The sequence below is a fragment of the Mobula hypostoma genome, chromosome 23, assembly GCF_963921235.1.
Source record: "Mobula hypostoma chromosome 23, sMobHyp1.1, whole genome shotgun sequence".
NCBI lineage: Eukaryota > Metazoa > Chordata > Chondrichthyes > Myliobatiformes > Myliobatidae > Mobula > Mobula hypostoma.
This window is the reverse complement of record NC_086119.1, coordinates 4,500,100-4,620,582: the sequence shown is the minus strand read 5'-3', so window position 1 is coordinate 4,620,582 and position 120,483 is coordinate 4,500,100. Positions and strand designations below refer to the sequence as shown.

The window sequence follows — 120,483 nt, the reverse complement described above, 5'->3', positions numbered from 1 at the left end:
GGGGAGCAAGGACATGGCAGACCAATTGAATAATTACTTTGGTTCTGTCTTCACTAAGGAGGACATAAATAATCTTCCAGAAATAGTAAGGGACAGAGGGTCCAGTGAGATGGAGGAACTGAGTGAAATACATGTTAGTAGGGAAGTGGTGTTAGGTAAATTGAAGGGATTGAAGGCAGATAAATCCCCAGGGCCAGATGGTCTGCATCCCAGAGTGCTTAAGGAAGTAGCCCAAGAAATAGTGGATGCATTAGTGATAATTTTTCAAAACTCGTTAGATTCTGGACTAGTTCCTGAGGATTGGAGGGTGGCTAATGTAACCCCACTTTTTAAAAAAGGAGGGAGAGAGAAACCGGGGAATTATAGGCCGGTTAGCCTAACGTCGGTGGTGGGGAAACTGCTGGAGTCAGTTATCAAGGATGTGATAACAGCACATTTGGAAAGCGGTGAAATGATCGGACAAAGTCAGCATGGATTTGTGAAAGGAAAATCATGTCTGACGAATCTCATAGAATTTTTTGAGGATGTAACTAGTAGAGTGGATAGGGGAGAACCAGTGGATGTGGTATATTTGGATTTTCAAAAGGCTTTTGACAAGGTCCCACACAGGAGATTAGTGTGCAAACTTAAAGCACACGGTATTGGGGGTAAGGTATTGGTGTGGGTGGAGAATTGGTTAGCAGACAGGAAGCAAAGAGTGGGAATAAACGGGACCTTTTCAGAATGGCAGGCGGTGACTAGTGGGGTACCGCAAGGCTCAGTGCTGGGACCCCAGTTGTTTACAATATATATTAATGACTTGGATGAGGGAATTAAATGCAGCATCTCCAAGTTTGCGGATGACACGAAGCTGGGTGGCAGTGTTAGCAGTGAGGAGGATGCTAAGAGGATGCAGGGTGACTTGGATAGGTTGGGTGAGTGGGCAAACTCATGGCAGATGCAATTTAATGTGGATAAATGTGAAGTTATCCACTTTGGTGGCAAAAATAGGAAAACAGATTATTATCTGAATGGTGGCCGATTAGGAAAAGGGGAGGTGCAACGAGACCTGGGTGTCATTATACACCAGTCATTGAAAGTGGGCATGCAGGTACAGCAGGCGGTGAAAAAGGCGAACGGTATGCTGGCATTTATAGCAAGAGGATTCGAGTACAGGAGCAGGGAGGTACTACTGCAGTTGTACAAGGCCTTGGTGAGACCACACCTGGAGTATTGTGTGCAGTTTTGGTCCCCTAATCTGAGGAAAGACATCTTTGCCATAGAGGGAGTACAAAGAAGGTTCACCAGATTGATTCCTGGGATGGCAGGTCTTTCATATGAAGAAAGACGTGGATGAACTGGGCTTGTACTCGTTGGAATTTAGAAGATTGAGGGGGGATCTGATTGAAACGTATAATATCCTAAAGGGATTGGACAGGCTAGATGCGGGAAGATTGTTCCCGATGTTGGGGAGGTCCAGAACGAGGGGTCACAGTTTGAGGATAAAGGGGAAGCCTTTTAGGACCGAGATTAGGAAAAACTTCTTCACACAGAGAGTGGTGAATCTGTGGAATTCTCTGCCACAGCAAACTGTTGAGGCCAGTTCATTGGCTATGTTTAAGAGGGAGTTAGATATGGCCCTTGTGGCTACAGGGGTCACGGGGTATGGAGGGAAGGCTGGGTTCTGAGTTGGATGATCAGCCATGATCATAATAAATGGCGGTGCAGGCTCGAAGGGCTGAATGGCCTACTCCTGCACCTATTTTCTATGTTTCTATAATGTTTAAAAGAAGTTTGGATAGGTACATGGATGGTAGCGGTATGGTCCCAGAGCATGTTAATGGGAGTAAGCAATTTAAAAGGTTTCAGCATGGACTAGATGGGCTGAAGGGCCAGCTTCTCTGGTGTATTTTTCTTTGACTATGACCAACTTGCTTTCTTTTTCCCAGTTGTGCCGAAGTTTCTCCCGTCTCCACAGATGCTGCCTGACCTGCAGAGTATTTACATCTTTTTCTGATTTTTGGTGCAGATTTTCTGGATTCTGCAGCTCTTCAATTTCGAGAATTTCTCTCCATTCCCGGGGACAGTCAGTAGTTCAGGACAACCTGTGAATATGTGTCATTGCAGTGTGTGGGGGGGGGTAAAATAGGGGGAAAGTTTGAGGGGAGAGGGGTTGGGAAGGTGGGAGAAGGGGAATAAATGAAGAGAAGGGAGGGGTGGAAGTCCACAGGAAGAACTCACACAATCTATTCACTGAGTTTCTTTGTTTTAGATTTTATTCTGAAGTAAAATTTTTTATACCTGACAGCCTGTCAGGGAGCGAGGAGCTCGAGGTTACCAACAGCGGAGGCAGGCAGGGTGAGGGACAGCTCCAGGGATGAGTATTTAGAGGTGTGGGGGGTGGAGGCGGGTACACCTGCTTAATGTGACAGTTGGTCAAGGGGGGTCAGGTTAAATCACATTCATCCAGACCACTGATCACGAACATCTCGTACAGAGGGAGTGTCGCACCGTGGAGGTAGGGGGCAGCCAGGAGACGGCTCCACGGCACGGGAGGGGGCGCTGCACCATGGGAGGGGATTCTGTGCTGTGGGGGGGCGATGAGGAGGGAGTGCTGTGCAGTGGGAGGGGTGGTGAAGAGGGAGTACTGTGCCATGAGAGAGATTCGGTACGGATGAAGAGTCATGGGAGAGGTAATGGAAGGGAAGACTGCACTGCGGGAGGGGAGGGGAGGGGAGGAGGCAATACTGGGCCGTAGAAAGGGCTATCCTCCGAACTAAAATGAAACCAAGTCTGTGCCCATTCCAGAGGGAGGAGACAATATTGGGGCCACCGTTCTGATGAAGAGCGAGATGTTATTACTGTCCTGTTGTCAGTATTTCTCCAGCAATCACCTTCACTGAAGTATGGAGATGAGTCAGTAACATCTCGCAGACTGTGAGGTCTTGCTGTGCTTCCTGCCACAGGGGGCACCTCTGACTGGACTGTGGAGGTGACAGGCACTACACAAATGCAAACTGTGACTATTCCGATTCCACCGTTGCCTCTATCCGGCTGTCCCAATCTGTCCAATTCATCTCGTTCAGCCTGTTTGGTTGGAAGAACAAGTCATTAGATCAGCCAGCCCTCTCATACCTCACCCTACCCCCTGTCCTGACCCACACTGGGTCGCTCCCTCAGCATTCGGTGGGTGGTTTCCCAGGAAGGTCCTCAGACAACAACAATTGGGATAGTCTCCCACCCGCTATAAGTCTGGGGCCACCCCCATCTCTACAGTGCGCAAGTCCGAACCAGCACCACTGCTGGACACCCAGCAAAGACATCAAGTACTAACAAGTTGTCTTTTTAACCCTCCCTCCCTCCCCTACATCCCACCCCATCTCCATAACCCTCTCCCTACCCTACTTCCCACCCCATCTCCATAACCCTCTCCCTACCCTACAACCTTCACAGTCTCCATAACCCTCTCCCTCGCCTGCAACCCTCCGTCTCCATAACCCTCTCCCTCCCCTACAACCCTCCCTGCCTCCATAACCCTCTCCCTCCCCTACAACCCTCCCCATCTCCATAACCCTCTCCCTCCCCTACAACCCTCCCCGTCTCCATAATCCTCTCCCTCCCCTACAACCCTCCCTGTCTCCATAGCCCTCTCCCTCCCCTACAATCCTCCCCGTCTCCATAACCCTCTCCATCCCCTACAACCCTCCCCGTCTCCATAACCCTCTCCCTCCCCTACAACCCTCCCTGTCTCCATAACCCTCTCCTTCCCCTACAACCCTCCCCGTCTCCATAACCCTCTCCCTCCCCTACAATCCTCCCCGTCTCCATAACCCTCTCTATCCCCTACAACCCTCCCTGTCTCCATAACCCTCTCCTTCCCCTACAACCCTCCCCGTCTCCATAACCCTCTCCCTCCCCTACAACCCTCCCTGTCTCCATAACCCTCTCCTTCCCCTACAACCCTCCCCGTCTCCATAACCCTCTCCCTCCCCTACAACCCTCCCTGTCTCCATAACCCTCTCCTTCCCCTACAACCCTCCCTGCCTCCATAACCCTCTCCCTCCCCTACAACCCTCCCTGCCTCCATAACCCTCTCCCTCCCCTACAACCCTCCCCGTCTCCATAACCCTCCTCCTCCCCTACAACCCTCCCTGTCTCCATAACCCTCTCCCTCCCCTACAACCGTCCGTCTCCATAACCCTCTCCTTCCCCTACAACCCTCCCTGCCTCCATAACCCTCTCCCTCCCCTACAACCCTCCGTCTTCATAACCCTCTCCCTCCCCTACAACCCTCCCTGTCTCCATAACCCTCTCCCTCTCCTACAACCCTCCATGTCTCCATAACCCTCTACCTCCCCTACAACCCTTCCTGTCTCCATAACCCTCTCCTTCCCCTACATCCCACCCCATCTCCATAACCCTCTCCTTCCCCTACAACCCTCCCTGTCTCCATAACCCTCTCTCTCCCCTACAACCCTCCCCGTCTCCATAACCCTCTCCCTCCCCTACAACCCTCCCCGTCTCCATAACCCTCTCCCTCCCCTACAACCCTCCCTGCCTCCATAACCCTCTCCCTCCCCTACAACCCTCCGTCTCCATAACCCTCTCCCTCCCCTACAACCCTCCGTCTCCATAACCCTCTCCCTCCCCTACAACCCTCCGTCTCCATAACCCTCTCCCTCCCCGTCTCCATAACCCTCTCCCTCTCCTACAACCCTCCCCGTCTCCATAACCCTCTCCCTCTCCTACAACCCCCCCCGTCTCCATAACCCTCTCCCTCCCCTACAACCCTCCCTGCCTCCAAAACCCTCTCTCTCCCCTACACCCCACCCCGTCTCCATACCCTCTCCCTCCCCTACAACTCTCCCCATCTCCAAAACCCTCTCCCTCCCCTACAACCCTCCCTGTCTCCATAACCCTCTCCCTCCCCTACAACCCTCCGTCTCCATAACCCTCTCCCTCCCCTACAACCCTCCCCGTCTCCATAACCCTCTCCCTCCCCTACAACCCTCCCTGTCTCCATAACCCTCTCCCTCCCCTACAACTCTCCCCGTCTCCATAACCCTCTCCCTCCCCTACAACCCTCCTTGCCTCCATAACCCTCTCCCTCCCCTACACCCCACCCCATCTCCATAACCCTCTCCCTCCCCTACAACCCTCCTGTTACTGTAACATATTTCTTCCACTACACCCCTCCCCGTCTCTAATCATTTCCTTCCCCTACACCCTTTTACATCTTTGTAAACCTCTCCTTTCCCAACATCCCCCCATCCTTCGTAAAACCCTACTCCTATACCCCACACCCCTCAACGAACCCCACACCCCGCCACCCCTGAACGAACCCCACACCCCGCTACCCCTGAACAAACCTCACATCCCTCTACCCCTGAATGAACCCCACACCCCGCTACCCCTGAACGAACCCCACACCCCTCTACCCCTGAACATGAACCCCACACCCCACTACCCCTGAACGAACCTCACACCCTCTACCCCTGAACATGAACCCCAGACCCCGCTACCCCTGAACATGAACCCCAGACCCCGCTACCCCTGAACGAACCCCACACCTCTCTACCCCTGAACATGAATCCCACACCCCACTACCCCTGAACATGAACCCCAGACCCCGCTACCCCTGAACGAACCCCACACCCCTCTACCCCTGAACGAACCCCACACCCCTCTACCCCTGAACATGAACCCCACACCCCGCTACTCCTGAACGAACCCCACACCCCTCTACCCCTGAACGAACCCCACACCCTGCTACCCCGTACATAAACCCCACACCCCTCTACCCCTGAACATAAACACCACACCCCTCTACCTCTGAACATGAACCCCACACCCTCTACCCCTGAACGAACCCCACACCTGCTACCCCTGTACATAAACCCCACACCCTGCTACCCCTGAACATAAACCCCACACCCCACTATCGATGAACAGGTATCTCACACCCCTCTACCCCAAAACATGAACCTCACATCCCTCTACCCCTGAACATAAACACCACACCCCTCTACCTCTGAACATGAACCCCACACCCCACTACACCTGAATATGACCCCCACTCTCTACCCACTGCACGTTTAAGAACTTTTCCACAACTCTGCAAATGTTGTTACTGTTCCTGCCTGCACCACCTCCCCAGCAGCTCATTCCAGTTTTCAACTACTCTGTCTGAGAAAATGGATCCCCTCAGATCCCCTTTATACCTTAGACCAGTGAGTCTAGTCTTTAACATAAAGGTGACTCTAACAAAGCCTCCAATAATCTATATGCATGCCTCTCAGTTTCCCTCACTCCAGGGAAAGCCAACCAATCTCTCCTGAGAACCCATCCTTTAGTCTAGGGGACGGCCTTGTGAAATTTTCCTGCCCCTCTCTGGCTGAATCACCTCTGGTGTCACTGCTGACCCTGATACTCCTTAAGAAGGTTGGTCAGGACATCAGACCTGGAGCTGAGGTGAAGTAAGTGGCTCTCCCTTGCGTATCCCCCCCTCCCATGAGAAAGCCAAACGATGGCTGGGTCGTTACCTCAGGCACCAGCGTTGGTCCTCTTTCCCCTCGGGCGTGAGCCCCACTGTCACGTACGTGAAGCTATGGTTGTTTTTACATCTCGTCCGGGCCCAACTGGGCAGTGTCCGCTCAAAGTAGAGAGTAGTGACAGCCCTCTGTAAGCATCATGGCTGAGTTAGATAGCACCCACAGCTCGGAGAGAGTCCCCTCACCCCATCTGCTCTGCACCAGGAATGAAAGTGTTACTGTAAGAGCAGTGTTGGACGGTTCTGGGCCTGTACTTACTGGAGTTTAGAAGAATGAGGGGGTATCTCATGGAAACCTATCAAATGTTGCAAGGCCTAGACTGAGCAGATGCAGAGAGGATGTTTCTTACAGAGGGGAGTCTAGGACCAGAGAGTGGTGAATCTGTGGAATTCATTGCCATGGATGGCTGTAGAGGGCCAAGTCATTTATAGCGGAGATTGATTAGTCAGGGTGTCAAAGGTTACGGGGAGAAGGCAGGAGAATGGAGTTGAGAGGGATAATAAATCAGTCACGATTGAATGGCAGAACAGACTCGATGATCCAGTTGATCTAATTATGGTTTTACAGTCTGCAACCGTAGCTGTCAAAGGAAGTCAAAGACACCATCAAAGCAAAAAATAGGGCATAAAATACAGCAAAAATTAGTGGGAAAATAGTGGATTGGAAAGCTTTTAAAAACCAACAGACGACAACTAAAAAGCCATAAAGAGAGAAAAGATGAAATATGGAGGTAACTGGCCAAAACTATCAAAGAGGATACAAAAAGTTTTTTTCAGATATATAAAGAGTAAAAGAGAGGTGAGTGTGGATACTGGACCACTGGAAAATGACACTGGACAGGCAGTAACGCAGAGGAACTTATTAAGCATTTTGCATCAGTCTTCACTGTGGGAGACACTAGCAAAATGCCAGAAATGCCAGAGTCTTGAGCCTACTCAGGGAAAGGCCATCTTAGATGGGGTGTTGTGTAATAACACAGTTCTTATTAGGGAGCTTTGCATAAAGGAACCCCTAGGAGGCAGTGATCATAGTATGATTGAATTCATACTGTAACTTGAGAGGGAGAAGTATAAGTCACATATATCTGTATTACAATGGAATAAAGGGAATTCCAGAGGCATGAGAGAGGAGCTTGCCCAGGTGGATTAGAGGAGGATACTGGCGGGGATGACGGCAGAGCAGAGGTGACTGAATTTTCTGGGAATAGTTCACGAGGCGCAGGATAGATATGCCCCACAGAAGTTCTCAAGTGGCAGGTCTAGGCAACTGTGGCTGACAAGGGAAGTTAAGGACTGCATAAAAGCCAAGGAAAGGGCATATAAGGTAGCAAAAGTGAGTGGGAAGATGGATGATTGGGAAGCTTTTAAAACCCAACAATAAGGCAACAAGAAAAGCTGTAAGAAGGGAGAAGATAGCCAATAATATAAAGCAAGATACTAAGAGTTTTTGTCGGTTATACATATTAGTAAAAGGGAGGTGAGAGTTGATGTTGGACCACTGGAAATTGATACTGGTGAGGTAGTAATGGGGGACAAAGAAGTGCAGATGAACTTAATGAGTACTTTGCATCTGACTTCACTGTGGAAGACACTAGCAGTGTGCCAGAGGTCCGTGAGTGTCAGGGAGCTGGAGTGAGTGCCATTGCTATTACAAAGGAAAAAGTGCTAGGCAAACTGATAGGTCTTAAGGTGGATAAGTCACCTGGACCAGATGGACTACATCCCAGAGTCCTGAGAGAGGTTACTGAAGAGATAAAAAATGCATTAGTCATGATCTTTCAAGAATCACTTGATTCTGGCATGGTCCCGGAGAACTGGAAGATTGCAAATGTCACTCCACTCTTTAAGAAGGGAGGAAGGCAAAAGAAAGGAAATTATAGGCCAGTTAGCCTAACTTCAGTGGCTGGGAAAGTGTTAGAGTCCATTATTAAGGATGAGGTTCCAGGGTACTTGGAGACTAATGATAAAATAAGTCAAAGTCAGCATGGTTTCTGTAAAGGAAATCTTGCCCGACAAATCTGTTAGAGTTCTATGAGGGAGTAACCAGCAGAGTGAACAAAGGAGAGGCAGTGGATGTCATTCAATGGATTTTCAGAAGGCATTTGATAAGGTGCCCCATATGAAGCTGTTTAATAAGATAAAATCCGATGGTGTTAAAGGAAAGATACCAGTGTGTATAGAGGAATGGGTGACAGGCAGGAGGCAGCAAGTGGGAATAAAAGAGGCCTTTTCTGGTTAGCTGCTGTGACTAGCGGTGTTCCTCAGGGGTCAGTATTGGGACTGCTACTTTACACATTGTTTGTCAATGATTTGGATAATGGAATTGATAGCTTTGTGGCAAAGTATGTGAATGTTACGAAGGTAGGTGGAGGGTAAGGTAGTGCTGAGGAAACAATGTGATTACAGCAGGACTTAGACAAATTGGAACAATGGGCAAAAAAGTGGCAGATGGAATATAGTGTTGGGAAATGCATGATAGTGCACTTTGGTAAAAGGAACAATTATGCAGACTATTATCTAAATGGGTAGAAAATTCAAACATCAGAGGTGCAGAGGGATTTAGGGGTCCTCGTGAAGACTCCCAGAAGGTTAATTTACAGGTTGAGTCTGTGGTAAAAAAGGCAAATGCAATGTTGGCATTTATTTCAAGGGGAATAGAATATAAAAGCAAGGTGATAAGACCATAAGATATAGGAGCAGAAGTGGGTTATTCAGCCCATTGAGTCTGCTCCGCCATTCAATCATGGCTGATCCAATTCTTCCAGTCATCCCCACTCCCCTGCCTTCTCCCCTTTGATGCCCTGGCTAATCAAGAACCTATCTATCTCTGCCTTAAATGCACCCGATGACTTGGACTCCACAGCCACTTGTGGCAACAAATTCCACAGATTTACTACCCTCTGACTAAAGTAATTTCTCCTCATCTCTGTTTTAAATGGATGTTCTTCAATCATGAAGTCATGCCCTCTTGTTCTAGACTCCCCTACCATGGGAAATAACTTTGCCATATCTAATCTGTTCAGGCCTTTTAACGTTTGGAATGTTTCTAAGAGATCCCCCCTCATTCTCCTGAACTCCAGGGAATACAGCCCAAGAGCTGCCAGACGTCCCTCATATGGTAACCCTTTCATTCCTGGAATCATTCTTGTGAATCTTCTCTGAACCCTCTCCAATGTCAGTATATCCTTTTTAAAATAAGGAGCCCAAAACTGAATACAATACACCAAGTGTGGTCTCACAAGTGCCTTATAGAGCCTCAACATCACGTCCCTGCTCTTATATTCTATACCTCTAGAAATGAATGCCAACATTACATTCGCCTTCTTCACCACCGACCTGGAGGTTAACCTTTAGGGTATCCTGCACAAGGACTCCCAAACCCTTTGTAACTCTGCATTTTGAATTCTTTCCCCATCTAAATAATAGTCTGCCCGTTTATTTCTTCCACCAAAGTGCATGACCTTACACTTTCCAACATTGTATTTCATTTGCCACTTCTTTGCCCATTCCCCTAAACATATCTAAATCTCTCTGCAGGCTCTCTGTTTCCTCAACACTACCCGCTCCTCCACCTATCTTTGTATCATCGGCATATTTAGCCACAAATCCATTAATCCCGTAGTCCAAATCATTGACATACATCGTAAAAAGCAGCGGTCCCAACACCGACCCCTGTGGAACTCCACTGGTAACTGGGAGCTAGCCAGAATAGGATCCCTTTATTCCCACTCTTTGTTTTCTGCCGATCAGCCAATGCCCCACCCATGCTAGTAACTTCCCTGTAGTTTCATGGGCTCTTATCTTGCTAAGCAGCCTCATGTGCGACACCTTGTCAAAGGCCTTCTGAAAATCCAAGTACACCACATCTACTGCATCTCTTTTGTCTACCCTGCTTGTAATTTCTTCAAAAAATTGCAGCAGGTTAGTCAGGCAGGATTTTTCTTTCAGGAAACCATGCTGGCTTTGGCCTATCTTGTCATGTGCCTCCAGGTACTCCGTAATCTCATTCCTAACAATCAATTCAACGACCTCCCAACCACTGATGTCAGGCTGGCAGGTCTATAGTTTCCTTTCCGCTGCCTCCCACCCTTTTTAAATAGTGGAGTAACATTTGCAATTTTACAGTCATTCGATACAATGCCAGAATCTATCGATTCTTGAAAGATCATTGTTAATGCCTCTGCAATCTCTCCAGCTACTTCCTTCAGAACCCAAGGGTGCATTCCATCAGGTCCAGGAGATTTATCCACCCTCAGACCATAAAGCTTTCTGAGCACCTTCTGAGTTGTAATTTTCACTGCACAAACTTCACTTCCCTGAAACTATTGAATGTCCAGCATACTGCAGATGTCTGTTATGACTGATGCAAAATACGCATTCAGTTCCTCTGCCATCTTTGCGTCTCTCATTACAATATCTCCAGTGTCATTTTCTATCGGTCCTATAGCTACCCTCAACTCTCTTTTACCCTTTATATACTTAAAAAAGCTGAGGCTTTATAAACACTGATCAGGCCATACTTGGAGTATTGTCAACAGTTTTGGGCCCCATGTCTCAGAAATGATGTGTTGTCATTGGAGAGGGTCCAGAGGAGGTTCACGAGGATGATTCTGGGAATGGAGGGGTTAACATATGAGGAGCGTTTGGCAGCTTTGAGCCTGTACTCACTGGAATTTAAAAGAATGCGGGGGTGGGGGAGGGGGGATCTCATTGAAACCTACTGAATTTTGAAAGGGCTAGATAAGGTGGATGTGGAGAGGATGTTTCCTGTGGTGGGGGTATCCAGAACAAGAGGGCACAACTTCAAAATTGAGGGGCAATCTTTCAGAACAGAAGTAAGGAGGAATTTTTTTAGCCAGAGAGAATGCTCTGCCACAGACTGCGGTGGAGGCCAAGTCCTCGGGTATATTTAAGGCGGAAGTTGATCATCTCCTGATTGGTCAGGGCCTCAAAGGATATGGCGAGAAGGTAGGTGTATGGGGTTGAGTGAGGATCTGGGATCAGCCATAATGGAATAGCGAAGCAGACTAGATGGGCTGAACGGCCTAATTCTGCTCCTATGTCTTACGGAGAAGGTGCCTGGGAAGCTGAAAAGTCTGAACGTTACCTGAACCAGATGGACTACAGCCCAGGGTTCTGAAAGAGGTAGCTGAAGAGATTATGGAGGCATTAGTAATGATCATTCAAGAATCACTAGATTATAGAATGGTTCCTGAGGACCGGAAAATTGCAAATGTCACTCCACTCTTTAAGAAGGGAGGGAGGCAGAAGAAAGGAAATTATAGGCCAGTTTACCTGACTTCCGTGGTTGGAAAGATGTTGGAGTCTATTATTAAAGTTGAGGTTTTGGGGGACTTGGAGCCACATGGCATAATGTCAGCGGAAAATTTGCCAGAAAAATCTATTGAAATTCTTTGAGGAAATTTGAGAGGCAGGATAGACAAAGGCGAGTCAGTGGATGTTTATTTGGACTTTCAGAAGGCCTTTGACAAGGTGCCACACATGAGGCTGCTTAACAAGATGGCAGTCCATGGTATTACAGGAAAGATACTAGCATGGATAGAAGATTGGCTGACTGGCAGGAGACAAATGGTGGGAGTAAAGGGGGCCTTTTCTGGTTGACTTCTGGTAACTAGTGGCACGCCACAGGTGTTAGTCTTTTCATGCTGTATGTGAACGATTTGGATGAAGGAATTGATGGCTTTGTGGCCAAGTTTGGGGACAATATGAAGCCAGGTAGAGGTGCAGGTAGTATTAGGAAGCCGAGAGTCTGCAGAAGGACTTAGACAAATTGGGAGAATGAACAAAGAAGTGGCAAATGGAATACAATGTATGGAAGTGTATGGTCATGCACTTCGGCAGAAGGAATAAAGGCTTGGACTATTTTCTAAATGGGGTGAAAATTCAAAAATTAGAGGTGCAAAGGGACTTGGGAGTCCTCATGTGGGATTTCCTAAAAGTTAGCTTGCAGGTTGAGTTTGTGCAAATGCAACGTTAGCATTCATTTCGAGACGATGTGAATACAAAGGCAAGGATGTAATGCTGAGGTTTTCTAGGGATTGGTCAGACCATACTTGGAGTATTGTGAGCAGTTCTGAGTCCCTTATCTCATAAGAAATGTGCTGGCATTGGAGGGCATTCAGGACATTCAAGAGAATGATCCCAGGAAGGAAAGGATTAACCAATGAGTGTTTGATGGCTCTGGGGCTATACTCGCTGGAGTTTAGAAGAATGAGGAGGGATCGCATTGTAACCTATTGAATATTGAAAGGTTTGGATAGGGTGGGTGTGGAGAGAATGTTTCCTACAGTGGGGGAGTCTAGGACCAGAGGACACAGATAGAGTGGATGTGGAGAGGATGTTTCCTATAGTGGGGGAGTCTAGGACCAGAGGGCACAGATAGAGTGGATGTGGAGAGGATATTTCCTACAGTGGGGGAGTCTAGGACCAGAGGACAGAGATAGAGTGGGTGTGGAGAGGATGTTTCCTATAGTGGGGGAGCCTAGGACCAGAGGACACAGACAGAGTGGATGTGGAGAGGATGTTTCCTACACTGGGGGAGTCTAGGACCAGAGGACACAGATAGAGCAGATATGGAGAGGATGTTTCCTATAGTGGGGGAGTCTAGGACCAGAGGGCACAGATAGAGTGGATGTGGAGAGGATATTTCCTACAGTGGGGGAGTCTAGGACCAGAGGACAGAGATAGAGTGGGTGTGGAGAGGATGTTTCCTATAGTGGGGGAGCCTAGGACCAGAGGACACAGACAGAGTGGATGTGGAGAGGATGTTTCCTACACTGGGGGAGTCTAGGACCAGAGGACACAGATAGAGCAGATATGGAGAGGATGTTTCCTATAGTGGGGGAGTCTAGGACCAAAGGCCACAGATAGAGTGGGTGTGGAGAGGATGTTTCCTACAGTGGGGGAGTCTAGGACCAGAGGACACAGATAGAGTGGATGTGGAGAGGATGTTTCCTATAGTGGGGGAGTCTGGGAACAGAGGCCACAGATAGAGTGGGTGTGGAGAGGATGTTTCCTATAGTGGGGGAGTCTAGGACCAGAGGCCACAGCCTCAGAATTATGGGACGTCCATTTAGAACAGAGATGGGGAAAAATTTACTTAGCCAGAGGGTGATGAATCTGTGGAATTCATTGTAACAGAAGGCTGTGGAGGCAGTCATTTGGTGGATTTAAGGCGGAGGTTGTTGATTAGTCAGGGTGCCAAAGGTTACGGGAAGATGATATAAGAATGGGGTTGAGAGGGAAAATAAATCAGCCATGATGGAGTGACAGACCAGATCCAATGGGCTGAATGGCCTAACTCTGCTCCTCTGTCACAGAGTCAGTCCTCTCTCCCTGCATTCCCAACACTCCCCACCCCACACAGTTCATCCACTCATTCCTGCAACGGCAGCTTGCCACATTATCCCACCGCCTTCTCACTTTCCTGACGTGTCCCAGTGAGATCTATTGGCAAACTCTTCGCATTCTGATTTTCCACATCCATTTTGAAACCATGGGAATTGTGGACCGTACTACCCGAGACTGGGGAGGTTGGTGCCAGCAGGGGGAGGGGAAGAGGGAGAGGGAGATATATACATCAGTCTTCCACATGGGCCAATGGCCTTTACAGAGGAGTCAGTACTGGGTTTTGTGTGCTGGTAAACCTGGGAAGGTCTGATCCATTGCTGACGCCTCCATGGACAGTGTCTGGCGTTGCTGGAATTCCTGGATCTTGCACTAGGATTCAGCATAGGGCACTCCAATCGGTCTGGCAGGAAGATCTGAACTCCACGGATCCAAGCAGCCAGGAGTTGAGGGACAAAGTCGAGCTTACACGGTTGGGTTGAGTTGTTCTCTGCTCTTGGCAATTTACTTGCAAATGTTTTGTCAGCATATGAGGAGACAACATCAGCGCGCTATTAACCGTGGAGCATACATTTTTCTTTAAAAAACTTGAATAATTTTAATTATGCATGTCTTTTTTAGGGTTTAATTAGTATCTTAAAAAGAGTAATTATTACTTTTTGAAGATACTTCAATCTTCATAAGTTTTAAAACCTCTCAGTAAAATATTAACATCAGTGAGAGCATTTACAGCTGGCAAAGTATTAATATCTGTGAGAGTGTTTACAGACGGCCAAGCAGAAAGTCACGATTCAACCCTTTGCTCTGAGTGTCTCCAGAGGGGTAGGTACTAGGTAGCAAAGTAGTCACGGGAGGTGAAGGAGCCCTTGGCACTGATGAGGACAAGCTGCTCGAAGTTTTCTTAAGGAAATGGGGTAACAGTGGGTGCGGGGGGGGGGAATGGTGACTCTCAGAAAGATCTAGCACGGACTGGAAGGGCTGAATAGCAACTCTCATGCTGTGGGATTCCAGGACAATGTGAATTACACTGGGCACTCCTTAAGTTCCACTCAGCATGGGGGCAGGGGGAGGGGTCTGCCTCACACTCAACTGCCCCGGTACCCCACCAGGGCACAAAGACATTAGCGCGACACTGTTAGAGCTCCAGGTGTTGGAGTTTTAGACTTCAAGAAGTCTAAACTGGAAGAAGCTTGTAAATCCTCCCTGTGGAATGCTTGGGTTTCCTCTGGGTGCTCCAAAGTCCAAAGACGTACCAGTTAGTAATTGATTATTGTAAATTGTCCTGTAGTAGGCTAGGGTTAAATAGGTGGGGTGCTGGATGGGCCTGTTCTGCATTGTATCTCTCAATAAAAAACTAAATATTGCCACAAACTCCCGACAGGAAGCCCTTGGGATGCTGGGATTCTCCTGCAAACCCACCTGCAGTTTCCAGATCTTCTCGCTGTCACTGGAAATCTTGGTCACAGTCTCGCCCATCAGAGCGATCAGCATGTTGAGCAAGAGGATGAAGGTGAGGATGACATAGAGCACGAGCAGCGTGTGGAAGAAAACAGGGAACCTTGAGTGCTTCTGGATGCCCAGGTCCCCCAGGCCAATGGTGAGCTTGAAGAGCTCCAAGACAGCTGTGCTGAAGCCATTAAATGGGCATTCAATTCCAGGCGGGCAGTCCTCAATCAGCGAGGCAAGAGCTACAGGATAAAACAGAACTGTATGTGGGCAGTCATCGTGTGTGGAATGGTGGAGAGAGAGAGAGATAGGGGAGAGAGGGTGAGAGAGAGATGAGAGAGGGAGAGGGAGGGAGGGGGAGAGAGGGAGAGATGGGGAGAGGGGAGACAGAGAGAACGATAGGGGAGTGGGGAGAAATAGAAAAGAAGAAGGATGGGGAGGGGGAGAGATGGGAGAGTGGGGAGAGAGAGATGAGAGAGATGGGGGAGTGGGGAGAGAGAGATGGATGAGAGATGGCAGAGAGAGCCTGGAGAGGGGGAGAGAGATGGGAGAGAGAGACGGCGGGAAAGAGATGGGGAAGAGAGAGCTGGGTGAGTGGGGAGAGATAGACTCGGGGGAGGAAATGATGCATTTGTGTGTACTGTATGTTTTGATGCGTATGTGATAAATACATGAATGGGAATCTGATCTATATGTTGGGTGGTACACTATTACCCCAGACCAGAACTCAGCGGAAGAAATCCCAGCAGAAGATATACTCTGGGGACCATTCAGCTGCTGTGGTGACAGGAACGGTTCCTAACCACAGGGCCAGCAGTCAGGAAAGTGAACACTTGACAGTGTCAGGGCTTACCTGCTGCAAATCCCACGATAAAAACCACATAAACCAAGAGAAACCTCAGGATATCTTGCAAGATAATCTGTCAACACAAGGCAAGGTGTGGTGATTAATGGACCTGGAAGTTTTATGATTACCATGGGACAGACTATTAGGTGAAACAAATGCAGACGCTAGAAATCTGACATAAAAACAACACGTCAGTCAGTACTTCTGCAAAGGAAAACAGTCAACATCTCAGGAACGACACCCTTCATCAGAATGGGAACTCTATTCCCAGGACGACACGGTAGCATAGTGGCAGTGTAACCCTTTACAGCACTAGTAAGTGGGGTTCAATTCCCGCCATTGTCTGTATATTCTCCCCATGACCACATGGATTTCCTCCTGGTGCTCTGGTTACAAATGGGTTAGGAATATTTGTTTCAAGACTTCAATAATGAATTGAAAGAAAAAGGCAGAAGCCCAGGATAACTTGTCTCTTTAGTTTCTTTTGTTAAGTGAGGCACTCACATGTGATGTGGTGATGTAATGACGTATGCCATTCGCATACTTCTTACATATGAATTATGTAAACAAACAATGCTTAATCAAGCAATATATTTACATGCATGTGGCCAAGTGGTTAAGGCGTCGGTCTAGTGATCTGAAGGTTGCTAGTTCAAGCCTCAGCTGAGGAAGCGTGTTGTGTCCTTGAGCAAGGCACTTAATCACACATTGCTCTGCGACGACACTGGTGCCAAGCTGTATCGGCCCTAGTGCCCTTCCCTTGGACAACATCGGTGTTGTGGAGAGGGGAGACTCGCAGCATGGGCAACTGCATTCTTCCATACAACCTTGCCCAGGCCTGCACCCTGGAAACCTTCCAAGGCACAAATCCATGGTCTCACGAGACTAACGGATGCCTATTATATTTACAATCACTCATTCGTTACGTGCCGTGTCGTAGGACGTAGGCGATCACGGTCTTTCCATGAACATGAGTGCTCTTGGCAAATTATTCTACAAAAGTGGTTTGCCATTGCCTTCTTCTGGGGAGTGTCTTTACAAGATGGGTGACCCCAGCCATTTTATCAATACCCTTCCCAGAGATTGTCTGCCTGGTGTCAGTGGTCGCAAAACTGGGACTTGTAAATGCACCAGCTGCTTATATGACCATCACCACCTGCTCCCGTGGTTTTACGTGACCCTGACTGGGGGTGGGGGAGCTAAGCAGCTGCAACACTTTGCCCAAGGGTGACTTGCAGGATAACGGAGGGAACGAGTGCCTTACTCCTCATTTGGTAGAGACATATCTCCACCCTGCCATGCAAATATTTACAATATAACTCAAATATTACTGAAATATTAAGTACACTACATTAGTAAGTTGTGGGCATGTTATGCCAGCATAGGAAGCATTTGTGGGCTGAGTCCCCAGCATATCCTTGGACAGTGTTGGTTGTTGACACAAATAAAGCTCATTTTTAATTTCTCTTACCACAGATGCTGGCAGACCTGCTGAGTGTTTCCAGCTTTTGTTTCAAGTTCAGATTTTGTTCCAGCATCTGCATTCTTCTGAACTCAGACAAAAGGGGGTTCTTCAGCCCTTCAAATGCAGCTGCTGGTCACTGACATCCTTGTTCTTCAAAGTTCAAAAGTAACTCTTTCATTGAAGTACGTACGTAATCATAAACTACCTTGAGATTCATTTTCTTGCAGGCATTTGCAGAAGTAAAGACATACAAGAGAAGTTTACAAAAAAGACTATACCTAAACAAAGACTAACAAACAACCAATGTGCAAAAGAAGACACACTGTGCAAATAAAAGATAATAATACATGAGTTGTAAAGACTCCTTGAGAGAGTCTGTAGGTTGTGGAATCAGTTCAGAGCTGTGGTGAGACCATAAGACTTAGGAGCAGAATTAGGCCATTTGGCCCATTGAGACTATACTGCCATTCCACCATGGTTGATTTATTAGCCCTCTCAACCCCAATCTCCTGCCGTTTTCCTGTAACCTTTGATGCCCCGACTAATCAAGAATCTACAAACCTTCGCTTTAAATATACCCAATGACTTGGCCTCCACAGCCGTCTGTGGCAATGAGTTCCAGAGATTCACCACCTTCTGGCTAAAGAAATTCCTCCTCATCTCTGTTCTAAAGGGATGTCCCTCTGCTGCTGTGCCCCCAGGTCCTAGACTCTCCCACTACTGGAAAAATGGTCTGCAGGTCCATTCTATTTAACCTTTTCACTTTAAACCAGTGGGGTGGGTCCATTGTTGTTTGTCAGCTGTATCAATGACCTGGGTGACAATGTGGTAAACTGGACCAGCAAATCTGTGGATGACACCAAGATTGGGATTTAATGGACAGCAAGGAAGACTATCAGAGTTTCCAGTGGGATCTGCACCAGCTCGAAAAATATGCTGAAAATGGCAGATGGAATTTAATGCAGACCAGTGTGAGGTGTTGCACTTTGGGACGACCAGCCAGGGTAGGTCTTACACAGCGAGTGGTCAGGCACTGAGGAGTGTGGTAGGGCAGAGGGATCAGGGACGACAGATCCATAATTCCTTGAAAGTGGCGTCACAGGTTGGGAGGGTCGTAAAGAAAGCTTTTGCTACATTGGCCTTCATAAATCAATGTATTAAGTACAGGAGTTGAAATTGTATAAGACATTGGTGAGACCTAATTGGGCGTATTGTGTCCAGTTTTGGTCACCTGCCTACAGGAAAGATGTAAATAAGATTGAAAGTGTGCAGAGAAAATTTACAAGGATGTTAGCGGGACTTGAGGACCTGAGTTATAGGGAAAGGTTGAAAAGGTTCGGACTTCATTCCCTAGAGCGTAGGAGAATGAGGGGAGATCTGTAGAGTTGTACAAAATCATGAGGGATATTTGATAGGATAAATGCAAGCAGGCTTTTTCCACTGACGTTAGGTGAAGTTACAACTAAAGGTCATGAGTTAAGGGTGAAAAGTAAAATGTTTAAGGGCAACATGAGGGGGAACTTCCTCACTCAGAGGGTGGTGAGAGTGTGGAATGAGCAGTCAACGCAATTGGTGGATGCACGGTCGATTTCAACATTTAAGAGAAATTTAGATCAGTAGATGGATAGGATGGGTATGGAGGGTTATGGTCCGGGTGTAGGTAGATGGGACTAGCCAGGTTAACAGTTCGGCACAGAGTAGATGGGGCAAAAGGCCATTTTCTATGCTGTAGTGTTCTATAACTCTGATGAAACCAACATGGTATACGTTTTCCTGATCCCCACCATCCAGCCCAGGCTCTCGTCTCACTGCTGCCATCAGGAAGGAGGTACATGAGCCTTAGGTACCACACCACCAGGTTTAGGACCAGTTACTGCCCCTCAACTATCAGGGTCCCGAACTGGGGTGGATAACTTCACTCATAACTCCAAACTGATTCGACAACCTATGGACTCACTTTCAAGCACCCTACAACCCACATTCTCAAATTTATTTGTTATTTATTTATTATCTTTTTCTTGTATTTGAACAGTTTGTCCTCTTTCACACATGGCTGTTTTGTCAGTCTTTGTGTGTAGTTATTTTTAATAGATTCTATTGTATTCTGTTGTTCTACCATGAATGCCCACAAGAAAGCGAATCTCAGGGTAAGTATATGGTGACATAGACATACTTTGGAAATGGCAAGTTCATAAGAGTCTCACTGTACGTTGGGACACGTGACAATCACAAACCCATTACCAGTCTGGCTGACATACCTTTTTAATCATGACACAGTAAATTCCTGTGAGTTTGAAGCCTCGTGTGTAATACAACACGTTGAACCAGCCAAGGGCCAAGGCCAGCACCAACACGACCCGGGAACCTTCGACATCCACCCAGCACAGTGAGGTGAAGATTATCACCAGCCCTGACTGGACAAAGCTGTCAAACACAAAAGATTAAAGATTTAAAGATTAGCTTTATTTGTCACATCTACACTGAAACATCAGTGAAGTGCAGATACTGGAAATCTGAGATGGGCTGGCCGCACATTCCACAGCCCAAAATATTCAGCAGGACAACACAATCAACAAGAGAAGAAGAGAAGATTTTGATTAAAGCTTAGTTTTATTTGTCACGCGAACATCAAAACATACAGTGAAATGTATCACTTGGGTCAACAACCAACAACCCTAGGATGTGCTGGGGGCAGCCCACAAATGTCGCCATGCTTCCAGAGCCAACATTGCATGCCCACAACTTCCTAACCCTAACCTGTACATCTCTGGAATGTGGGAGTAAATGGGAGCATCTAGAGGAAACCTATGCAGTCATGGTAGGCTTATTCAGAAAGTCAGAAGGCATGGGATCCAGGGAAGTTTGGCCAGGTGGATTCAGAATTGGCTTGCCTGCAGAAGGCAGAGGGTGGTGGTGGAGGGAGTACATTCAGATTGGAGGATTGTGACTAGTGGTGTTCCACAAGGATCTGTTCTGGGACCTCTACTTTTCGTGATTTTTATTAACGACCTGGATGTGGGGGTAGAAGGGTGGGTTGGCAAGTTTGCAGATGACACAAAGGTTGGTGGTGTTGTAGATAGTGTAGAGGATTGTCAAAGATTGCTGCGAGACATTGATAGGATGCAGAAGTGGGCTGAGAAGTGGCAGATGGAGTTCAACCCGGAGAAGTGTAAGGTGGTACACTTTAGAAGGACAAACTCCAAGGCAGAGTACAAAGTAAATGGCAGGATACTTGGTAGTGTGGAGGAGCAGAGGGATCTCGGGGTACATGTCCACAGATCCCTGAAAGTTGCCTCACAGGTGGATAGGGCAGTTAAGAAAGCTTATGGGGTGTTAGCTTTCATAAATCGAGGGATAGAGTTTAAGAGTCGTGGGGTAATGATGCAGCTCTATAAAACTCTGGTTAGGCCACACTTGGAGTACTGTGTCCAGTTCTGGTTGCCTCACTATAGGAAGGATGTGGAAGCATTGTAAAGGGTACAGAGGAGATTTACCAGGATGCTGCCTGGTTTAGAGACTATGCATTATGATCAGAGATTAAGGGAGCTAGGGCTTTACTCTTTGGAGAGGAGGATGATGACAGGAGACATGATAGAGGTGTACAAGATAATAAGAGGAATAGATAGAGTGGATAGCCAGCGCCTCTTCCCCAGGGCACCACTGCTCAATACAACAGGACATGGCTTTAAGGTAAGGGGTGGGAAGTTCAAGGGGGATATTAGAGGAAGGTTTTTTTACTCAGAGAGTGGTTGGTGCGTGGAATGCACTGCCTGAGTCAGTGGTGGAGGCAGATACACTAGTGAAGTTTAAGAGACTACTAGACAGGTATATGGAGGAATTTAAGTTGGGGGCTTATACGGGAGGCAGGGTATGAGGGTCGGCACAACATTGTGGGCTGAAGGGCCTTACTGTGCTGTACTATTCTATGTTCTATGTTCTATGGGAAGGATGTACAGACTCCTTTTAGAAGCAGCAGGAATTGAACCCGGGTTGCTTGCACTGTAAAGCATTACACGAACTACTAGGCTACCGTGCCATCCTCAAGACTCGGACGTAACAAGGATATACAGTGTATCTGCAAGGAATAAGGGGTGTGAATGTCCCAGTGAGGCTGAGGGTGGAGTATCTGGGGAGAGACAGGGGATGGGGATGCCCTGGATCCCTCTCACTGGGCAGCAGCAAGCTCCAGAACCAGTGGCTGCTCCCTGTCTGTGAGCCTCACAGCACTGCTGAACCACAGCTCTGGCTCTCCCCCCCCCCCCCCGGGTACACTGGCATCCTTCCAGTTTCAATGGTGTGCGGTCACTGCGTTAACTGGCTGCCGTACATCACTCCGAGTGTGGAGGTGAGGGGTAGGGCTGGGGGAGTCGGTGGGGACGGCTGGGGGGGAGACACATATTGGTGGGATTGATCTGAGAGCTAGCACAGACTCAATGGACTGAATATCCTCGGCGGTGGAGATGGGGTGAGGGAGGAAAAAAGAGATGGAGAGAGAGAGGGAGAACAAAAGAAAGAGAGGAGGGGAGGGATGATCATTTCTGATCTGACACACTCACACACTCCCGACTCTCAAGACACACTTACTCATACATTGACACAATAAACTCTCACACCCACACCCTCCTCACCAATTTGCATGCTTGTTCTCACGGCCTCAGATTCATTTATTTATCACGTGTACATACAGACACACAGTGAAATGCATCATTTGCGTTAACAACCAACACAAGCTGAGGATCTGTTGAGGGCAGCCTGAAAATGTTGCCGCAATGCTCAGCAGGACAACACAAGCAACAGCAATAGCAACAGAGAAAGAAGCCCCTTTCTTTGCTCCCAGCTAGCCGCTCCATCCCCAGCACAGGGGCCTCTGGGCCTCTGGGCCTCAGGCAGACTCTGACTTCCCGTCTCGCCGTTCCTTGTCCTCTGTCTCACTGACTGACAAAACCTCCTCCCCTCCACTCTGGGACTTACTAGAGGATGTGGAAGGAGCCGTCCACCAGCACGGAATGGAGGTCGGAGCGCCTGAGGTAGATCATCTCTGCTCCCTGCAAGGGACGGGGAGAGAAATGTTTAGTGACAACAAATGAGCTGAAACTCAGCAGCTTTCTGCCCAGATCACATAGCGGTGTAGGGACAACTGCCTTCAGTATTAAAGAGATTTTAAAATACAGTTTTCACGTGTTTTGGGTGTGTGACTGCCAGACAGTGGTTGAGGAGTGATGTACCCTGATGTATTGACAGTGGGTGAGGAGACAGTGCAGCCTGACAGCTGTTGGAGCCGGTTGCCAGCACAGAGATAGTCTCCGGGTAGGACTCCCTGTGGGACCCTGTGTCTAGGGTCCATACTGGGACGTGATAGGGGTATGCAGACTGTGACCTTGGCTTGTCAGAAGATCTGTTCCCCTCACATCAGAGATCCTCTGCCTATCTGGATTAATACTGGGACTGGTGACCAAGTGTCAACCTCCTTCCTGTGAAGAGGCATCTCAGTGAATTTACAGGCGGTACAGCTGCCTCTGGCTAACCAGGTTTGATTCTGACCTCTGGTACTGGCGGTGTGGCGTTTGCATGTTCTCCCTGTAATCGTGCGGGTTTCCACCCATGTCCCAATGATCCCAATGAGACGCAGGTTGGTGGGCTAATTGGCCAGTGTAAATTGCAACTCCCCAGTGAGTGGGTGAAGGCAAAATATCGGAAGTGGAAGTGAAAGGCGGGAGTAGGTGGTGGTGAGACAGGGGAGATGGGAGTGATCAGAGTCAGAATCAGGTTTAATATCACTGGCACAGGTCATGAACTTTGTTATTTTGCAGTAACAGTACATTGCAATGCATATTAAAACACTGTAAATTACAATAAGATATTGTGTACACACACACACATACAGTGGATTCTGCTTAATTGGAACACATCATGACCAGTACATTTTGGTCCAATTAAGCGGCAGTTAGCCAAAATTTTATGGAAATATATAAAAAGGTATGAAAAAGACAAACGGAGTAACAATTTGTGTATTTAATTGGAATACAGAACAAATTATAACCCAAGAAATTATAGACCAGTGAGTCTTACTTCAGTAGTTGGTAAGTTGATGGCGAAGATCCTGAGAAGCAGGATTTATGAACATTTGGAGAGGCATAATATAATTAGAAATAGTCAGCATGGCTTTGTCAAAGGGCAAGTTGTGCCTTACGAGCCTGACTGAATTTTTTGAAAATGAGTCTAAACACATTGATGAAGGTAGAGCAATAGATGTAGTGTATATGGATTTCAGCAAGGCGTTTAATCAGTAAGACTTATTGAGAAAGTAAGGAGGCATGGGATCCAAGGGGACCTTGGTTTGTGGATCCAGAACTGTCTTGCCCACAGAAGGCAAAGAGTGGTTGTAGATGGGTCATATTCTGCATGGAGGTTGGTGACCAGTGGTGTGCCTCAGAGATCTGTTCTGGGACCCCTTCTCTTCGCGATTTTTATAAATGGCCTGGATGAGGAAGTGGAGGGATGGGTTAGTGAATTTGCTGATGACACAAAGGATATTGTGGAGGGCTGTCAGAGGTTATAGCAGGACATTAATAGGATGCAAAACTGGGCTGAGAAGTGGCAGATGGAGTTCAACCCAGATAAGTGTGAAGTGGTTCATTTGATAGGTCAAATATGATGGCAGAATACAGTATTAATGGTAAGACTCTTGGCAGTGGGGAGGATCAGGGGGTTTTGGAGTCTGAGTCCATAGGACACACAAAGTTGCTGGGCATGTTGACTCTATGGTTAAGAAAGCAAACAGTGCATTAGCCTTCATCAATCATGGGATTGAGTTTAGGAGCTGAGAGGTAATGTTGCAGCTATATCGGACCCTGGTCAGACCCCAGTTGGAATACTGTGCTCAATTCTGGTCCCCTCACTACAGGAAGGATGTGGAAACCATAGAAAGGGTGCAGAGTAGATTTACAAGGATGTTGCCTGGATTGGGGAGCATGTCTTATGAGAATAGGTTGAGTGAACTCGGCCTTTTCTACCTGGAGCGATGGAGGATGACAGGTGACCTGATAGATGTGTATAAGATGATGAGAGGCATTGATTGTGTGGATAGTCAGAGGCTTTATCCCAGGGTACAAATTGCTAGCACAGGAGGGCACAGTTTTAAGGTTCTTGGAAGTAAGTACAGAGGTGTCAGGGGTAAGTTTTTTATGCAGAGAGTGGTGAGTGAGTGGAATGGGCTGCCAGCGACGGTGGTGGAGGTGGATACTATAGGGTCTTTTAAGAGACTCCTGGATAGGTACATGGAGCTTAGAAAAATAGAGGGCTATGAGTAACCCCAGGTAACTTCTAAGGTAAGGACATGTACAGCACAGTTTTGTGGGCTGAAGGGCCTGTATTGTGCTGTAGGTTTTTTATGTTTTCTACTACCGATAGTACTACAGTACTATAAAATTGTGTATTAGTTCCTAATACTTATCGATGGAAGAATTCATCCATGTCACGTTCTTTTGACTGTAAATGAACAAAATTAGCAGACCCTAGTGTAGTTAATGGACTGCCTTCATAAATGCTTTCAACAACTGCATCCTCCAAATCTTCATTTTCATTGTAACATTCAAGATGATTGTCAATGCCTTCAAATTCATTTTAGTTTCTAACTTGTTGAGGTAGTGAAATAGTTTCGTTTTCACTCCCGGCCGTTTCTAGCATCTCCAAGCCCGAATGCTTGAAGCACAGTGAGAAATACTATACTGAATTGCTTATTTTTCACCAACTATCAATGACAAAAGTTGCTGCTTTTTGAACACAAACACACGCAACTGATGCTATGTGAAAACTGTCCACTCTAAGCATGGTGTCTAATGGCCACACACACCCACACAAAAAGGCAAAGCAAAATAGTGAGGTTGTGTAAGTGGGTTCATTGTCCATTCGGAAATCTGATGACACAGGGAAGAAGCTGCTCCTAAAACACTGAGTATGTGTCCTCATACCGGCATGGCATAGAGTCTGGCATGCAGCCGATGGTCTGAATGGCCTCACCTGGGTTGCATCTTGGGTCAGTGGTGGGACCAGCAGGGGTCAGGGGTGGATGGTAAACTTGCTGTTGAAAGGAACCGACAGTGAACTCACCTCCTTAATAACAAAGTACACAGCCGCCAGAATTATATAAATCTGAGTTTTAACCCAGAACAGGCAACTCAGTCCCTGTGGAGGATCGGGAGAGACAGGTGTTAATCAAAAATACAAAGTGGTGTAACAACTCTAATGCACTGATTTAAATCTCATTAAATCTCAGTGATTTAACACAGCTGGACGGCATGGTAACTTAGCATTCAGCAAAACATTTTAGAACATAAGGTACTATACTACAGACCCTCTGGCTAAAGACGTTGCACCAGCCTTTTAACCTGCTCCAAGATCAATCTAACCCTTCCTTTCCACGTAGCATAAATACTAACCATCTCACAATTTTGTTTTCTACCAGATTTATGCTTAATATACAAAAACACCATTGTGTCTGCTTCTTGTTGGATGGTTTCAAATAGGATTGTGGGATTCTATTTCAGGCCAACTAAAGCACGATGTGATGATTATGATCACATCTACTGTCGTCACCCTGAATGTTCTGAAGATTGAGTCAGACTGCAGGCCATACCTTATTCCCCAGGGGTCTGTGGGAAGACACGATGGTCAGGCACAAGATGTAGGACAGGTAAAAGAGGAAGCTGACGAGGAACATGTAGGCACCAAAATCCTCCCATTTCTTCTGCAGCAGCTCGTTCATCGGCTCCACGCACAGCATCTCGTGTCGGTTCTGGAGTCAGTGGAGACAGGGGGGAAAAAGAGGGTAAGTGTTTGTGGCAAGTTCTGAGCAACTAATGCCTTGCGTTTGAGAACCGAGCTCCCTTCTGTCCCTTTTGTCTCACTGCTCGGGGCGTTCATCTTACGACTGGCTACACAAGGCATCAGGAGGGCTGCTTTAACGAGCAGTCTGGCTAACTGAGATGTCAGTGGGCTGTCTCACTGCACAGGGCATCAAGGTTGCTATAATCTGGATTATTACGGTGTGCATGGGAACAGTAACATCTCTGGTGAAGGGTCTTGCATGTCCATTCTGGGACAGCTCACTCACCTTTGGTCCCCACCGGACACTCAGCTCCCACCTGTGGCCCCAAGTAGCTGTTTGCATGTGACAGCGGCCGCAGCCTAGTATACTGCTTCAACAGGCGGGCTAAACCAGTTGAGGGTAGCCAGTGGGCCTTATACCTCGGTCTTAGCATGCAAAGTCATCTCGTGGGCTGGGGGGGGGCGCGGGATGAGATCTACAGTGAGATCCAATAGCCAGGAAGGCCATTCTACAACACTCTGTGGAGAGCGAAGGGCACGACAAGGCACAGACAAAGTCCATGGTCATCCACTGCAACCAAGGAAGACCCCAGTTTGTGACTCTTGTGTGTACCACTGGACCCAGGCTTCTGAGGTCAAGAAAGTAGAACTGCCCTCAGTAATGGCTTTTCCATTTTAAAAACTCTCCCACACAGGTATCACTGTGCAGTTCACATAATCTGGAGCAGGGGTTCCTGAAATGTTTTGTGCCGTGGAGTCCTACCATTAACCGAGGGGGTCCACGGACCCTGTGCTCCAGAAGAACTGTTCAAATCTGCCATCGTCAGAAACGATGGACAACCGATAATCAATCATTACATTGATCTTTGATGTCACCATCACTGGCAATCGTAGATGGGTCTCTGCCAGGATAGTGAGGGGGAAACAAGAGGGAGAGACCCCCAGAGAGAGACTGGCTGAAAAAAAGATCAGGGTGACACAACAGTGAAGCAGATGGAGTAACACTATTACAGTCCCAGCGACCTGGGTTCAACTTCCACTGCTGTCTGTAACGAGTTTGTACATTCTCCCTGAGACCACGTGGGTTTCCCCCAGATGCTCCAGTTTCCTCCCACATTCTAAAGACGTAAGGGATAGTAGACTCTCATGGACGTGGGCTTGTTGGGCCTGTTACCATGCCGTATCTCTAAATAAATAGAATGAGTTAAACATAAGGCGGTTATTATAGGCAACAGGGAGTCCGGCGGTAGGATGGGACACACAACACTGGGTATCCAGTGTAGTTCAGACCCATGCTTCAACAGCTGTAAGGTCGGGGTTCATCTCCCACTGCTGGCTGTAAGGAGTTTGCACACTCTCCCTGTGACGGGTGATCCAGTTTCCTCCCACAGTCTAGAGACGTAGGGGTCAGGGTTAGTAAATTGTGGGCATGCTGTGTTGGCACTGGAAGCGTGGCAACACTTGCGGGCTGCCCCCAGCACAAGCTCAGAGTGCGTTGGTTATTGACGTAAAGGGCCCATTTCATTGTATGTTTCGATGCACACGTGAGAAATACAGTGAATCTAATGTCCTGTGATGTAAACACCCTGTGCGATACACACCCTGTTTCTGCTGCTGTAAACAACGGTCTGCAGCACCGACTGCTCCTCAATGGTATCCACACCTGACAGGTCGTAGAGGGAGCACGTCACTGGTCCATATTCCCACTCGGTGAACTTCCTGGAGAGGTGTTTGTACTTTTGCTGTTTTATTTCCCGGCCCAGAATATGTTTAAAAATCTGCAGAAATGGAAGATTGATTTAACTCCACAAACATTGGGCAGGAACCTGCCAATCTTATGCAGACCAATCCCACGGGTCCCACAAAACATGGGCCAGGTCAGATTAAACAGCCCAGTCCAGTTCAGTATGTTTCATCCTCATCCAGAATCCGGAGTCTGAACGTTGGGGCCCGAAGATCAGACCCGTGGCCAGCATCCTGAGATGAAGTGAGAATCCGGGGACAAGGCCTGGAGGCCTGGAGGCCTGGAGGCTGGAGTCCTGTCTCGGAGAGTGGTTTGGAGGGACGGGAAAAGGGCTTGTATTGCTGTTGGTGTCATTTTGTTTCTGCTGACGTAGTCGGCGAGCTATGTGAGCACTGGAAAGTTTAGTGACACATTCCCCAGTGGAATGTCCCCAGCACATCTGATATGTGCCTCTGTATCTTGCAATGTACATGCGGTAAGTAGATCTGAATCTGAATCAGCATCACTGGCGGCTCCTCAGCCATTCATCGAAACTTGGGGGACGCGGTAGCATTACGGTTAGTACAGCTCTAGTGAAGGAAGGAGTTTGTATATTCTCCCTGTACCTTACACCCATGTGACTAATTAACCTCCTAACCCATACGGGAGGAAACTGCTTGGGTTTCCTCTGGGCGCTCCGGTTTCCTCCCACATTACAAAGACGTACGGGTCAATTGGTCGCATGGGTGTAACTGGGCAGTGCGGGCTCGTTGGCCCGGAAGGACCTGTTACCTTGGGCATCTTGAAATAAAATAAATAAGTAAAATATATTTGGTACTTTCAGAAACTCTGAGATTTTATCTGGGTCATGCTTCAGTTCTGATTGGTTACAGACAACAATACTAAACAGGTATTTCATTCTGATTGGCTGAGGTTGTGGTTGGCTCAGGTTTGGATTCACCTGGATTCAAGTTGCACAGGTAAAGCTCAATAGGGATTGGCCTTGCTTAGACTGAACACAAAGTCAGGCTGGAAGAGGATCGGCTGGTACTGGCTGCACACACAGAATGCTGGAGGAACTCATGAGGTCGGGCAACGGCTATGGACGGAAGTGGTTGATGTTTCAGGCTGAGGCCCTTCATTAGGTCTGGAAAGGAAGGGGGATGAAGCCAGAGAATAAGAAGGAGGGAGGAAGGGGAAAAGTACAAGATGGCAGGTGATAGGCAAGACCAGGTGAGGAGGTAGCAGGGCAGGGGAAAGGAGGATGAAGTAAGATGCTGGGAGGTGACAGTTGGAAGAGATAAAGAGCTGAAGAAGAAGGAATCTGATTGGAGAGGACAGTAGACTATGGGAGAAAGGGAAGGAAGAGGGGCACCAGGGGGATATGATAGGCAGGTGAGGAGAAGAGGTGAGAGGTCTAATAACTGAGATGCTTAGTTAGAGGTGAGGAGATTTAAATTCTGTTAACAATCCGGAGTTTAAAAAAAAAGTTACAAAAGTTTAAGGCTGACGACAAGAAGTTGGTAGGTGATAGGTGGAAAAGGTAAAGGGCTAAAGAAGAAGGAATCTGACAGGATAGAAGAGTGCACCACGGGAGAAAGGGCAGGAGACGAAGGAGGAGTCTAATGGGAGAGGAGATTGGCCGTGGGTGAAAGGGAAGGAGACGGGCTACCGGAGGGAGGGGATGGACAAGTGAGAAGGAGGCGCCAGAGGGAAACCAGAATGAGGAATGGAAAAAGAGAGGAGGAGGGAGGAGGAGAAATTGCCTCACTGGGGGCTTTGGTCGAGGGTCAGGCACATGGACGTAAGGAAAATGGAAGGTTATGGATATTGTGCAGGCAGAAGAGATTAGTTAGCCATCACTAAGTTAATTGGTTCAGCACAATATTGTGGGCCGGAGGGCCAGCTCCTGAGCTGTACTGTTCTATGTCGTGTCTGTAGTATTGTAGGGCTGTAATTACCAATAAGCATAATTTTGTGAAATATAAGAGGGACTGAGGTTTGGTTCAGGGACTTGCTGAGATCTCTGTGCTCTGCTGGGATCCAGCAGGAACAGCCTGAACACCAGCTTCCCGACAGGATTCGGAGAGGTTGTGCGGGGGTGGGGTTGGTGAGGAGACGTGCTGAGATCCAACAGGAACAGCCTGAACACCAGATTTCCAATGGGAATCGGAGAGGTTGTGCGGTGGTGGGGGTTGGTGAGGGGACATGCTGGGATCCAACAGGAACAGCCTGAACACCAGATTTCCAATGGGAATCGGAGAGGTTGTGTGGGGATGGGGGTTGGTGAGGGGATGTGCTGGGATCCAACAGGAACAGCCTGAACACCAGATTTCCAATGGGAATCGGAGAGGTTGTGCAGTGGTGGGGGTTGGTGAGGGGACGTGCTGGGATCCAACAGGAACAGCCTGAACACCAGCTTCCCGACAGGATTCGGAGAGGTTGTGCGGTGGTGGGGGTTGGTGAGGGGACGTGCTGGGATCCAGCAGAAACAGCCTGAACACCAGATTTCCAATGGGAATCGGAGAGGTTGTGCGGTGGTGGGGGTTGGTGAGGGGACGTGCTGGGATCCAACAGGAACAGCCTGAACACCAGATTTCCAATGGGAATCGGAGAGGTTGTGATTGAGTGTGAAGCTCATCCAGCTTCCCAGCACTGGACTTAGATGGGCTGAATGGTCTCCTGCAGGGCCTGGTGTCTGGAGTCCATCCTGTGCACTAAAGCATCGTTCCAGGCTGCACAAAGGGGTGCGGATTGCTGACTGTGGCACAGTGGGATGTGCGGAGATGGGCGAGGCAGGGAGAGAGGGGCAGGGTACGGGACCTACCTCGATCTTGCCAGTGCGGGCGGCCAGGCGAAGTGGAGTCAGGCCCTTGCGGTTGGTGATCTTCTCCAGGTTGCTGTGGGGCTCCAGGTCAGCGGCCTTGATCAGGATCAGGTCGTACATCCCCGTCACGAAGCCGCGTGTCTCTGCCGTCTCGCAGGCAATGGACACCAAGGCGTGCAGAACGGTGTTGCCGGCCCGGTCCTGCGCCCGGGGATTGGCCCCGTGCTCGATCAGGTAGATCACGATGTCTGCCTGGTTGGTGCAGGCAGCCAGACCCAGCGGGAAACCACCTGTGCCAACCGGGGTTACAGATGGCTCTGTCAGTGAAGTTTCAACATTTCCCCCCCCCACCCTCCATTCCACACACCATAACTCCCCAACTCTAACCACTCCACCCACAAAGATCAAAGACCCAAATCAATGAGTGACCTGTGGCTACTTCCTTACCAGCCCTTTACCTCTCCCACCTATCCTCTTTCAGCTTCTTATTTCACCTCCCTCCCATCCCCACCCACCTACCTCCTCACCTGGTCTCACCTGTCACCTGCCAGCTTGTACTCCTTCCCCTGCCTCCACCTTATGCTGCCTTCTTCCCCCTTCCTTTCCAGTCCTGATGAAGTGTCTTGGCTCTAAACACTGACTGTTTATTCCCCTCCATAGATGCGCCCTGACCTGCTGAGTTCCTCCAGCAGTTTGTGTGTGTTGCTATTGGCTATTGGTCTGTGTCTGTGCATTTGGCCTGTATTTGTTGGTCCGAGCCTGTGCATTTGGCCTGTATTTGTTGGTCCGAGCCTGTGCATTTGGCCTGTATTTATTGGTTGTATCTGTGCATTTAGCCTGTATTTGTTGGTCTCAGCCTGTGCATTTGGCCTGTATTTGCTGCCTGTGCCTGTGTGTTGGCCCTGCATCCCTGGCTGGCGTGTGCAGCCTGCGTTTTGCACTTGCCCCCACGCACACCCACCAAAGTAGAAGGAGCACTGCCTGTTCCTCTTGTTGCGGAAGAAGCTCCCCTTGGCCATCACGTTGACAGCAGCCCCGTTCTGGACCAGGAGCTGGACCAGATCACAGCGCCTGCGTTCCACCGCAATGTGCAAAGCTGTCTGCCCTGGAAACAGAGGCACCGTGAGCCACAGCAGTACAGGGCACTCCCGCCCCCATCCCAAACAGTGTGAAAGTGCTCCCTACCCTGGTAAATCCTGTCCGTGTAGGTGGCGTTGACAAGGTCAACCAGGTCCCCACTTTTCTGCGAGAAGGAGAGGAGTTTCTTGACAATATCCACCGTCCTGTCGTCCTGGGACAGCTCCTCTGCCTTGTTGGTTATCCTGAGCAAGGCCTTCATCAGGCAGGTCTGCCCTGTGTGTGGTTCTGTGGGACGGTTGGGCAAAAGCATCAGAGAGGAAAGGTGCCCCCAACATCCCTGCCACCATGACCAGGCCACTGGTTAATCAGCTGACACCCAGGACAGCCATCCACAGAGAGTAATGGGTGTGTGGAACATGTGGCAAAGAGATTAATACATTAGAGACACTTAAGAGACTCGTTCAAGATAGTAAGAGGCATAGGTAGAGAGGAGGACAGCCAGAGACATTTTCCAAGGGTGGAAATGGCCAATGCGTGGGGACATAATTTTAAAGTGATTGGAGGGAAGTATAGGGGGGATGTCAGAGGCAAGTTTTGTTTACACAGAATGGTGAGTGTGTGGAACACGTTGCCAGGGGTGATTGCAGAGGCAGATACATTAGGAACATTTAAGAAATGTGGGTCAAAGAGTCCGTGCTGTGCTGTACTGTTCCATGTAAAGTCCTTTCAATGTCAGGTTTCCCACACACACACACACACACACATGACCCCCATGGCAATTACGGAGGACACACACATCACTAAAACAGGCCATTCAGCCCACTGAATCTGTGCTGACCATTACCACCCATTTATACGAATCCTACATCCACTCATTCTATTCTATACCCCTCACATTCCTCTCAATTCCCCCAAGATTCTACTCCTCACAGGGGAAATTTTACAGTGACCAATTAACCCACCAGCCCTCACTTCTTTGGGATGTGGGAGGAAACTGAGGCACCCAGGAGGAAATCATGTGGTGACAGGGCGAGCATGCAAACTCCACGCAGCCAGTGCTAGAGATCAGGATTGAACCCGGATCTCTGGAGCTGTGAAGCAGGAGGTCCACCACTCCACCATGTCTAGGACCTATCAGACAGGAGGTCCACCACTCCACCATGTCTAGGACCTTTCAGACAGGAGGTCCACCACTCCACCATGTCTAGGACCTGCGTCACATGCACTCCCAGGTCAACAGGTAGATCCTTGTCACTGATCACTGGAGGTAAAGCTCCAGGAGATAGAGTAAAGCGAGATAAAGCTCCAGGAGATAGGGTACAGTGAGGTAAAGCTCCAGGAGATTGGGTACAGTGAGGTAAAGCTCCAGGAGATAGGGTACAATGCTGGATGAAGTCTCAGCCTCTCTTGTGGTCCTTACCTCTCAGCTTTGGGTGGGAGAGACATCCCCCAGAATCCTCAATCTCCTGCAGGAGGCCATCAATTCTCTCCAGGTTGCCCTCAAATATTGCCCCAAAAAGCTGGAGCCTGAACGTGCCGAGATCACATTGATTCCTTGACAAAAGATGGAAGCAGATGTCCATTAGGATCCAACACCTTTACAGTGGTTTTCCCAGTGACTGCAGCCTGAGGAAAGTGGGATGAGGGTCCGTGCTAGTGACATGCTCAGATTTGGAGGCTGCTAGTTCAAACGTATTTGAAGTAAAATCACATTTCACCGATGTATTTGTTGGATTAAGCTGTAGATTTGTCATTTTTGTACTGTTTTTCTTGCAGATTAATTTTGTTATGCTGTTTTATAATTTTTATATAATTACCTATCATCGTCATCATTATACACCGTGTCGTATGAGGTACGCGATCATGGTCTCCGGGACCGTGATTGTTCTTGGCAAATTTTTCTACAGAAGTGGTTTGCCATTGCCTTTTTCTGGGCAATGTTTTTACAATTAGGGTGACCCCAGACATTATCACTACTCTTCAGAGATTGTCTGCCTGGCGTCAGTGGTCGCATATCCAGGACTTGTGACGTGCACCGGCTGCTCGTACGACCATCCACCACCTGCTCCCATGGGTCCACGTGACCCTGATCGGGGGGCTAAGCAGGTGCTACACCTCGCCCAAGGGTGACCTGCAGGCTAGCAGAGGGAAGGAGTGCCTTACACCTCCTTTGGTAGAGGCATATCTCCAGCCCGCCACCCATTCACCTACATACGTGTAAATATTCAGTAAATTTCCTAGCAATTGTAGTGCAGTCGATTCTGTATTTTCTAAAAGCTTCTCAGTTTCTCTGCTGCAGGTGTCATGCCATTTGTACCTGGCTACCTCACAAGTTAGTTCTTACCACTGGAAAGTTGTTACCTCTGGTCTGACTATGAGATGACCATGACCTCTTTTTATTTATCTCTTTACCTTGTTCTCGTAACACAAGCTCCTTACAGGTATTTGAACTCCGATCTTACAGCTGGCATTGTAAAGCATTACACTACCCTGCTGCGGAGTTGAGGTTACCATCAGATCCAACGTGATTACATAACAGGTTGGCTTTGATAGGCCGACTGGCCTGCTCCTGACCTCAGTCCGTATGTTAGTGTGATGAGTAGATCAGCATCAAGCATCTCCAGATGTGGGAGCCCCACCGAATTTGGATGTGTAACTCTAGTTAGTTGATATGATCACCCTGCTGGTAACAGGAGGAGGTCTACTCCCGGTACGGTTGGGACAGTGAGGGGTAGAACTTTACGTGGTTTTGAAGGGTCACCCAGTCACTTAGCCTGATTCCCTCTAAAGCTAAAGGTTGAGAGTGTAAAAGGAAATAATAAATTTTTAGCAGTGAATAGGGAACTCTCGATTCTGTAGCACAGATGGGGGATGAGCACGTAGCAGAGAGATAAAGGGGGGGGGCCCTACAGGGTTGGTACCAGGAACTGAAAGTCTGTAACAGGCTCAACCAGCTTGATCCACAAACTATTGGCTAAAGTAAACTCACCAGGGTGGTGGTAGAGGCAGATACATTAGGAACATTTGAGAGACTCTCAGACAGGCACATGATGATAGAAATGGAGGGCTATGTGGGTGGGATGGGTTAGATTGATCTTGCACTTGGTTAAAGGACTGGTATATCGTGGGTTCTATGCCTGGTCACTAGCCCCTCATAAAGCCCCAGGACAGAAGTTTGCCACTGTATGCATAAGGTAAAAGCAGAGCTGCACACAGCCCACATGGAACATCGGTGCGGAAGCTTAAGACTGACAGTGGGCCCTCACCTCTCAGTGTCAGGGCTCACATCTTCCTTCTGAGCAGCTGATGGATCTTCCTTGCTCTCAGACTTGGCCACAGGATTCAGGAAAATATAAGATTCAATGTTCTTCCAAAGGCTGAAACTTGATTGAAAATCAGAATTCAGAACCAGGATTTATTACCCCGACATACATGATGTGAAATTGTTGTTTTGTAGCAGCAGTACAGTGCAAAGAGATAAAATGACTACAAGTTATAAAAAACAAAAGGAATAATGAGATAGAGTTCGCGGGTTCATGGACTGTTCAGAAATCTGATAGCAGAGGGGAATAAGGTGCTTCTGAATCATTGAGTGCATGGCTTCGAGATCCTGTATCTCCTCCCTGATGGCAGCAGTAAGTAGAGGGGATGTCCCAGAGAGCAAGGGTCCTTAATGATGGATGCTGTCTTCAAAGGCATCAACTCAGCTACAGTCATATTGCAAACACGAGAATTTGTAGATGCTGGAAATCCAGGCAACACACATAAGATGCTGCAGGAACCCAGAAGGCCAGGCAGCATCTATGGAAAAGATTAAACATTTGACATTTCGGCCTGGTGAAGGGTCTCAGCACAAAATGTCGACTGTTTACTCTTTTCCATAGATGCTGCCTGGCCTGCTGGGCTCCTCCAGCATTTTGTGTGTGTTACGGTAATATTGACTGATTGTAAACTCAGCCAGCTCCATCACAGGCACAAGCCTTCCCACCAATGAGGACATCTTCCAAGAGGTGGTTTCACAAGAAGATAGCATCCATCATGAAGGGCTTCACCATCTATGACATGCCTTCTTCTCACTACTACCAACAGGGAGCAAGTACAGGAGCCTGAACATTTCAGGATAAACCTCCCCCCCGCCCCGCCTTCAATAATTCAGCCACTTTCTTGTGGCACTGCAACTTAAAGATGTTCTTGATGGTAGGGAGGATTACGCCTGTGCTGGAGTCTACAACTCCCCTGTAGCTTCTTCAGACCCTCTGCATTGGAGTTTCAGATCTCGGGCCAGGAAACTGACGGGGAGAGTCCCTACCCTGAGTAGCAGTGTACCCCGAGGCAAGCGGGCAGAGGAACGAGTAAAGAAGGAACAGGGAATGACCACAAGTGTAGTTTGCAGACAGAATGGAGCCCAGCGTGGGAAGTGTGCAGCAAGAGCTCAGTGGAGAGGTTGCAATGGGACACAAGAACTCGCAGTTGAAGAAATCCAATGGAACCCAGAACAGAGGCAGAAGCCGACAGAAACAAGTGGAACCGGGTGGAAAACATTTGTAAAGCTGCAGGGAATAGGAAGTGGATTTAATCTCAATTCTGTTTTTACCTGGCATTGACACAATGGAGCAAGTGTCCCCCCTCCTTTTTATTTATTTAGCGAAACAGCACGGTAACAATCCTGCGCCATCCAATTTCACCCACATTTCCAATTAACCTACAAGCCCCCACCCCTTTGGAATGTGGGAGGACACCCACGTGGTCACAGGGAGAACGTACAGACTCCTCATGAACTGTGGTGGGAATTAAACCCAGGTCACTGTCACTGTAAGAGTGTTATACTAACTGCTACACCAGACCATCCCTAAACATACCATCCCCACAACTCACTAATCCTAACCGTCTTTGACTGTGGGAGGAAACCAGAGCACCTGGAGGAAATGCATGTGGTCATAGAGAGAACACACAAATTCCTTACAGGCAGTGGCGGGATTCGAACTCCAATCAGTGAAAGCTGACGCTGTAAAGCGATGTCTATTTCTGTAATAACACCAAGCAAATCCAGCAGATCCAGTTAGAACCCATTATATGGAACACCCTGCAGAGAACCAAAGAGCACCTCAGAGAAATGCAGGACTGAACTGCAGGTGGACCCGCAGACGATGGAGGCCTGATGTCTGTGAAACTGAGGCCCCAAGGCCAAGGAGTGGAGGCCCGAGTGTGGTCTGTATTAGGATTGGAGGCCTATCTTGTGTGTGAGCGGCTGGGAAAGAAGTTTGTTTTTGTATTTGGTGGCATATATGTACTTTGATAATAAATTTACTTTACACTTTGAAATGCGTTTTGCTGTAGTTGTCCTTGCTGCTTGTGTTGTTCTGCAGAACACTGATCTTTGCTGCTGTAATGTGTGACAACACCTGCAGGCTTTCTCCAGCACTTCCTAAGCTGTGCTGGTTGTTAACACAAAAGGCACACTTCATTGTATGTTTCGATGTACCTGTGATAAATAAATCTGAATCTGAATAAATGGGAGAGAAATAAATAGAGCACAACGGGGGTGGCACAGTAGGGTTGAAGTTAGTCTAACAATATTACAGCACCAGAGACCTGGGTTCAATTCCCACTACTCTCGGTAAGGAGTTTGTACGTTCTCCCCGTGACCGCCTGGGTTTCCTCCCACATCCCAAAGGCAAATGGGTTGCTCGGATTATTGGTCACATGGGTCACATTGGTCACATGGACGGATTCCTGTCACAGTATGTGGACAGGCCGACCAGGGGGAATGCCATACTAGATCTAGTACTAGGTAATGAACCGGGTCAGGTCACAGATCTCTTAGTGGGTGAGCATCTGGGGGACAGTGACCACCGCTCCCTGGCCTTTAGCGTTATCATGGAAAAGGATAGATTCAGTGAGGACAGGAAAATTTTTAATTGGGGAAAGGCAAGTTATGAGGCTATAAGGCTAGAACTTGCAGGTGTGAATTGAGATGATGTTTTTGCAGGGAAATGTACTATGGACATGTGGTCGATGTTTAGAGATCTCTTGCAGGATGTAAGGGATAAATTTGTCCCGGTGAGTAAGATAAAGAATGGTAGGGTGAAGGAACCATGGGTGACAAGTGAGGTGGAAAATCTAGTCAGGAGGAAGAAGGCAGCATACATGAGGTTTAGGAAGCAAGGATCAGATGGGTCCATTGAGGAATATAGGGAAGGAAGAAAGGAGCTTAAGAAGGGGCTGAGAAGAGCAAGAAGGGGACATGAGAAGGCCTTGGCGAGTAGGGTAAAGGAAAACCCCAAGGCATTCTTCAATTATGTGAAGAAAAAAAGGATGACAGGAGTGAAGGGTAGGACCGATTAGAGATAAAGGTGGGAAGATGTGCCTGGAGGCTGTGGAAGTGAGCGAGGTCCTCAATGAATACTTCTCCAGTATTCACCAATGAGAGGGAACTTGACGATGGTGAGAACAATATGAGTGAGGTTGATGTTTTGGAGCATGTTGATATTAAGGGAGAGGAGGTGTTGGAGTTGTTAAAATACATTAAGACAGATAAGTCCCCGGGACCTGATGGAATATTCCCCAGGCTGCTCCACGAGGCGAGAGAAGAGATTGCTGAGCCTCTGGCTAGGATCTTCATGTCCTCGATGTCCACTGGAATGGTACCGGAGGATTGGAGGGAGGCGAATGTTGTCCCCTTGTTCAAAACAGTTAGTAGGGATAGTCCGGGTAATTATAGACCAGTGAGCCTTACGTCTGTGGTGGGAAAGCTGTTGGAAAAGATTCTTAGAGACAGGATCTAGAGATATTTAGAGAATCATGGTTTAATCAGGGACAGTCAGCATGGCTTTGTGAAGGGCAGATCGTGTCTAGCAAGCCTGATAGAGTTCTTTGAGGAGGTGACCAGGCATATAGATGAGGGTAGTGCAGTGGATGTGATCTACATGGATTTTAGTAAGGCATTTGACAAGGTTCCACACGGTAGGCTTATTCAGAAAGTTAGAAGGGATGGAATCCAGGGAAGTTTGGCCAGGTGGATTCAGAATTGGCTTGCCTGCAGAAGGCAGAGGGTGGTGGTGGAGGGAGTACATTCAGATTGGAGGATTGTGACTAGTGGTGTCCCACAAGGATCTGTTCTGGGACCTCTACTTTTCGTGATTTTTATTAACGACCTGGATGTGGGGGTAGAAGGGTGGGTTGGCAAGTTTGCAGACGACACAAAAGTTGGTGGTGTTGTAGATAGTGTAGAGGATTGTCAAAGATTGCAGAGAGACATTGATAGGATGCAGAAGTGGGCTGAGAAGTGGCAGATGGAGTTCAACCCGGAGAAGTGAGAGGTGGTATACTTTGGAAGGACAAACTCCAAGGCAGAGTACAAAGTAAATGGCAGGATACTTGGTAGTGTGGAGGAGCAGAGGGATCTGGGGTTACATGTCCACAGATCCCTGAAAGTTGCCTCACAGGTGGATAGGGTAGTTAAGAAAGCTTATGGGGTGTTAGCTTTCATAAGTCGAGGGATAGAGTTTAAGAGTCGCGGTGTAATGATGCAGCTCTATAAAACTCTGGTTAGGCCACACTTGGAGTACTGTGTCCAGTTCTGGTCACCTCACTATAGGAAGGATGTGGAAGCATTGGAAAGGGTACAGAGGACATTTACCAGGATGCTCCTTGTCTTTCTTCCCGGACCTCCTGTCCCATGATCCTCTCGTATCCCTTTTGCCTATCACCTGTCCAGCTCTTGGCTCCATCCCTCCCCCTCCTGTCTTCTCCTATCATTTTGGATCTCCCCCTCCAACTTTCAAATCCCTTACTAACTCTTCCTTCAGTTAGTCCTGACGAAGGGTCTCGGCCTGAAACGTCAACTGCACCTCTTCCTAGAGATGCTGCCTGGCCTGCTGCGTTCACCAGCAACTTTTATGTGTGTTGCTTGAATTTCCAGCATCTGCAGAATTCCTGTTGTTTACCAAGATGCTGCCTGGTTTAGAAAGTATGCATTATGATCAGAGATTAAGGGAGCTAGGGCTTTAATCTTTGGAGAGAAGGAGGATGAGAGGAGACATGATAGAGGTGTACAAGATAATAAGAGGAATAGATAGAGTGGACAGCCAGCGCCTCTTCCCCAGGGCACCACTGCTCAACACATGGCTTTAGGTAAGGGGTGGGAAGTTCAAGGGGGATATTAGAGGAAGGTTTTTTACTCAGAGAGTGGTTGGTGCGTGGAATGCACTGCCTGAGTCAGTGGTGGAGGCAGATACACTAGTGAAGTTTAAGAGATCACTGGACAGGTATATGGAGGAATCTAAGGTGGGGGCTTATATGGGAGGCAGGGTTTGAGGGTCGGCACAACATTGTGGGCCAAAGGGCCTGTACTGTGCTGTACTATTCTATGTTCTATGTAATTGGACCAATGCAGGCTTGTTGGGCCAGAAGGGCCTGTTACCATGCTGTATCTCCAAATATATCAAATCCTGCACAATCAAACCGGAATCCATCACTAACTCACCGTCCGCGACATGCCCTTTTCTCATTACTACTGCCAGGGAGGTGAAGACCCACATTCAGAAACAGCTTCATGTCCTCCACCATCAGATCTCTGACAGAACCAATAATTATCGAATCAGTGATCACAATGAAAATACGCAGGGTCAGTAACCTATGGAGTCCAGCTAGTGGATGAAGTTTTCATTGGGAGATCGGGTTGTACACTGGGATAAGTGCGGCGTGCTTTGAGTACCTGATGTCTTGCTTTCCATTAGGCTGACAGGTCGGAGGGCTACATAGATCCTTCGCTGCTTTCTCCTCTTTGATTGGCCTGTGAAAATACATGTGATTGGATAAGGTCAGTGTTGTTTTGTCCACTGATATGTACATGCTGCAACTGACATCTTATTGGTTGGATCTACTTGTACAGACACTGACGGATAATCAGTGACAAATGTTATGTCCTTTATTATGGACATTCATGTAACTTCTTTGATTGGACACTGGGAGTGAGAACTTCATCCATTCCAGCCCGACGTCTTCTAGTGAAGAATCATCTACTCCAGCCCAACATCCCCCAGTGACAAATCATCTACTCCAGCCTAATATCTCCCAGTGAAAAATTCATCCACACCAGCCCAACATCTCCCAGTGAAAACTTCATCCACTCCAGCTCAACATCTCCTGTCGTTAACAATCCTAACATCACACTACCCCTCTGCTTCCCATGCTCATTTCCCAACTGCCCTCGTCTCAATGGGTGGGTCCCACATTCTCACCCAGAGAAAACTTCTGAACTCCTACCTGGATTTATTGGATATTCCTGATCTCTAGCTCCCTGACCTGATCATGGATTGACCCTTGGAGGACTGGGGATAAAAATGCTCAATCATGTGGGTATAGGGATGATTATAGCTCAATGCTGTTTGAGATGTCTCTTTCACTAACTCAGTGTGGATGCAACTTCCAGTCACCCTGATAGTTGGAACAAGAAGAGGGTGTGTCTCAGATGGTAAGGGTCCTTAGTAACTCTACAGATGTACAAGAATATAAGAGGCAAAGGCAGAGTGGAGAACCATATTTCCCAGGATGGAAATGGCTAAGGAGATTGGAGGGAAGTATGGGGTGGGGGTGGGGGGGGGAGGTTGTCAGAGGTAGTTTTTTTTTAGTTTTTTAGTTTTTTTATTTTTTTTTACTCTCACAGAGAGTGGTGGGTGCATGGATCACACTGCCAGGGGTGGTGGTAGAAGAGGCAGATACATTAGGGCCATTTAAGAGACTCTTAGATAGGCACAGGGATGACAGAAAAATGGAGGGATATGTGAGAGGGAAAGGTTAGGTCGATCTTGGAGTGGATGATGGTGATGTTGTGAACTTGGATTTTCAAAAGGCCTTTGACAAGGTGCCACACACAAGGCTGTTTAACAAAGTTACGACCCCATGGTATGACAGGAAAGATTCTAGTATGGATAAAGCAGTGGCTGATTGGCAGAAGGCAAAGAATGGAATAAATGAAACCTTTTCTGAATGGCTGCAGGAGACTAGTGGTGTTCCACAGGGGTCTATATTGGGACTGATTCTTTTTACGTTATATGTCTATGATTTGGATGATGGGGTTGATGGCTTTGTTGCAAAGTTTGAAGGCGATATGAAGATAGGTGGAGGGGCAGGTAGTTTTGAGGAAGTAGAGAGGCTACAGAAGGACTTACACAGATTAGGAGAATGGGCAAAGAAATGGCTGATGGAATGTGGTGTTGGGAAGTTTATGGTCATGCACTTTGGCTGAACAAATGAAAGAGTTGACTATTTTCTAAATGGAGAGATAGTACAAAAAAAATCTGAAGTGCAAAGGGTCTTGGGAGTCCTTGTGTAGGATTCCCTAAAGGTTCATTTGCAGGTTGAGTCTGTGGTGAAGAAGGTAAATGCAATGTTAGCGTTCATTTCAAGAGGACTAGAATATAAAAGGATATCATGTTGAAATTCTATAATGCACCCTGGTGAGGCCTCACCTAGAGTATTGAGAGCAAGTTTGGGCCCCTTATCTTAAAAAGGATGTGCTGAAACTGGAGAGGGTTCAAAGGAGGTTCATGAAAATGATTCCAGGACTGAATGGCTTGTCATATGAAGAGTGTCTAATGGCTCAGGGTTTGTATTCAATAGAATTCAGAAGAACAAGGGGTGACCTAATTGAAACCTATGGACTGGTGAAAGGCCTTGGAAGAGTGTATGTGTCCTATGTCAAAGACCAGAGGACACAGCCTCAGAACAGAGGGGTGTCCTTTTAGAACAGAGATGGGGATGAATTTATTTAACCAGAGAGTGGTGAATTGGAGGAATTCTTCGCCACAGGTAGCTGTGGAGGCAAAGTCTTTATGGATATCTAAGGCAAAGGTTGATAGATTCTTCACTGATCAGGGCATGAAGGAAAACAGGGAGAAGGCAGTTGATCAAGGCTGAGAGGAAAATTGGATCAGCAATGATGAAATGGCAGAGCAGATTCATGGGCCAAATGGTCTAATTCTGCTCCTATATCTTATGGTCTGATGGTAAAAACTCAGCACATCATGAACTGAAGGGGCTGTACTGTGCTGTAATGTTCTATGTTCATACTGGAGGCAGCAAAAAGAAAACAGAATGCAGAATAAAGTATTGTAGTTACAGGGAAAGTGCAGCAACCTTGACGGGTAAGTAAGGAGATCAAGGGTTTACCGTTCTGGGTACGAGAGATCCATAAAAGAGCCCTTTAACTCCCATTCAGTCCCATCCAGAACAGAGAAACTTCGGGGTCCTCCAAACCATACTGGCCCAATGTTATCACCTCACTACCTACTTCATCTTAACCTTGCTGTCATGTCACTGGGAATCCTGAAATCCCTCTGGAACATACACTCAGTGGCCATTTTATTCGTACCCCCTTACCATAAGACATAGGAGCAAAATTAGGCCATTTGGCCCATCGAGTCTGCTCCGCCATTCAATCATGGCTGATCCTTTTCTCCCCTCCTCAGCCCCACTCCCTGACCTTCTCCCTGTAACCTTTGATGCAGTGGCTAATCAAGAACCTATCAAGCTCTCCTTTAAATACACCCAACAACCTGGCCTCCACAGCTGCCTGTGGTAATAAATTCCACAAATTCACCACCCTCTGGCTAAAGAAATTTCTCTGCATCTCTGTTTTAAATGGACACCCCTCTATCCTGAGGCTGTGCCCTCTTGTCCTAGACTCTCCCACCATGGGAAACATTCTATCCACATCTACTCTGTCTAGGCCTTTCAACATTCAAAAGGTTTCAATGAGATCTTCCCCCATCCTTCTAAATTCCAGTGAGTACAGACCCAAAGCCATCAAACATACCTCGTATGATAACCCCTTCATTCTCGGAATCATCCTTGTGAATAACCTCTGAACCCTCTCCAATGCCAGCACATCTTTTCATAGATGAGGAGCCCAAAGCTGTTCACAATCTCAATGTGAGGCCTCACCAGCACATTATAAAGCCTCAGAATCACATCCCTGCTCCTATATTCCAGACCTCTTGAAATTAATGCTAACGTTGTATTTGCCTTCCTCACCACTGATTCAACCTGCAAGTTAACCTTCAGAGTGTTCTGCACAAGGACTCCCAAATCTCTTTGCATCTCAGATTTTTGGATTTTCTTCCCATTTAGAAAATAGTCCGCACATTTATTTCGTCTACAAAGTGCATGAACATGCACCTTCCAGCATTGTCTTTCATTTGCCACTCTCTTGCCCATTCTCCTAATCTGTCTAAGTCCTTCTGCAGCCTTCCTGTTTCCTCAACATTAACCACCCCTCCACCAATCTTTGTATCACCTGCAAACTTGGCAACAAAGCCATCTATTCCATCATCTAAATCATTGATATACAGCATAAAAAGAAGTGGTCCCAACACCAACCCCTGCGGAACACCACCAGTCACTGGCAGCCAACCACAAAAGTATCCTTTTATACCCACTCGCTACCTCCTACCAATCACCAATGCTCTAACCATACCAATAACTTTCCTGTAATACTATGGGCTCTTAACTTGGTAAGCAGCCTCATGTGTGGCACCTTGTCAAAAACCTTTTGAGAATCGAAATTGACAACATCCACTGCATCCCCTTTATCTTCCTGCTTGTAATCTCCTCAAAGAATTCCAACAGGTTTATAGGGCAAGATTTTCCCTTAAGGAAACCACGCTGACTGTGTCCTATCTTGGACTGTGTCACCAAGTACTCCATAACCTCATCCTTAACAATTGACTCCACAGCTTCCCAGCTCTGAGAGGTTAGGATAATCAGTCTACAATTTCCTTCCTGCTGCCTCCCCTCCTTCTTAAAGGGTGGAATGACATCTGCAATTTTCCAGTCCTCTGGAACCATGCCAGAGTCCAATGATTCTTGAAAAATTATTACTAATGCCTCCACAATCTCTACCACTACCTCTTTCAGAACCCTTGGGTGCAGTTCATCTGGTCCAGGTAACTTCTGCACATTTAAGTTTTTCAACTTTTTGAACAACTTCTCCCTTGTAACAGCAACTGCACCCACTTCTCTTCCCTCACACCCTTCAACACCTGGCACACTGCTTGTGTCTTCCACATTGAAGACTGATGCAAAATATTCATTTAGTTCATCTGCCATCTCCTTGTCCCCATTATTATTTCTCCGGCCTCATTTTCTAGTGGTCCTGTATCCACTCTCATCTCTCTTTTATTTTTTATATACTTGAAAAGGCTTTATCTATCCACCTTGATATTGTTTGCTAGCTTGCTTTCATATTTATTCTTTTTCCTCCTAATGTTTATTTTAGTTGCTTTCTGTAGGTGTTTAAAAGCTTCCTAATCCTCTGCCTTCCTGCTAACATTTGCTTTGTTGTAAGCCACACTCTTTTGCTTACATTAGCTTTGACTTCCCTTGTCAGCCACGGTTGTTCTATTTTGCCATTTGAGTGTTTCTTTGTTTTTGGAATCCATCTATCCTGTGCCTTCCTCATTTTCCCCAGAAACTCACGCCATTGCTGCTCTGCTGTCATTCCTGCCAGCATCTCCTTCCAATTTACTTTGGCCAACTCTCTCATACCACTGTAATTTCCTTTACTCCACTGAAATACATGCTATGCCAGACTTCACTTTCTCCCTATCAAATTTCAAGTTGAACTCAATCATATTGTGATCACTGGCTCCTACGGGTTCCTTTACCTTACGTTTCCTAATCACTTCCAATTCATTACATAGCACCAAATCCAGATTAGCTGATCCTCTAGTTGTCCCAACAACAAACTGCTCTAAAAAGCCATCTCATAGGCATTCAACAAATTCACTCTCTTCAGATCCATTACTAATCTGATTTTTCCAATCTATCTGCATGTTAAAATCTCCCATAACTATCATAGCATTGGCCTTTTGACACGCCTTTTCTATTTCTCATTGTAATCTGTAGTTCACATCCCAGCTACTGCTTGGAGGCCTGTATATAACTGCCATCAAGGTCCTTTTACCCTTGCAGTTTCTTAACTCAACCCACAAGAATTCAACATCTTCTGATCCTATGTCACATCTTTCTAATAATTTGATGCCATTCTTTACCAGCAGAGACCCCCCCCCCCGCCTATCTTCCTATCCCTCCAGTACAACATGTAATCTTGGAAATTCAGATCCCAACAACACCAATCTTTCAGCCATAATTCAGTGATTCTGCATCCCTAATGCACTGATACTCATCCTGCTGGCTGCAATAATGCTCAATCATCTGCCTGCCCTTCCTGACAGTCTAACTGCTCACTATCTTTGCTTTTTTACCATCCATCCTACCCTGAGTCACTTCACTTCGGTTCCCATCCATCTGCCAAATTAGTTTAAACCCTCCCCAACAGCTCTAAGAAAGCTGCCCTCGAGAATATTGGCCACCTTCTGGTTCAGGTGCAACCCGTCACTTTTGAACAGGTCATACCTCCCCCAGAAGAGATCCCAATGATCCAAGAATCTGAAGCCCTGCTCACTGTACCAGCTTCTCAGCCACGCATTTATCTGCCAATTCATCTTGTTTCTACCTTCACTGGCACGTGGCACAGGTAGCAATCCAGAAATTACTACCCAGGAAGTCCAGCTTCTCAGCTTTCTACCTAGCTCTCTAAATTCTCTTTTCAGGACCTCTTTGCTTTTCCTTCCCATGTCATTGGTACCAATATGTACCAAGACATCTGGCTGCTCCCCCTCCCCATCCAAAATGCTGTGGATGCGATCCAAGACATTCCTGACCCTGGCACCTGAGAGGCAACATACCAAACGGGTGTCCCGTTCACGTCCACAGAACCTGCTGTCCCTAATAAACTGGCCACTGGGTGTATGTTAGGGGTCTTCCGCTACCCTAGCCCATCATTTCAACGGTTGACGTGTTGTGCATTCAGAGAAGCTCTTCTGTACATCACTGTTGTAACGTGTGGTTACTTGAGTTACTGTCAGCTTGAAGCAATCTGCTCATTCTCATCTCATTAACAAGGCATTTTCACCCACAGAACTGCCACTCACTGGATGTTTTTCCCTTTTTTGGGCCATTCTCTGTAAACTCTAGAGTCTGTCATGCGTGAAAATCCCAGAGGATCAGCAATTTCTGAGATACTGAAATCACCCTGTCTGGCACCAACAATCATTGCGCAGTCAAAGTTGGTAAGATCACATTTCTTCCCCATTCTGATATTTGGCCTGAACAACAACAGAACCTCTTGACCACGTCTGCATGCTTTCATGCATTGAGTTGCTGCCATTTGATTGGCTGACTAGATATTTGCATTGACAAGCAGTTGTAAAGGTCTGCCTAATAGAACACGTGCCGGAGATGTACCTACCTGAGATTGTCATTCCTGTCCATTTGAAAAGGGAAACACTCATAAAAACTCTCTGCAGTGGATTCCGTGCAATCGACAGCATCTTCAGCTCTGTCAATTCAAAAGCAAGACAATGAGAACACCCTGCCTCAGCATGGTAGCGATGCAGTTAGTGCAATGCTTTACAGTGCCAGTGATCTGGGTTCAGTTACTGCTGCTCTCTGTAAGGACCCTGTGTATTCTCCCCAAGACCATGCAGATTCCCTCTCACATTCCCAAAGACATAGGAGTTAGGGTTTGTGAACTGTGGGCGTGCTATGTTGGCGCCAGAGGCTCGGAGACATTTGCGGGCTGCCCCCCCAGCACGTTCCTGATGTAATCAACTTATTTCACTGTATGTTTTGACGTACATGTGACAAATAAAGCTAATCGTTAATACCTTCTCTCACTCTCTCATCTTTAGTGCTGACCACCACACAGATCAGAGGGCAACAGAACTTTGGCTCAAGAGATTGCACAAGGGAAATCACCATTCAGTCTGATAGCTCCAATCAGTCCCATTCACCTGTTCTGCCCTGCAAACCATTCCCTCCACCTGCTTAGTCACGGAGGTTCCTTTCACATCTACTTGCAGGCTGCCCCTGCCATCTTTGAACTTTTTTACTGTGCCATGGCCTGTTCTTCATCAAGTTATGGTATTGGTGCACTGTTGTAACTATATGTTATAATTATGTGTTTTTTGTTAGTTTTTCAGTCTTGGTCTGTCCTGTGTTTCTGTGATATCACACCGGAGGAATATTGTATCATTTCTTAATGCATGCATTACTAAATGACAATTAAAGTGGACTGCATGTCCTCATAATCTAATCTAATCTAATGTGTGTTAATGATAATTGCATATTTCACTGTATATTTTGATGTACATTTGACAAATAAATCTGAATATGAATCTTTAGGTTGTGTTGTACAGTCCTACCCCAGCCCAGGCCAGAACCCAGAGGAAATAAATGTCAGGAGAAGACATTCTGGGAATAACGGTATCTGGTAGTAACCACACCGTATACACTGTATGTTGTCGGCAGTGCTCACCACTGCCAGTGGTGGAGGGATGGGACGTTTAGTTGGCTGATCAAGTGGGTTGTTTTGTTTTGGCTCAGACAGTACAAGGTTCATGATAGTAGAGAGTATTCAGACACACTCCAGACTTGTGCCTTGTAGACAAGGACAAAGAAAAGGCTTGCCGTGTGGTGTAAACTACACTTAAAGGGACATTCACACGTGTACCATCTCCATTAAGGGTCTCAGCCCGATGGTTGACAGTTAATTCCTCTCCACAGACACTGCCTGACCTGCTGAGTTCCTCCAGCATTTTGTGTGTTATTCTGGAATTCCGGTATCTGCAAAACCTCTTGGGTTTACACCCTGACAATACAGGCTGCTCAGTGTTAGGGAAAGAAAGTGGTATCAAAGCTGTTACCTGGCTGTAGAGGAGACATCCTGCTGGAATGGGAAAGTTTCACTCAGGATAGTACTGGTTAGAAATTCATCCAGCTGCTCAATGGGGTCAGCTGACCTGTAAATGAAAATCGTGAGTTAGTAAACATTGGACAACTCCCACCCCCCACACCTCTGGTCTCCGACCACCTGTGGAGGAAGACCCCAGACACTGTAAGACCGAGAGATGTAGTATCTCAGATGATCTGTAGAGGGTCCAGAACATGGATGGAATCACAATGAAGGCACCCCAGAGCCTCTACTTTCAGAAATTGCACCAAAGAATTGTACAGACTTTTTATAGATGTACGGTAGAGAGCTTTCTGACAGGTTGCAATGCAGCCTGGTACTGAGACACCAATGCACAGGATCACAAGAGGCTGAGGGTTGGATATTCAATCTGTTCCATCATGGGCACAACCTTCCCACCACTGAGGAGATCTTCGGGAGAAGTGGTGTCTCAGGCAGATTCCATCATTCAGGATTCCCACCATCCAGGACATGCCCTCCTCTCATTGCCACGATACACAGGCCTGAAGACACACTCAACAATTCAGGAACAGCTTCTTGCCCATCATCAGATTTCTAAACAGTCCTTGAACACTGCCATGTAACACCCTTTTGTTTTACTCTATTTATTTTGTAATTTATACTATTTTTATATCTTTGCACCTTGCTACTGGTGAAAAGCAACGTGTAAGACAGTGAAAATAAACCTAAAAAATCCTAATTCTGATTCAAGTTTAATTGTCATTCAACCATACACGTGAACACAACCAAATCTCACAGCCAATCCTCTGGGACCAAGGTACAAAACACAATACCAACATCACACACAGCACATACTTGTTCATTATATGCCCTATCATATGATGTGGGCGATCATGGTCTTTCCATGACCATGATTGTTCTTGGCAAATTTTTCTATGAAATGGTTTCCCATTGCCTTCTTCTGGGCAGTTTCTTTACAAGGCAGGTGATCCTACTCTTCAGAGTTTTGAAAGACAGAGTATGCTGCCTGGTGTCAGTGGTCGCATAACCGGGACTTGTGATCTGCACTGGCTGCTCATACGACCATCCACCACCTGCTCCCCTGGGTCCACGTGACCCTGATCCAGGGATGGGTTGGGGGCGGGGTGCTAAGCAGATGTTACACCTTGCCCAAGGGTGCCCTGCAGGCTAGTGGAGGGAACGAGCGCCTTACATCTCCTTCTGGTAGAGACATATCTCCACTCCGTCACCCAAACATAATGCACACATAATTATAACAGCAGAAAAACTTAAGTTACAAAAAACGTATTAAAAATATAGTATAGCCAAAGTCCCTGAGTGTCACAGCCCGTACACTGATGGTGCATAACTGTTAACCTGGAGCCATTTCTGCAGGAATAAGCCAGCAGCAGCTCACCACATCGTGCAGTGCGGCCACAGATGAATGCAATCCCGCTTGTTCCCCACTGAGCCAACACTGGAGAGCAGCACCGACAGAAGAGGCCAGCACACAGCCAGTTCTGGCGTCTCCTTCCCGGTGGCTGCAACAAACAACCCTGAGGTATGAGGACTGATTCCCCCCACCACTGAGGCCACGCTGCTCTCCCTCTGTCAGTCTCGCCAATGAACCTGTCAATCAGACTCGCAGCATTCTGCAATATCAATGTCCATCAGGGTCCTGACATCACAATAAAAATGTCCACGCCAGTTATGTCCACTGTTTGTTGGACCGTGCACTGCCTCCACGCACCGTCTCTGATGCCATGTGGCTGAAGCAGGCTGCAATAGGATACCTAACAAGTCCAGCTCTGCCACTATCCAGCAACTCGCTAGTGGGATAGACCTGCGGCACCTGATGTTCTTGATAACTAGCAGTGTCTTGCGATCATGCAGACAACATAAAGGATGAACAATTACACTTTTGGTTGGGCCCAGAGCGGCTTCTGCGTCCGAGTGTGCCGCCATCTCACCGGAAGATTTAAACTTCTACATAGGTGCGTCATAGATATTATCCTGCCTGATTGCACCATGGCCTGAAATGGCAATTGCAACACACAGGAACACAAGAGACAAGTGGCTACAGCCCACTTCTTCAGTATCTGCAGTACTCTGTAAAATTTCAGTCACCCTCTCACTGCAATGGTGTGGTTAAACAGGAAAGAGAGCAGTAAAGATTTATGGAGAGGCTGGACAGGCTAGTCCTCATTCCTTTGGACACATGTAGACAATACTTCCTCTGGTGGAGAGTCCAGGACCAGCGGACACAGCCTCAGAATGGAGAGGGATCTACTTAGAACAGAGATGAGGAATTTCTTTAGCCAGAGGGTGGTGAATCTGTGGAATTCTTTACCACTGATAGCTGTGAAGACCAAGTCATTGGGTGTATTTAAAGCAGAGGTTCATAGGCTCTTGATTAATCAGGGTGTCAAAGGTTACAGGTAGAAGGCAGGAGAATGGGATTGATATATCAGCCATGATGGAATGGGAGAGCTGACTTGATGGACTGAATTGCCTAATTCTGCTCCTTTGCCTTCTGGTTTTATGGAGGTAGGAGAATGAGGACTGACTTTATAGAAACATTTACAATTATGAGCACCATCGATAAGGAGGGTGGTAGCAGCCTTTTCTCCAGAGTACAGAAGTCCAAAACTAGGGGCAGAGATTTAAAAGGAACCTGAGAGGTAAGTTTTTCACACAGCGGGTGTTATGTATGGAATGAGCTGCCAGAGGAAGTGGTTGAGGCTGGTACAACAGGATCACTTAAGAAGAACTTGGACAGGTACATGGGAGGGCAAGGCTTGGAGGGACATAGGCTACCACTAGCTGGGTGGGCACTGTGGTCAGCATGGATTAGTTTGGCTGAAGAGCCTGTATCAGTGCTGTGTTGCTCTTTGACTCTGTCAGCTGCTCTCCATCAACTATCAGGTTCTTGAATTGACTGCATAACCCGAGCTCTACTTCAGCAATGGAGCATCACAGGCCTCCTCTTGTACTACAGTGGACATGTCTCTGATTGAAATTTTCAACTATTGTTTTGCTGTTTTTTTATTCACAATGTTGTATAATTTACTGTATGTGTCATTATGCTCTGTGTTTCTGCCCAAACTTCAAAATTCAAAGCACACTTATTATCAAGGTACATACAACCGTGAGATAAGTTTTCTTGTGGATGATAACGGTAAACAATAGAATCAATGAAAGACCACACCCAACAGCACAAACAACCAATATGCAAAAGACAACAAACTGACAAATACAGAACATAAAAATTATAATAAATAAGCAATAAATATCGAGAACACAAGAATTAAAGGTGGTGGTTTCTACCTGCTGAACCGTGTCTACGCCCACCTGGACAAGCCAGCGAGCACTGTGAGGGTCATGTTTTTTGACTTCTCCAGTGCGTTCAACACCATCCGCCCTGCTCTGCTGGGGGAGAAGGTGACAGCGATGCAGATGGATGCTTTTCTGGTGTCATGGATTCTTGATTACCTGACTGGCAGACCACAGTACGTGTGCTTGCAACACTGTGTGCCCGACAGAGTGATCAGCAGCACTGGAGCTCCACAGGGGACTGTCTTGTCTCCCTATCTCTTCACCATTTACACCTCGGACTTCAACTACTGCACAGAGTCTTGTCATCTTCAGAAGTTTTCGGATGACTCTGCCATAGTTGGATGCATCAGTAAGGGAGATGAGGCTGAGTACAGGGCTACAGCAGGAAACTTTGTCACATGGTGTGAGCAGAATTATCTGCAGCTTAATGTGAAAAAGACTAAGGAGCTGGTGGTAGACCTGAGGAGAGCTAAGGCACCGGTGACCCCTGTTTCCATCCAGGGGGTCAGTGTGGACATGGTGGAGGATTACAAATACCTGGGGATACGAATTGACAATAAACTGGACTGGTCAAAGAACACTGAGACTGTCTACAAGAAGGGTCAGAACCGTCTCTATTTCCTGAGGAGACTGAGGTCCTTTAACATCGGCCAGACGATGCTGAGGATGTTCTACGAGTCTGTGGTGGCCAGTGCGATCATGTTTGCTGTTGTGTGCTGGGGCAGCAGGCTGAGGGTAGCAGACACCGACAGAATCAACAAACTCATTCGTAAGGCCAGTGATGTTGTGGGGATGGAACTGGACTCTCTGACGGTGGTGTCTGAAAAGAGGATGCTGTCTAAGTTGCACAACGTCTCCCATCCACTACATAATGTACTGGTTGGGCACAGGAGTACATTCAGCCAGAGACTCATTCCACCGAGATGCAACACAGAGCGTCATAGGAAGTCATTCCTGCCTGTGGCCATCAAACTTTACAACTCCTCCCTTGGAGGGTCAGACACCCTGAGCCTATAGGCTGGTCCTGGACTTATTTCCTGGCATAATTTACATATCACTATTTAACTATTTATGGTTTTATTACTATTTAATTATTTATGGTGCAACTGTAACGAAAACCAATTTCCCCTGGGATCAATAAAGTATGACTATGACTATTCAGCCAACGACAGCGGTGTCATCAGCAAACTTAAATACGGCATTAGAGCTGTGCTTAGTCTCAGTCATATGTATACAGTAGGCAGAGCAGGGGGCTAAGCACACAGCCTTGTGATGCACCCATGCTGATGGAAATTGTGGAAGAGATGTTGCTGCCTATCTGAACTGACTGGGGTCTGCAAGTGAGGAAACTGAGGATCTGATTGCACAAGGAGGTATTGGATCAGATTGACTAGTTTTCAGGAAACAATGGTATTGAATGCCAAGCTGTAGTCAATAAAGAGCATCCTGATGTATGAATCTCTGCTGTCCAGATGTTCCAGGGTTGAGTGAAGAGCCAACAACATAGCACCAGCTGTGGATCGGTTGTGCTGGTAGGCAAATTGGAGAGAATCCAAGTCACTTCTCAGGCAGGAGTTGATGTTTCATCACCAACCACTCGAAGTACTTCATCACAGTGGATGTAGGTGCTACTGGGCAATAGTTACTGAGACAGATTACCACATTCTTCTTAGGCACTGGTATGAGGGAAGCCTGCTTGAAGCCTCAGACCGCTGAAGCAATAGGTTAAAAACACCAGTGAGCACTCCAGCCAGCAGATCAGCACAAGTGTTTAGTACTTGGCAGGTACCCCATCTGGGGCAGATGCTTTTTGTGGGTTTACCCTCCTGAAGGCTGCTCACACATCAGCCTCAAAGACTGAAATCACAGGGTCACTGGGGGTGTGGGAGTTCATGAAGGTGCCTCCAAGTTTTGATGGTCAATGGAAGCACAGAAGACACTGAGCTCACTGTCTTGTTATCACCTAAAACATGCATCTTGGTTTCACTTTGTAAGAGGTGATAGCATTTCAAGACCTGCCACAACTGACGAGCACGCCTCAGTGATTCAAGTCTGGTCCAGAATTGTCACTTGCCATGTGAGATAGCTTTCCGGAGATCCAGGCATGATCTCTGGTATTTAACTTGGTCACCAAACCTGAATGCCTCTGATCCGGCCCTCAGCAGATTGTGTCCTCATGGTTCATCCAGGGCTTCTAGTTGGAGAAGAATGAATGATTTTGTGGGACCACACTCATCTACAACTATTTTTATAAATTTCATAACAGCCTCGGTGTATTCATTCAGATCCACAGACGAGTCTTTGAACACTCCAACTCGAAGCAATCCCACAGCCACTCTTCTGCCTCCCAAGACTACTACTTTTTTTGTCCCCACCTGTGCAGCCTTGATCTTTAACCTCTGCCTGTATGGAGATAGGACAGCCAAGTGATCAGATTTCCCGAAATGTGGTCCAGGAATGGAACAATAGGTACTTGCCATCATGGTACAGCAGTAGTGGAGTGTGTTGGGGTTAATATAATGTCCAGGCAAGGATAGTTTACAGACCACGCGAGAGAGGTCTTTGAAGAGCATAGCTCCACTTTGCACAAGAGCCAACTGACACACACAACAAGGATGCAAAGGATTCTCGGGTGACACTTACTACTGGGCAGTTACTTTATTGAAGGTCAATAATACTTCAGAATTAGTATGTAGATTCTACTGGCTATTAATACTTGCTTTATCTTAGTAACAGAACCAGAAGGTGGTGAATCTGTGTAATTCATTGTCACAGACGGCTGTGAAGTCCAAGTCACCGGGTATATTTAAAGTGGAGGTTGAAAGTATCCTGATAAGTAAGGGCATCAATGGTTACAGGGAGAAGGCAGGATAGTGGGGTTGAGAGGGATAATAAATCAGCCATGATGGAATGGCAGAGCAGATTCAATGGGCTGAATGGCCTAACCCTGCTCTTATGACACTGTGACTGGTGATCAACGCTCCCTCTAATTTACTTATTTTTTATAAACAGCTGCACGGACCAACCATTACTCTGAGCAGGATGTATGTTTTCGTCTACACGGCCTGAAAACTGCGTGGCACTTCATATAAAAGAAAACCCCAGCTGCGTGGCAACAAAGGCTACGTGTGCAGGAGCATTTCACTTACTGGGTGGCCCCGCACTTGTGCAGCTTAGAGGAAAGTGTTGGCGACTGATTATGCAAATAAGGAACTTGAACATCCATGACTTAACCGACTAGTCAATGTCTGTATCCAACTAGTCAGTTTCTATATAAAAATATTATGCGTTCAAAGTTTCAAACAGTTTGACAAGAAGGACTATGGTGCTCTCCTTGCGCACAAGTAAAGAATGATTAAGGCCGAGTACAAGTTTTCAGGGTAGGGTTAACTGATGCCAGCCCCCAAACCCCACCAACACAACCCAGTAATAAATGCCATGGTCTCAAGCTCAGTGAGACATCCCAGGTCACCAGATCTGGGACATCCTGCGGTCAAGGAGTGGGGAAGGGTGAGGATTGCGTTCTGGGATCTCTGACCTGATTACTGCCTCAGCCTTGTGCATGACTGCTCCCCAACCTCACCCCACCTCCTGCTGAATTGACTTTATTACTTACATCCTTCATATACATGAGGAGTAAAAATCTTTATGTTACATCGCCGTCAAAATGTGCAATTTACAGTAAATAAATACGTAGTATGTACAACAGGACAGTCAATATAACACAGAAATACTGTTATGTCAGCATGAATTAATCAGTCTGATGGCCTGGTGGAAGAAGCTGTCCTGGAGCCTGTTGGTCCTGGCTTTTATGCTGCTGTACTGTTTTCCAGATGGTAGCAGGGGAACAGTTTGTGGTTGGGATGACTTGGGTCCCCAATGATCCTTTGGACCCTTTTTACACACCTGTCTTTGTATTTGTCCTGTATTGTGGGAAGTTCACAACTATAGATGTGCTGGGCTGTCTGCACCACTCTCTGCAGAGTCCTGCGATTGATGGAAGTACAGTTCCCATACCAGGCAGTGATGCAGCCAGTCAGGATGCTCTCAATCGTGTCCCTGTAGAAAGTTCTTGGAATTTGGGGAGGGTGGGGCCACACCAAACCTCTTCAACTGTCTGAGGTGAAAGAGGCACTGTTGTGCCTTTTTCACCACACAGCTGGTATGTACAGACTATGTGAGATCCTCGGTGATGTTTATGCTGAGGAACTTAAAGCTGTTCACCCTCTCAGCCCCAGATCCATTCCTGTCGATAGGGTCTAGCCTGTCTCCATTCCTCCTGTAGTCCACAATCAGCTCCTTTGATTTTGCGACATTAAGGGAGAGGTTGTTTTCTTGACACCACTGTGTCAGGATGATGACTTCTTCCCTGTAGACTGCCTCATTATCATTTGACATTAGGCCAATTAGTGTAGTGTTGTCAGCAAATTTAATTAGCAGATTGGAGCGGTGGGTGTCAACACAGTCATGGCTATACAGAGTAAAGGAGGGGGCTTAGTACAGAGCCTTGAGGGGCACCTATGTTGAGGGTCAGAGGGGCAGAAGTGAGGGAGCCCACTCTTACCACCTGCTGGATCAGTTCTAAAAATTGACCCTTCGTCACCCACGTAAGGCTCCCTCAGCACAGTCCCTTTCATTGCATGACCTTCCCTCAGATATGAGGAGGGACTTGGATTTTGCCGTGGATTGGGGAGGGCAATGTCCTGGTGACAATCCCACCCCCACATCCCTGACCCACAGGTTGGGAGCCCCTCCTGTAAATAGGGATCCTCCGTTGGCGGGATCATCATAGCTGTCCAAGATGAATACGCGAGCCAGGGCAGCACGACACGGAGAACAAGATGTTGCCCACGCAGCAGGCTCCGCCTCTCCACACAATGATGAATCCAAAGTTATGGCACAGACCGATACAATTTGGCAGCAACTTGCAGGAGTTGCCAGTCAGCATTAAATTTAACGTAGGGCTGCCTTCGTGACTCCAGCTCTGGATTTTCCCTCAGGGTTTACTCCCGAAGCCCTCCCCTAAGTGAGTATAGCCATAAGGCAGCGTAGGTTCGAGATCAGTTTTCCTTCTCCTAGACGAGCTGTCAACCACGGCTGATGAGCCCCATGGTTGGCTTGTTTTAAGATGCCAGTAACCCACCTTTGCCACGTCTACCGTCAGTAGAAACAGTCCACCAGGCCACACGCAGGCAGAAGCTGGAAATGGTTGTCAGAGGCTACTTGAGACACAAGCCGTTTATTAGGTAGTGGGAGTTTGTGCCCATTACCCTCTCCACTGCTATGACAACCTTAAGGAACCCCCTCCTGTAAGAGGGTAGGTGGCAGGGTGGAGATGAATCTGTACCAAAGGGGGTAAAAGGAGCTCCTTCTGTCTGCTAACCTGTAGCACCTGTTTAGGTACCCCCTGCCTCTGCCCTCCCACCCCCAAGATCAGGGCCACGTGAAGCCATGGGAGCAGGTGGTGGATGGTCGTATGAGCAGCTGGTGGACATCACAGATCCTGGTTATGCGATCACTGATGCCAGGCAGACGATCACTGAAGAGTATCGATGATGGCTGGGGTCACGCGTCTTGTAAAAGTGCTGCCCAGGAGAAAGCAATAGCAAACCATTTCTGTAGAAAAGTCTACCAAGACCAATCATGGCCATGGAAAAGACCATGATCGCCTAACACCATACAACACGGCACATAATGAATAAACCTGTAAGAGGGGATCAGGAAGGCAGGAGCCCCTTCTGAGGTGACCACCACCCACTGACTCAGCCATGCCTGACAAGAGTCTCCCCATGCCCACTCATCCTCTCAAACTACCAGCACCCCCTACCCCTGCTTCCCACGCCATTGGCTGCTGTCCCATTGTTGTCTCAGAGCCCAGTTAGTGACACTGAACAGGAGAGAGTTTGAGGTTGTTGGGGGTCCCCCCGGGGACACTCACAGCCCACCATCCCGCCCTGCAGGAGGTCCCAGAAGCGAGGCATGGACCCTCTTCCGCCGCACGATGCTGGGCCGAGTTCCCTCACCCCCGCTGGGTCGCCGTGCTAACCTCTCCCGCCAGCCGGGCCGATGCCGCTGATCGGCCTCCTGCTGCCGTCCGCCGCCTGGCTCTGCCGGCAGCTGCTGCTGGCCACCGTCCGGCTGTGCTGGGCCCCTCTGCTGGGCGGCCTGTGTCTGCTGGCCTGGGCCGCCTCGGCGCTGGCCGAGAGCGTTGCCGGCCTGTGGGCGATGCAGCTGTTGTGGCGGCTCCACGCCTGGCTCTCCTACCACATCCTGGACACCCAGCTGTGGCTTCTCTACCGGGCCTCGGAGGGGGGCAACTGGGCGGCGTACCTGGCCTACGATCGCCTCCGCTGGCTGTCGAACGGCTCGGCCGGGCTCCTGGCCTTCTGCTCCTACCTGGCGCGGCGCTACGGCCTCTGGCTCGACTACCTGTGGAGCGACTACCTGCGGTGGCAGGCGTACGCCGCCAGGGAATGGTCTCTCCTCCTCGCCCGTGTCCTGCTGGAAGCGGCCGCGGCCGTCCCGCTCGGCCGAGCCTCGGGCTGGCTACGCGCCTCGCAACGCTTGCAGGAGGCCGGCCTCGGCCTGTGGTGCGCGGCCGAGGAGTGGGCGCTGTGGCTGGGCGACGCCCTGGCCGCCCGGCTCGGCTGGCAGGCGTACGCGTGGCACGACGCGGCGCTGCGCCTCGGCTACACCGTGTCGGAGGCGGCCGCCAACGGCTGGAGAGCGCTGGACGACTGGGGGACGTGGTCCGCCTGGGCGGCGGGCGACTGGGCCCTGTGGGGCGGCTACCTGATGCTGAAAGTGCCGCTGGAACTCGCCTATCTGCTGCTGGACGTCACCCTCGGCCGCTCAGCCCTTCTTTTCAGGGTTGCCCTGTTCCTCGTCCACGTCTTGCTGGACAGCACTCTCTACCAATCGCAGACGCTCATCGCCTGCACCACGTGGCTCTCGCTCGTTCTATTGGACTGGAGTCTGTGGATGTTCCGCCTCCTGCTGCAGCTGCTCCAATAACGTTACTCGAATTTGATACACTATTTTCGCAATAAAAAAGGTTAAAAGCCCGGTTGTCTCCCTTCTCCGACGTCGTCCCGACTAGCTTTCCCACCTTTCCGAGGTCGTGCGTGAAAGATGAGAGGGAAATCATAAACACAAGAGGTTCTGCAGATGCTGGAAACCCAGAGGAAGACACACACAATGCTGGAGGAACTCAGCAGGTCAGGCAGCATCTGTGGAGGAGAATTGAGATAAAGGGATCATCCTGAAACGTCCACTCTGTATTCCTCTCCTTGGCTGCTGCCTGGCCTGGTGAGTTTTTGCGTGCGTTCCTAGGATTTCAAAGTACATTTATGATCAAACTATGTATGCAGTATACAATCCCAAGATTCATCTTCTCCACAGAAACCACGAAACAGAGAAAACCACAGAACCCGCTTAAAGGAAAACATCAACCCTGTGCGCAAAAAAAGAAACAAATCACGCAAACAGCAACAAGAAAGCTCGAGCGAAAACACAGACTTGAAGGAGTCCACGTTCAACTCAGCTCAATGTTCATTAGTCCAATCCACAAACCAAAACCTCGACAGCACTGAGGGAAAAAGAGAGACCATTCAAACACAGGGGCCTTCCCCCAGGCGCAGCGAGTTGAACACTGTCCCGTTGGTACATGGCGCTGAACACTATCCCGTCTTCTGCTCTCGCCTCAATATTTCAATTTTCCTCAGCACTTTACTTGGTGAGAAATGGAGTCAATCGTGGGCTTGCATGGTCTCTAAGCTTCTCGGCCTCAAAGCTCCTCTCCTCCTGGAACCTTCTTGGAGGCAGCAAAGCCCCAGGTCGCTCAATCAGCCCAAAAACACACCATCAAACTGTAGATCGCAGGCTCTAACGGGGCCAGAACCACATTTAAAACAACATAAAGTGAAGGGAGCAGTTTCATGGACCATCTAAAGAATGTTGCCTGTAGTGGAGTTATCCGCTGGAACCATCTTCTTCTTAAAGATTTCCAGTATCTGCAGAATCTCTTGTCATTAGGACGATACCGTCGATGTTTCTGGCCCAGACCCTTCATCAGGGTGGGAAAGGTACGGAGAAGAAGACAGAATGAGGTGGGGGAGGAGGAGGAGGACAAGCTGGCAGGTGAGGGAGGGGCAGTTTAAGGGGGGGAATGTGTAGAGCAGTGTTAACTTTTTCTTTCTACAGATGCTCGCTGACTTACTGAGTGTTTGAAAAAACCAAAGCTCAAAGTACGTTTATTATCATGGTATATATACTATATACAACTTTGAGATTTGTCTACTTACAGGCAGCCGCAATACAGAGAAACCCAACAGAACACACTAAAAAAATACCGTCAAACACCCAGTGTGCAGAAAGGAATTGTGCAAACAATAAAAAGTAAGCAAATAACATTAAGTTCACGGAAGTGAGATCAGAGCCACGGAGCCAGTCACAGCCGACCCAGGAGCCCGTTAGATGCAGGCCACAGCCTCAGCTCAGCACAGAGATGGGTAAACCTGGTGGAGGAGTGGGCTGAACACCGGCCCCAACACCCTGACACTTTCAGTCTGGCCCGGTACATAAATTGGTCAAACGTCAGCTGGTTCCTCACCCTCAGGCCCCGGACCTGCCGCATCCATTTGGCCCGTACACGCCACACCGCAACCGTCCTGCACCTTCGAGATTTCAGTTCACACCGCAAAAACGCCAGGTTGTATAGGCGGTTGAAAAACTCTGATGCAAAAAGGAAGTTACAGGCTTTTGTTTGCAGTGATTTGTTTTCCAGAAAAAAAAGGTGATTTATAAAGTACTTAGTAGTTTTGTTTGCTGCCAGTAAGTCATTGCTGTGTTTCACCAGCACTGACTGAAAGGGGAATTGTTTCAGATTTGCAGCATCTGCAGATTATTTTCATTCACAATTCTACAAATGGGGAATAGGTTGCAAGGGGTGGTAGTGGAGACAGGTGCAGATACGATCGCTCAATCTCTGTCCTCAGAGCCTGTACTTCCCTTCCTCTCTGACGTAACCCTGGCCTCTGCATTCAGAATCACGTTCATTATCACTTACATATACTCAGTGGGAACTTTATTAGGTGCACCTGCTCATTATTGCAAATATCAAACCAGCCATTCATGTAGCAGCAAGTCAATGCAGACATGGTCAAGAGGTTCAGCTGTTGGTCGGACCAAACATCAGAATGGGGGAAGAAATGTGATCTAAGTGACTTTCACTGCGGAATGATTATTGGTGCCGAATGGGGTGGTTCGAGTATCTCAGACACTGCTGATCGAGGGATTTTCATGCACAACATTCTCTAGAATCCACAGAGAATAGTGCAAAAAACAAAATCAAAATCCTGTGTGTGGCAATTCCGTGGGGAAAATGCCTTGTTAATGAGAGAGGTCAGAGGAGAATGGCCAGACCAGAAAGCAACAGTAACCCAAATAACCACACGTTTCAACAGAAGAGATACCCGAACATTTTGAACCTTGGAGTGGATGGGTTACAGCAGCATAAAACCACAAACACACACTCAATGGCCACGATACTGAGTGTTGATTTGCGGCAGCAGTACCATGCAAAACTTTACAATTACTCTAAGTTTCAAAAATAAATATATAGCGCAAAAGACAAATAATGAGGTGGTGTTCCTGAGCTCACAGACCGGCCGGAAATTTGGTTTTAGAGGGAAAGAAACTATTCTTAAAATGTTAAATACATGTCTTCATCATGCCAGTAGCTTCCTCGGTTTTCACTACTGTCAGTCATGCAAGTCCCGGGTGGAGACTCAGGAATACTGTCACATACAGATGTAGAAGGATTCTTCATCGCTGTGTGATTTTGTTTTACCAGTCAGTGTTGTTAGGCCTGAACCCCAAACGTGAGGGACCAGAGGACCATTCTTAGTCTGGCCTCTACTGTTTGACCTGTTTGGTATGGGTGATCCTATCAAGAGCCAAAGCAGAAAGCCCTGACTCCAGCCAGCAGAGCTCTCCAGGTTATTGAGGCTCACAAGTCTCCAAACCCACAACAAGGTTGTGGTCGTCTTGGCTACTGACACAATGACGATAGAGGACCTTCATTGCAGCTTTAAACGCCAGCAGTGTAAAGGGTAGTTAGTGTGTGTGTGGGGGGGGGGGGATGTACCTTCAGTCTCCTGTACCTCCTCCCCAATGGTAGGAATGCATTTTTCCTTTTGTAGTCTCTCAGTATTTTTATTTTGGGATTGAACTGTCTGGATGGCATGTAAAACATGTTTTTCACTGTACTTTTGTACATCTGACAGTCATACACCAATTTAATAGATGCCCAAATATTCAGGGGATTAAGGGATATGAATCATGTGCAGAGAGGGAAGTGCATAGCAGGAACAAATGAGGTGCTTATGGTGTATAAGAAATACAAGAGAACACTTAAGGAAGAACTCAGGAGGGCTAAAAGAAGGCATTAAGTTGCCCTATCAGATAAGATGAAGTAGAATCTTACAGGATTCTATAGATATGTTAAGAGTTAAAGGATTGCAAGGGACAAAATTGGGGTCCTCTGTAAAATCAGAATGATCATCTATGCATTGAGCACAAAGAGGTGGGTGGGACTGCAGCTAGAGATCATGGGTTAAGAATGAAAGATGAAATGTTTAAGGGGAACATGAGGGGAAATTTCTTCACTCAGAGGGTCCTGAGTGTGTGGAATGAGTTACCAGCACAAATGATTTATGCAAACTTGATTTCAAGTTTGATACCTATGTGGGTGGAAGGGCTACAGTCCTGGTGCAGGTTGATGGGACTAGGAATTGTAATTGGTTCAGTATGGACTAGATGGGCTGAAAGGCCTGTTTCTGTATTGTACCTTTCTATGACTCAAGGAGTTTGGATTATCGGCATCCTGTTCGGCACAGAGATTGTGGGCCAAAGGGCCTTATCTGTGCTGTTCTATTCTCTTGCTTTCCTGTGTTGGGTTTCTCGAGGAGAGAACGACCACTCCCCCTCCACACACAATTTCCAACGGAGAATGAAAAGCTGATGGATTCCCACAGGGATTGGCAAGGTGGGTGCTTAGAGGAAATTCTCCCTGGCTCTAGAAAAAAGAGGCTTGGTTTCTGAATTAGGGCTGGGCCGTTTCAGTGGGAGATATGGGGGGGGGGATTATATTGGTGGAACTTTGGACCTCTGCAGAGAGCTGTGGAGCTCGGCCACTGCCTATGTTCCCTGGTGGAGATGATAGTAACTCAGTGACTGTGGAACTGAGATCAAGATCTCACTGACTGATAAATAAGACTGCCACTCTAGCATGGATGGTCCCAAAACCGGCTGCTAAAGGAGGAGCATTGGGATGGGGCCAGCAACCCCATCCCGTAAAAGCCCAGAGCTACAGTAATGCCAGCTGAAGCTCCAAAGACCTCACCCCCAGGAGAGGAAGGATCTTCTCCTGGAAGATGTATGAAGTGTGTGAAAGCAGGAGCCACAGGGCCGATCAACCTTGGCAGGACAAAGGACTGTAAGAAGTTGCTCTTTGTGGCCTATGATCCAGCAGAGGCATAGGCTTAAGACCAAGAACAAAGACTACCACCGGTTCCTTTCTGAACCCCAACCACTCGGTACGACTGAGGGAGCGTCGGCCGCCCCTCACTTTATTGGGGAGGGGAACGTGGTGGGGAAATTGAGGAATCCTAGTGAGTTGGCACCGACTCCACCGAGCCGGAGGCAGATCCAGTTCCCGGTGCCAGAGGGGAGAGGGAAGCCCGCGGGACGTGGGGATCCCTTAAGAAACGGGTCTGCTGGGGGATGACGGTGGGCGGTCATGATGACAGAGGTACCAGACCGAGTGGTCTCACGTTAAAAATGTACAGACGGGACGAGGCCATTTAGACCCTTGAACCTGCTCTCCCTTACACCACGCTTCCCGTAGTGCGGAGATCCCCTGTCCTGAGATTCCTCGCCAGGTCTCCAGCGGTTCGGAGATCCCTTCCCCGGCTCTCCGGCGGTGCGGAGATCCTTTGGTATCGCCCGTCCCACAATGTGACCTTCCCCTGGTATTTTGGAGTCAATCCTCTGGTCTGGGGCCTCTGTCCCCACGACCGTCCACGGTCAACCCCAGACGACCCGTATCTTGTGGGACCCCCACATCCCGTAGGCTTCCCTCTCCCCTCCGGCGTGGGGATACCGGATCTGCCTCCGGCGCTGTTCCGCGGGTGGATCAGGTGTCAGCTCGACTCCCCTACCATGTTCCCCTCTCCCCTCCGACTCTCATGGTCACTTCTTCTCTCCCGTCAGCTCGCCGGGACTTTGCCGGTAAACTCAGTAAATGAAAGGTGGGAGGAGGAGTCATTCCTCCCTCGGCCACCCCCTCCAGAACTGATCTCCCGTATCACACTCCCGGGACCTCCACAGAGAGCCTCGCAGGTAACGCGGCAGGGAAACTGCACAGCAACGTCCCGAAAAACAATGGGGAAAACTCCCGGGTAACATTTCAATAACTGTCTCGGGACACTGGAGGACAGCGACCGGCTCTCCTTCCCACTTCGGATCCGCTGGGACGGTACCTCTCGGCCGGGACCCTCTCCCCTCTCCCCCTCCACCCCCCCACCTCCCCTCCGCCGCGTTCCTGGGGCCGGATCCCCGACACTGTCCCCCACAGCAGGTGTAGCCGCCCCAGTCCATCAAGGGCCGGAGCCGCGCATCGTAAGGCATGGCAGGGGAACTGGGCGTGGGCGGGCAGGGGAACTGAGGGAGATGGAGGGTCGATAAAAGCAGTAGGGGGCGGGAGAGCAAGAAGCGGAGCTTGGGAGGGAGTTGGGTGCACTCAGGGCGGTGGGGGAGGGAGCTCGATCGGTGAGGCAACTCCAGCGGGTGGGAAGAGCTGCGGGATAAGGAGGTGGCTGGGGGTGCAAAAGGCAATGGAACACTCGGTGCACAAGGGGTGAGGTTAATGTGGGGGGGGGGGTGGTGAGCCGGGGACGGGGGATCCATCCCACTTTAGACCCTCCCCCTCCCCCACACCTCCACGCCCCGTCGAGCCCCCGCTCACCCATTGAGCTCCGGGCTGCCCGCCGCCCGCTGCAGGGCAAGGCTCAGGGTCGCCTGGCGGAGCAGCTCCTGCACGTCAACTGGACCGCGCTGTGGCGGGACGTCCTCCATCGCTCTGTTGGGTCCCGGCCAGCTGTGGGCCCGGGCAGATGTCCCGCAGTGAGCCGGGGGAGGGAGGGCTGCCAGCTGCTGCCCCGGTCTTCCCACAAATTACAGCTGAAGAAACCACCCCGGATTTCCATCAAAGTGCAAAACAGGGAAAGGGAAGTTGAAAACACAAGCCACGCACAAGAAGATTGCACAAGGTACAGTGGCCGCTTGCAGGAAGCATCCAGAACACGACCCAGTGGTGACCCTGAGTGGCATCCTGTCGGAGGCAGAGATTCGGCTGAGAGCGAAGAGAACAGCCACGGTCGCCCTCTGTGGGACGTCGCCACTCGTTAGAGAAATCTCCGCGCAGCGGCGGAAATTGCCCCAAACTCTCAACCCGTCAGGCAGCAATTGATACCATGGGTCTGTGAGAAAAATTCAGGTTAGCTTTCAATTGGAGGGATGTGTAAACTTAGTGATACCCCCTGCAGCTAATAAAGTAGCCGCTGATTGTATGTTCCTGGTCTTCTGCCGCTGCTGGTTGGCGTGCTGTGCATTCGGAGATGCTCTTCTGCACACCACTGTTGTAACGTGAGGTTATTTGAGTTACTGTCACCTTCCTGTCAGCTTGAACCAGTCTGGCCTTTCACCTCTGACCTCTCTCATTAACAAGGCGTCTTTTTGCCCACAGAATTACTACTCGCTAAATGTTTTTTTTTGTTTTTATGCATCATTCTCTGAACTTTAGAGACTGCTGTGCATGAAAATCCCAGGAGATCAGCAGTTTCTGAGATACTCAAACCACCCCGTCTGGCACCAACAATCATTCCACGGTGATGCTGCCTTTCCGCTGATGCTGCCTGACCCGCTGAGTTCCTCCAGCATTTTGCATATGTTGCACAGAATGCAGACTGCAGTAGCACTGTTACAGAGAAGGTACAGTTTAATATCTTCAAAAGTCCATTGAGCTTGTTCATAAAGAAGTGGACAGTGTCATGGTCCGGTCCATAAAATCCGCATTCCGGTTCACGGTCTGGTCCATCGAATCCTTATTCTGGGTTTTCCTGTTTTCCCTTGTTCCACTGGGTGCTTTAATTGAGGCACCTGATTCTCGTTTTGGGCTGGCACATAAATACCTCTTAAACCAAGGATTCCTGGCTGGACTGTTCCCTTCCCCTCCCCATCTGAATCCCTGGCAGTTACTTTGGCAGCTTATCTCAACAGTTACTTTGGCACCAACCTTTGTTTGTAATCTTTGTCTGTTACCTTGCCTGCAGCCTCGCCTGCGTCCTCGTCTGTATCGCCGTCTAGTTCAACCGCTGGAGTGAGACCGGAGCCTTGCTACGCCAAGGTAAGGAACTATCTATCGTTGAGTTTGGAACTGTCTCTTTGTGTCCCTGTGTTTAGTGTCCGTGTCAAAGAAAGGGTCCTGGCCCTGCATCCTAGAAAGGGTCCCGGCTTTGTACCCAACAGCCTAACCAAGCCGAGTCAAACCTAGTCTAAGAGCCTCGCCCAGCCTGGTGCTGTAGATTCCTCATCCAGTCCAGGAGTCTCTTGTCCAGTCCTAGCCACGTCCAAGGACCTCGTCCAGTCCTAGCCACGTCCTAGAACCTTGCCTTGTTTAGGCTTAGCCCAAGAACCTCATCCTGTCCAAGTCAAGGGTTTGTGTTCTCATCCTGTGCAGGAGTTCTGCATCCAGTCCTGTAGCCACGTCTTGTCCTTGCCTAGATCTGGGGTCCGAACCCGAGTCAAGACCCAGGTTCCAGGTCCCTGTCCAGTCTCTGTATTGGAGTCCTAGCCCAGGCTCCTAGTTCCAAGTTCCTTGTCCTGGTCCCGCTTTCCTAGTCTTAGTCCTATCCCAGGCCCAGTGCCCTTGTCTCGTCCAGGGCCTGTGTCCATGTCCAGCGTCATTTCTTCCTGACTCCCTTTGCTTTCTTGATAAACCTTGTCCTGTTCCTAGTACTTCAGTGTCTGTGTCTTGCATTTGGGTCCACTTCCAATGCCCCCTTATGACAGACAGAGTTTTAGAAATTTGGGGGGAGTGGGGTTATTTGTGCAGGAAAATGATATTGAGCTAAGAAATCAGATGAGGTTTCCTTGGATGCTTGGTCCTGGTCCTGGTCCTAGGTTTGAGATTGGAGAAAACAGCAGAAAGTTGTAAATTTGGCCAGCTCTACCCTGGGCATCAGTCTTCCTGACATTGAGGACATCTTCAAAAGGCGATGACTCAGAAAGGCAGCATCCATCATCACACAAAACAAAATAACTCCTTTCACAACATATGTCAGTGATAATAAACCTGATTCTGACTCTGAGGGAATAGTCGGACTCCTATTTCTGTTTCTTCTGTTTAGGAGGCAGCTGTGTGGTAGTGAAATGAATCTCCTCACCTGTCATTACTGTAGTGGACATCTGACCTTCATGTTAAATAGGGGATTCTTCTAATGTCCTGAATTTGAGGATTACCCCTTAACTCACTAATTCTCGCTGCATTTTCCACTTTGCACAATTATCATATTTTAGCCATAAGTATAACTGTAGGACAAGAAGCAAAATTAGGCCATTTGGCCCATCGAGTCTGCTTCACCATACCATCATGGCTGATCCAATTTTCCTCTCAGCCCTAATCTCCTGCCTCCTCCCCATATGACTTCATGCCCTGACCAGTCTAGAATCTATCAACCTCTGCCTTAAATATACATAAAGACCTGGCGTCCACATTTGCCTGTGGAAAAGAATTCCACAGATTCACCACTCTTTGGCTAAAGAAATGCGTTGTATCTGTTCTAAAAGGACATCCTTCTATTCTGAGGTTGTGTCTCCTTGTCTTAGACTCTCTCACTATAGGAAATATCCTCTCCATGTTCACTCTATCAAGGCCTTACACCATTCAACGGTTTTTAATGAGGTCACCCCTTATTCTTCTAAATTCCAGCGAATACAGGTCCAGAGCCATCAAATGCTCCTCATATGATAAACCATTCAATCCTGGAATCATTTATGTGAACCTCCTTTGAACCCTCTGCACTTTCAGCACATCTTTTTTAAGATAAGGAGCCCAAACTGCTCACCATACTCCAAGTGAGGCCTCATCAGTACTTTATAAAGTCTTAACATTACATCCTTGTTTTTATATTCCAGTCCTCTTGAAATGAATGCTAAATTCCTATTTGCCTCTCTCACCACAGACCCTCCCTCAGTACCACCCCTCCCACAGTGTGACCCTCCCTCAGTACCACCCCTCCTGCATGTGACCCTCCCTCAGTACCACCCCCCCACAGTGTGACTCTCCCTCAGTACCACCCCCACCGCATGTGACCCTCCATCGGTACCACCTCCCCCCTGACAGTGTGACCCTCCCTCGGTACCACCCCCCCCCACAGTGTGACCCTCCCTCGGTACCACCATCCCCCCAACAGTGTGACCTTCCCTCGGTACCACCCCCCCCCCACAGTGTGACCTTCCCTCGGTACCACCCCCCCCCACAGTGTGACCTTCCCTCGGTACCACTCCCCCCCCACAGTGTGACCTTCCCTCGGTACCACCCCCCCCCCACAGTGTGACCTTCCCTCGGTACCACCCCCCCCCCACAGTGTGACCTTCCCTCGGTACCACCCCCCCCCACAGTGTGACCCTCCCTCAGAAGAACCCCCCCCTCACAGTGTGACCCTCCCTCAGAAGAACCCCTCCCACAGTGTGACCCTCCCTCAGAAGAACCACTCCCATGCTGGCAGGTCATTGTGTATACATTTTATTTAGAGATGCAGAGCAGAACAGGTCCTTCCAGCCCTTCGATTTGCACCACCCAGAAACCCACTTATTTAATGCTAGGCTAATTATAGGACAATTTTCCATGACCAATTAGCCTACTAACCGGTACGTCTTTGGACTGTGTGAGGAAACCAGAGCACCTGGAGGAAACTCACATGGTTCATGGGGAGAATGTACAAACTCCTTACAGATGACGGTAGAATTGAACTCTGGAAAGGCCCAAGTTGTAATTGTGTCATGATAACCGCTACATTACCGTGGTGTCTACATTCTGTTTTCCTTTGGTACCAACCTCCTCTTTCCCACCATTGAGCTCACCTACATGGAGCACTGTCACAGGAAAGCAGCGTCCATCATCAGGGTCCCCCACCATCCAGGCCATGCTCTCTTCTTGTTGCTGCCGTCAGGAGCCTCAGGTCCCACACCAGTAGGTTTAGGATCAGTTATTACCCCTCAACCATGAAACAGAGGGAATAACTTCACTCAACTTCACTTGCCCCATTACTGAACTGCTTCCACAGCCAATGGACTCACTTTCAAGGATTCGTCATCTCACGTTCTTCATATTTATTGATTATTATTATTATTATTATGATGTTTGATTTTGTTTTCTTTCTGTTTGCAGTTTGTCCTTTGCACATCTGTTTTCTTTCCATCTTGTGTGCAGTTTTTCATTCTCTACTGTACTTATTGTGAATGCCCACAAGAAAATGACTCTCCAGACATTTCATGACGTACTTATTAATACTTATTAACATACTTATTACAATATACTCATTAATAGGAGGGGAATAAAGGGTCGACAATTTGGGGAGAGACCCTTCATCAGGAGCCTCTGCCTTCTCAGGCAATTGGAGAATTAAAAGTCTCCAATACCATTCTCTTCCTGTCTCTGTTATTTTATTTACAAGTTACAAACTAGCAAGCTAACTCAGTCACAGACTGAGATACCCTGGCAGTTTCGATATCGTCTTCCTCTGGTTTTCCACGGGCAGGGACCAGGATACTTCTGGAATGTTGGAGAAGCCGGTAACAGTTGTGTTGGTATTATTTTCTATTTGCACAGGTTGTCTTTTTTATATAGGTTGATTCTCAATCTTTATCTGTTTGTGTACAGTTTCCTATGAATTCTATTGTATTTCTTTATTTTTCTTGTAAATGCCTGCAAAAAATGAACTCAAGGTTATATATGGCAACATATAAATACTTCAATAATAAATTTTACTCTGTAGTTTGTGATCTTAGGGTACAAGTAAATGGTTCATGCAAAGTCCACAGGACTCTACTACTCATGTTCTCAATATTATTTGTGAATTACTATTTTGTTTTTCTTTTTGTAATTGCACAATGTGTTGTCCTTGCACGTTGGTTGTTGTCAGTCTGTGTGTGTAGACTTTTCATTGACTCTGTTGTATTTCTTTGTTCTACTGTGAATGCCAGCAGCAAAATGAAACTCAGGGTAGTATATGGTGACGTATGCATACTTTGACAATAAATTTACTCTGAGCTTTGAAAGTGACAACAAGTTAGAAAGGGAGGTAAAGAAGGTGTTTTCAGGTTGTTGGCAGTCCGACAGCTGACCCTGCAGGGAGGTGCACCCAATGCCCCTGCCCTCCGCCACCATCTCCTCACCTGATCCTGACCTCAGATGACCTTGGCAGTGGCAGTAAGCGGGCGTCTGCGGGGCCGTCTTGCCAGTTCAGTTCGTAACTCGCGTAGCTCCTCTTCCTCCTTGCCAGACTTAATTTCCTTCAGTAGGGGCAGCATGGTCCGCCAACTCCGTGCTGCCAGGGCATCACACAACAGTGGGTTAAACCCAGTCTGAATAGACAGGTTGGTGTGGGCCAAGGGCGAAGCGGGGCAGGTCAGATCAAGAGGGAGGAAGGAGAGGGGGAGGCCAGTGGGGGTGGAGAGAGGGGAGACTGGTAGTTGGAGGGGGAAGCGGAGACAGGGGGAGGAGAGATTGGAGTTGGGAGGGCAAGGGGTAATGAGAGTATGGAAAAGGGAATATAGCAAGGATTGTGAAGATATAGAGTGTGGGGGTGATGTAAGGGGGAGGTGGTGAGGGTGTAGAGAAGGGCAGAGGGCAGGAAGAAAGGACAAAGAAAGGGGTGTGAACTGTCAGAGTGACAGAGGAGCAGGTGTAGTAGAGGAGGTATTGCTCCTTACCTCCACGAGGATTCTTCCCCCTGATGGTCGAGTTTGACCTCATCACCTCAGAGATTCCTGGTTCTTCATTGATGAGCCCAAGGTCAGTGTTCCACCTGTTCCAGTTTACCTCGTCCACCCTGCACAAAGTGGCATGGACAGGCTTGTTACCCTTTGGTGTCTGAGCCCTGGGAGCAGTGCAAGAACATGCCCCCAACACCCACAATACCCAACAATCACAACAGCGGCCCTGCCAACACTCAGCCACCTAATACCCATCATCTCCAACACCCAGTGACCTTAACATCAAACACCATATGGCCCCGATATTCAAACATCCAATGACCCCAATACCCAACAAATCCTAATACCCAACAACCCCAATACCAACACTGTGACCCCAATACTGTATCCAACAATCTCAATACCCAACACTTCCAACACCCAATGACCCCAAAACCCAACACCCAATGACAATACCCAACACCCAATGACAATACCCAAAACTCAATGACCCCAAAACTCAACACTCAGTGACTCCCACTATGCAACTCACCCAACACCAGCCCTCGCAACACTCAATGCACTCAACAATCCCAATACCCAACACCCAATGACTCCAATACCCAACACTTTATGACTCCAATACCCAATATTTTATGACTCCAATACCCAACACTCAATGACCACAATGCCCAACACCCTATGGCCCCAATACCAAATGACCCCAATACCCAACACCCAATAACTCTAATACCCAACAACCCCAATACCAATACCCAACACCCAATGACCCTCAATACACAACTCACTGAACGCCAGCCCTCATAATGCTCACTGCACTCAACACCCTCAATACCCAACACACAATGACCCCAGTATGCAACACACCCAACACCAGCCCTCATAACACCCACTGCATTCAACACCCACAAAACCCAACACTGTGACCCCAATACGCAATACCCTGAACACAACACCCTGATGTATCTCTCTATGGACAGCTGACTTTGGAGACCAATGCTGTGCCCTGGTCTAATTCTTCTTTACCTGAAGCACCATCTCAGATCCTCCTGTCCGTCCAGGGTAACCCCGACAACCACAGGCTCCCCTGATCGGAACTGTGCCCGCAGGCATCGTGGCAGACTTTTCTCCAGATCTAGGATAGTGATGGCTCTCTGGCAAAGACACAGAGCCGACATTACAGAAAGACAGGCAAAGGGGAAGGCAGGATGGCCTGACTGCAAGGGTCAAGGTGCGTTTTTCAACAAAGTACTTGTCAATTTGTTTCTGAAATGAATTCTGCTAAAACTATCAAATCTAATTCAAGCAACAATTAAACTGGACTGACAGAAGTTTAATTTTACTCCAAAATAATCAAAGAAACACTGAAGAACATATCACCACGCCAGTGATCGGTAGATTGGGGTTCAATTCCCACCGCTGCCTGTAAGGAGTTTGTACGTTCTCTCCATGACCATGTGGGTTTCCTCCCACATTCCAAAGATGTACAGGTTAGGGTTAGCGTTATTAAATTGTGGGCATGCTATTATGGCACCAGAAATGTGGCAACACTTGCGGCCTGCCCCCAGCTCACTGATTAGATTTGATATAAACAACACATTTTACTGTATGTTTAGATGTACTTGTGACACATAAAGATAATCTTTTAGTCATGACTAGGCTGTGGAGGGACAGGAACGGTCAACATTTCAGGCCAAGATCCTCTATCAGAACTAAGAGTGGAGAGGGAAATTAGCCGTTAGGTAGGTGAGAGCGAGAGTGAGAGAGAGAGAGAGAGAGATGGATGGATGGAGAGATGAGACTGGTGCCGAGTAGCCTCTCCCCTGATGGGAGTGGGACAAACAGTCCACGAGCAGGGTGGGTGGGCTCCTTTATAATATTGCTGGCCTTTTATTGGCACCTTTCTGCATATTTGCCCTTGATGTTGGGTAGGCTGGGGCCTGTGATGTGTTGGGCAGTTTTAACTGCCCATTGTAGAGCCCTCCTGCCTGCCTTAGTGCAGTTTCTGTATCACAGAGTGATGCAGCATGTTAGGATGCTTTGAACTGCGCATGTACAGAAGGACATGAGTATTGATGGTTTGACAGTGAACTATCTAATTTCAGGAAACCCATCACCCTCTTCCCTATGTTCCCATTTCCACTCTCACTGGTCAGCTCTCCATCCCACCCCTCCCTCCCTTTCCCTATGGTCACCTTTTCTATCATTTCTTCACAAACCTCACCCCCACTGTCACCTACTCACTGCCCACCCCCATCCAGATCCAGAGTTACAATCACTTTGTCCTCCTTTACACTCGTACTGAAGAATGACAATAAACAATCTTGAATCTCGGGCTAAGGGCTACTCCAGCAGAATGTGAAATGTTGACCTTCTAGTTCCAAATACGTATGGGCCTGGCCTCCCTATCCAAGGACAGAATAACAGAGAGATGCAATTTGCATCCTAGGAGAATGGGGACAGATTTTCTAATAATGAGATACTCAACAGACTGGATCTGTGAGACCTGTCAGACTGATCAGACCTGTCAAAGTCAAAGTAGATTTATTATTGAAGTATGTATATGTCAGGGGTCCCCAACCTTTTTTGCACCGCGGACCAGTTTAATATGGACAATATTCTTGCAGACCGGCCGACGGAGGGGCAGGGTGTTAATCACGACTGGAATATAGGTGATAAATCAACTATAAGTCACTTACAAGAGGCTAATACACTCAATTTTGTTTCTAAAAGCGTTTATCTAACGAATTTAATATTAAACACATAGTGCATATTTTCCTCGCATGAATATAGTGGTAAGTCAATTATAAGTCAATAGCATCATAACATTTTAAGTAACATTTGGATATTAAACGTTTGTTTTTTACTCATTGAGTAGTTGTAGGTTAATGACCAACTGATCACCTCGCGTGCGTTCAAGTTCAACAGTGGGCGTTTGACAGGGAATGAGGAAAGGTGCAGCTGACTCGTATCGTTTCCTCTTGTTTCCTCGTGGCCCGGTAGCACATGCTTTGCGGCCCGGTGGTTGGGGACCACTGGTATATGTCACCGTATACTATCTGGAGATGCATTTTCATGCAGGCATTCACAGTAAATACGAAGAAACACAATAGAATCAATGAAAAAAACGCAAACAAAGATGGATAAGCAAGCATGGTAGTGTAGCAATTAGCACGATGCTATTACAGTTCGAGTGTCAGAGTAGGGAGTTCAATTCCAGCATCCTCTGTAAGCAAATTTGGAAATTCCTCCCTGTGTGTGTGGGTTTTCTGCGGTGCTCCAGTTTCCTCTCATATTCCAAAGATGTATGTGTTAGTAGGTTAATTGGTCACTGAAAACTGTCCTGTGATTAGGCCAGGGTTAAATCGGGGGATTGCTGGGCAACGCGGCTCGAAGAGCTGGAAGGGCCTGTTCCGTGCTGTATCTCTAAATAAACTTAAAATCAAAATTAAAAACAAACTAATTTGCAGAGGACAACAAATTGTGCAAATACAAAAAGAAAAACAAAATAACCATAATAAATAATAATGATAACACGATTTGTAGAGTCCTTCAAAGTTCAAAGTAAAATGGAATTGTAAAGTGAGCCTATCGGTTGTGGACTGAGTTCAGAGTTAAAGTGAGTGAAAGTTAGCCATTCTAGTTGAGAAACCTGATGGTTGAAGAGTAATAACTGTTCCTGAACTGGTGGTGAGGGTCCTGAGGCTCCTGTAGCTTCTTCCTGACGGCAGCAAAAAGAAGAGAGAATGGCCTGACTGGGCTAAACAAACTCAATTAGGCAACTTGGTTGACATGGACAAACTGGGCTGAAGGTCTGAAGTGTTGTCCTTACCCTGAGGGTATATGATGGGACAACATAGAGAAAGACAAGTCTGTCCTTAGCGTGAGAGTGCACGATGAGACAACGTAGAGGAAGGTGACTCTGTCCCTGCCCTGAGGGTGTATAATTGGACAACGTAGAGGAGGGTGACTCTGTACCCTTCACCCTGCTGGAGAGCCTGAAGAACATTTACCTGAAGTTTCCAGATACTTTTACTGTCCTTGGAAACCGTTTCCACGGTTTTGCTCATCCGGGCGATGAGCATGTTGAGCAGGAGGATGTAGGTGAGGATGACGTATGATAACAACAGGAAGGTGAACACCTCCTTGAACCTGTAGTCCTCCGTGAATTCCAGGTCCCCCATCCCGATGGTGAATCGGAACAGCTCTAAGGAAGTTGTCTCAAAGCTCTTGTAGGTGGTGTCCTTTCGGCAGCCGGGCTTGGTGTTGTTGTACACACCGTCCTCGATCAACACCACTAAAGCTGTAGCAGGAAGGAGGTGGGTTATGAAAGCATGCCTGAGGCAACCATACGAAAGCCCTTACAGTGGCGGGATTGAATGCAGGTTGTATGTTAACGTGCTGCCCCATGGTAAGACTGTAACCATCCACCTTACCTATGTCCCTCTGAGTTTTACAAACCTTCATAAAGTCACCCTTCAGCTTCCACTGCTCTAGGGAAAACAATCCTAGCCTACCAAGTTTCTCACTGTAACTCAAACCCTCTGAGGCTTGGCTGCCACAGTAAGCACGATGCAATTACAGCTCGGGGCATCAGAGTTCGGAGTTCAGTTCTGACGACCTCTGTGAGAATTTCTGTGAGTTCTTCCCGTATGCGTGTGGGTTTCCTCCAGGTGTCCTGTCTTCCTCCCACAGTCCAAAGGTGTGCTGGTTAGTAGGTTAATTGGTCATTGTAAATTGTCCTGTGATCAGGCCAGGGTTAAATAGGTGGGTTGCTGGGTGCAGCGGCTCATTGGGCCTGTTCTGCTCTGTATCTCTAAAATTAAATAAATCAATAAAAATACTGACACCCCTCAATAATTTAGAGATCCACAGGAGACTGCAGATGCTGGAACACAGAGCAAGAAACAATCTACTGAAAGAACGTGGTGGGTGGTGGGGAAAACTGTCAATAGTTTGAGTCAAATCCCTGCATCACGATTGAGAGGAGAAGGGAGATGGTTTGCATACCGATGGCCGTGGAGACCAGGTCATGGGGTGTGCGGTACTTATTGCAGAGGGTGATAGCTTTTTGCTTAGTACACTGTCAACGTCTATGGAGAGAAGGTAGGAGAATTGGGTTGAGAGGGATATAAACCAGCCATGATAGAATGGTGGAGCAGACCTGATGGGCTGAATGGCCTAATTCTGCTCCTATGGACTGACCCCATTTCCTCCACACCACCCCTCAGTACATAACCTTCCATCCCCTTACACTCTTAAATTAAAATAGCTATACACTCTAGAGATACAGCATGGTAACAGGCCCTTCCAGTCCAACGAGGCTACTCCACCCAATTCCACCCATGAGACCAATTAACAACTCTTCATTGCCTTCCATAGATGCTGCCTGGCCTGTTGAGTTTCTCCAGCATTTTGTGTGTGTTGCTCTGATTTCCAGCATCTGCGGAATCTCTTGTGTTTATGACCAACTCAGCCACTAACATCTTTGGAATGTGGGAGGAAACTGGAACACCCAGAGGAAACCCACATGGTCACAGGGAAAATGTTTGAAGCAGGTTCACGAAAATGATTCCAGGGTTAAACGACTTGTCATATGAACAGCATTTGATGGCTCTGGGCCTGCATTCAATGGTATTCTGAAGAATGAGAGGTGACCTCATGGAAACCTATTGAATGGCGAAAGGCCTTGATAGAACAGATGTGGAGGCGATGTTTCCTATGGTGGGAGTATCTAAAGTCAAAGGACACAGTGTCAAAATAGAGGGGCGTCCTTTAAGAACGGACATGTGGAGGAACTGCTTTAGTGGCAAATCTGTGGAATTCGTTGCCACAGGCAGCTGTGGAGGCCAAGTCATTATGAAAATTTAAGGCAGAAGTTGACAAATTTTTGATTGGTCAGGGCATGAAGGGATATAGGGGGAAGGCAGGAGACCACTATTTTTCAGTCATCTGTCAATGATTTAGATAGTGGAATTGATAGCTCTGTGGCAAAGTTTGTGGATGAAAGATAGGGGGAGGGGTAAGTAGTGCTGAGGTAGGTAATGTTGAAAGGACTAGATGAGGTGGATGTGGAGAGGGTGTTTCCTCTGGTGGGGGTATCCAGAACTAAACGGCCCAGCCTCAAAATCGAAAGGGGGGGGTGACCTTTTAGAATAGAGATAAGGAGGAAATTATTTAGCCAGAGTGGTAAATCTGTGGAATGCTCTGTCACAGACTAATCAGGAATCTATCAACTTTCACTTTGAATATACCCAAGTCCGATTAGTCATCAAGGGATATGGTGAGAGGGCAGGTGTATGGGGTTGAATGGGATCCGGATCAGCCATGATGAAATGGCAGAGAAAATTTGATGGGCTGAATGGCCTAATTCTGCTCCTATGTCTTATGGAGACTGGGGCTGAGAGAAAAAATGGATCAGTCATGATAAAATGGCAGGGGAGATGAGACGAGCCAAGTGACCTAATTTTGTTCCTATTACTTAAGGTTTTATTGTAGGATTTTCTGTTCAAAGGGATTGGTGTTTCCATCCCAGGCCATGATGCAGCCAGTCAATACACCCTCCACTACACATTTACAACTACCTGTTACAAATGTGGAGAGCATTCTGACGGGTTACATCACCATCTGGTATATGGGTGTCACTGCACAGGATCAAAATAAGCTGTACAAAGTTGTGGACTCAGTCAGCTCCATCATGGGCACCAGCCTCCCCAGTATCCAGGACATCTTCAAGGAGCGATGCCTCAAAAAGGCAGCATCCGTCATTAAGGGCACCTATCACCTAGTACATGCCCTCTTCTCATTGCTACCATCAGGAAGGAGGTACAGAAGCTTGAAGACACACACTCAATGATTCAGGACAGCTTCTTCCCCTCTGCCATCTGATTTTTGAATGGGTATTGAACCCACTTACTACTTTTTTTTCGCTTTGCACTATTTATTCAATTAAACTTTTTTAGTATAATGTGTATAACATATATATATAAATACTGTACTTAATTGTCATTTACAGTTTTTATTATTATGCACTACTGGCACATAACAACAAATTTCATGACATATGCCCATGATATTAAACCTGATTCTGATTTATTGGTTCCATCAGCGAGTACACAGCTCGAGGCCCGGAGGTCAAAGTCCTGTGAAGTTTAGACGTTGAAGCCCAAAGATCAAAGACCTGGGGTCGGCCTGTCCTGAGGTTGGAGGCCTGATGCCTGATGTTTGCAAATGTGAGAGTCTAGAGGCAAGGACTGGGGGCCGGAGGCCTGGAGGCAGCCTGTCCAGAGGTTGGAGGCCTCTCTGTGTGTGAGTGGGTGGGAAAGGGTCTGCTTTGCTCTTATAAACACAAGATCTCAGCCCAAAATGCTCACTGATTATACCTCCCCACAGATGCTGCTTAACCTGTTGAGTTCCTCTAGCATTTTGAGTGTGCAACTATTGATGCTTGCGTTGTTCTGCTCAACACTGAGAGCATGTTTTGTTGTCACCCCCACCCCGCCCAACATGATCTTATGCTGTACTGGTTGTTAAAGCAAACAACAGATTTTTCTGTATATTTAACATACACGTAGTCATAGAAAAAGGCAGCACAGAAACAGGCCCTTCAGCCCATCTATTCCATTCTGAACCATTTGAACCTGGACCATAGCCCTCCATATCTCTCCCATTCATGTACCTACCCAACCTTCTCTTAAATGCTTGAAACTGAAATTGCATGCACCACTTGTGCTGGCAGCTCATTCCACACCTTCACCACCCTTTGAGTGAGGAAATTTCCCCTCATGTTCCCCTTAAACTTTTCACCTTTCACCCTTAACCCATGGCCTCTGGCTGTAGTCCCACCCAACCTCAGTGGAAAAAGCCTGCTTGCATTTACTCTTTCTATACCCCTCATAATTTTGTATGCCTCTATCAAATCTCCTCTCAATCTTCTACATTCCAAGGAATAAAGTCCTGATCTTGTGATTAATGAAGGAATCTGAATTTGGCACTGATGTGGCCCAGATATTGATTTAAAGGTAAAAGTCACAATGCAGGTAAATGGGAGAAGTATAGACACAGAGACATACACAACTACAGAGCAAAGTCACATCCACTCATGCATCAGTGAGTCTCATGGTTTCTTCCATCCCTGAAAGGCATACAATTAAGCTCACCTGCTCCAAATCCAAAGAGAAACACGACATAGACAAGAAGGAAGCTCATCAGGTCCGTCAGGATGATCTGTGGGGAACACATAAATGGTGTGAGGTGTCCGCTGGAGGGGATTGTCAAGTGCCTTGATTTGTCTACCATTACAGGCCAGATTTCTTGGAGGCCACCCATTTCAATTCAGTTTTTCCCGTTCCCATTCCCATTCTGACATGTTGGTCCATGGTCTTCTCCACCACCATGATGAGGCCACACTTGGGTTGGAGAAATTCCTCCTATTGCATCTCAGTAGATGTCAACATGATGGCATGAACATCGATTTCTCTGACTTTCAGGAATTTCTCCCCTCCTCTCTCTTTTTCCATTCCCTATTCTGGTTCCCCTCTTACTCCCCTTCTTCACACGTGCCCATCACTCCCTCTGGTTCCCCTTTCTCCAATGGTCCACTGTCCTCTTCCATCAGATTCCTTCTTCTTCAGCCCTTTACCTTTTCCACCAGTCACCTCCCAGCTTCTCCCTATACCACCCTTTGCCCACCAACCCACCTACTACCTGCCAGCTTGTACTCTTTCCCCTCCCGATGACCTTCTTACTCTGGCTTCTTCCCTCTTCCTTTCCAGTCCTGATGAAGGGTTTCAGCCCAAAACAACAATGCCTTCCATAGATGCTTCCTTTCCCTCTTATTTCTCTATTTCTCTCCTTTCTTCCCATTGGTTTGTTTCTTCCCTCCATGTCTCTTATCTGCCTTCTTCTTTTTCTAATTAAAGCCAGCCTCTCGCTCTCACTCTTTTTTCTGATCTGTCACTCTCCTATCCTTTCCTGTTCTTCCTGTCTCTCTCTCTATCCCTCTGTAACTAAAACCAGCCTCTCTTCCACCCCCCCATACTTCTGATCTCTATTGCTCTTCTCTCTTTCCCTCACTTCTGTTCCTCTCTCTTCCTCCCACCTTTCTCTCACCCCACTGCGCCCCTTCATGTGCTGGATCTGGGTGGTGTTCAGTCAGTTCACTTTACCTTTTGCATCATCACACTGTAGATGCCCATTTGCTGGAAGCCTCGTGTGTAGTACAGTGTATTGATCCAGCCGATCGCCAGGGAAATCACCAGGAAGCCCACATACTCTGCCCGCCCACATGTGTACAGCACAGCTGCAGCCAGCAGAACCACAGACTGGATGAAGCTGCAAGGAACAGGCACGTGGGATTCAATGGGAAATATTAAAAGAGCAGAGTATTGACTTTGACAAACAGAAAATTAGGGCATATTCTTGAGTTAGGGTATATCGTAAATATTTTCACCAGCAACCAGTCTTCAGACATGAACATGGATTGTAGATTGAATTTAAAATGCAGCCCTGAACAATGGTTTTCCTGGAGCCGCAGGCTGGGGTTGATTGCAAACCAGACAATGCTGATTAACATTCATTTTGGGTGTCTGGAGTGTGGGTGCAAAGAAGGAGGTGTGTGAAAACTATATGTAATTCAAAGGAAGCATTGTAGGTACATTGTAAATATAGGATTGTCCTGCTGTTACCTTTGATCTTTAGCATATAAAAATGTCATGTTATGTTGGGTTGAACAGGCTTCTTCCTGCAAAGGTGTCTCAATATGAAGCCTGCTGCTCATTTTTGTTGAATGAGACACTTTTGTATCCACTAGCTTCAGCGTCTCTCTGGTGACTTTGTTCATGCTACAAGAGTAAAGACATTCGGCAGGTCGGGCAGCATTTGTAGAGAGGAAACATTTCAGCCTGAAGACCCTTGAGTCAGAACCCAAGGGGAGTCTGAATGAGCACCTGAATGGGCCAGGACTAGGGGGCTGCAGGCCAAGTGCTGGAAGGAGGTCAGTATGGATGGGGGAGGGGGGACTGCATGAATGGCCTGGATCCATGCTGTATGAGTCTGTGTGAACACCAGCTTCTCCCTCCAGAGGCTGGCTAGCCTGCTGCTTTTTCCAGGTAAGAATCTATATCAGTACAACACTACAGAGGCTCTCCAGCCCATGATATTGTGCCAATCTTTCAACTTACTCTAAGATCAATCTAACCCTCCCTCCCACATAGCCCTCCAGCTTCTGCGTGCCTATTTAAGGGTCTCTTAAATGTCCCTAATAAATCTGCCTCGGTCACCACCCCGGCAATGGATTTCAGGAACTTTCTACTCTGTTTTAAAAAAAAAACTACCTCTGACCTCTAAACTTCCCTCAACTCACTTTGAGTATCATCTGGAGTTAGTCATTTCCACCCTGGGAGAAAGTCTCTGGCTGTCCACTCGATCTATGTCTCTTGTTTCATTGTATACCTCGATCAAGTCACCTTTCATCCTCCTTTACTCCAAAGAGAAAAGGTTTAGCTGCCTCAACTTTTCCTCATAAGACACTCTCTAATCCAGGCAGCATCCTGGTAAACCTCTCAACTTTCTCTAAAGCTTCCACATCCTTCCTATAATGAAACGACCAGAACTGGGCACAACCACCCATTTTAGGTGGAATTCAGGAAACAAAGACCCAGTTAACACAGTGCTTTCAGACGTGGCACACTGTTGATCTGCAGTTACCTCGGTAAGGTTCACAGCTCGGCTGTGATGCAGAGTTGAGAGTTGAGGCTCCAGCCAGAAGGTGTGAATTTCCACAGCGGAAGGCAGAGGAAAGCTAACAGCAGGAATCTAAATGTCCAGGTCCCAGGAAGGCTGGTGGCAGACCAGCCTGGGTGAGTATTCCTCCAGTCCCTGCCTTGCCAGGTTGTTTTCCCTTTCACATGTCCACTCTGGCGGGGGGAGGGGGGAGATGTAGGGAAGGTGGCATAAATAAAGGCACCAGAGGGGGGTGATGAGGGAGAGAAGGGTACGAGAGGGCGTAGAGAGGAGGAGAAGGGTGGAGGGGGAAAAGGGTGAAATAAGAAGGGGGAAGGGAGAGGGGAGAGAGTGGGAGGAGGGAGAAAAGAAGAAAGGGGAGAGGCAGTTGGAGGGAGGAGGGGAGGGGGAAGGGGGAGAGGGGGAATGTGGGGGGAGGAGGGGGAGAGTGGAGAAAGGAGGGGAGGTGGAACGAGAGGCCAGTTTATTGGACAGAGCAGAGGCTGTCCGGATGGAATGGCTGCTGGCCGACCTGGAGTGCACAACGAGAGCCAACTGAGCAATGCGACATTTAGGGACTTACAAGAGAATATCACAGTAGCCATCGATAGATATCGACTTGGGAGTCCTTCTCCTCCGTAGAAACACCTCTTCAATCTGAGGAGGGAGCAAAGGACACGCAATCATTTCTGATAATCCAAAATTGGCCTCATTAAACTGACAGCCATCTCTCAAACCAAGCACAACCTGGATCATGTCTTAGTAAACTCCTGTTCCTGAGATTAGTAAAGATACTTATCCAAGGGTTTTGGAAGTGGGCAGTGGAGTGTTCTGCCTGGTGATGTTCCAGGGGTACGTCCATGTCAGGATACCCTGACGAGGGAAGGCACAGTGCCCATGGTTACCAAGGAGATATTCTGGGACCACCGGGTGCCACAGGGATAAATCACATTGTAAGTAAGGATGGAAGTGTTTTAATTTACTTCATATTAGTCACTGTTCTTGTCTCTGTTTGTTGTCGTATTGTAGATTTGTAATTTGCAAGAAATGCAGTTTTGTGAAAAAAAGACACAACTTGCATGAGCAAAAGTGATTTAAATGGTCTCTGTCCCAAGGGGATATCAGAGATTTCTGATGCTGCAATCTGGATCAACACACTGGTATCCAGAACATCTTCAAGGAGCAATGCCTCAAAAAGGTGATGTGGATCAATAAGGAGCCCCATCACCCAGGTCATGCCTTGTTCTCATTGCTACCATCAGGAAGGAATGTGAAGGCACACACTCAGCGATTCAGGAACAGCTTCTTCCCCTCTGCCGTCGGATTTCTGAATGGGCATTGAACCCATGAACACTACCTCACTACTTTTTAATTTCTATTTTTGCACTACGCATTTAATTTAACTATTACTTCTACACAGTTTACAATTCACCAGTTGCTTCTATTATCGCTGTACTGCTGCCGCTGTTAACAGATTTCATGTGATATTAAACCTACTCGTCCAGTGGTTCAGCCACTCCAACACAGACAGTGGTGGCCCTACATTGGTTAGGGTCGACCATGGATGTTTTCTTTCTTTGTACATAGATACAGCATCCAAAAGGCCCTTCCAGCCTGTCGAGCTGCACCACCCAGCAAGCCCCAAGTCTAACCCTAGCCTAATCACAGGACAATTTACCTACTACCTGGTGCACCCTTGGACCATGGGAGGAAATCCACACGGGGAGAACGTACAAACTGCTTCTAGGCAGCAGCAGGAAATGAACCGGGTCACCAGTGCTGTAAAGCATTGTGGTAACCACCACACTACCGTGCCAGCCCAGCTGTCCACATCAAAGGCGATATGCAGGCCAGGGTGGTACAGTACAGGGAGCAAGCTGTTGCCCATGCAGAAGGCTCCTCCCTCTCCAGCCAGCTGATGAATCGAAAGAAAGAGCAGTTTGGCACCAGCGGTGTCGCAGGAGTTGCTGATCTGTGTCAATCTCAACAGAGGACTGTCTTAGAGACTCCAGCTCCAGAGTTCTCCTTAGGGTTTACTCCTGAAGCCTCCCCATGAGTAGCTGTAGCGCCAAGGCACTGGAGATTTCCTTCTCCTAAATCAGTTGTCAACCACAGTTGACGAGTCCCATTGCTGGGAGTGACTAGCTTCAAGTTGTCAGTAACCTGCATTTTCTGCTCGTGGAAACAGTTCACATCAGCCTCAGATATTGGAAGTAAAGGGCAGAATGTCCTCTTCCTGTCCTGGGCTGACAGAAAAGAGGGGCCAAGTAGCCTGGGACCAACCCTGCTCCACCCCGGGACTGAGTAGTGCAAGTTCTCACCCCCTGGAAGAAGAGGTAGAGGGCTCCAAGCACCATCACACACTGTCCGCTCAGACGCAGGTATCCTTTGACGTTGCGCTCAATCTCAAAGGGAGGCTGCAGCAGGAACAAAGTGGGACAAAGTTTATCTGCAGAGGGTCTGTGTGAAGTGGCAACCCCAAACACAGATGATGCAATACTCCCTTTCTCCCCTCCCAAAGTGTGACTCTTCATCAGTCCTACTCCTCCCACAGCGTGACCCTCCCTCAGTACCACCCCTCCCACAGTGTGACCCTCCCTCAGTACCACCCCTCACAGTGTGACCCTCCCTCACTACCACCCCTCCCACAGTGTGACCCTCCCTCAGTACCACCCCTCCCACAGTGTGACCCTCCCTCAGTACCACCCCTCCCTCGGTACCACCCCTCCCACAGTGTGACCCTCTCTCGGTACCACCCCTCCCAGTGTGTGACCCTCTCTCGGTACCACCCCTCCCACAGTGTGACCCTCCCTCGGTACCACCCCCCCCCACAGTGTGACTCTCCCTCAGTACCAATGTGTAACCCTCCCTCAGTACCACCCTTCCTACAGCGTGACTCTCCCTCGGTACCACCCCTCCCACAGTGTGACCCTCCCACAGTGTGACCCTCCCGCGGTACTGCCCCTCCTGCAGCGTGACCCTCCCTCAGTACCACCCCTCCCATTGTGACCCCCCTCAGTATCATCTCTCCCACTGAGGGATCCTCACTTGGCATTATCCCCTACCATATGATGCTCTCTCAGTCTCCCCTCATGCAGTAATGCACGATCAGCATGCAGTGTGTGGACTCCACAATGACCCCTGCAGCTGGGACTGAGGGGTAAGGAACCACACCTAACACCCAGCCTGGCCTACCATCACAGAGAGATTTGCCGCACCTTCCTGCCCTCGATCCGGTTGTAGGCTGTCACAGTGAAGATGACCATATAAGCCAAATACACGATGAACTTGAAGTAAAAGATGAACCTGGCAAAGTTGTTCCACTTCTCCTGAAGCAGGTGTTTCAGAGGCTCGAGGAACAGCATCTCATGTCGGTTCTGGCAGAGGGAGAGAGCATTAGCAGAGCTGGGGTGAGTACAGACACACCGGCATACTGAAATTCCAACTGGTCACAGCAGGGGGAGCTGCAGTCCACTGTTACTGAATCCAAGAACAGACACAGACAGATAGACACAGACACAGACACAGACACACACAGAAATAGGACGGTGTGTATGAGGCTTCACTCTGTGCCTGACCCCAGGTGTATGTTATGGGTGGTGTAGAGGGAGTTTCGCTCTGTATCCGGTTCTGGGAGTGTGTGATGGGACGGTACAGGGGGAGTTTCCCCTCCTAGCCCCTTTCCCATACCCACTGACAATCCCAAAGTGCAGAGGAAAGCGGGACCATCCAACGACGCCCCCCACCAACTCTCCCGACTCCTGGTCTGAGCACGGGGCTGGGGAGGGACTCGTCATTTACCGGCGTTTCGCTGCCATACACGATGATCTCCAGCACTGAGTTCTTCTCGTATGTGTCGAGGGACGAAAGGTCATACAGCGAGGAGTGTACTGGTCCGTACGCCCACTCCTGGAACTTCCTGGACAGGTGTCGGCATTCCTCCTCCCGCATCTCTCTCCCAATGATGTGCTTGAGGATCTGAGGAGACACACCATCCACAGGGATTTACAGTGAGAGAGCATAACGGGAGGACCAGGAGAGTGGAGCGAGTTTGTCAGTCAAACCCCCGACAGAGACTGGCACTGGCTCTATCTGACGTGGGGCTGATGGAGCATCGCACTGTGTTGGGGGGGTGGTACTGAGCGAGGGTCACACTGTGGGAGGGGTAGCACCGAGGGAGGGTCACACTGTGGGAGCGGTGATACCGAGGGAGGGTCACACTGTGGGAGGGGTGGTTTTGAGGGAGGATCACACTGTGGCGGGGGTGATACTGAGGGAGGGTCGCACTGTGGGAGGGGTGGTGCCGAGGGAGGGTCGCATGCGGGAGGGGTGGTGCCGAGGGAGGGTCGCACTGTGGGAGGGGTGTTGCCGAGGGAGGGTCGCACTGTGGGAGGGGTGTTGCCGAGGGAGGGTCGCACTGTGGGAGGGGTGATACCGAGGGAGGGTCGCACTGTGGTAGGTGGTACTGAGGGAGGGGTGGAACTGAGGGAGGGTCACCCTGTGGGAGGGGTGGTACTGCGGGAGAGTCACAATGCGGGAGGGGTGGTCCTGAGGGAGGGTCGCATGTGGGAGGGGTGGTACTGAGGGAGGGTCACACTGTGGGGGGGTGGTACCGAGGGAGGGTCACACTGTGGGGGGGGGTTGTACCGAGGGAGGGTCACACTGGGAGGGGTGGTACCGAGGGAGGGTCACACTGTGGGAGGGGTGGTCCCGAGGGAGGGTCACACTGTGGGAGGGGTGGTCCCGAGGGAGGGTCACCCTGTGGGAGGGGTGGTACTGAGGGAGGGTTGCACTGTTGTAGGTGGTACTGAGGGAGGAGTGGTACTGAGGGAGAGTCACACTGTGGGAGTGGTGGTACCGAGGGAGGGTCACAGTGTGGGGGGGTGGTACCGAGGGAGGGTCACACTGTGGGGGGGGGGTGGTACCGAGGGAGGGTCACACTGGGAGGGGTGGTACCGAGGGAGGGTCACACTGTGGGAGGGGTGGTCCCGAGGGAGGGTCACCCTGTGGGAGGGGTGGTACTGAGGGAGGGTCGCACTGTGGGAGTGGTGGTACCGAGGGAGGGTCACACTGTGGGGGGGTGGTACCGAGGGAGGGTCACACTGGGAGGGGTGGTACCGAGGGAGGGTCACCCTGTGGGAGGGGTGGTACTGAGGGAGGGTTGCACTGCGGGAGGAGTGGTACTGAGGGAGGGTCGCACTGTGGGAGGGGTGGTACTGAGGGAGGGTCACACAATGGGAGGGGTGGTACTGATGCAGTTCTCTGTCACACTCTGGTTAACCATCCTGTCTACCTATCTGTCCTCCTCACCATCTCTCTGACCTGTCACACTCTCCTTCACTCTCTATTCTGTCACACAGCCCCTGCATTTTCAATCTCTCTCTCGATCCTCCTTTGCTCCTCTTCCTCCCGCCTGTCATAACCCCCTCTCTCTCTCTCTCTCTCTCCGTCATGTCACACCCTCCCCCTATCCTCGATCAAACTCACCCTGTATCCCTGACCCCCTGTTGCACTTCCCCCTCTGTCTTCCCCCAAACTTTCCTTCCACACATCGCCCTTTCACTCCAAGCTCCCTGTGAAAACAGCACCAGGATGATGGGATGTTCGACCATGAGGAATTGGGGTGTGTGTGGAACCCACTGGGACCTGCCCCCTCCCCCCAAGCCCCAGCACCCACCTCAATCTTCCCGGTCTTGGCGGCCAGCTTGAGGGGTGTCAGCCCCTTCCTATTCGCCATGCTTTCCAGGCTGAGCTGAGGTCTGAGCTTCACGCCCATCCTGAGGAGGTGGTCGTACATCTCGGTGACGAACTTGGTGTTCTCCCGGCTGTTGTCGGAGATGGACACCAGGGCGTGCAGTACGTTGTTGCCCCTGGAGTCTACGGCGCCAATGTCGGCCTTGCGGTAAGGGTTCTCCAGGAGGTGGTCCACCACCTCCAGCTGGTTGGTGCAGGCAGCCAGCGAGAGGGGCAGCTCCCCTGTTCGAGAGACCCCTGGTCAGATCCACCCAAAACAGCGACTGTTTATTCCCCTCCATACCTGCCGACTTCCCCCAGCATTTTGTGTGTGACTCTGTGTTATGATTTGTTTTCTCTTTCACTTAGATTCCTCCCTATGACAGTACCGCAAGAAACAGGCCCTTCGGCCCACACCCTCCGCCCCGCCCACGATACCCCAACCATACTGGATCGATTGCAAGAGTGTAGCAAGTGCGCATGCGCCCAATCGATCGCGCGGTGACGCGATTAAGCCTCCTATCTTTTTAACGCGGGCTGTCGCGTGCGCATGCGCGTTGTTTTGGCGGGATCGGGACCGGGTGGTCGCTCCCGCTCTGTAAGTTGCCCCACGTGCTCCCTCTCTAACTTTACCAACCTACTACTTGCTCGCATATCATACAGTGGACAAGTCTGAGACATACGCAGTGTGTGTAATTTTATGTATTGCATTGTACTGTTGATGCAAAAAAAAAAGGCAGATTTCATGACATATGTGAGTGATGACAAACCTGATTCTGATATGGGTCTCTATTGTGGACTGAGGGTGGGAAGTGGGCAGGGAGAGGGGAAAGGGAGAGGGAAGAGAGCAGAAAGTGCCAGAGAGGTATTATGTAATGATCAGTATGTCAGTTGTTTGGAATCAAATGACCTTGCCTGGTGTATCAGGACTGGGTGTGTCTGCACCCACACCACCACCCACCCCTGACACTCCTTCTCTGCCACCTGTCCTATGCCCCTCCTACAGCGCTCAACCCTCACCATTCCCGACATCCTTTGCTTCTTCCAGATTTACAGATGTGCTCTCCGCTCCACATTGACAAATACAGTACTGTGTAAAGTCTTAGGTACTTTAACTACTGTGTATATATATATATGTGTGTGTGTGTGTACACGCCTAAGACTTGTGCACAGTACTGTGTATGTAACAATATCAACAAATCACAATTGAATGTACATGGTAATGATTGAATGAGTTATCTTATGATGAGTGTTTGATGTCTCTGGGCCTGTACTCACTGGAGTTTAGAAGAATGGCGGGTGGGGGAAGATCTCACTGAATACTGAAAGTCCTTGATAGAGTGGATGTGGAGAGGACATTTCCTATAGTGGGGAGAGTCTAGACCAGAGGGCACAGCCTCAGAATAGAGGGACGTCTCTTTAGAACAGAGATGAGGAGGAATTTCTTCAGCCAGAGGGTAGTGAATCTGTGGAATTAATTGCAACAGATGGCTGCGGAATCCATTGTCCCAGCTGTGGAGGCCAAGTCTTTGGGTATATTTAAATGTTATCGAGAGAAGGCAGGAGAATGGGATTGAGAGGGATAACAAATCAGATATGATCAAATGGTAGAGCAGACTCAATGGGCTGAATGGCCAAAATTTGCTGCTATGTCTTATGGTATACAATGCATCCCTCTGTTCCCTGCCTGTTCATGTGTCTGTCTAAATTCCTCTTCTTTGACTACAGCTGGCCACTCAATACCATCATCCCCTCAAAACCAATCAATAGGTTTCAAGACCTGGGCCTCAATACCTCCCTGTGCAATTGGATCCTCAATTTCCTCACTTGCAGACCCCAGTCAGTTCGGATTGGCAACAACATTTCCTCCGTCGTCCCCATTAGTACAGGTGCTCCACAAGGCTGATGGCTTAGCCCCCTGCTCTACTTGCAGGAGCAAGCAGACTTATAACTGTGAGGTTAAGCACAGCTCCAATGCCGTGTTTAAATTTGCTGACGCACCACTGTCATAGGCCAAATCAAAGGTGGTGACGAATCAGCACAGCGGAGGGACAATGAGAATCTGGCTGAGTGGTAACTCAACATCAACCTCTCACTCAATGTCAGCAAGACCAAGGAGCTGATTACTGGCTTCAAGTGGAGGAAACTGGAGGTCCATGAGCCAGTCCTCATCGGGGGGGGGTCAGAGGTGAGAGGGTCAGCAACTATAAAATCCTCAGTGTTATCATTTCAGAGGATCAGTCCTCGGCCAGTACATAAGTGAATTTATGAAGAAAGCACAGATACACCTCTACTTTCTGAGGAGTTTGTGAAGATTTGGCACGTCATCTAGAACTTTGACAAACTTCTATAGATGTGTGGTGGACAGTATATTGACTGGTGGTATCACAGCCTGGTATCGAAACGCCAATGCCCTTGAACAAAAAATCCTACAAAAGGTAGTGGATACGGCCCAGTCCATCATGGGTAAAGCCCTCTCTATCACTGAGCACATCTCCACCGAGTGTTGTCGCAGGAAAACAGCATCCGTCATCAAAGACACCCACCAACCAGGCCATGCTCTCTTCTTGCTGATGCCATCAGGAAGAAGATACTATACAGGAACCGCCAGGTTCAGAAACTCTTATTACTCAAACATCAGGCTCTTGAACCAAAGGGGATAACTTCACTCACCCCATTGCTGAACTGTTCCCATAACCTATAGACTCCCTTTTAAGGACTTCTCATCTCACGTTCTTAATATTTATTGCTTTTTTTTTCTCTTTTGTATTTGCACAGGTTGCTGTCTTTTGCACACTGGTTGTCTGTCCACCCGGTTGAGTGCAGTCTGTTATTGTGTTTCTTGAATTTACTATATATGCCCACAAAAAATGGATCTGAGGGTTGTAAATGGTGACATATATGTATTTTGATAATCAATTTACTTCGAACTTTGAACCACTCCCCATGCATCAAGTTCCAAGTAATTACCACCTTTGTGTAAATAGAACTTATCTTGCATTTCTTCCTTAAATCTTCTGTCTTTCATTAAAGCCATGCCCTCTGGTATTTGACATTTCTATCTATATTTCATAACTTCATAACCTTCTGTCAGGATGAGATCAATCTCACCCTTCTCTTTTACTTTGCCGTCTATTTTTCTATCATCTATGTATCTATCCAAGAGTTTCTTAAATGTTGCTAATGTATCTGCCTTTACCACCACCCCTGGCAGCACACTACATGCACCTACCACTCTCTGTATAAAAAAAATACCTAGCTTTGACATTCCCTTATACTTTCTTCCAATCACCTTAAAATTATGCCCTCTAGTATTAATAATTTCTGCTCTGGAAAAAACTCATCTGGCCTGTCCACTCTATCTATGCCTCTTATCATCTCGTACACCTCTATCAAGTCACCATTCATCCTCCTTTGCTCCAAAGAGGAAAGTCCTACCTTGCTCCACCTTTCCTCATAAAACACTCTCTCTAATCCAGGCAGCATCCTGGTCAATCTCCTCTGCATCCTCTCTAAAGCTTCCACATCCTTCCTATAATGAGGTGACTAGAACTGAACACAATATTCCAAGAGTGGTCTGATTGGGGTTTTATAAAGCTGCAACATTACCTTGCTGCCCTTGAACTCAATCCCCCAACTAATGAAGGCCAACACAGCAAACGCCTCCTCAACCACCTTGTCAGATTGTGCGGAAACTTTGAGGGATCTATGGATGTGAAGCCCTCTGTACCTCCACGCTGCTAAGAATCCTGCCATGAACCCTGTACTCTCTCTTCATTTGACCTTTCATAGTGAATCACTTCATACTTTTGTGTCTAGGGTTGGCTGAGAGACCCCAGAAGCAGCAGGGAATGGAAGACCCAACATACACCACCTTAATCACTACCTCAGTGTCGCAACATTTGAATCACTTTGCACTATAATGGACGTTCTTGTTCTTATTGTGTTCTTTCTTGTATAATTTTGCACAATTTATGTTTTTCTTCTGAGTGTTGTGCCTCCAGGGCTATGCGCCCGTGACACTGCTGTGAGTAAGGATTTTCATTGCTTCTGTACACACATGGATGTATGCACCTAACAGTAAACTCAACCTTTGAAAATCTTGAAGAACATCATCACAGGTTAGCAGCTACAGTCCCATCCAGATGGAAGGTCAGTACCCAACCTCCACCTGGGAGAAACTTCCAATTTCCCCTCAGAGGCCCCTCTGAGTACAAGATCTACACTAAACATCACCCCAGCAGAGAGTGATACACCAGCCTGAGGCAGCATAGTGTGGCAACCTCGGTGGGAAACTGTGTAGGTTCCCACAGAGCGTGTAACCCAAATAACTTAGTGAAAACAGACTGCATTCAGGCCAAAGGCTCACCACACATCACAAGACTCTGAGTAATGATGTGTGCTAAGCTCACGCTATATACTCTGGCTAATGATGTTGTGTGCTAAGCTCACGCTATATACTCTGGCTAATGATGTTGTGTGCTAAGCTCACGCTATATACTCTGGCTAATGATGTTGTGTGCTAAGCTCACGCTATATACTCTGGCTAATGATATTGTGTGCTAAGCTCACGCTATATGTGCTGGCATCTGTTAAACTGCCACAAAAAAAAGATGCTGTTCAGTGGCCACAGACCCTCATAAAGACAAAAAAGATAAAGACAAGTACATCAAAATCTGTTCTTGGTGCTAATGGCCAGCAGTCTGAGGCTTGGCTGGGGGCAGCCTGCAGGTGTTACCATGCTTCAGGTGCCAAGAACTCACTAACCCGAGCCTATATGTCTTTGGAAGGTGAAAGCAGAGCACCCAGAGGAAACGCATGCGGTCGTGGGGAGATTGACGGACAGTGTATGGTATTGAAGCCAGGAGTATGACACTGTAATAATGGTACGCTCGCTGCTACGTTACTGTGTCACACAATTACAGCCCTGGTTCTGTGAACCTTGAATCACAGCCCAACACAGACCCATCTATTTGTAGAATGATTTTTGGATTAAAGACCGTTTATCAGCACAGGATTAAGTGAGCTAGCACTCTTTCTTTGGAGCGATGGAGGGTGAGAGGCGACTTGATAGAGGTGTACGAGATGATAAGAAGTACAGATGGAGAAGATGGCCACTTTTCCCCAGAGTGGCAATAACTAATTCTGGAGGGCATCTGGTTAAAGTGAGTGGAGGGAAATTTAGGGGAGATACCCATGATAGGAATTACAGATAGAGTGGAAGGTGTCTGGATACGCTGACAGAGGTGGTGGTAAAGGCTGATACAACAGGGACAATTAATTGCCACAGATGGCTGTGGAGGCCAAGTCACTGTGTATATTTAAAATAGAGGTTGATAGGTTCTTGATTAGTCAGGGTGCCAAAGGTTATGGGGAGAAGGCAGAAGAATGAGGTCGAGAGGGAGAACTCTTAGGCACACACACGTAAGTAAAATGGAGGGTTATGAGTTGTGTAGGAGGCAAGGATCAGATTGATAGTGATGTAGGTTAAAATGTGGGCCCAACATTGTGGGTCAAAGGGTCTGTGTTGTGCTGTACCATTCTCTGTTCTATTTGACCATCTATTTAGGGCTGATTCTCACTCAAATTGGTGGATGAAGGGTCTCCACCTTAAACATTGACTGTCCATTTCCCTCCACAGATGCTGTCTGACCCACTGAGCTCCTCCAGCTGATTTTTTTTTAAGCTGCTGTTGCTTGTGTCTCAGTTTTCACACCCTTTGTTTTGGAATCCTACCCCTCCTCACCCCATAGAGGAACGACTGACCTCAAAACACTCCTCTGCTCGTATACTCTTCATCGAAGCACGAGAGTCTGTTCAGCCTGTGCTCAAAAATTAGTGTGGTGGCTAGCACAAGGCTTTACAGTGCTGAGGATTGGGATTAAATTCCCACTGCTGTCTTTAAGGAGTTTGCATGTTCTCCCCATGACCATGTAGGTTTCCTGTGGGTGCTCTGGTTTCCTCCCATATTCCAAACATGTACAGGTTAGGGTTAGTCAGTTGTGGGAATGCAATGTTGGCACGGGAAACATGGTGACACTTGCGGGCTGCCCCCAGCACATCCTCAGCGGTGTTGGTTGTTGATCCAAAATGACACATTCACTGTACATTTCAATGTGCATGTGACAAATAAAACTAGTTATAGAGAAAGTGCATTGCAGGTAGCAAATAAACAGCAAGAGTTTTCTATCATCTACCTGATAGGAGGAGGGAGAATGTCCTTGATTGTGTGTGTGTGTGTGCCTGTATCAGTTCTCGACCTCGAGGGATAGCCACGACGGCATGTGTATGTGAGTGTGTGTGTGAGAGTGAGTGTGTGCCTGTATCAGTTCTCTGTGCTGTACTCCACTCCCAATCCCATCTCTTCCCCATCCATGTTTGCCAGCTCCCTCTCTGTCTCCCACTTTTCCTTCTCCCCCTCCCACAGTTCCCCACCCAGCGCATACCCAGCTCTCCATACCGAAGTAGAATCCGGTCTGGCCCTCCTTGGCCTTGAAGAACAAGCCGCTGGCCTTGGAGTGGACATTGGCTCCGTTCCGGATCAGGAGTGCCACGAAGTGCAGGCAGCGCCGCTCGATGGCGATGTGTAGGGCTGTCTGACCTGGTGTGGAGTCGAGACAGGGTCAGTCCACAGCCAAGCTGGGTGACAGCAAGATGGACAGCCAGGAGTGACAGGGGTTGTGTGAGGGCACACAACTCCCCTCCTCCGGCTAGTCTGTAAAATGATATCCCCACTCTCATGACACAGAGAAACATCCCTTGTACACAGAGTGGTCACCTCCCCATTCTGACCCACTCACCCCCACCCCTGCTCAGCAACACTATCACAGCCCTCCCCACCATCCACACCCCATTCCACCTCTCCTCCTCCACCCTATCCCTCCTCACCACCCCAACCCTTCCCCATTAGACCATAAGACATAGGAGCAGAATAAGGCCATTTGGCCCATTGAGTCTGCTCTGCCATTCAATCATTGCTGATCCTTCTCCCCTCCACAGCCCCACTCTCATCCTTCTCCCCATAGCCTTTGATGCCATGTCCAATCAAGAACCTATCAATCTCTGCCTTAAATACACCCAATGACCTGGCCTCCACAGCTGCATGTGGCATCAAATTCCACAAATTCACCACCCCCTGGCTAAAGAAATTTCTCCTCATCTGTGTTTTAAATGGACACCCTTCTATCCTGAGGCTGTGCCCTCTTGTCCTAGACTCCCCCACCATGGGAAACACCCTTTCCATATCTACTCTGCCTAGGCATCTCAACATTTGAAAGGTTTCACTGACGTCCCTCCTCATCCTTCTAAATTCCAGCGAGTACAGGCCCAGAGCCATCAAATGTTTCTTGAGTGTTAGCCATTTCATTCCTAAAATCATCCTTGTGAACCTACTCTGAACCCTCTCCAATGCCAGGACATCTTTTTTTAGATGAGGAGCCCAAAACTGTTCACAATACTCAAGGTGAGGCCTCACCGCTGTCTTATAAAGCCTCAGCATCACATCCTTGCTGTTATATTCCAGACCTCTCGAAATTAACGCTAACATTGCATTTGCCTTCCTCACCACCGACTCAACCTGCAAGTTAACCTTTAGGGTGTTCTGCACAAGGACTCCCAAGTCCCTTTGCATCTCTGATTTTTGCATTTTCTCCTCATTTAGAAAATAGTCTGCACATTTATTTCTACTAACAAAGTGTATAACCAATAATTTTCCAACATTGTTTTTCACTTACCCAGTCTCTTCCCAATCTCCTAATCTGTCTAAGTCCTTCTGCAGCCTTCCTGTTTCCTCAACATTATCTGCCCCTCCATCAATCTTCATCTCATCTGCAAACTTGGTAACAAAGTCATCTATTCCATCATCTAAATCATTGATATACAGCATAAAAAGAAGCAGTCCCAACTCTGACCCCTGCGGAACACCACCAGTCACTGGCAGCCGATCAGAAAAAGATCCTTTTATTCACACACTATGTCTCCTACCAGCATTGGTCAGCTCTAACCATGACATTACCCCAATCTAGCCCTCTTCAATAATCCAACTCTCTCCCATGACCCCCAACCCTCCAACATTACCCCACCCCAACCATCCTCACCACCCCATCCCTCCCCCATTACCCCACCCTATCCATCCTCACCACCCCAAACTTCCTCTCCACCACAACCCTCCTCCATTACTTCACACTATATCTTCTCTCCACCCCAACCGTCTCCATTATCCACCCTATCCCTCCCCTATCTCCCCATTACCCCACCTATATTTCCCTACCATCTCCACCAACCTCACCCCATCAACCCCACTCCCACTCCATTACATCCCACAACAGCATCCCAATCCACTCTCCAAAATCCCACTGCTCTCTACTTCTCTTTCACCCTACATCATCCCAATCCACTTCCCAAAATCCCATTGCACCCCACTTCCCTCCCACCCTACACCATCCCATTCCACTCAGCCCTCCCCCATCCCACCACCCCTATATCTCCTGTGTTCCCACTGTCTCTCCGTACCCTTGTAGTAACTGTCCATGTAGGCAGCATTGATGAGTTCCTCCAGGTTGTCTGTCTTCTCTGCGATTTCCAGTAGTATGGGGACGGTGTCATTCCGGTTGTTACTCAAATTCAGCAGAGCCTTCAGCAATGCAGTCTTCCCCGTCTCTGGGTCTGAAGGCACACAGGGTGACATATCCCAGCATCAGGCAACAGTTAGGAGAACGTCTTCATAAGTCATCCCTGAACTGAAAGCACAACCTTTCTACCACCCTCTCTGGTTCATCCCTGATCACAACGGCATAACCTTCTCTACCATCCTGTCCAGTTCATCCCTGATCACATCAACACAACTTTCTCTACCATTGTCTCTGGTTCTCTCTCTAGGCACCATCTCTCCCTAAGCCCCTGATCACTAACCCCCATGCCACTGAAAGAACACAGGAAACAGAAACATTTGATGGCTCTGGGCCTGTATCCCATATTCCATAATTTAAAGTTTATCCTCTTTCTGGTAAGTTCTAATTTCACTATTGTCCCTTAATATCTTCTCCACCCTCCTCTCATTCAGTCACTCCACCCCTTTTCCAGTCACAGACCTTCCTGCTTCCTCTGCAACTTCAAACTCCCCTCTCTATCTCTAACTTCAAACTTCCCTCTGCAACTTCAAACCTCTCTCTCTATCTCTAACTTCTCCTTGTTCTGATGAGAATTCATCCACTTGAAATGGTCACTCTATTTCACTCTCCACAGATGCTGCCTGACCTGTTGACTATTTCAGTTTTCACTTCAGATTTCCAACGTTGCTGCTCAGATTTTGATTCAGATTTATTTATCCCACGTGTTTGGGAACATACAGTGAAATGCATCGTTTGTTTTAACAACCAACACAACCTAAGGATGTGCTAGGGACAATCTGCACATGTTACCGCACGTTCTGGCATCAATATAGCATACCCACAATGCTCGGCAGAACACAACAAGCAACAAGACAACAACAGCAAAACAAGCCCCTTTCCTCCCTCCCACCCACCCACACACACACATATGAACTGCCCTCCAACTCCAAGACAGTTCTTCAGGCTTCGGTCATCGGGTTTCCAGATTTCCAGTCGTCAACCAGCTCGATCTTCAGTATCGACCTCCAGACTAGTTGATGATGAGACCTCTGGGCATGCCGGCTGACCAGCCCTCGTGCCTCCTGTTTGCACGGACCCACCCAAACCTGGGGCAGCCCGGCATATCCACGGATGCAGTATTTAGAAGTTCAGTTACGACTGCAAGATGGTGGTGGTGGGTGGGGGGAGGATGTTCTGTCCCATCATGCTGTGGAGTTGTGGTCTGAACCACCAGTTGCTGTACTTGTGCCCACTTCTCCATTCTCAGACATCTCTGTAGGTTGGCCTCTGGGTGGAAGCCTAAACAGTGATGTCTTCAGGAGGGAGGGCATGGGAAGAGTAAGGGGTCAAAGGCAAGAAGCTCAGGGATCTGGCTTCTCCCGCGTTCAGGGGTCACCTAATGTAAACGGGTCAGGCTGGGAATGTGGGCGCTTCCTCTTCCTCTCCCACCCTGGTGGCGCTGCAGAATCTGTCTCATAATAGGTAAAATGGCTTATTGTTGTCACATATACTGAGGTTCAGTGTCCTTGTCCTGGATACTGACCATAAGGATGTGATGGTTGCACAGTGCATTGAGGTAGAACAAGGTAAAATAATAACAGAAAGCAGAATGGAGTGTTACAGTTACAGAGAGAGAGAGTGCAGTGCAGGTCATAATGAGATAGATTGTGTTGGGTCTCTGGTTATGCTGGCTGCTTTACTGAGGCAGCGTACAGACAGAGTCCATGGAGAGGAGGTTGGTTTCTGTCATGCGCTGAGTTGTCTTCGCAAGTTTATGACCTAGTCTGGGTCTCCTTCCCTGCATTGCAGGCTGAGGTGAAGGGGAAGGAGGCGTTTGCAGGACAGCGTGCGGTTTTGACTGCGCGGGTGTTGTGGATGTGTTTTCGCTGTGGGAGGGACAAAACAATAGGACCAAGTCCATGGGAAACTGCAAAGAGTTGTGAACACAGTCCAATCTATCACACAAACCAGCCTCTCCTCCACCGCCTCTGTCTACACTTACCCTTTTGTACCATCAGGCTCAAGGATAGTTATGAAACTAATGAACGGCTCTTTAGTACGATACGATGGATCCTTGACCTCACAATCTGCCTCGTTATGTCCTTATTCTGCACTGCACTTTCTCTGTAACTGTAACACTTTATTCTGCATTCTGTTTTCATTTTGCTACCTCAATGTACATAATGTATGGAATGATCTGTCTGGATGGCATCTTCTTGCTGTATCTCGGTACATGTGACCGTAATGACAGCCAGGAATAAATTCGATTGGGACGTAGGAATGTCGCTTTTGGCAGGAGAGTGTCCAAAGGGGCAGGGGTCAGCTGGATGAAAGGTGACAGGGATTGGAAAATTTAGAGGTTAGTAAGGAGCTAAAACCCCAGAACAGCACAGATGGGCCTTTTTCAGAACAGTGCGTCAATCCTGTTGGTATCCTTGCAGGTGAAGTGGGCTCTGAAGGGTGGGGGGAGGAGGCTTCAACTCAGACAAGCTGCGTCCTGATGGGCAGATAGGACCTTCACCCTTCATTCTAGTTGCCCGATCACACACTGTTGCAACTGGAAGTGGTTCGCTCAGAATGAAACAATAACCACGCAGAACCAAGAGGCAGGAAGCTAATTACATTTCTGACCACCACTCAGTGAGGGCAGAGTCCAGACACGTAGCAGACAGCTCCTGGCTGCAGCAGGAAGCTGATGGAGGGATAACGAGGGAGGGAGGGGAAGTGGTCTCCGGGAGAACGAGGGAGGGAGGGGAAGTGGTCTCCAGGAGCATGGGGAGGGGGCTTCCAGTGGAATCTCGATGCAGGGCAATGGTGTTCAGGGGACACTCTGTGCCCTGGTCTTACTTCCCAGAAACCAAAAGAGGATCTTGAGACCAACTGGTTCCTCATGATGTGGGTGAGGTGAGCTGGAGAGTGGCAGCACTGTGACATTAGCCAAGTGGGGGTAACTCAGGAACTTCCCACAACCTTATACTGAGTTCTGTCATAACACATCAGACAGGCCATTCACCCCACAATGTTATACTGGTCTTGATGCTAATTTATACTGAATGTCCCCCATCCCCTTCATTTTAAAGACTAAGATCAAATATATTTGCCATATACATTTACATGTATTAAGAATTTAATGTGTTGTGTTGGTGTGACACGCAACAAAAAATAACATTGAACAATTATAAAGAATGACATAAAAATAATTATATAACTGTTAATCTTCTGTATGTCTTTCATGGGAGGCTCATCCACAAGGGCTCTGCAGTGAATTGGCCATTTGGGTTCAGAAATGGCTTGCCCATAGGTGACAGAGGGTAGTGGTTCAAAGGATTTATTCTAGCTGGAGGGCTATGATCAGTAGAGTTCCACAGGGATCTGTATTGGGACCTCTGCTGTTTGTGATGTATATAAATGACCCATTATAGGAAGGATGTTGAGGCTTTGGAGAGGGTGCAGAAGAGGTTTATCAGGATGCCGCCTGGAATAGAGACTATGTGCTATAACGCGAGGTTGGACAAACTTGGGTTGTTTTCTTTGGAGTGGCGAAGGCTGAGGGGAGATCTGATTGAGGTTTATAAGATTAAGAGAGGCACAGATCGAGCAGACAGACAGTACCTTTTTTGAAAGGTTGAAATGTCTGATACCAACCAAGCTGCTGATGGTGACCAATGGCAATGTTTTGTAGACAGCTCATAAAACTGGTAGACACTCCATATACTTACTTTTCTAAACCACGATCGCTATAGTCCGTAGCCTGTAATTTCCCCTGACGAAGGGTCTTGGCCTGAAACGTCGACTGTACCTCTTCCTAGAGATGCTGCCTGGCCTGCTGCGTTCACCAGCAACTTTGATGTGTGTTGCTTGAATTTCCAGCATCTGCAGAATTCCTCGTGTTTGCGTTCCCCTTTAATGATGTTCTTTTTAACTGACTAAATGTCCTGGCACTTTTGCAATCTCCTGGGGGATTCGGCAAACTAGATTGACACAGCAATGTGAGAAAAATGGAAGGATATGGACAATGTGTAGGCAGAAAGGATTAGTTTGGTTGCCCATTTGGTTACTAATTTATTTGGTTCAGCATAACATTGTGTAGTGCTCTATGTCCTATAACATTAGAAGTATGGATATGGAATGAAATGTGCATAAATACCTACATACCAGCACGTATTTACAATGTAAACAGCAGTATAAAAAATGGTTTAATGTGCTTACAGTGTAGTTCAGTGATGGGGATAATAGATAGAGGGGGGTGGGGAGAGGCTAACTAGAATGGTTGATCAGATTAACTGCTTTGGAAAAGAAACTTTTAAGATGGTGTGAAGGTTTTGTTCGAGTAGCCCTATAGCACTTTCTAGAAGGGCGATTTTATTTAGAAACACATTCATGTGTCTGCCTAAAAGCCTCTAAAACTCCCTGAAATTGCCTGCTTCCACTACTGACCCTGGTAACCCATTCCAGGTACCTACCAGTCTCTGCATTTAACAAAAACCTTGCCCCCCCCCCACCAAACCACCTTTAAACTTCTACCCCTCCAACCTTAAAAGCATGTTCTCTGGTGATTGACATTTTGCGCTGAGAAAACATTCTGACTCTTATCCTCCCGTAATGTTAAAAACCTCTGTCAGATCTCCCCAGCTCCGACACTCTAGGGAGGACAACTCATGTTTGTCCAATCTTTTGCAGTTTATAGTTCAGTGATCCTGGCAGTTTCCTAGTAATTCTCTATTTTAGAGATACTGTACCACACTGTAACAGGCCCTTCTGGCCCAGTGAGCCCAATTACACCCACGTGACCAATTAACCCCCACACTTGTACATCTTGGGACATTGGGGGGAAACCTGAGCTCCCAGAGGAAACCCACAGAGTCAAGGGGAGAATATACAAACTCCTTACAGACCAGCAGCAGGATTGAACTGGTGTCACTGGTGTTGTACGGTGTGAGCAGAATGTGTCACATGGTGTGAGCAGAATTATCTGCAGCTTAATGTGAAAAAGACTAAGGAGCTGGTGGTAGAACTAAGGAGAGCTAAGGTACCGGTGACCCCTGTTTCCATCCAGGGGGTCAGTGTGGACATGGTGGAGGATTACAGATACCTGGGGATATGAATTGACAATAAACTGGACTGGTCAAAGAACACTGAGGCTGTCTACAAGAAGGGTCAGAGCCGTCTCTATTTCCTAAGGAAACTGAGGTCCTTTAACATCTGCCGGACGATGCTGAGGATGTTCTACGAGTCTGTGGTGGCCAGTGCGATCATATTTGCTGTTGTGTGCTGGGGCAGCAGACACCAACAGAATCAACAAACTCATTCGTAAGGCCAGTGATGTTGTGGGGATGGAACTGGACTCTCTCTGACGGTGGTGTCTGAAAAGAGGATGCTGTCTAAGTTGCATGCCATCTTGGACAATGTCTCCCATCCACTACATAATGTACTGAGTAGGCACAGGAGTACATTCAGCCAGAGACTCATTCCACTGAAATGCAACACAGAGCGTCATAGGAAGTCATTCCTGCCTGTGGCCATCAAACTTTACAACTCCTTCCTTGGAGGGTCAGACACCCTGAGCCGATAGGCTGGTCCTGGACTTATTTCATGATTTACTGGCATAATTTACATATTACTATTTAAATATTTATGGTTCTATTACTATTTATTATTCATGGTGCAACTGTAACGAAGACCAATTTCCCCCGGGATCAATAAAGTATGACTATGTAATAGTGTAGGGTAACATAATTGGGAGAAATGAACATATTTTATTCCTGATGCCATGACTGCCTGCTCGGCCTCTCAATAGCATCCCACTCTCCTCGGTAAATTCAGATCCTTTTCACCTGTTCCTACCTCCCAACGTGGCGTACAGCATCTTATGGTTCCTGTTGACCTATATTCAGCCTTGTTTGTTTTCACCCACCATGATGCACACCAACATTCTCTTAGGCCCCTTTGTAATGGCCCGATCTGTGTTTCAGAAAGGGGTGAGAAGACTTTTATCAAAGATAAGAAGGGTAAACCTGAATGTGTTTCGGTAGATTGTCTTAAACCGGCCCACCAAGATTTGGCGTATTCCGCTACCATGCCCCTGGCTTCACAACCTGACTGTAAGTGTGTCAGCCTCCGGACGAGCCAGCGGCACCTGCTGTACCTCCACCCCTGGAACACAGGACCCGAGCCGGGTGGCTCGTCTGAGCTCCAGACAGGCCCACAGTGCCAGTTTTAGTGAATTCTGGGGGGGGGGGGGCAGGGTACTGTGTGGGGTAACATAATTGGAAGAAATGTATATAATTCACAGCAACCGACATGAGTTGTGGTTTCACTTTAAGAGGCTGGTGTGACCTGATGAAAGGTCGGGTACAGCCCAATTCGGAAAGGTCGGGTACAGCCCAATTCGGAAAGGTCGGGTACAGGCCGAATCGGAAAGGTCGGGTACAGGCCGAATCGGAAAGGTCAGGTACAGGCTGAATTGGAAAGGTCAGGTACAGGCTGAATCGGAAAGGTCGGGTACAGCCCAATTCGGAAAGGTCGGGTACGGGCCGAATCGGAAAGGTCAGGTACGGGCCGAATCGGAAAGGTCAGGTACGGGCCAATTCGGAAAGGTCGGGTACGGGCCGAATCGGAAAGGTCGGGTACAGGCCGAATCGGAAAGGTCGGGTACAGGCCGAATCGGAAAGGTCAGGTACAGGCCGAATCGGAAAGGTCGGGTACAGGCCCAATTCGGAAAGGTGGGGTACAGGCCGAATCGGAAAGGTCGGGTACAGGCCGAATCGGAAAGGTCGGGTACAGGCCAAATTGAGGCAGTGGGGTCCAGGCCCCAGAGCTTATCGAAGTGGATGATGGTTTTGATGCCAGGTCAGATTGAAAAGGTCAGGGTGTCAAGGCCTGAGGTGAGGGATGGGCTGGTTTAGCTCGCTGCTCTTTGACATTTACTTGGCCCTGCACTGAACTAGGAATCTTGGACCCTCTCTGTGGACTTCAGTTCAGAATGCTATTTGCCTACAGTTATTGTTTGTATCATTTTTTTTCTACTCTCTCCACATCGGGGTGTCTGATGGTCGTTTTTTGGGGGTTCTTTTGGGTTTCTTTGTTTTGTGGCTGCCTGTTAGGAGATGAATCTCAAGGTTGTAAATTTTGATAATAGGTGTACTTTAAACTGATAAAACTCCTTACTGCCATACTCAGCACCCCTATCAGTGAAGCCACACATACCATACACCAGACATCCCACCTCTCCCGCAAGTTCTGGGAGTCCACCGCATATTAATAGTGGCTCCCTGATGCCCGCAAAGCATACAATACCATGGAAATCAATTTTTTTGAGAGCGAGTGAGCGAGAGAAAGCAAGCGAGAGCGCGAGAGCGACCATGAGAGAGAGGGAGAGAGAGAGAGAGAGAATGAGATAGAGAGGGAGAGAGAGAGGGGGAGGGGGGAGAGAGAGAGAGAGGGGGAGGGGGGGAGAGAGAGAGAGAGAGATAGAGAGTGTATGAACGCACACCATGGCAGAGTGTTCCAAAAAAAGAAAATATGAAATGTGCGTCACCCCAGACTACACTAAAGTGTACCCCTGCCTAAAAAAGGTCAAAATAATGACAGTGTTGCTCGCTGCACTGTTTGCAACAGTGACTTTTCTATTGTCCATGGTAGGTTAAGACTGTAAAAGACATGTTGAGGTGAGTTTAACAAGTGTCATTCGTTCATTAGCATAGCTAACGTTATTTAAACTAGCTGGCTAGCTGCTAAGGAGCTACTCTATTGTAGACATCCCACCTCTCCTGGAAGTTCCGGGAGTCTCCTGCAAATTGATGGTGCTACCTCCCTGAAATGAGTTTTTGCAGGGTGGGATGTCTGCATACACTAATGTAGCCACTTCTGGAAGTGACCCCTAGATCCCTCTATAAGCTGTGTTAAGCAACAGTGACCTTTACATAGCATCTGTAATCGTACACCAAACCTCTCCTACATAATAACTCCATCCACCAAGACAGACCCCAGTGCCTGCCCAATGGACAGCCGGTCACAGAATTTGTTGTTCCATCTGCTGGTGTTGGATTCCACATGGATCCCAATATCCCTTGATCTGTTTTGCCCCTCCTCCCTCCCCCCCCAACCCTGCGAGACTCTCCGCATTACAGGACGGAGGTGATCCTGACCCCATTGAGACCCCTCCTATTCCAGAGGCTCAATACTGTGACCTCAATTCTTCATTAAAGATTCAATAATACAGCCAATTACCCCCATTCACGAGAGAGGAGAGAGAGAGAGAGAGAGAGAGAGAGAGCGAGCATTACACAGGGGAGGGGTAGTACTGTGGGAGGGGTGATAAGGGAGTTGCCGCATTGTGGGAGGGACTGTAAGGAGGTGCTCAGTGTGGACGGGCTGTCACAGAGTAAGGGGTGATGAGGTAGTGTCGCACTGTGGGACTGGGCAGTATAAAAGGAATGCTTGACTCCATCGGAAACAAATCTTTAGAATTACTTTAATGGCTTCAAATCACCATGGAACTCTCTGGGGATGTCCAAGTTGCTCTAGAAATGTGCACATTGACAGCTGGTGTGGACTCAGGTGGGAAGGGAACCCGGTGCGGAGCGTACCTCTGAACTCCCAGTCAGTAAGGCGTTTGTTGTTTTGGATCAGGTACTGTAGGAATCCGTCAAATGCAGATGCGTCACCCTTGGACACCACTTCGAACAGCCAATGTCGCTTGTACAGACTGGGCTCTGAATTCCATTCTTTGCCCTGGTCCAAATCCGGGGACTGGCTCCTGATAACAACAAGCGATGCTTTATAAAACTGGCTTCTGGTCCGGCAACCCCTCAATGCTTTTAAATATTACAGTTGCTTTTAAATCCCTGCGTGGTCAATCAGTAAAAATGTAGAGTGATTCACTTTGAAAGCTCAAACTTGAAAGCAGGGTTCCCTAATGAATCTGCCTCTTCTAACACCCCTGGCAATGAGGTACCTAGCAGCACCCTCTCTAAAACTTCCACATCCTTCCTATAATGAAGTGACCAGAACTGAACACAATTCTGCAAGTGTGGTCTAACCCAGAGTTTTATAGAGCTGCAACATTACCTTGCAGTTCTTGAACCCAATCCTCGGGCTTATGAAGGCCAACACACCATATGCCTTCTTACCCACCCTGTCAACTTCAGCATCTTCTCTGAGGGGTCTGTGGATATGGACCTCAAGTTCCTTCTGATACACAAACAGGGGCAGCACGGTAGTGTAGTGACCTGCACTACAGTACCTGTGACCTGGGTTCAGTTCCCGCTGCTGTCCGTAAGGAGTTTGTACATACCCCCGTGACCGCATGGGTTTCCTCCGGGTGCTCCCGTTTCCTCCCACAGTCCAAAGACGTACCAGTTAGTAGGTTAAATGGTCGTTGTAAATTGTCCCGTGATTAGGCTAGGATTAAATCAGAGGATTGCTGGGTGGCGTGGCTCAAGAGGTTTATTCTGAATTACATGTCAGTAGGTAAATAAAGAACAGTGTTGGCTGCACACACACTCAAAATACTGGAGAAACTCAGCAGGTCAGGCAGCAGCTGTGCAGGGGAATAAACGGTGAATGTTTTGGGCTGAGGCCCTTCATCAGGACTGGAAAGGAGGGAGAAGAAGCCAGAATGGGAAGGTGGTGGTGGTGGGCGGGGGGGAGAGGAGTTAAAGCTGGAAGGTGAGAGCTGAGATCAGCTGAGAGGGAAGGTCGGTGGGAGAGTGAGGGAGGGGGATGAAGAAATGAGATGGGAGGTGATGGCTGGAAGAGGGAAAGGGCTGAAGAAGGAATCGGATATTTTTACTTTGACCACTTTGTACTAAAATAGACTTTGTTTTCTATTCTAATTCTATTTTTTTCCTGTGTTTAACTTATGAACGTTGTCTATACTGAGCATCTTCGACCAATAACCATGAATTAGTTATATAAAACCCTTCATAAACACAAGAGATTCTGCAGATGCTGTAAACCCAGAGCAACACGCACACAAAATGCTGGAGGAACTCTGCAGTTTGGGCAGCATCTAAGGAGGCAAGTATGCAGTCGACATTTGGGCTTTTCACTGTATCTCAGTTTGTGTGACAGTTATAAACCATTAAACTAACTGGTGATCTCATTCTCCTCCGCAGTTGGAAAAACCTTGCCCACTTTTAACTTGAACCAGGATGAGGGAATGTATCACTTCCCTCCTAGCTACTCTGTATTGGCTTCCTGTATCTCTTAGAATTTATTTTGAAGTTCTCTTTCTTGTTTTTAAAGCTCTCAGTGATCTGGGGCCAGAGTAAATCACCGAATCACTTTTGTTTTATAATTCTGCTCAATTCTCGGGTCTTCTCGCACTGGTCCCTTCAATGGTCCACTGGACCCACTGCAATTTGCCTATCGCCACAATAGATCTAAGGCAGGTGCATTCTCAATGGCTCGTCACACGGCCTTAGATCATCTGGACAATACAAACACCAATGTCAGGATGCTGTTCATTGACTATAGGTTAGCGTTTAACAGCATCAGTCCCATAGTCTTGATCAATAAGCTACAGATACTGGGCCTCTGTATCTCCCTCTGCAACTGGATCCTCGACTTCCTAATCAGAAGGCCACAGTCTGTGTGGATCGGAATAACATCTCCACCCCACTGACAACACTGGTACACCTCAGGGATGTGTGCTTAGCCCACTGCTCTACTCTCTCTATACCCATGACTGTGTGGCAAGGTATAGCTCAAATACTAAAGTTGCTGACAATACAACCATTGTTGGTCGAATCTCAGATGGAGATGAGAGGGCGTACAGGAGCGAGATATGCCAGCTAGTGGAGTGGTGTCACAGCAACAACCTTGTACTCAGTGTCAGTAAGTCGAAAGAGCTGTTGTGGACTTCAGGAAAGAGAGGACAAAGGAACAGGAACCAGCCCTCATAGAGGGATCAGAAGTGGAGAGAGTGAGCAGTTTCAAGCTCCTGGGTGTCAAGATCTCTGAGGATCTGACCTGGTCCCAGCATATCGATGCAGCTATAAAGAAGGCAAGACCGCGGCTATATTTCATTAGGAGTTTGAAGAGATTTGGTTTGTCAACTGAAACACTGGAAAACTTCTATAGATGTACCTTGGAAGCATTCTGACTGGCTGCATCATTACTTGAAAGTATATCGCCTGAATGAAAAGTGCTCTATAAATAAATTAGTATTTTCATTTTCTCTCAGCTCAAGCTGGTAAATCCTGAGGGATGGGCATAGCCAAGCACACTCATTTCTCAATTGCTAGGAACTTTTGGACTATTGTAGTGGTGCTTGGTATTGTGGCTCTCTGGAGATTGACATAGATTTTATTGTGTAGCCTTAGTTGTTTAATGCTATTGTGTAGTGACTTTGGGATGATACCAGTTGTTGTTATTACTATTCAAATACTATTAGTCTTTCAATTTCCTTTTTTAACTCAGCATATTTGCGGTGTTTTTCACTTATTGATTTCTGCATGTTGTGTGTCTTTGGAATGGCTGCATCTGTTCAGAAAGTTGTCCTTGCTTGTTTATCCGGTATTACTGTGGATTGTCCTATCTATAATAAGGGATCGGTGGTAATATAATTTATGGGACTCTGACTCTAAGCCTGGATCAGGCTTGTATTTACAGTGAGGGATGGTGTCCTTTATTATTATTATTATTATATTACTACTTACTTTTCCATCTTCTGGTGCGATCGGACAGTTTTTTTCTGTGACGTTGGGTAAAAGGAGTCCATGGGCACCTTGGTTTTCAAGCCATCATTCTCACGAAAGTGATACTGACGAGGTGCCCTCTTCTGATGTTTAGTGATGCCCTTGGCCGCTGTGGACTGCCCCGGGGAGGAGCAGGAATCGTCCAGCTCCTCATCGTCAATGAAAACCTCGTCTGTGTCAGCGCTCAGCATGATTTCAGCAGTGGTGTCCTCACTGGCTAGGCGCTTCATCCCAGTGCCACAAGTCCACTGATGCATGTAATGGTGGCAGGGATAGAGAGAGGCTGTCTCTATCAGATGACTTGTAAAAGAAAAACAAGAAGCAAAAAAGTAAATTCAATTAAAGCACATACTGGAGAATTAAACTCAAAAACTCTGCACGGTATCGTATCGCCATGACAGCGCCAGCGACCCAGGTTCAACTCCCGCCACTGCCCACAGGGTGTTTGTACGCTCTCCCCGTGACCTTCTGCGTTTCCCCGAGGTGCGCTCCAGTTTCCTCCCGCATTCCAAAGCTCTATGGGTTAATTGGTCACAAGGATGTAACTGGGCAGTACCGGCTCGTTGGGCTGGAAAGAGTCTCTAACCGTGCTGAATCTCTAATTAAATAAACACCCAGTTGGTTCCAGATATAGAAGTTTTATATGACTTGTCATTACATCTAGTATCTGGCACTGATCTACACAACACACCTGTTCATCTCCGAAATGTATTTTGTTGGAAATCAGCTGAAGTTGCAAAGGAAACTCTCAGACACTGCGGGACATGGGACAGCCTAACGAGTGATAGACTAAAATGCCTGTGGTATTGATGGACGTCTACGCAACAGTGGACTGGGCTCATCAAAGGCTCGGTCCAAGGGAGGGTTTGTGGAGGCTTGATTTATTTATTTAGAGATACAGCGAGGAACAGACCCTTCTGACCAACGAGCCATGCCAACCAGCAACTCTGTGATTAACCCTAGTCTAATCACAGGACAATTTGCAATGACCAATTCACCGACTCACTGGTACATCTTTGGAACGTGGAGGAAACTCGGAGGAATCCCACACAGTCACGGGAAGAATGTAAAAAACTCCTTACAGGCGGCAATGGAATTGAAATGGGAACTCCGATCCTCCGAGCTGCAATAGTGCGGTGCTAACCGCTATCCTATAAAAGGAGGTGCCTGTGGTGAGGAGTCATGGCTGAGGCTGGACCCGTGACTCTGAGATAAGTAAAGTCTTTATTGTTTGCGAGTTGCCTTGAGTCAGTGAGAGAACAGGACAAAACAGGAAAAGCTCTGTGTGACTGAGAGAATCTCGAAGGGGAGAGGCACCTTCCCTGTGAAGCTTGGAGAATTTTACCCAAAATAAAATAAACGGACAAACATTCTTATGGCTGCAATAATGAAACCAGTACAGGAAGGAACAGCACGTCCAGGTGTCCAGATCAAAAGTTCAAAGTAAATTTATCATCAAAGTACGTATATGTCACTATATACAACCTTGAAATTCATTTTCTTGCAAGCAGCCACAGTAGAACTGAGAAACATAATAGAATTGTCAATGAAAAACTAGACACAAAGACTGACAAATAACCAATGTGCAAAAGAAGACAAACTGTGCAAATAGAAAATAATACTGAGAACACGAGTTGTCGAGTACAAGAAAGTGAGCCCACAGGTTGTGGAATCAGTTCATTGTGTGGATGACTGAAGTTATCCATGCCGGTGCAAGAGCCTGATGTTTGAGAGGTAATAACTGTTCCTGAACCTGGTGGTGTGAGTCCTGAGGCTCCTGTACCTGCTTCCTGATGGCAGCAGTGAGAAGAGAGCATAGCCTGGGTGGTGGGGGTCCCTGACGATGGATGCTGCTTTCCTGCAACAGTGCTCTGTGTGGATGTTCTCAATGGAGGGGGGCTTTACCCGTGATGGACTGGGCTGTATCCGCTGCTTTTCGTAGGATTTTCCTTTCAAGGGCATTGGTGTTTCCGAACTAGACTGTGATGCAACCAAGTCAATATACTCTCCATTGTACATCCAGAGAAGTTTGTCAAAGTTTTTGATGTCATGCCAAATCTTCAGAAATTTCTAAGAAAGTAGAGATGCTGCCATGCTTTCTTCATAATTACACTTATTTGCTGAACCAAGAACAGCTCCTCTGAAATAATAACACCGAGGAATTTAAAGTTGCTGACCCTCTCCACCTCTGATACCCCGATGAGGACTGGCTCATCGACCTCCAGTTTCTCCTCCTGAAGTCAATAATCATCTCCCTCGTCCTGCTGATTTTGAGTGAGAGGTTGTTGTTATGACACCACTCAACCAGGTTTTCAGTCTCCCTCCTATATGCTGATTTGTCATCACCTTTGATATGGCCTGCGATAGTGGTGTTGCCAGCAAACTTGAGTATGCCATTGGAGCTGTAAGTGTAAAGCAAGTAGAGCAGAGGGCTAAGCACACAGCCTTGTGGTGCATCTTTGCTGATGGAGATTGTGGAGGAGATGTTGTTGCCAATTCAGAATGACTGGAGCTATCACGGGTGAGATGGGCTGAAGGGCCTCTTTCTGTGCTGTATTACTCTAATGCTCTATAAAGTCAGTGTAACCTTTCCCATGAGTTCTTGTTTACAACCCACTATTCACAAATAAACCATGTCGAGCTCTCTCATTGTCAGTTTTGATACAATGATCTGCCATGATTCCTCTTTCATTTGGAGATACAACATGGTCACAGACCCTTTCACCCCAATGAGCCTCACTGCGCAATTATGTAGGTGCTCACCAAAATATCTTAGAAAGCACCTTTTAAAAGAGAAATATCTCTCTGTATAATCTGGTCTAATTTTGTTAAACAGCATTTAATTCAATGATTCCTGCAGTCCTGATCGAAAAACTCCAAAACATGGGCCTCTGTACCTCCCTCTGCAACTGGATCCTCGACTTCCTCACCGGAAGACCACAGACTGTGCAGATTGGAAATAACATCTCCACCTCCCTAATGCACCTCAAGGATGTGTGCTTAGCCCACTGCTGTACTCTCTCTACACCCATGACTGTGTGGCTAGGCACAGCTCAAAGGCCATTTATAAATTTGCTGAAGGCTCAACCATGGTTAGCAGAATTTCAGATGGTGATGAGAAGGGATACAGGGGAGGGAGAGAGAGAGAGATCAGCTGGTTGAATGGTGTCACAGCAACAAACTTTGCACTCAACGTCAGTAAGACCAAAGAATTGACTGTGGACTTCAGAAAGGGTAAGAAAAAGGGACACACACCAGTCCACTTAGAGGGATCAGAAGTGGAGCGAGTGAGCAGTTTCAAGTTCCTGGGTGTCAAAATCTCTGAGGATCTAACCTGGGCCCAAAATATCGATGCAGTTACAAGGAAGGCGCGACAGCAGCTACATTTCATTAGGAGTTTGAGGAGATTTGGTATGTCACCAAAGACAATAGTAAAATTTCTACAGATGTACTGTGGAGAGCATTCTAATTGGCTGCATCACCATCTGGTATGGAGAGCCACTGCACTGGATCAAAAAAAGCTGCAGAAAGTTGTAAACTCAGTCAGCTCCATCGTGGGCACCAGCCCCCTCAGCATCCAGGACATCTCTAAGGAATGACGCCTCAAAAAGGATCCATCGTTCAGGACCCCCTTCACCCAGATCATGCCCTTTTCTCATTGTTACCTTCAGAGTGGAGGTACAGGAGCCTGAAGACTCACGCTCAACAATTCAGGAAAAGCTTTTTCCCCACAGCCATCAGATTACTGAGTGGAGATTGAACCCATGAACACTACCTCACAACTTTTTTGCACTACTTATTAAATTTAACTTTTTAATATGAGTATATTTATATATATGTACAGCTCTTAATGTCACATCAGCCAGTATCCAGTGTGATTCATTTGTGTGAGCATTAGCTCTCTGGACAAACTCTCACTTCTGCACTGGCCCTCCACAGCTCTGCAGTGTTGCTCTTCACCCATGTCTGGCTTGCCGAGCTGATCACGACATCTCGTTGTGTAAAGGGAACTACTCCCCTGTTCTTGCCTCTATCACAGCAGCCTATGTTCTCCTGGTTCTGGTCGCTGCTGGAGAAAGCCTGACATTTGGGATGTCCCCGTCGACTCTCACCAATTTTTATCGCTGCACCATTGAAAGCATCCTGTCTGGATGCATCACAGCTTGGTACGGCAACTGTTCTGTGCGTGATCACAAGAAACTGTGGAGAGTTGTGGACACAGCTCAGCACGTCACAGAAACCAGCCTTCCCTCCATGTCTACACTTCCCTCTGCCTCAGTAAAGCAGCCATAAAGTCAAAAGACATAAGAGGAAAATTAGGCAATTCAGGCCATCGAGACTGCTCAACAATTCCATCATGACTGATCTATTTTCCCTCTCAATTCCATGCTCCTGCCTTCTCCCTGTAACCTTTGACACCCTTATTAATCAAGAACCTATCAACCTCCATTTTAAATATATCAAATGACTTGGCCTGCTCAACGATCTGTGGCAATGAATTCCACAGAAGACCCCCCCCCCCCAACCTCGGACATTTTCTCTTCTCCTGTGTCCCAGTGAGAGACTAAACCCTGAAAGTATGTACCCCCAGGCTCAAGGGCAGCTTCTACCCCACTGTTACAAGTTCAAGTTCAAGTTTATTGTCGTCTGGCTGTACAACCAAATGAAGCTATGTTCCTCCAGACCACTGTGCACCCACAAAACATACATCACACACAGCACATAAATAAATTAATAGAATATGATTCAAAATTCATGTAATGAATAGCACAGGTAAACAGTAAACAGGCTAGCAAATGATTCCCTGCTTTGATTAGATGGACCTTTGACCTCATTATGAAATTGCACTGCACTTTCTCTGTAGCTATTACACTTCATTAACACAAAATTCTGCAGATGCTGGAAACCCAGAGCAACGCACACAAAATGCTGGAGGAACTCAGCAGGTTAGGCAGCACCTATGGAAATGAGCAAAGAGTTTTAATCTGTTGGGGTCGTCTATTGTATCCAGTGCTCTAAAAGCCTCCTTTACATTGGTGAGACCCAACATGAACTGGAGGCCTGCCTTGTCAAGTACCTCCATTCCATCTGCCAAAAGTGGAATTTCCTACTGGCCAAACATTTTAATTCATATTCTCATTCCTGTTCTGCCACGATGAGACCAGTCTGGGTGGAGGAGCAACATCTTACATTCCATCTGAGTAGCCTCCAACCCGATGGCATGAACATCGATTTCTCCTTCTGGTAAAAAATATCTCTACTATTCTCTTCTATTCCCCTACCTGGCCTCTTATCTCTTCTCCTCTCCTGCCTATCACTCTCCCTTGGTGGCCCTCCTTTGTCCCTTTCTCCCATGGTCCAGTCTCCTCTCCTGTAGATTCCTTCTTCTCCAGCTCTTTACCTTTGCCACCCACCTGGCTTCACCTATCACCTTCTAGCTAGCCTCCTCCTCCTCCTGCCACCTTCTTATTCTGGTATCTTTGCCCTTCTTTTCCAGTTCTGAAGGGTCTCAACCCAAAACGCTGACAGTTTGTTCATCTCCATAGACGCTGCCTGACCTGCTGAGATCCTCCGGCATGTTGTGCGTGTTGCTCTGTTAGACATCACTCTACATTCTTGTTTTACTGTGTACGACCTGGATGAACTGTGTAATGAATGAATCAGTGTGAAAGGCAGGTTCTTCACTGCACTTTTGTACATGTGACAGTAACAGACCAACTCCTTGCACTTGGCTCCCTGCCTGTGGCATGGTGACGTGAAACCCAGCAGCCTGCGCTCTGACCTGCTCACCAGGGCCACCGATATGGAACTCCACTTTCCAAAAATCCACATTCCAACTCTCTTTCAAGTAAAACTCAGAATTCTGATGCCACAAACAGAACAAGTTTAGGAACAACTTCTTCCCCTCCACCATCGGATTTCTGACTGTCCACGAACACTATTTCACCACTTCGCTCTCTTTTTGCCACTACTCATTTAATATTTTGTATTGCACTGTTCTGCTGCCGCAAAACAACACATTTCACAGCATACGATATGTCAGTGATAATAAACCTGATTCTGATTATTATTATCTTTATAGAAACCAAGAAACCTCACCTGCCGTCACTGAGGGGTAACACTGACAGATGTAGACACAGACATACGATCAATCATTGGAACAAGCCCAGAGGCAAAAGCGCCTCCTTCATTCCCTGTCACCAGTACTGCTTTGCAAGACCCCTTTTGCCGTGGTCGGGCTGAATTACAATTCTGCTTTGACAAATTCCTTTCACCAGCACTGTCTGGTGACTCTCTGCACCATCTCCCTGACCACTTCCCTTGTCTAAATGACGTCTCAATCCACCCAAAAACTACCACATTCACGAGATGAGATCAGTTTGTTCTAACCAAAAGAAGGAAGAAGAAGAAAAACTAGGAAAAAATAGACACAAAAATCGTTGAAATTCAGAATCCACGTCCTGGTCTTTGCCGTGAAATGTTCCTGATGTTTCACTCTCCACTTATGGAGTGACTCAACGAGCGTTTCCAGCAAGCCCTGAATTGATTTACACATTGTGTAAACGTAGAAAGATGCGATTGGGCAGAAGAGGTTTCAGAGATTTACAAGGGTGTCACCAAGATTAGAAATCTGCAAGATTAGATGGACGGGTTTCTTTTCTTTGCAATGGAGGAGGGTGAGGTGAGTCAAAACTAAAGTGCTGGATGAACTCAACGTGTCAGACAGCATCTACGGAGAGTTAATGTGTCGTATGTGACCCCTCATCTGGACTAAGAAGTAGAGGGTGGGGCAAGAACTGGCAGGTGAGGAGGGGTGATGGGCAGATGGAGGAGTGGAGAATGGGGATTGTGATCTATGACATATAGCAATATAAGAAATCTAGAGCAACACACACAAAATGCTGGAGGAACTCAGCAGATCAGGCACCACCTATGGGTGGGAATAAACAGTTGATATTTTGGTCTGAGACTCTGAATTCTGATGAAGGTTTATACCCCTCCATGGATGCTGCCTGACTGCTGAGTTCCTCCAGCTACAACTTACAGACTCACTTTAAAGGACTCTTTGCAACTCATGATCTCAGAATTATTTGTATTTGTACAGCTTCTCTTCTTCTACACATTGATTGTGAATCTTTGTTTATTGTAAATTCTATCGCATTTCTTTACTTTATCTGTAAAATTTTATAACCTTGCTTGAGCTCTTAGGTCTTCTGCCTTAAATTCTTCCCTTCAATCTAAACAACCTCTATCAAAGGATAATTTGCAGGTCAGCTTTTTTTGAACTACGCTCTTAACCTGTGGAATTCAATATCTAAAACTACAAAGGACTCAGTTGACACTTTTGAGTGAGGCCTCCGTCCATCAGGGTCAACCGTGGATGTTGCATCCTAGCGTCTAGATGCGCAAGCCTGGGGAGTACAATATGGAGAGCGCGTGGTCGCTCTTGCTCTCCACGCATCTGATGAACCCAAAGGAATGGTAGAGACTGACACAGTTTGGTACCAGCGTCGTCACAGGAGCTGCCAGTCAGCGTTGAACTCAACGTGAGACTGACTGCCTCTGGATTTTTCCCTCGGGGTTTACTCCTAAAACCTTTCCCATGAGCGGGTAGAGCCGCAAGGCAGTGGAAATTTAAGATCAGAGTTTACCTTCTCCTAGACGAGCTGCCAACCCCCATCTGCCCGAAGCGGCTGGTTTTAAGGCACCAGTAACCTATCTTTGCCCCTTCTCCTGTCAGTAGAAACGGTCCCACTGGGCTTAGTCACTAAGCCACACGTGAAGGACAGGAGCTGGACTTGGTTGTCAGAGGCTATTTGAGTGCACGCCATTGGGAGCATTTAGTAGGTAGTGGGAGCTTATCCCCACTATGACCTCCAGCTATAACAACCTTAAGCAACTGAGACTTTTAAACACCAGCTCAAAACCTATTTATTTAACCTTGCTTTAACTTACATCTTTTTGCCTTTTATTTTCACATTTTATCCCATTGTAAAGCACTTTGAACCTCATCTGGATGAAAAGAGCTCGATAAATCAGTTATTCTTACTTATTAAATGCAAGCAAGGAAATGATTCTCAGAGTAAGTGCTCTTTGGTAATAAATTTACTTTGAACTTGGGACAGAAGCTTGGAGGTGACAGAAAGCTGCAGATGGTGGAATCTGATAAGAGAGGAAGGTGACACTTGGAACCAAACCATAGAGATAGTTTGGGGGAGATTTAACTAAGTTGGAGAAGACTTCATTGAGGTCTGTATAATTTTGAGTGCAAGTAAACAGCATGCATTTCCCTTAGACGGGGGCTCGAATCCAATGGACATGGATTTGCCATAATTACTGGAAGGGTTAGATTGGGGAGGGGGTTGGATTTTTTGTTGTCATCCTCTCGGAAGGGGTGGGAGTTCTCGATGTGTTCCTGAGCAGTCTCTGGGCTCAGTGCTGGGAGGTGGGATTATGTGGTGTTACAGACACACAAAATGTGATACCAGGTGAGGGGAAGGTGGGGGGGGTGGGGGGGGAGAGGGATGGAAGAAGTAAGAAGCTGAGAGGCGATTGGTGGAAGAGATGAAGGACTGAAGAAAGAGGAATTTGATAGGAGAGGAGAGTGGACCTTGGGAGAAAGTGAAGGAGGAGCAGCACTGGGGGGAGGTGATGGGCAGCTGAGGAGAAGAGAAGGGGTGAGAGAGGAACCAGGATGTGGAATGGAAAAACAGAGAAGGGGAAGGTGGGAGAAATTACTAGCAGTTACAGAAATTGATATTCAGGTCATCACCTTGAGGCTTTCATACATCTTGACTGTCTGACATTCCCCCCCCCTCCAACTTCTTATTCCCGCTTCTTTCCCCTTCTGTTTCCAGTCTTGATGAAGGGCCTCGGGCTGAAACATTGACTGTTTATTCATTTCCATGAATTGTGCCTCACCTGCTGAATTCCTCCAGCATTTTGTGTGTGCTGCTGTTATTACAGTGTCTTGCCCTTTCCCTTCTCTGAGTCTTGTGGGACTCGGTGCTTTTGCCTGCACGCCAACATCACTGCCTTTCAGACTGAATTACCGTTGGCACCTTGCTCAGATCAGCACTGACATTAATGGTTTTAAGACAGGCTGTGGCTCAAATTGCGATAATTTGCTATTGAATGTGCAGCCGCTGGGCGGGTGTTTGGGGCCGACAATTACCAGGACTGAGTGCAGATCGGATGGAGATTGAGTCAAGGTCATGCCCACAGGCCAAAGGACGGCAGTGAACGAAACAAACCAGGTGGGAGAAAAATGGGTTTTGTTCCGACAGTGATAAATCTGCTGTGGAGTAAACTGAGTGTTTTCAGAAACTTAAGAGATTCCACACTGTTCGTTGGATTCCAGTGGCCAGTGTGGGATGTTGAACTCCCCCACAGATTGGTCAGGAGGTGCCAAAGGTGAATAAAACCAAGCACCTCCCTTCACCACCACCCTCCAGCTCTCCAGCCTAAAACTCTGAAATTTCCTTCCTAAATCTCCCTATTTCTCCCTTCCTTTAAAATAACCCTTCAATCTCTCCATCAGGGAGAAGATACAGAAACCTGAAAAATTACACTCAACATTTTGGGAATAGCTTCTTCCCCTTGGCCATCAGATTTCTGAACGGTCCATGAACCCATGAACTCTACCTGACTATTCTTATTTCTCATTATGGGCAATGTGAGATCACTGGGTAATAAAATGGATGAGTTGACGGCGCTAGCCAGGAGTCAGAGAACATTTTGGGAGAGCAGTGTTATGTGTTTTACTGAAATGTGGCTGCACGAGGACATACCCGACCAAAACTTTTCCATAAAGGGCTTCCAGACCGTTCGGGCTGACCGGAAGTGCACTGAGAGCGGTAAGCGTAAAGGAGTTGGGTGCTTATTGTTCTGGTTAACAACAGATGGTGCAATCCTGGTCATATTACGATCAAGGAACATGTTTGTAGCCCGGATATTGAACTTTTTGCTGTTGGACTCCAGCCATATTATTTGCCAAGGGAAATCTCACATGCAATTGTGGTTGTTGTGTACATTCCTCCCTCTGCCAACCCGGCGTCGGCGTGTAACATCATTTACACTGTTGGGCACAGGAGTACATTCAGCCAGAGACTCATCCCACCGAGATGCAGCACTGAGCGTCATAGGAAGTCATTCCTGCCTGTGGCCATCAAACTTTACAACTCCTCCCTTGGAGGGTCAGACACCCTGAGCCAATGGGCTGGTCCTGGACTTATTTTTGTCTGGCATGGTTTACATATTATTATTTAATTGTTTGTGGTTTTGCATTGCTACGTTTGTACTCTGTTCTTGGTTGGTGCAGCTGTAATGAAACCCGATTTCCCTCGGGATCAATAAAGTATGTCAATCTATCTATCTATTTTGCTCTACTTATTTATTTTTGTAACTTATGGTCATTTTTATGCACTGATGCCACCAAACAACAAATATCACAACGTAGAAGTTGAAGCTAAGTTTGGATTTAATTGTCATTCAACCAGACGTAGGAATACAGCCAAATGAAACAGCATTCCTCCCAGGCCAAGGTGCAAAACACAGAACCGACAGTCACACACAGCACAAAGCACACATTCGCTCGGTAGAAGACAAGCTGGATTGCATTCGTCTGCGGCAGCACTAGTGCGCGATGAGTTGTCCTTGCAGGACCGAGGTTCCAGGACACACCCCATCCAAGCACCATCGACCTTCAGGCCATGACACTCAGGCATAGTCTTGGACTAGATTATTTTTTGTGTGACCGTATATATTTTTTTCTGCTATCGTGACTGTGAAGCATACAGTATATGAGCTGTGCTGTGTGAAGAGAATCAGGTCTGTGCTCATCTGGGAAGACAGGGCTGTAATGGAGCCAGTTGGGAGAGACTGCTCCTGCTGGCAAGACAACGAGGGGAGAGAGATAAGTATTTTGTAGTGATCTGCATCAAGGAAACAGGTTCACAAGGTAGAGCACAACAACACAGAAACAGACCCTTCACTCTGTGCTGAACTGGGAACTTGCAGAAGAGGAATTGGGTAAAGACATGTCTAGAAGTTCACTCACACTGACGGTACCACGCTGGAGTATCGCCACGCACCCCCCCCCAGCCTCTACAATGAAATGCCCAGCAGGCTGGAGTGGACCTCCTGGCTCTGGCCTAGGGGCTCTAGGGAAAGTGTCCCTCAGGAACAGGACATACCAGGCAATTATTACAAACACTAGCACCTGCTGAATGGACTGAGTGGACTTTCTCCACGTACATCTCTGAACATCAGCAGGGTGGCTCCTGTAGCCTTCCTGAACCCAGTGAGGTAGCAGCAAGAGGTGAGCAAAGCCCCGGCTTAGACAGCCCCTGAGGTTGTCAGAGACGAAACAGCTACACACACACACAAAATCTGTCTTCACTTAGCTCTGCCTCAGTTCAGAAGGATTCTTCATTGCTTTTTCCGTAACAATGTTTTGTTTCACCAGTCAGGGTCGTTGGCCCTGAGCTGAACCTACGAACCTGGAGGAGCGATGGACCACTCTTAGTCTGGCCTCTACCCTTTGAGCTGTATGGCATGGGTGACCATACTGAGAGTCAAAGCATGAGGCCCTGCCTCCAGCCGACATAGCTCTCCGAGTCATTGAGGCACACAAGCCTCTAAAGCCAACGACAAGGTTGGAGGTGCCTCAGTAAAGTAGCCAACATAATCAAAGGCCCCACCCACCCAGGACGTTCTCTCTTCTCCCCTCTCCCATCGGGCAGAAGATACAAGAGCCTGACAGCACGTCCCACCAGGCTCAAAGACATTTCTATCCCGGTGTTGTGAGGATACTGAATGGTCTCCTACTACAAGGACACTTGACCTCACAGTTTACTTTGTTATGACTTTGCATCTTATTGTCTGACTGTGCTGCTCTTTCTCTGTATTGTAACACTTTATTCCGAGTTCTGCTATTGTGTTCCCTGTCCCACCTCACTTCACTGTTGTAAAAAAATGATCTGCATGAACGGTCTGCGAGACAACTTCTTCACTGTATCACAATAGTAAACAGGTTCCAAACATCACTCATAAATCCATCTTATTAAATATTTAAACACATAAACTTAAGACACTAAGTGCTTCAGTCTATGATACCAGCTTAATTACCAGAAATGACCAGCAGTGTGTCACTGGGATTTGAAGTTCGTCAGTAGTTGATTTTTCCTGGTCTCTTAAATTAGATGGAAACAGCTTTCAGATTCAATCCTTCTCTAAAAAAAGCTCGCCTCTTCCTGGCAGAGGTGGAGACCATCACTGAGCTGGGATCTTACGGTGACCCAGGTTCAATTCCCGCCGCTGCCTGTAAGGAGTTTGTCCGTTCTCCCCGTGACCGCGTGGGTTTCCTCCGGGTGCTCCGGTTCCCTCCCACAGTCCAAAGATACACTGGCCGTTATGTTAAATGGTAACCTGTC

The 120,483-nt window shown here is 47.8% G+C and overlaps 2 protein-coding genes across 7 annotated transcripts; both read right to left on the bottom strand.

Annotated features, from left to right (window-relative positions):
- Positions 1–2,242: 2,242 nt before the first annotated feature.
- Positions 2,243–65,579, bottom strand: LOC134337116 (transient receptor potential cation channel subfamily V member 3-like). Of its 6 annotated transcripts, XM_063031968.1 has the most exons (18): positions 65,252–65,579; positions 48,881–48,976; positions 47,425–47,514; positions 40,828–40,905; positions 35,378–35,494; positions 33,532–33,665; positions 32,217–32,396; positions 31,993–32,136; positions 31,032–31,321; positions 28,083–28,259; positions 26,291–26,449; positions 25,765–25,839; positions 22,627–22,700; positions 19,914–20,079; positions 16,197–16,263; positions 15,317–15,585; positions 6,522–6,658; positions 2,856–3,066 (listed from the first exon to the last, which is right to left on the bottom strand). In XM_063031968.1, exons 1-18 carry the CDS (start codon positions 65,359–65,361, stop codon positions 3,003–3,005), a joined length of 2,427 nt encoding a protein of 808 aa, XP_062888038.1. In that variant the 5' UTR covers positions 65,362–65,579; the 3' UTR covers positions 2,856–3,002. The 6 variants fall into 6 exon arrangements, 5 of the variants coding, with proteins under 5 accessions (XP_062888037.1, XP_062888041.1, XP_062888040.1 ...); XM_063031967.1 differs by lacking the exon at positions 6,522–6,658 and having other exon boundaries at positions 2,243–3,066; XM_063031971.1 differs by lacking the exons at positions 6,522–6,658; positions 65,252–65,579 and adding an exon at positions 59,017–59,224 and having other exon boundaries at positions 2,243–3,066.
- Positions 65,580–69,085: 3,506 nt separating this feature from the next.
- Positions 69,086–114,263, bottom strand: LOC134336906 (transient receptor potential cation channel subfamily V member 1-like). The gene is made up of 17 exons (XM_063031536.1): positions 114,149–114,263; positions 108,011–108,349; positions 104,936–105,105; positions 96,250–96,402; positions 94,199–94,339; positions 87,683–87,981; positions 85,807–85,983; positions 85,224–85,382; positions 84,327–84,422; positions 82,589–82,662; positions 80,451–80,616; positions 79,443–79,509; positions 75,297–75,586; positions 72,310–72,437; positions 71,281–71,399; positions 70,744–70,895; positions 69,086–70,273 (listed from the first exon to the last, which is right to left on the bottom strand). Exons 2-16 carry the CDS (start codon positions 108,304–108,306, stop codon positions 70,756–70,758), a joined length of 2,475 nt encoding a protein of 824 aa, XP_062887606.1. The 5' UTR covers positions 108,307–108,349; positions 114,149–114,263; the 3' UTR covers positions 69,086–70,273; positions 70,744–70,755.
- Positions 114,264–120,483: the final 6,220 nt, after the last annotated feature.

What these genes read in the sequence shown, in the direction of transcription:
- LOC134337116 (XM_063031967.1), bottom strand. Translation starts at nt 65,361, where the DNA reads ATGGAGGACGTCCCGCCACAGCGCGGTCCAGTTGACGTGCAGGAGCTG. An exon ending in GGCAGCCCGGAGCTCAATGG is followed by an intron (nt 48,977 to 65,251) that starts GTGAGCGGGGGC and finishes TTTCATTTACAG; the next exon opens with GTCAGCTGACCCCATTGAGC. An exon ending in GATGTCTCCTCTACAGCCAG is followed by an intron (nt 47,515 to 48,880) that starts GTAACAGCTTTG and finishes TTGAATTGACAG; the next exon opens with AGCTGAAGATGCTGTCGATT.
- LOC134336906 (XM_063031536.1), bottom strand. Translation starts at nt 108,306, where the DNA reads ATGCATCAGTGGACTTGTGGCACTGGGATGAAGCGCCTAGCCAGTGAG. An exon ending in CCAAGACCGGGAAGATTGAG is followed by an intron (nt 85,984 to 87,682) that starts GTGGGTGCTGGG and finishes GTGTCTCCTCAG; the next exon opens with ATCCTCAAGCACATCATTGG. An exon ending in TGTATGGCAGCGAAACGCCG is followed by an intron (nt 85,383 to 85,806) that starts GTAAATGACGAG and finishes TCCCTCTGCCAG; the next exon opens with AACCGACATGAGATGCTGTT.